This window comes from Lactuca virosa, chromosome 4 (assembly GCF_052849685.1).
Source record: "Lactuca virosa cultivar CGN04683 chromosome 4, Lactuca_virosa_CGN04683_v6, whole genome shotgun sequence".
NCBI lineage: Eukaryota > Viridiplantae > Streptophyta > Magnoliopsida > Asterales > Asteraceae > Lactuca > Lactuca virosa.
Window position 1 is genome coordinate 109755181 of NC_136429.1, and position 144179 is coordinate 109899359.

General features: G+C 35.7%; 6 protein-coding genes, 1 long non-coding RNA gene, 2 other non-coding genes and 1 pseudogene across 14 annotated transcripts; 3 read left to right on the plus strand and 7 right to left on the minus strand.

Annotated features, from left to right (window-relative positions):
• Positions 1 to 4389: 4389 nt before the first annotated feature.
• LOC145168415 (uncharacterized) lies at positions 4390 to 5720 on the minus strand. The gene is made up of 2 exons (XM_079087236.1): positions 5431 to 5720; positions 4390 to 5240 (listed from the first exon to the last, which is right to left on the minus strand). The coding sequence occupies exons 1-2, from the start codon at positions 5714 to 5716 to the stop codon at positions 4459 to 4461; spliced, it is 1068 nt and encodes a 355-aa protein (XP_078943362.1). The 5' UTR covers positions 5717 to 5720; the 3' UTR covers positions 4390 to 4458.
• A 35362-nt stretch (positions 5721 to 41082) lies between these two features.
• Positions 41083 to 43605, plus strand: LOC145107168 (protein SKU5 SIMILAR 14-like). The gene is made up of 7 exons (XM_079044020.1): positions 41083 to 41337; positions 41413 to 41522; positions 41633 to 41903; positions 41984 to 42086; positions 42160 to 42877; positions 42973 to 43051; positions 43368 to 43605. The coding sequence occupies exons 1-7, from the start codon at positions 41194 to 41196 to the stop codon at positions 43578 to 43580; spliced, it is 1638 nt and encodes a 545-aa protein (XP_078900146.1). The 5' UTR covers positions 41083 to 41193; the 3' UTR covers positions 43581 to 43605.
• An 18228-nt stretch (positions 43606 to 61833) lies between these two features.
• Positions 61834 to 61913, minus strand: TRNAL-UAG (transfer RNA leucine (anticodon UAG)). Its single transcript has one exon. It is a non-coding gene; the product is annotated as a tRNA-Leu (tRNA).
• Positions 61914 to 62876: 963 nt separating this feature from the next.
• LOC145107170 (oxidoreductase, zinc-binding dehydrogenase family protein) lies at positions 62877 to 64780 on the plus strand. Of its 3 annotated transcripts, none has more exons than XM_079044023.1 (6): positions 62878 to 63242; positions 63356 to 63535; positions 63675 to 63756; positions 63857 to 63964; positions 64131 to 64193; positions 64460 to 64780. In XM_079044023.1, exons 1-6 carry the CDS (start codon positions 62991 to 62993, stop codon positions 64654 to 64656), a joined length of 882 nt encoding a protein of 293 aa, XP_078900149.1. In that variant the 5' UTR covers positions 62878 to 62990; the 3' UTR covers positions 64657 to 64780. The 3 variants fall into 3 exon arrangements, with proteins under 3 accessions (XP_078900150.1, XP_078900149.1, XP_078900148.1); XM_079044022.1 differs by having other exon boundaries at positions 62879 to 63242; positions 64131 to 64289; XM_079044024.1 differs by lacking the exon at positions 64131 to 64193 and having other exon boundaries at positions 62877 to 63242.
• A 957-nt stretch (positions 64781 to 65737) lies between these two features.
• On the minus strand, positions 65738 to 70140 carry LOC145107173 (beta-galactosidase 8-like). 2 transcript variants are annotated; one of them, XM_079044026.1, is made up of 19 exons: positions 69949 to 70140; positions 69755 to 69850; positions 69539 to 69651; positions 69368 to 69434; positions 69173 to 69265; positions 68939 to 69082; positions 68765 to 68853; positions 68564 to 68669; positions 68386 to 68473; positions 68196 to 68314; positions 67952 to 68116; positions 67674 to 67864; positions 67504 to 67592; positions 67268 to 67377; positions 66996 to 67103; positions 66801 to 66911; positions 66496 to 66707; positions 66077 to 66407; positions 65738 to 65964 (listed from the first exon to the last, which is right to left on the minus strand). In XM_079044026.1, the coding sequence occupies exons 1-19, from the start codon at positions 70123 to 70125 to the stop codon at positions 65854 to 65856; spliced, it is 2520 nt and encodes an 839-aa protein (XP_078900152.1). In that variant the 5' UTR covers positions 70126 to 70140; the 3' UTR covers positions 65738 to 65853. The 2 variants fall into 2 exon arrangements, with proteins under 2 accessions (XP_078900152.1, XP_078900153.1); XM_079044027.1 differs by lacking the exons at positions 65738 to 65964; positions 66077 to 66407 and having other exon boundaries at positions 66543 to 66685.
• Positions 70141 to 79537: 9397 nt separating this feature from the next.
• On the minus strand, positions 79538 to 84734 carry LOC145107179 (beta-galactosidase 8-like; annotated as a pseudogene). The gene is made up of 18 exons (XR_013707750.1): positions 84139 to 84734; positions 83976 to 84071; positions 83771 to 83872; positions 83584 to 83676; positions 83222 to 83365; positions 82886 to 82974; positions 82689 to 82794; positions 82526 to 82613; positions 82271 to 82389; positions 82017 to 82181; positions 81741 to 81931; positions 81572 to 81660; positions 81372 to 81481; positions 81093 to 81200; positions 80898 to 81008; positions 80534 to 80745; positions 80115 to 80445; positions 79538 to 79931 (listed from the first exon to the last, which is right to left on the minus strand). The product of XR_013707750.1 is annotated as a beta-galactosidase 8-like (transcript).
• Positions 84735 to 85597: 863 nt separating this feature from the next.
• Positions 85598 to 85671, minus strand: TRNAN-GUU (transfer RNA asparagine (anticodon GUU)). Its single transcript has one exon. It is a non-coding gene; the product is annotated as a tRNA-Asn (tRNA).
• Positions 85672 to 85814: 143 nt separating this feature from the next.
• Positions 85815 to 87545, minus strand: LOC145107180 (TatD related DNase). The gene is made up of 2 exons (XM_079044031.1): positions 87453 to 87545; positions 85815 to 87010 (listed from the first exon to the last, which is right to left on the minus strand). Exon 2 carries the CDS (start codon positions 86945 to 86947, stop codon positions 86087 to 86089), a length of 861 nt encoding a protein of 286 aa, XP_078900157.1. The 5' UTR covers positions 86948 to 87010; positions 87453 to 87545; the 3' UTR covers positions 85815 to 86086.
• A 6161-nt stretch (positions 87546 to 93706) lies between these two features.
• On the minus strand, positions 93707 to 94441 carry LOC145104904 (uncharacterized). The gene is made up of 2 exons (XM_079042067.1): positions 94272 to 94441; positions 93707 to 94229 (listed from the first exon to the last, which is right to left on the minus strand). Exons 1-2 carry the CDS (start codon positions 94439 to 94441, stop codon positions 93707 to 93709), a joined length of 693 nt encoding a protein of 230 aa, XP_078898193.1.
• A 2293-nt stretch (positions 94442 to 96734) lies between these two features.
• LOC145168416 (uncharacterized) lies at positions 96735 to 99275 on the plus strand. Of its 2 annotated transcripts, XR_013741857.1 has the most exons (3): positions 96735 to 97440; positions 98392 to 98451; positions 99129 to 99275. It is a non-coding gene; the product is annotated as an uncharacterized LOC145168416 (long non-coding RNA). The 2 variants fall into 2 exon arrangements; XR_013741856.1 differs by having other exon boundaries at positions 96735 to 98451.
• The last annotated feature ends 44904 nt before the right edge of the window (positions 99276 to 144179 follow it).

The following is a 144179-nucleotide window of genomic DNA, read 5'->3' on the forward strand; positions in this document are numbered from 1 at the left end:
TCTATCAAAATGTCATTGCCCTTAGACATGTAAAAAAATTTGTCCCTATAAAGCATCCACTAATTTCTTAGTGGTAACGCTTCTCGTCTAAATATCCCTTAATTCTAATACTTATGAACAAGTGTCATGGATCAAATCATTCTACAGTTTCATAAACTAATTTCTTGATATACCAATGAATGAAATCAACCATATATATGGGTAAGGCCACACGCTTAGATCTGTTCAGTTCATCAAGGGGCCTAATTAATATCAAACATAATGATTATAAGAGCAATTTCATATCACACTATATGTATTCCTCCTAAGCTTCTTGTCATATTTTATTGCAGCCTTTTATAACTCTCATGTTTTAAAACAATGTTTGACATGCATTAAGATATAACACTACACCCATTTAGAAACCAATGTATACCCTATGTCAAAGGACATAGAGACTTAAATCACTTTTTAAGATTCACCTACTGAACTTGACCTATGATGTGATATCTTGAAGGCATGTCATTTCAGTATTCACCATCAATGAAAACACATTTGTCTCCTTTACCAAGATATGTCCATACCTTAAATGTCACCAACCTTCACATTAGTCATGTTTTGTAACCACACCTACAACTACAACCAACTATGGAGGTGTAGAAATAATTGTTAATTCTTTAATAGAATAAACATATTAGAAAAAAAATAAAAAATAACTTGATAAGAAAAATCATACCCCGTACATTAATTCATAGTAAAACCATCACTACCTACAGCTCTAGCACCTAAAGATCAAAAATATCTAGCAAATTACATGTAGCACCCCTCATTAGAGCCTATTCGAAAACACCTTTATGAAAATCTTTTAGTTTTAAAAAATCTAAATTAGTTCAGAATTAAGCTTGTGGAAATAAAACAATCCCAAAAGCATAGACATTTCAAGTTTAAAGTAACAAGGTTGTTAACAAGCTCACCATACAATTTGTGGTCTTCTCAAAATCTAAGTTAAAGTCTTCTACTTCTTGACTTTATCTTCGAGCATATGTCAAAATAAGTTAGGCTTGTGGAAATAAAACGGTCTAGTAAGAATACACGAGGTGGATACATTTTGAGTAAGAAGATAACAATCTAAATTACTTGAATCGATCTCCAAAAAAATCATTTTTCTAAAAATTATTTCCAAAAGAGGTAGGGGTTTTATTAACGAGAAAATGACATATATGCCCTATTATGTTTCTAGGGTTGACCTTTTAGTCATCCTTACCTATTGTAGTAGGTTTAAGTCATGTGTCCACATAGATAATCAAACCATCTCACTCCAGCTCACAGTGTACTGCCACTACTGCCACTGCAACAATTTTAAATATTCGTTCTTCATATCTTCCACTTTCATTTCAACCCAATTTCACCACCACCAACGGTGGTCGGAAAATCTAAATATCTTCCATGGCTAACTTCTACTTCTTACTTTACCTTTTTCATCTTATTTTCATTGTTTCTAGTACAGACCGACAATGCCAAATCACATTCATTGTTCGAGTTCAGAAGGATTCTAATCCTTCAATATTCCTGACTCATAATCACAAATATAGCTTTCCATGGCTTCTCAGCTAAGCTTTCTATTGTAGAGGATTCCGAGCTCGAATATGATTTTGGGGTTCTCTTGTTTATTCCCGAACAAGTTCTCCATCTGCATACTAAGCGTTCGTCAGAGTTTCTAGGGCTTAACACGTCTACTAGTGTAGGGTTGTTGAAGGAGTCATATTTTGGATTGGATCTGTTATTAGAGATTTGGATATTGGGATTTGGCCTGAGAAGAAGAGTATCGGATGGTCATGGAACTCATACAACTTCAATCTCCGCTGGTAGGTACGTTTTTCCTGATGACACCTTGTAACCGTGAGTTGATCGAAGCTAATTACTTCTCTACTGGTTACAAATCAACAAATGGGATTTCCGTCTCTTGATACGGCCGCTCGACTACATTGTACACCGAAACCTGAATCGCAAAATCTTTACTTTGAACATTTTGAACCCCTCTTAATTGATGTCTTTTACCAGGGGCATTTCCATCCGATTATCAATCAATTTTGGCCGGAAAACAATCACTTCATCATCCTCTTCTTCACTTTCCACAGATGCATCCTCTTTAATCACCCCGTTTGATTTATTTTCAGTTCCATGTTTCTATGTCTCAACGCCAACGCCGATAACAATCTTTTTCATGTTTGGGTCAAACATGCCCTCTATGGATGGCTGATTAAAGAAGTTAAAGATTGGAAATTTTGAATTTCCGATTGATTTCGACTGCTTAAGTTGCGGTAATGAAAAATCAATGTAAATAGTCAAAATTAGGAAAATTGAAAGTCAAATGTGGAAAATTGGTCATCAAATGTCAATATGGCAAAGGTATAACCCGGTGACCCAGTCACTTTGGTCAAAATGATGTAATCGACCAGACAAAAACAACTTCGTTCCCTCATAAAGCCACAAAATAAGTTAAATGACTAAATGGGTCAACCCTAGAAACATAATAGGACATATATGTCATTTTACCTTTATTAACCAAAACCTTATCAAATATTGTTTCAATCTAAATAAGGGTTTAATGACCCAAATCAAGTTTAAAGGTTTATGACCCATAAATCAACTTCCCAAAACAACCAACAACCTTAAACTAACATGTGTTAGTTAAGCAAAATCAAAGATTAACTTAGTACAAAATGGGATAAACAAATAATAACGTTATGCAACATGCAACTATCCCAAAATCCAAGTTTCTCTCATGAAGTCAAATCTCACAAATTTGATGGTTAGGAGTTTGAGTATGAAAGATCGTAGTCCAAACATACACCATATAGTTATGAGGGAGTGTATTCCAAAACAACTAATGGGTATGATGTAAGAATGAGCGTATTCCAAACAAACATCTCCCAAGTCCACGTCGTGGGCTAGGTAATCATGAACCATCACATAAATACCAGATAAGGGGTAGCTATCATGCTTATGCATAGTAAGGACTACTAGAAATTTATCACTCTCATCATACAACATAATGGCCAAATCTTGTATGGATATAATGAGGGACTCACATAGGCATCCATCCTAGAATGCATGGTTGGTTCCTTAGCTAGATGAAAAGATTGTTCTACACTTTTAAATTATGATTTTCTTTTATTTTTATTGATTGGCTAAAATATTCATGCAATAGGGTCCACTGTATTGCTACCCTATACACTTATACCCACTAACCCACCCCACCCCACCCCATCCTTTCTTCCCCTTATTCCCTTCCCTTCCACCGCCACGACCAATAACCATTTTTCATGTGATGAGTTGTAAGATATTTGAATTCAAACTCATAAACACACAGTTCCTTATTACCCTTTTTTTTTATTGTTTTCCAATCACAAAACATAATTTAAACTCGGGAATACACACTGCCATCCCTTCTCCTCCACCGCCATATCCTGATATCATATATAGAAAAATGATTTTACATTTCAAAACAAAAAATAATACCTATAGGCAAGACAGCCACACCATCCTACATGTACCCACCATGTTCCCATCTTCCATCACCAATCCACCACCGTCCACCAACAATTACCATCGTTCATCACCCACCACCACCACTTAACTTAGAATCTATTGATTATCATTCCATATTGGGTGTGCCTTATTTTCCAAAATAAGAGCCCATATACATCATCTAAACATTTTCCATGACCTTGTAGCTCACCTGCTTCCATCTCCCACAACATTCTGGATCTTTTCACACTATTCAGGTTGTATCCAAAAAAAAGTAGTATACCCAATACCAACTAATCATAAAAACGAAATTAATTAAAAATCATGGTGATCACTTTTACAGAAAACTAACCAATTAAGATTATCCTTCTTCGCTAATGACCCTTTTGGGAAAAAGGCATCAGAGTTCATATAAATGAGTTTTAATCATGGAGAAAAGAGAAAGTGATCGTTGTTAGCTGTGTCGGAGTGAAGTTCGGCGATATTAAAGTGAAGATCGGTGTTGAGTGAGTGGTGGTAGGAGTGGAGGCAAATAACAGGGTTTTTTGTAATTTTGTTTTCGCTTTCCTTTTTTTAGTTTAAATATAATAAAAAACAAGTTTTAAAATAAAATAAAAAGAGTATATTTTTTTTAAGTAGGGCATTCACTAACCGCATAAGAAATCGAAACCATAGGGATCATCTATGTAAAAAAAAAAAAGCTAGAGTCAAAATCCAAATATCTGAAAACCGTAGCATAACCATTTATGTAATTTTGTCTTTATTTTTGTTTATTCCATTTTCTTGCTTCAATTAAAACATATAAAAAAAAGAATCAAATTTGTTTTCAGGTACCATTGCCAAGTACAAAAGAAAAAATAAAAATAAAAAATGAGAAAATTTGAACACAAATCAATCGTTACATACATATAATATAAAAAAACATTCGAGTGAAGTAATATGTGAAACTTATTTCTTACATGTAATTCCATTTCCTCCACCCGTGCAATCAAGCATGCCAAAATCCATCATTGGCGAGCCATGTTCATCCTTGATTTCATTAGGAGAGAACACGCAGAGGGCACAATCAGCCGTAAGGAGTGAACTAGTCTTGTACTTATCATCACCACCAACCACAGGCATTGCCACTCCTTGTTTTGCTGGATTCTCAAAATCAGGACGATAAGTTCTACCAAGAATCCCTTCAACTTTAGATGATAAACCAAAGAATCGGAATTGTACTTCCAAATGAGCAAAGTTATCATTTGATGGAATCTGATAATTATGGATCTTGCTATCTTCTTCTGATACTGGAATTACATTGACAGATATTTCAGCAAGATCTAGTATGTTCACCGTTATACTATTGGTTGTTGCAGTCCTTTCAACTTGTATGTTGCCTTCTGTGGAATTCCACTCGGAGGAATGGCTTTCTGGAATGAACAATTCCTTCCCATCATATGATAACTTTACATGATCAACATTATCATCCCACTTTTCAGTCCTTGTTGCTTCAAGAGTGAAATTGTGATGGCCAAACTTAAGACCCAGTGCTTGGATCCACGTATAGTCACGAGTTCTCCCTTCAGGTCTAAGTCCAATAAAACGTGCGTTTATTTGGAGATCGGAATCAGATATCAAACTAAAATGCTCGTTGCTTTTTCCATGAAAATAGAATACAATTCCATCACCACCTATGAATCGTGGGTCGTAGCATGCAGCTCCAGGTCCATTGCAGTTTGGTTTACGTGCTATCAACATGCACCCAAATATATGATTTATCAGTTGAACTATATATATTTTCATGCGTGTATATTTTTTCGATGGTATTTGCTCATTTTATTCGCGTATTTCACTTATAACAGCCCATAAATGAAAACTATTGGAACCATTAATGTTATAAATCTTCTAATTTTGAAGAGGGGGGTTTCTTTGACTTACATTTACACACGGCCTCGCATTTGGGTGAATAGCAATCAAGAAAACATGCTTTGTCTTTCGGGTTCTTTGGTTTAACCTTGGGGCATTCTACTGGGCACTTGATGCGCTTCATGAAACACCTGCTTTTTCGGCTCTTGCATGTTAAAAGCTCTTGTACAGGTTTCACAGGCTTTGGAGGCTTAACACGCTTTACCTTATTAGCAGATGCTGCTTCAGTCACCATCGACACCAACATTGCCTGTAAAAATAAAATTATCACTAGTGTCTTAACACCCAACATCATCATCTTTTGTTTTAATTTTTGAAATTGCAAAAGATGATATTGTATTAAATAATGGCACACGAGATAGAGGATCTCCAACCTCGTATATATAAGTAGTCTACATAGTGAGTTTGCAACTAATTCTTAAAATATTGAAGTGTTGCAAGTTGTGTTCGGCAAGTTTGGCGTTGAAGATTTTTGAAGTCAATAATGTTAAATCACCAAATTGTAACTGTAACAAAAATGTTTGGAAGCTATAATTAAGTTTAAATGTCAAGTTAAAAAATCTTAAAATTGTTGATGAACTAATATATCAATTTCATTCGGTTTACTTAAGTTGTAAGTGTAAATGCAAAAATAACAAGTGACTTTAACTCTGTATTATAATATTTTATTTTATACTTTTTTTTTAATTCAATATTATTCTATTATTTTTTATTAAGATAATACATTTTGAAAATTCCATTGAAATGTAGCTAGCATTATAGTTCTAATTCTTCTGAATAGAACATTATATTTTTTAAAATATATCTCGATGAAAACTAATTATTTGTATCACTATAAGAAATCAACGCAATAACGGTGATCTGAACCTAATAGAACAACTAATGAATATCGCTTAAACTATTAGTGGCGACGTCAATGGCGCCGACACCGCCGCCGCTAATGCTCCAAAAAAACCGGGGCATAATTTTCTCGAGACGGTGTTGCCGCTAAAACTCTATTATCGTCGCCGCTAAAACCCTATTATCGTCGCCGCTAAAACCCTTGCATCGCAGCTAAATGTGTGCACATATATACCCCTCTTCCAGTTATTCTTTTTGTATTTTGTCATTTTACCCTCCATCCATCGATGCTCTCCCGATTTCCGACAACGAAATTGACTATCACCAGTGAAACCCAAGCATCCTCTATCACCGACGACGAAAAGGCCGCCATCACCGACGATAGAAGGTCCAACACCGATGACACCACACAGCTGCTAGATTTTCTGCTAAGACAGGTGCTCTTCCTCCTATTTTTCGATTTATTGACTCTCAAAAATGACTATCTAAATGATTATCTATTGAGTTGGGTGTTTGATTTTGTGTATTAAGCTTTGTTGAACTCTAAACTCGGGTTGTCATCACCGCCACCATAGCTTCTAAATTTTCTGCCACCCCAACACCCCTACATTACCACCACCATTCTGATTTTGTTCCACCACAAGTTCTATTCCATTTCATTAAGTATTTTAATCTAGTTCTTCGTATTGTATGCATTATGTATGTATGTAATGTGTATGATGTATGTATATGAAATAGAATACATAAATATATGTAATGTGTGTATATATATGTATGTCATGTGTATATATATGTATGGAAAAATTGAAAAAAAGTAGCATGTTATAATGAATATGTAATATGTATAGGATGTATGTTTAAGTGTATTTATATGTATTCGTATGTATGTATTGATTGGAACATCTCTTAACTTTTAAGGGCTTTTTTGGAAAGTACAATGTTATAATGAAAAAATGAAAAATAAAGTACGATGCTATAATAAAAATGCAATATGTGTAGGATGTATGTTTAAGTTTATATGTATGTATGTATTGATTGGAAAATCACTTCACTTTTAAGGGCTTTTTTGGAAAATACAATGCTATAATGGAAAAAATGAAAGAAAAAAGTAGGATGTTATAATGAATATGTAATATGTGTAGGATGTATGTTTAAGTGTATTTTTATGTATATGTATGTATGTATTGATTGGAACATCACTTAACTTTTAAGGGATTATTTGGAAAGTATAATGTTATAATGGAAAAAATGAAGAAAAAAAGGAGGATGCTATAATGAAAAAACAAAAACAGATGCCATAAATAACAATAATATTGTAAAGTACAATGTTACAATAGGATAAAATTATATATTTTTTGTCTATATGTATATGTTTTTTTTGTATTAGAAACTTTATTTGAATTCCAAATTCAAATTTTAACTTTTATTCATATTGTTTGTCTATATTGTAGATCTTATAATTTTGCATCCTAACTTTTATTCATATTGTGTTTCTATATTATACATCTTATAATTTTGCAGGCTATATATGAGGTTTAGTTGGGTGACACTCTTTTACATGATGGTCAATGTTATGGGCTTAGGACATGGAGATGATGGAGCGGGGGATCCACCACCTCCAGTAGGCTCTGGTCACGGACAACATGAAGAGGATGGTAAGTCTTATTATGATATATTTATTAGATATTTTTATTCATTTATTATAAACTATCATGACTAATATTTTTAATTGTATTTTTGATTATCTAAAAACATCTAACTATCAAAGCTGATACGAGCAAACACGGGAAAACCCGTTGATTTGGATTTCGACAGGGAGCTCACATTTTCCCCTGTCGGGAAACGTGGTAATTGGTTTACCTATGATATTGGGAGGTATATGTGGGAGAACATCCCTTTAACGTATCTGCTTGGGACAATGTTTCCCCCACTTTAAGGAAGTCACGGTCGTTCATTTGAAGGTAACTTGAATAATATTTTAAGTTTAGTTGTGATTGGTATTTAAGTGACTAACTTTTTTGTATTTGTAGAGAAAGTTTGATTTGGACAAGGTTAACTTGGATCCCCCAGCGTGCTCAGTTGTTGCGGAGCATTATTGCGACTCTACAAAAAAAATTACAGAGCCTAGAAAAGTACCATGCATACTTATTTTTAGAATGTTAGAGGGCTTGCAGATATTCCAAGGGCATTAGCCACCCCCCCCCCCCCCGAGGGTATTTCATGTGAAAATTAGGCACACGCAGTCGAACATTTTCAAACGCCCGAATTTGTAAAGCGTTCGGCGGTAAACAAAGGAGTCTGTGTACAACAAGTTGTAAACAGAGGGGGGTCGTGCTCGTATAGCAATGCCGGTTTCAAAGAAGTGAGTTATGATATATTTAACTATTTATTTAAAGTATAATTAATCTATTTGTTAATGTTAAATATGACATCACTAGACTCGAAGCATTTCGTAAGGCTAATACCGATCGTCAAGGAGTATTTAGTAAACCTTATATGGTTGTGTCTATATACGATCAGGAACAACTACAATCACATGTAATTGTTAGTTTAAGTGTATTTGTAAAGTACAATGCTATAATGGAAAAATGAAAAAAGTAGTATGCTATAATCATTTGACCTTAATTTGTAAAGTAGAATGCTATAATGATATGTTGGTAATAATTTTGTTATTTACTTATATTTTCATAAGTTTAGTTATAGTACAATGCTATAATGGAAAAATAAAAAATGGTACAATGCTATAATATATATGCAATATTGTGTAGGATGTTGTTTGGTTATAGTTTGATATGTTGGTGCACATACAACCCTAAATGCTTTGGATCTATGTTTTCTCTAATTATACATGAAATATTGTTTCCAAAGCATTAAGCCTACAACTAGCATGCAAATGACATAATCAACATAGAATTGAGTTATATAATTACCTATTTGTTGTAGCTTGTAGAACTTCTTGAGTTTGGCCTTTAAGAACTTAGTGCCCCAAGTGTTGCACCTAAAATGGAATCACAACACACCTAGAACAAAGGAGACTTTTGAGAGAGTATTTGCACCAAAATCGGCTCATGGAACTCCAAGAACACTAGTGTGTCATTTTGGATGCTAAGGGGCTTCTTATATAGTGTGGCAAGATTAGGGTTACACCATGTAAACCCTAATGGGCATGACTTTCCATATTCCTTAGGCTCCATGGGTTTAAAACTCCATGGATCATCCATGGACTGTCACATGGGTTTAGCCTAACCTAAGGAATCATGGATCATTGGCCCACACCATAAGAATGAATGATTTACTAAATCAACCCCTTATATTTAATTAGTCTCTTTTGATCACAAAATTAATTCCAAACTAATTCTTGATCAATACTAATTAATTAATATGATTTCATATTAATATATTAGAACTTATAATATATTAATAAATCATAAATAACCTCTTCTCAAAAGTCCATCCTATCAAATTGTCCTGGTAATATGCAACCCAAATGGACGATGCTACTCTCGAGTCAAGTACATACAAATTATAGTTATGGGCTTAGACACCTAATCCAACAGGACCACCATTAGACCCACTAGAAGAGGATCCAACATGATACTTTCCCTTGTGGCTCTTTAAGTAAGCTTTCCTCTTCTTTCCCTTCCCTTGTCCAATTGCCAAGACATGGATAGTAGTAGTAGGAGTAGGTACAACAGATTTTCCTTTCAAACTACTTTCAGCAGTTCTTAAAAGACCTTGAAGTTTGCTTAGAGTCACCTCCTCCTTGTTCATATGGTAAGTCATATGAAACTGATCATAACAAGGAGGTAAAGAGTGTAGGATAATGTCAATTGCCAATTCTTCATCGAAATTGACATTCAACTTTAGCAAGAGGTCCACAAACCTTTGCATCTTTTGCAAGTGGGTCGTGATAGACTCTCCATCCTTCATTATGGTAGTAATCATGGAGGCAATGATTTCATACCTCTCCTGCCGAGCACTTTGATGGTACCTTTTCCATCAAATCCTGATGCATTTCATAAGGTCAAAAGTCCTCATAGGACTTTTGAAGCTCAGCAGTCACGGTAGCAATCATAATACACGACACCTTTGTCGCGTCCCTCTCATGAGTCTTATACTCAGTAATCTGTTCGGGAGTAGCAGTGTTTTCATCAACCTCTTTTAGCTATTTATCGAGGACATGTTCTTTGTCCTCGTAGCGAATAGCCATGCGGATGTTTTGAATCCAATCATTGAAGTTCGATCCATCAAATATGACTCTCCCACATAGGTTCATTAGGGATAAAGAGCCGGAAGGGATTGGGTTTGAAGCATTGTCTGAAGTAGACATCTGAAAAGAAAGACAAAGTTTAGATTAGATAATGATCCTTAATATAACACCCAAATGAAATATTAAGGCTAGGACCCAACACAATACTCTACAATTCGGAAGAGGGATGTCGTAATCCAATTGTAAAATATTTGAAGGTGGGTAAATGACGATTTACCAATTTCCACCATGAAAAACGAAATTGATTATTAAGTTTTAAATGAATTGAAACTCCTAGATTCTTTTGAGATTCATTGAACTTTCAATGGCATGTTGAAATCTCGATTATGCCCTTCAAGTTTGTGACTGGGATACCGAGGATCACAAACAAGGTGTGAATAACCATGCAAATGTGCTTGGTACTTTTAATGTTACATATCACTTGATCAATGTGCCGGTTAACCACACACGCTCCATTGATCCGTGATTAACATCAAGCTACCCTTTTCCACCCTTGCTAGTCCCAAATTAGTGTGACGATTAACCACGCACGCTCCACTAACGAGTTAGCAAGGTGCAAAGTGCAATTTCCATGGGATAGCACCATTTTCACATTTTTCCTAAAGTAACTAAGATTGGGTATTTATAAAAGTTTAGTTACTTTATAATATCATTATATTTATTAATGAGGATTAATGTCCTATCCTACCCGTTCGGTTAACGACCCTCCGCCAATCAAGGAAGCGGTGGGTGAGAGTGGACACTCATTAAACCACCATTTTATAGGCAGTAACCTTATACCTCCCTTATAGACCGGCTTCGTGAATGAGGCCTACTAATGGTAAGACTGACTTGTCTTATATATATATATATATATATATATATATATATATATATATATATATAAGTATTAAACTTTAATATTATAATAGTATATGGTTAAATTTTAAACTTTTAAAATTCTAGGGTTTGGAATTAATGTTTCAGAAATGAGACTTTTCAAATTCCAAAACTTGAGGACAAGTTTTGAAATTCTTCAAAACCTCTTAAGTTTTAGAATTTATGTTACATAAAAGAGACTTTCCAAGTTCCATAACTTGAGGAAAAGTTATGTAACTCTTCAAGACCTTTGGAATTCTATAACTTAAAAATTAATGTTTCATGAATGATGACTTCTCATATTTCATAACTTGAGGACAAGTTATGAAACTCTTCAAGAAACATTTAGATCAATTTAACTAATAACATTATCATATAATTTGTCATTTACCAATTGACCTAATATTATTCATATAATTTCAAATTTTTACAAATAATTAGTTTTTCACAAAATCAAGTAATTATCTTAAAATTTGACAATGATTATATTATTGGATGGGGATAAACATTACCATATCAGTAAAATCGAATTTTTTAAACCAAAACAGTTTGTGGTAATGATCCTAATCCAAAACAGGCCAAAAACTCGAAAATTCTGCCATCTGATGATCTAACTCGTCGAGTCCCATTATAGACTCGTCGAGTTCATCATCATATGATCCAACTCGTCGAGTTCCATGATGGACTCGTCGAGTTGGCCCTGGAAGAATCCAGAAATGCAATTTTTTCAACTTTAAAAATTACACAATTGCATCAATATAATAGAAAACACTCATGACTCTGATACCACTGTTGGGTTTTATGTACTCTAACATGCCTATGGTGCACATACAACCCTAATGCTTTGGATCTAAGTTTTCTCTAATTATACATGCAATATTGGTTTCCAAAGCATGAAGCCTAAACTAGCATACAAAACTTCATATATGAATCATAAAACTAGTTAGAAGATTACCTTTTGATGTAGCTAGTAGAACTTTGGCCTTAAGGGAACTTAGCACCCCAAGTGTTGTGCCTCAAACAAGTCACAAACACCAATAAACAACTAGATGAATATGAGAGATGTTATGGAGACTCAAAATCAGTTTCTTCTTCTTGGAATGCAAGTGGTAACCAATTTTAGGCTTAGAGTTACATATATATAGTGTAGAATTCCAAGAGTCATGTGTAACCCTAATTCTTAAACTTAAGCTTATGATCCAACAATTGATTTGGACTAACACATCATGGTCTAACCAATAAGCTTAGCCCATCACAAATCAATCATGGATCATTAGCCCAATCCATATGTATCAATTTAATTAGTCTCTTTTGATCACTAAATTGTTGGGAATAAAACCCTAATTGTGAATTGATGAACAAGATGCGGAAAATAAGAACACACGCAATAAAGAAGATATGTCGAATGATCATTCGATTTATTCAAAACATGAGGAATAAATTACACTTTCAGAATAGACTAAAAAATCTAACTCTACATAAGAAACCTCACAATGTTTGGCGGCTACATTTTGCCTCACTCTTAACCCTAATTATGAATAATACATGACTATTTATAGGGAAAAGACAAGTCTTGGGATTTTAACCTACACTTCATCAAGGGGGCCCATTGCTATAATCCATGGAGTACTTTGAAACCCTACAATCTCCCCCTCAAAGTATGGAATGGATGACAAGGTTTCAACTTCCAAAACAAGCATCTAGAAAATAATAAATGATCTCGCAACGAGGAATATTTGAAGCAATCCATGAATCTTGATTCTTCAATAGTCTTCAAAAACGGGCTCTAGGATATATAAACCAAGCACTGAAGTAATGTCTTTAAACTTTATTTTCTAATGTAATCCCAAAGATCTTCAAGAAAGCCAAACCCACCATAAAAAACCCATTTCAGAATTAAGAAACCAAATCAATTTTTGTCTTTGAAGAACTCCCCCTCCAAGTCACAATGATCTTCAAATAAGCTAATGATATAAGCCACCAAAAAAATCATGTAACACCCTAAATTTAAGATTTGTAACGCCACTGGATCGAGAACATACATACAAGAAGTCGGAGATATATCAAGACTTTAGAAGAGCTCGACGAAGAACTGCTACTGTAAAGGCTACTTCTCTGTAAAAGCTTTTAGAAGAGCTCGATGAAGAACTACTACTGTAAAAGCTACCTTCATAATTCTACCACAAGCTTTATCAAAAATCTTCAAATTTGAAAAGTCACAAATCTAATTTCGAATGGCCATACCAAATTCTCCCCCGTTTTATAATAAAAAAAATGATTATAAAGCCTTCAAATGGTCATGAGAATGATCTTGAATGGATAAATAATTACTATGCTCCCCCGTGACAAAATGATATAAACAATGATGTTTAAAATCCGAAAAAGTCGAAAAAAATTTGACGTTATTGCGAAAAACGGCTTTCTGAACCGCCAAGACTTGATGGAATCCTTAATTTTCTGTTCACGAAAAAATATGTGCATTAAAAAATCCAAAAGTGTTCACCAGCCCTCAAATTTGCAAACTTTCCGAAAAATAGGCTAAAATTGTCACATTGCTGAAAGTCAGGGGATTAAATTAATAATTATGCATCATACTCCCCTTCATTTGTAACAATTTCTGGAAACGGACCAAAATCGCCAAGCTTTGAAAACAACAGGGACCAAAAGTGTCAAATTGTTGAAGTTGCAGGGACCAAAAATGAAACATTGAGTCATCTTTCCCAATTTAACGTCTGATACAACTCGTTTTCATATCTTGAAGAACACGAATCCAAACAACTCCCATTTATACTTTCGTTACGAGCACTGAGTTTGTTTGTGAATCAAGTCTAGTCTAATTTCCAATTGCGAGAGGAGTACGCATTTCGACCCAATTCCACCTGCGAATCCATACGAAAAAAAAAACGACGGCAAATAGTTCGCTCCTAGTCAAAAATTGTGAATCAAGGCAACCCCAATTCCTTGACCTTTCGCTCCGAATCAATCGATCACAACCCAATGCGAATCACCAGTAAAACCGAATCCAATCACAGGTTCACTTGTGAAATCACAGTCAACGAAACGTTCGCAGGTATGATGTCCGCCCAATGTTCACCCCGAATCACAGTCAATTTTGACTTTTCTGTTTAACTGGTAATAGCGAATAAGCACACAACCACCCGATTTCATTCACTCGCATGTAAGGTCTATCAAACTAATTTGTCACACCCCCAAACCGAGATGGTGGAAACATTCAGGGGCGGAGGACGTCATGTACAATATCATAACAATGCACAATAGTAAAACAAGCAACAACATCCATTGCATGAATAATATAGTTAATACATGTGTGTTCTTTGTATAGTTGTATGACACCAAAATGTATAGCAAAAATAAAATACGAGTCTTGAACATACTCCGTCTTCTCAAAATCTGTGCTAGTGTACCTGTCTACTGGTTCCCTGAGAATACAAGTTATTTTGAAAGAGAGTATCAACACTTAAGTTGGTGAGTTCATAAGTATTTATTGTCAAATGTGTGTATTTGTTTCATCAAAATGTTGGTATACTTACCAGAAAATCCTATATTTTCCACTTAAAATGAAAATTAGTCTTTTACCCAAGACCCAACTGTTTGTATGTTTTGTTCTCTTTGAAATAGTGTAAAATGTATGTTTGTACTTGAAATAGTATAAATGTATGTTTTCCATATTTGTAAACTATCTTTACTAGAAAAATAGTTTGCATTGTTCATGTGTGAACATCACTGTATGTATATAATGGAAAATGAAGATTTACAGTAGTGTTGTTTAAAATAACACCATTGAATAAATATATGACTTGTAACCAAAATGGTTAGTTAAAGTTCTAATCTGAATTAGGTTATAACCATACTTAATTTACTAGTATAAAACACGACGTTCTTCAAGCGTCGAAAAAGATATGACATTTGTCACTCGTAGACCTGATGGTCCCAACTGTAGCTAACAGCAAGGTGTGGGATTGTTAGTCTCGTATAGATCTATACACAAACTCACGCTCTCCCTCCAGGAGACTCTAGTTATAAAACATGACTTAGCAAGAATATTGCTAAGTACCATGAAGAAGTATATCACATTCTAGTCAACTTGTTTTCGTATAGTATGTATATGTTTCTTGTTCTTGTAAATGAATAATGTACTTTGTAATGAAAAGCAATAGTATGTATGTATTGATTCATGTATTGTTTCTCTGATCTAGAAATTAGAATGAATTGATTCTCTAAACTATACCTATTATAGTTTACTAGTATGTTTGTGTGAACTGTAAATGATTTGGAGAAAATACTTATTTGCCCAGCATATGCAATTGAGTTATGTATGTTCTTGAAAGTGAGATTTAATATTCATGTATGTATTTAGTATGTATAATTATGATTTAACCAACAGTCGGATCGGTGATCCTACCCTAAGCCCACAACCAAACAAGGAACAGTGGTCCGACTCTAAGGTATTAGCAATAGTCCTAAGTTCGTTAAAGCATGATTATACATAAATATACAAATGAATATGATTTTCATAATAAATAGAAATCTAAATAATTTAAAAAGAGTTTGAAAATGATTTTTAACAATATTTATAAGCATAAGAATTTCTTTGTTTGTTTGTTTTCACATGTAAGAGTTAACACAATTCTATTGTGTTTTACTTGTATTCCCCCCCCCCCCCTAAAAACATTGAAAAAGGTAAATTGTAAGGGTATGAACCCACCTTAAGTGAATGATTCGATTGAAGGTTCGATATAGGAAGCTCTTCCACAAGTTAGATCCCGAGATAAAAACGAGTCCTAAAAGCATTTCACGTAATATATATGTATACTATTAGTGAATATAACTGCAAGTATGTTAAGGAAATGGACTAATTTGTAAGTTTCACTTACAAATAAGAGTGTTTGAAGTGATTTAGGAAGGCTGCAATGAGTTTTCGGCCAGCCTCTTGGGTTTTTGGCCCAATGAAGATCTTGGTGTTCTTGGTGAAATTAAGGAGATTCAAGGGTTTTCGGTTGAGGATCACCAAAAAGGAAGGTGATTGCTTGAAGAAATGAAGAACACTTGATGTTCTAAACAAGATCCGAAGGAGATACAAGCCTTTTTTGGATGATAGTTGAGAGAGAATAAGGGTTTTCGGCTGGAGTTTTTGAGAGCAAAAGTGTGTGTTTTCGATTAGAAGAGTAGAAGTGAGGAAGTGTTTTCGGTCTCCCCATATGTATATGGCCGAAATCGTTGATGGGATACATGCATTGGTTTTCGCACCGAGTGGATAAGACCGAATTTTACGGTCAGAAGGAAGTTCCCGGCTGCGAACCGAGGGTTTGCGGTCCGAAGCGGGTTCTCGGCTGCGAACCGAGGGTTTGCGGTCCGAAGGTTTACAGCCCATGCGAGACTTCTCGGATTAAGCACTACACTTCTAATTTAAGCAACACTTCTAATAAAGGGCTTTTAAACACATATAGATTTTTAAATCTAACTTAACAAGTAAATCTAAAAAGTAAGTTTGACTTTATTCGACGTGTTTTACTTTAATTGGCCCAAGTTTGACTTTGGTTGACTTTTACAATATCGAAAATAACGAGTTGTCACATCATCCCCCCGTTAAAGGGAATTTCGTCCCGAAAGTTAGTCTATAGAGATACACATGGACTAAGGGAAAAGATGCAGATACTTATTTTCATTTGATCCTCTCGCTCCCAAGTGAATTTAGGTCCCCGTTTTGCATTCCAGCGAACCTTCACTATCGGGATACGGCTTTGTTTGGTTTGTTTGACTTCCATATCCATGATTTCCACTGGTTCTTCCCTGAATTTGAGGCTCTCATTGATCTCGATTTCATCGAGTGGGATAACAAGAGTATCATCAGATAGACACTTCTTTAAGTTGGATACGTGGAAGGTAGGGTGTACGTTACTAAGTTCTTGAGGTAGTCGGAGCTTGTAAGCTACTGGGCAGATTCTAGCGAGAATCTCAAAAGGCCCAATGTACCTTGGATTTAGTTTGCCACGCTTTCCGAAGCGTATCATGCCCTTCCAGGGTGAGACCTTTAATAGTACAAGGTCACCAACCTGAAATTCAAAGGGTTTCCGTCTTTTGTCAGCATAGATTTTCTGTCGATCTCTAGAGGCTTTTAGTCGTTCACGGATTTGTACAATCTTTTCTGTTGTTTCTCGGATGATTTCCGGACCAGTGAGAGTGTTGTCATGAACTTGTCCTTTAGCTAGTTGCGTGTCACCCACCTCAGCCCAGCACAGAGGGGATCTGCACTTCCGGCCATAGAGGACTTCGAATGGAGCAACTTTGATACTAGTATGGTATTTGTTGTTGTATGAGAACTCGACCAATGGTAAATGGATATCCCACGCTTTACCAAAGTCGATCACACAAGCTCTCAGCATGTCTTCCAACGTTTGTATCGTTCTCTCACTCTGTCCATCAGTTTGTGGGTGGTAGGCTGTACTCATGTCCAACCTAGTTCCTAGAGAGTTTTGTAGCGACTGTCAAAATCTTGAGGTGAATCTACTATCTCTATCAGAGATAATAGATATGGGAACACCATGTAGTCATACAATCTCCCTAATGTATGTCCTGGTTAGTTTCTCCATCTTGTCAGTTTCTTTGATTGGTAGGAAGTGTGCGGACTTGGTTAACCTGTCGACGATCACCCAAATGGTATCAAGACCACCCGTTGTCTTGGGAAACTTGGTTATGAAATCCATTGTAATCCGCTCCCACTTCCACTCAGGTATCTTCGGTTGTTGTAGTAAACCTTAGGGCTTTTGGTATTCTACCTTAACCTTAGCACAAGTAAGACACTGGCCCACAAAGGTAGCAATATCTGCTTTCATGTTAGGCCACCAATATAAATTTTTGAGGTTCAGATACATCTTGTCTGAACCTAGATAAACGGAGTACCGAGTATTGTGTGCTTCGTTCATGACAACGTCTCTGAAACCACCGTGCTTCGGTGTCCAGATCCGGTCCATGAGGTAAAAGGCTTCGCAACCCTTGACTTATAAGTTCTTATCCATCCCTCTTAGGGTTTCACCTGCCACATTTTCAGGTTTCAAGGCTTCCTGCTGAGCCTCTTTGATTTGTGTGGACAGATGTGAATGGATTGTCATAGTCAATACCTTGACTCTACGACCTGAGTACTCCTTCCGACTTAGGGCGTCTGCTACTACATAGGCGTTACCGGGATGATAACGAATTTCGCATTCGTAGTCATTTAGTAGCTCGAACCACCGTCGTTGTCTCATGTTGAGCTCCTTCTGGTCGAATATATGTTGAAGGCTTTTGTGGTCTGTAAAGATAGTGTTTTTCGTACCATACAGGTAGTGTCTCCAGATCTTTAGAGCAAATACTACTGCTCCTAACTCAAGATCATGAGTAGTGTAGTTGACTTCGTGTGTCTTAAGATGTCTTAAGGCATAGGCGATGACCTTTCCTCGTTGCATAAGAACACAGCCAAGCCCTTGGTTGGATGCATCGCAGTATACCACGAAATCTTTTATCCCTTCTGGGAGGGACAATATCGGTGCGCTGAATAAGGATTGCTTCAGCGTTTGGAATGCATTTTCTTGTTTCTCTTCCCAGTCAAAGGTCACACCTTTCTGGGTCAAGGTGGTAAGTGGTTTCGCAATCTTTGAAAAGTTCTGAATGAACCTGCGATAGTAGCCAGCGAGGCCTAGAAATTGACGAATTTCAGTAGGCGTCCTTGGTGCTGACCGGTTCTCAATGGCTTTGATTTTGGAAGGGTCCACATGAATTCCCTCTTCGCTGACCACGTGACCCAAGAATTTGACTCTTCGAATCCAAAATTCACATTTTCAGAACTTCACATAAAATTTCTCTGCTCGTAGAGTTTCTAAGACCCGTCGTAAGTGTTGACTATGTTCCTCCTTACTGCGTGAAGAGATAAGTATAACATCGATGAATACAATCACGAATTTATCTAAGTAAGGACGGCACACCCGGTTCATTAAGTCCATGAACACCGCGGGCGCATTGGTTAATCCGAAATGCATCACTGCAAACTCGTAGTGACCAAAACGAGTTCGGAAGGCTGTTTTGGGAACATCTTCCTCTAAAACTCGTAACTGGTGATACCCGGATCTTAAGTCAATCTTTGAAAAGTAGCTTGCTCCTTGAAGTTGGTCGAACAAGTCGTCTATTCGTGGTAGAGGGTATCGGTTCTTAATGGTCAGTTTGTTTAGCTCGCGATAGCCGATGCACATACGGAACGATCCATCCTTCTTCTTCACGAACAAGACTGGTTCTCCCCAGGGTAAGAAGCTTGGTCTGATGAATCCCTTGCTGAGTAGTTCGTTCAGTTGACTGGATAGTTCCTTCATCTCATCTGGTGCTAGTCGGTAGGGCGATTTGGCTACAGGGGTAGCTCCTGGAATTAAGTCGATTTTGAACTCGACTTGACGTTGTGGTGGTAATCCTGGAAGATCTTCGGTAAAGATGTCGGGAAAGTCGCAGACTTCTGGGATGCTCTTTATGTCTTTCACCGTTTGGCTCACATCAACTACGTGAGCGAGGAACGCATGATATTCCTTTCATAAGTACTTCTGGGATTGAATACTCGAGATGATTCGAAGGTTCGTGCCTGGTTTGTCGCCATAGATAACATGGTTTCGCTATTCGGTAGATTAAGACGAACGGCTTTTTCAAAACACAGAATGTCAGCACGATGGAGACTCAACCAATCCATGTCGATAATGACGTCGAAACTTTTAATTGAGACAGGCATGAGGTCGATTTGAAATGAATAGCTATCTAGAGTGAGGGTGCATCCTATGTATATATTGTTAGTGCTCTCAGTCTTCCCGTTAGCCATTTCTACGATGAACGTTTCTTTTAGTGCTTGTGATGGTTGTGTAAGTAAGTGTTTAAATTTTTGATTCACGAAACTCCTCTTCGCTCCACTATCAAATAGTATGCATGCATAAGAGTTATTGAGGAGAAACGTACCCGTGACCACCGTAGCGTCTGCCACGGTTTCTTCATGACCAATAGCGAGTACTCTCCCTACTCCACCAGTATTCCCTACTTTCAGGCAGATCCTTTTGTATTGTCCAACTTCACCACACCCGTAGCAGGCCTGGCCTACTCCAATACCAAGGACCTGGGTGATTGGTCTTGCTGTTGCCTTACAGAAATGGGCAGTGTGCCCCTTCCTGTTGCAGTTAGCACATTGCATCTCTCGGCAAGATCCATTGTGATAGAAGTTACACTTGTTGCACTTCGGCAAACTTGCAGCGTACTGTTTTGCTGGTGCAGGGACAGCAGGGGTCGTTGCGGCATGAACAGCCACAATCTGCTATTTCTTGGCGGAGTTCTGTGCTGATTGATTCTTCTTTCTGTCCCAAAACTTTCTCTTGTTGTCGGTCGCTTTGGCTGGTTCTGGGATAGGGGTTGTTGCTTGCAAACGGACTCCATGGTCAATGAGTCTCTGTGCCAAGCGTTTGGCACTATCAAATGTAGAGGGGTTCGAAGACAAAACGTTCCCCTAGAATGGAGGTACCAGTCCTCATATGTACCTCTCAATCTTTTTGCTTTCTGTGGGGACCATCCCCGAACATAGATCCACTAGATCACTAAACCTAGTTGTGTAAGCCACTATGTCAGAGCCTTTCATAGTAACGCTCCAAAGTTCCTGTTCTAGTTTCTGAACTTCGCCCCTCGGGCAGTATTCTCCTCTCATCAGATCCTTCAGTGTTTCCCAGCCCATCGAGTTAGCCACTATGAGAGTAAGTGACTTCACATGGCTATTCCACCATGTGAGGGCCCTGTTGAAGAAGGTGCAGGCAGCAAATTTAACTTTGCTCCATTCGGGGAAGGAGCAGATCTCGAAAATCGACTCCGTTTTCTCGAACCATTGCGATAGAGCAATGATTCCTCCTCCACTCCCATTAAAGTTCTTGGGTTTGCAGTTGGTGAAGTCCTTGTATGAACACTCCCTAGGGTGTCCATGACTATATCCTTGGGTAGAGTTAATACCCGGTCCACCCCCACTAGTACTGCTGGTGTTGATTTGATTTAAGGCTGTTGTTACAGTCGCGGTTACTGTAGCTTGAAAAACTACAAGATCGAATTGTGGTGGAGGTGGTGGTGGTTGGGTTGGAATTATTGGAGGATTACGTCTGTTTGATTTACGAGGAGGCATCTTTTAACTATAAGTTTATAAAAATGAAGATAATGGTAAGATGTCAACAGTGATTATAATGTGAGTGTTCCTCGAACTATTTTACCCTAGTTCAACATGTATTAGTTTGAGTGTTTGCAACAGAGGTTTATCATTAGAAAAATGAAGGAATTTGGATAGAAACCTTTCCAGAGAATTAGATGCCTGTCAATTCTATTGGTATTATAGATGTATAAAGTTCGGGAAAAATTGACCTTGAAGTAGGTCTACAACATACCAACATAGAGAAAACTTTGACAGCATAAAGACCTAGCGAAACTGAAAATTTCGAGGTCTAATCATAAACAGGAAAATAACACTAGAGTCTATAATTAGACTTAATCTATATCCAAAAGAGTGAGTGGAGTATGCTCTACTCGCGAGGAGTGTTGTTCTGATTAGTACTAGATTCTGCCATGTATTCAGCCAACTGGTGTTTTGTTTCCCACACACGCCTTTCCATTGCCACTTGGCTCTGCCGAAGTTCTCTAACTTCGGATCGGCTGGCATTCAGTTCCCTCTGTAGTGCATCAGTGTGAGTCCTCGTTAACTCCTGGTCATCGTTAAGATGGCGGAGGCGAACTGTATTGACTCCTGAGTTAGCTCTAATCTCCATGACTTGGTCGATGGTCGCTCTTCCCTGTTCAACATTGCGAGCAACACAACGAACCAAGATAGGGAGGACTCTGTCAGCTGATCCTCCCCCGCTCAAGTTGTAGAAGCTTCGGTCCCCATTATAAGGAGGTGGTTGTCCCTGTTCGTGAGTCCACCTTCCCAAGTTTACTGCCCACAGAGGCGTCGGGCCTTGAAAATCCTGTCGAGGGATAGGATTTTGGGAAACTTGGGGTGGATTATAGACTTCGGGTTCTGATTCAGAGTCTTCTTGAACTTCCTCTTCGTTCTCTTCCTCAGAACTCTCCTCGGGGTCTTCTTCTACCGGGACCACAGGGTCATCTTCTTTTGGTTTGGCTTCGAGCCATTCACCGTTCCCTTGATTGGTAAAGTACGGGTCTCCCGACAGATGAAATCCAGCCATGTTATCTAAGCGAGAATAGGGGTTTAAGAAGCATATAATAGATGTATTCCTAAAGATATTTATAAGGCAATCCTTACCAGTTACTTATATACTTACGTAGTGCATACCAGCTATATATAACCAAGATAGAATACACCTTCGAATAAGTGATCCAACTCTAAGACCACAACCAAACAAGGAACAGAAAGTAAAGCGAAGATCACAGATTCTAAGTCTATGACATCTTAGTCACATATAACCTTAGTGTATCCACTCAGCAACTATAGACCTACTAGTAAGGGTCTTTTTAGTTTTCACATAAGTAAATTATAGTACCACAAAATACTCCTATAGTATTTTAAGTTTATGTTATGTTCTAGTGGTTCGTTGTAGTAAGAGTTGGTAAGTTTTTAGACTTGTTGCAACACCACGACCATTCCTAGGCATATGCTAATCACTTTTCGGATAGATATAGTTAATCAGGCTATATCAATCCCAGACCTGATTATATATCCCCAAGCCTACTCGTGTTGTTCGACAATCACAATACTTTTGTTCTATTCTAGTATGACACTGTTTCTGGTATGAATGCATGTATGTATACTTTAGTAAAATATTTGTTATATTTAAAAAGTATATCTCTTGGTCAGAGTGTTTTAATCCCATTGTATTTATAGTTGTATATCTTTTATGGGTTGATATACTTAGTTCACTATAAACAATGATCTTATACCAATCTGTCACACCCCCAAACCGAGATGGCGGAAACATTCGGGGGCGGAGGACGTCATGTACAGTATCATAACAATGCACAATAGTAAAACAAGCAACAACATCCATTGCATTAATAATGTAGTTAATACATGTGTGTTCTTTGTATAGTTGTATGACACCAAAATGTATAGCAAAAATAAAAGACGAGTCTTGAACATGCTCCGTCTTCTCAAAATCTGTGCTAGTGTACCTGTCTACTGGTTCCCTGAGAATACAAGTTATTTTGAAAGAGATTATCAACATTTAAGTTGGTGAGTTCATAAGTATTTAGTGTCAAATGTTTGTATTTGTTTCATGAAAATGTTAGTATACTTACCAGAAAATCCTATATTTTCCACTTAAAATGAAAAGTAGTCTTTTACCCAAGACCCAACTATTTGTATGTTTTGTTCTCTTTGAAATAGTGTAAAATGTATGTTTGTACTTGAAATAGTATAAATGTATGTTTTCCATATTTGTAAACTATCTTTACTAGAAAAATAGTATGCATTGTTCATGTGTGAACATCACTGTATGTATATAATGGAAAATGAAGATTTACAGTAGTGTTGTTTAAAATAACACCATTGAATAAATATTTGACTTGTAACCAAAATGGTTAGTTAAAGTTCTAATCTGAATTAGGTTATAACCATACTTAATTTACTAGTATAAAACACGACGTTCTTCAGGCGTCGAAAAAGATATGGCATTTGTCACCCGTAGACTTGTTGGTCCCAACTGTAGCTAACAGCAAGGTGTGGGATTGTCAGTCCCGTATAGATCTATACACAAACTCGCGCTCTCCCTCCAGGAGACTCTAGTTATAAAACATGACTTAGCAAGAACGTTGTTAAGTACCATGAAGAAGTATATCACATTCTAGTTAACTTGTTTTCGTATAGTATGTATATGTTTCTTGTTCTTGTAAATGAATAATGTACTTTGTAATGAAAAGTAATAGTATGTATGTATTGATTCATGTATTGTTTCTCTGATCTAGAAACTAGAATGAATTGATTCTCTAAACTATACCTATTATAGTTTACTAGTATGTTTGTGTGAACTGTAAATGATTTGGAGAAAATACTCATTTGCCCAGCATATGCAATTGAGTTATGTATATTCTTGAAAGTGAGACTTAATATTCATGTATGTATTTAGTATGTATAATTATGATTTAACCGACAGTCGGACCGGTGATCCTACCCTAAGCCCACAACCAAACAAGGAACAGGAGTTAAGGTATTAGCAATAGTCCTAAGTCCGTTAAAGCATGATCATACATAAATATACAAATGAATATGATTTTGATAATAAATAGAAATCTAAATAGTTTAAAAAGAGTTTGAAAATGATTTTTAACAATATTTATAAGCATAAGAATTTCTTTGTTTGTTTGTTTACACATGTAAGAGTTAACACAATTCTATTGTGTTTTACTTGTATTCCCCCCTAAAAACATTGTAAAAGGTAAATTGTAAGGGTATGAACCCACCTTAACTGAATGATTCGATTGAAGGTTCGATATAGGAAGTTCTTCCACAAGTTAGATCCCGAGACAAAAACGAGTCCTAAAAGCATTTCACGTAATATATATGTATACTATTAGTGAATATAACTGCAAGTATGTTAAGGAAATGAACTAATTTGTAAGTTTCACTTACAAATAAGAGTGTTTGAAGTGATATAGGAAGGCTGCAATGAGTTTTCGGCCAGCCTCTTGGGTTTTCGGTCCAATGAAGATCTTGGTGTTCTTGGTGAAATTAAGGAGATTCAAGGGTTTTCGGTTGAGGATCACCAAAAAGGAAGGTGATTGCTTGAAGAAAGGAAGAACACTTGATGTTCTAAACAAGATCTGAAGGAGATACAACCCTTTTTCAGATGATAGTTGAGAGAGAATAAGGGTTTTCGGTTGGAATTTTGAGAGCAAAAGTGTGTGTTTTCGGTTAGAAGAGTAGAAGTGAGGAAGTGTTTTCGGTCTCCCCATATGTATAGGGCCGAAATCGTTGATGGAACACATGAATTGGTTTTCTTGGTGAAATTAAGGAGATTCAAGGGTTTTCGGTTGAGGATCACCAAAAAGGAAGGTGATTGCTTGAAGAAAGGAAGAACACTTGATGTTCTAAACAAGATCTGAAGGAGATACAACCCTTTTTCAGATGATAGTTGAGAGAGAATAAGGGTTTTCGGTTGGAATTTTGAGAGCAAAAGTGTGTGTTTTCGGTTAGAAGAGTAGAAGTGGGGAAGTGTTTTCGGTCTCCCCATATGTATAGGGCCGAAATCGTTGATGGAACACATGAATTGGTTTTCGCACCGAGTGGATAAGACCGAAGTTTGCGGTCGAAAGGAAGTTCCCGGCTGCGGACCGAGGGTTTGCGGTCCGAAGCGGGTTCTCGGCTGCGAACCGAGGGTTTGCGGTCCGAAGGTTTACAGCCCATGCGAGACTTCTCGGATTAAGCACTACACTTCTAATTTAAGCAACACTTCTAATAAAGGGATTTTAAACACATATAGATTTTTAAATCTAACTTAACAAGTAAATCTAAACAATAAGTTTGACTTTATTCGACGTGTTTTACTTTAATTGGCCCAAGTTTGACTTTGGTTGACTTTTACAATATCGAAAATAACGGGTTGTCACATAATTTGACTTTGACTCGTAAGAACATTTGTTCAATTTCTGATTGCAGATGAAAGTTGCGTTTCTGATACCTGTACTTCAATTCGCAAAATTAACCATCAAATGCAAATAAGGTTTTTGTTCATACAGTCATTCCGATACAACCTTCAAATCCGATTACACCGTTCACAGATCAATAATTCTAATTTTGACCTTTAGCATTGACTGCCAAGAACATCCGCTAAAATCATTTTGATTAAAATCGAATTCCAATTTCAATTGTTCCAAACATCACCCTTCCAAATCACAGTGAGGTCATACATCACGATTTTGTCCAGTAAAACCGAAACCCAGTTAACATCGAATGACAATACCATACTCATAATCACAATTGATTTTACAGAAACCACTAGATGATTCTCATTCACAAAGATTATAATCAGTTGTCGATTGGGTCAAACACCACTCGAGAACAAAATCGAACAAGACCAAATGAACAGAATAATCAAGCAGTGAAAAAAAAAATAAACTTGAATTTGATAATCGATAATGAGCAAACAAACTTGATTTCGATTTCAAAGTAAATCGTTGATCCAAAGAATTGAGTCGATACGATAATAACAGGAGAACAAGAAACGGAACTAATGTTAAAGCTTTTAGATTTGGGCCAAATATATGGCAGACGAACAGTGACGAATAAAATCATTGGTCCAATAGGAATGAAATTTATCCATAAAGCAAACAATTTATTTTGAACACAACAATTGATCAAGATCAAATAAGAAAAAAAAAGATCATGAAACAGATCGGATTAACGAAAAATTACCCTTATGAACAGTAACATAAAACATAAGTTTTCATGAACAGTTGCCTGAACAGCATTTTGATTCCAAGACGCCAAAACACCAAAAATCTTCAATAGCTTGTGCAGAAAATCATCAAATCAAGAACCGATACTTCAAAACTCAATAGATCTTCAAAGACCCACTCTGATACCACTTGTTGGGATTAAACCCTAATTGTGATTTGATGAACAAGATGCAGAAAATAAGAACACGCAATAAAGCAGATATGTCGAATGATCACTCGATTTATTCAAAACATGAGGAATAAATTACACTTTCAGAATAGACTAAAAAATCTAACTCTACATAAGAAACCTCACAATGTTTGGCGGCTACATTTTGCCTCACTCTTAACCCTAATTATGAATAATACATGACTATTTATAGGGAAAAGACAAGTCTTGGGCTTTTAACCTACACTTCATCAAGGGGGCCTATTGTCATAATCCATGGAGTACTTTGAAACCCTACATAAATTAATTCAAAATTAATTATTGATCAATACTAATTAAATAATATGATTTCTCAATTAATATATTATACTTATAATATATCAATAAATCACAAATAACCTCTTTCTCAAATATCCATCTATCAAATTGTTCTGGTAAAGGCAACCCGAAATGGACCATGCTACTATCGGGTCAAGTACATACCAATTATAGTTATGGGCTTAGACACCTAATCCAACAAAATTCATGTATATTTTATTTTCTCCTTTTTTAATCATATGAAATTTCTTTCAGGATGCTGGAATAGGGACAAGTATTGACTCTTTTTATGAGTATCTATTGAAGGTAAAGGTTATGTGATATCCCCATTTTCACGGCCAGAAAAGACCGATTTTGTTTATGCTTTATAAAAATCAGAGTACTTCTTTTAACAAAAATGTTGTGGAATTTGTTCCCAGAAAACATGATAAATAGGTTATCAAATCATTTCCGAGGAAATGTATTTTTATTCATTTTCAAAACATTGGGATGTCATTGTCAATACAGAAACATAAGCATAAACAGAACTTACATTATTTACACTAGTGATCTACATCTCTTTTAAATCTCTCAGTGTAAAGTAGCTTCGTATCGACACCTGTGATACAAATAAGCTTGAGTGGGTCAGGTGGGGAAACCTGGTGAGTACATAGGGTTTTCAACCCACAATAATATAATTATTATGTTTAAACAACAAACAATCAACCCCATTTACCCATCCTCATTATCTTCCTTACTCTCAAGGGTCTACCCTAAGAGTCATCTATTCGTTTATTCTGAAGTCCCTTGCTTCCAGGGTTTTAAGACCGGCACTAAGTCCATAGCTGCCAATGCACTAATTCCATAGCTGTAAAAGTTCATTCATCAGGTACTAAATCCATAGCTACCAGTGTAGGTACTAAGTCCATAGCTACCAACGTTTATCTAACAGGTACTAAGTCCATAGCTACCAGGTACTAAGTCCATAGCTACCAACACCTAACAAGTACTAAGTCCATAGCTACCTACGTTTACCTAATAGGTACTAAGTCCATAGCTACCATCGTTTGTCCAATAGGCACTAAGTCCATAGCTGCCGGTGTTTATTTATTGGGCACTAAGTTTATAGTTGCCAATGTTTACTCACATCATCTTTTATCTCTCATCATTCATCTATCCATGTTATACCCAACATATTTGTAGATATAAAATACGTATACAGTTTAAATCAGTTAAAACATGTATAAAAACGTTCATCCAGCATAGATAGCAAGTATACAGATAATATGCACACATAGCACGTAATTTATATTAAATATTTCATATCTATGTGTAAGATGAAAGTAACTATGCACTCACAGCACGTAATTTATATTAAATACTTCATATCTATGTGTAAGATGAAAGTAACTATGCACTCACCTGATAAGGTGGTGATTCTGAATTCGGACAGCGCTTCGTTACTTCTTAAAACAATTTCCCTCGACAAAACAACGGGTTTTTCTCAAAACCGGGCTTCGCTGGAGCAGCGTTTCTGAGCCGAAAGTCTCTTTTCTTGGGACTCCGGGAGCCTCGGGGCTTCCTTCGGGTGCTAGGGGGTTTACCTAGACTTTAGGGGGGTTTGGGGGCTAGAGAGAGAGTCTAGAGAGAGAAAGAATGGTTTGGAAAGGTGTGAAGAATGAGGGAACCCGGTACCTCTATTTATAGGCTGGAAAACAGCTCTACTCGTCGAGTCCATGCCACATGTCACCTTCTGGTGGCTTGCCTTGGGGAGAAAGCCTTGGCCCATAATCAGCCACGTCACCCCTTTTGCAGCAGCACCCTGCCGACTTCTAAACTCCGTAACTTTTGCATACGAGCTCCGTTTTCGACGTACTTTTCTTCCATGCGTAGGTAAAAACAAGATCTACAACTTTCATTTAGACTCCGTTGGCTAACTCTCGACCGATCTTAAATTTAACAGTAGGATGAGATTAGACTGTTAAATGACCACGAAGAATTCGTAACTCCTTCATACGGACTCCGTTTTCGTCTGTCTTTTTACCATTGAGTTCCTATTAATGAGATATTCAACTCTCATTAAGGTTGCGTAAGCCAAAAACTGCTCGAACTAAAATTCGAGTTTCGGGCCGTGCACTGCTATGCCAAATCTTAGAAAAATCATAACATCCTCATACGAAGTCAGATTTGGGCGTTCTTTTTTTGTATGTTCTCGGTTTAACATATACTACAACTTTTGTTTAGATCACTATTTACGTCTCCCGGTGCCGTAAATTCACTATTTACGTCTCCCGGTGTCGTGCCGGTTTTGCAGCAAAACTTCGACGGGCCATAACTTCTTCGTTATAACTCGGATTTCCGCGTTCTTTATATGTACGGAACCCTTGGAAAATATACTACCACTTGGTTAAGATTACTCCTTCTAAATAATCTTCCATCAAAAACTTATTTTTGATACTCGTTGTCTCTAAATTGACTAGCCCGGATCTACGGGCGTTACAGGTTATAACTAACAATACATATAAACCATAAAAAAAATATGTATATATTTTTTCTTATATTCAAGAAATAAATATGATCCTTATATATCCCTTCAGGCATATCTACTATTTGGATATGAAGAATATTTATACATTTTCCAAGAAGCTTATGGGGCAGCTATGCACTATCTTTTTCACGACCCTTGGTAAAATATTACATTTTTTAGTTTATTTTAATCTTTATTCTTTATAAAATATAAATTCATACATGATGACAGTTTTTAAAGAATTATAGGTATGTAGAAGTCAACATGAATTCTGTTGTACTTGTTTGGCCATTATTCAATAATCTACAGCCCTTCTGGCCAGGTCTTCAGGTAATAATTTTTATTTTTTATTTTTTTATAAAGTATTATAAGTCAAGGTGTAGTTTCGTAAATCTGACTACTGAAAGTGGAAGGTTTTAGATGGGGTATTGATCCTGCTATTCGAACACATACAACTTTTTTTAGTGTATGGAAAAGATATGGATTCACTCCAGAAGGCTTCAATCTTGTATCCTTTTCTGTTCAGGTAAATATTATAATAACTTATGAAAAGGGTAATTTCGTCTTTTGGTGTTTTGAAATTTGAATTGATTTATAGCATGGTTAGAAGAGCTACCCTTTGCATCCATAACTTATAGAGAGCACTTATTGGCTATACAAAGCTACAAGGGATCCAAGGTTTCATATATAATTTTATTTTTTTGTATCTATCCAATGTAATTTTTGTGAAAAAGACGAGAATGCGCTCCTCAAATATCCTAGAAAGATCTATTGTGTATCAAATAGTATGGTGTTATAATATTAATACACAAACAAATAAAAAATGAAAGTATGTTGCTAATTGCTATTTCTTGCATTAACCCAAGAATAGGGGATGAGTTAAAAGACGAAAATGCCCTCCAAAATAACCCTTGTTTTGCAGGCATCTTGATGTAGGAAGAGACATTGTTACAAGCTTACAGTATAGGCCCGCTGCACTTGTGGATATTGTCACATATCAGATGTTGAGTTTCACAAGCAGGAAGATCACATGGAGAGCTTCTTTTTAGCTGAAACGGTATCAAACATAAACATATGATGAAATGACCTTTTTGCCCCTAGCTGTTTGTTTCACTTGACATACAGTTTACACGTCCTTGTACTGTGCCTGACATACACTGGAGTAGGACTCTGGACTTGGACTAATGAATGAAAATGGGATAATAAAAATTGGACTCTTTTGTCCCATATAAAACGGGCCCTACAAGTGCGTTTCTTGAATTGCTTCACACTGTTTTAATTTTATTTTTAAATTTTAAAAAAAAAAAAGCTATTTGATTCTTTGAATGAAAAAAAATATATGTGTATTTTTCTTATTTTCCAGGAAATTGTATTTATTTCTTTCTATGTTGGTAATTGGTGGTGATTGTGAAGATGGGAAGCCTGATAATAGTCTAAAGAAGAAAAGAAACAAGATACAAAAGAAGAACAAGAGAAAGAGAAAGAAGAAAAGGAGAAAAAAGAAGAGGTTCAAACTGATGTAAGTTGTTTGAGAAATAGGATGGATGCTATAAATATAATATAATACAGGAAATAAATGAAAGTAGAATGTTGTAATAGAAGTAAGATGGATGCTATAAATATAATATAATACAGGAAATAAATGAAAGTATGTTGCATAAAATAATTGTTGTGTTGTGTTGTGTTGTGTTTTGTTCATTACTTTTGTTTCTTTCTATTACAGCAGTGTAGTCCAGAGGTGAACCCCACCCAACAAGTGCGTTTCTTGAATTGCTTCACACTGTTTTAACTTTATTTTTAAATTTTAGAAAAAAAGCTATTTGATTCTTTGAATGAAAAAAATATATGTGTATTTTTCTTATTTTCCAGGAAATTGTATTTATTTCTTTCTATGTTGGTAACTGGTGGTGATTGTGAAGATGGGAAGCCTGATAATAGTCTAAAGAAGAAAAGAAACAAGATACAAAAGAAGAACAAGAGAAAGAGAAAGAAGAAAAGGAGAAAAAAGAAGAGGTTCAAACTGATGTAAGTTGTTTGAGAAATAGGATGGATGCTATAAATATAATATAATACAGGAAATAAATGAAAGTAGAATGTTGTAATAGAAGTAAGATGGATGCTATAAATATAATATAATACAGGAAATAAATGAAAATAGGTTGCATAAAATAATTGTTGTGTTGTGTTGTGTTTTGTTCATTACTTTTGTTTCTTTCTATTACAGCAGTGTAGTCGAGAGGTGAACCCCACCCAACTTCTATCACAACAACAACAACAACAAAACAATTGAAGTTCATATGAAATTGGAATGAAATGACTCATTCCATTCCCTTTCTTATTTCATTATTCCATTACATTCCATGTACAGGTCAATGCTATCCAATTGAAGGAAACTGTGGAAGAAAACGCAAGCACCACAGAGTGAGTATTCCAAGATCGTCAATATCAGGTCCAATTTTTTTTTTAGAAACTGCTTTATTTTTTTTTGTAATTATAAATTTATAACCACATTTTTTTATAAATATATTGCAGGTTGATGCTGCTATTGTTAGGATTATGAAAACTAGAAAAGTTCCGAGTTTTACTTTCATTGATTTATATAACTCTTTGGGCTCTCAAGAAATACTTCCCCAATGTATTACAATTTTTTGACATGATGTTAATGGATGAAAATGATTGTTTTGTTATATATTTGTTTCCATATTTTTGCATTATGCGTAAATGAGTATCGTAAAGACGCGTCGTAAATGCATATTGTAAATGGTTGCTGAAGTTTATGACACGCAACGCAATGTGTGTCCTAAACGCGCGTCGTAAGGTTACGACACGGAAATGCGTGTCGTCTTCCTTTATGACAGGGCCTTCCTTTACACGCAATGAGTGTCGTAAATGTGTGTCGTAATTGCGCGTCATAAATGTGTGCCGTAAATAGACAACGTACAAAAGCGTGCCGTCTTTCATTATGACAGGGCCTTCTTTGACACGCATTTGTGTGTCTTCTGAGCGTTTTACGACACGCATTATGTGTCGTAAAAGGCTGTTTTTGTAGTAGTGGTTAGTTAAATTACAAAACAATGTTTTTAAATATAAAGTACTTCAAAACAAGTCCCTTTGATTTAAAATATTATAAAAAAAGTCTCATGCTTTGTTTTAACTCAAAAGGCGTCAAGATGTGGTTTGTCACATGAAGCTTCACCAAAACCGAGCCTAGATCGAGATCACGCAACGAATGTGAGTTTCTACGGTCCCTCTTCTACGGTTTTAATATTTGGGGGAGAATATATGTGTGTCTATTAAAGTTTTGATGATTTTCAAGTTTTATATACAAAATAGCATTGTCAAAAGTTTATAAAATAGTAGTCTAGAAATGTGTTAAATCACCAATAAATCTATTAAGTTAAGGTAGATTGTTAGAAGATGATATATTTATACCTTACGTGAAATGTGAATATAATTATTAAGATAAAAAAAAATCACATGATTATAAGTAGATTACTATAATAACACAAGTTGATATTATAAGTCACAAAAATGATGATTTTATATGTATAAGTTAAAGTATCTCATGGAAGCATGGAAATATATAAAAATGACCAAAAATATTATTCGCATATAAAACGAAAGTACATTGTCATATTTGGTGGAAAGACCAAGTTTATGAAATTATATAATTATTTGTTAAAATTATAAAATTTAACTTTTGATATATAAGTTTATGTAAAAATGAATCGAAAATTTATTAATATATTTTTATATTAATTATAAAAATATAACTCAATTTACTAAGTTATGGATTTTTATTGCAATAAATAACATGATCGACTCAAAGTCTTAAGAGACGTTATTTGTGAAATATTGTACTGTACTGATCATGTGAATTATAAATTATCATGGGAATTGTTGGTTTCACGTTGATTGAAACCTGGAAAATATTATAAAAGCAGTCCTTATGTTGCCCAAATTTTGTCATAACAGACAATGGAAATTTGGAAATCAATTAAGTCTTACATATCTCAAATACCAAAAGACTCCAATCAAATATTATTCCTAAACAACAAAATTACAAGTATTCAACAAACTTATAACAGGAATTTTAGGACTAGGATGCCTAGACACATTGTTAGGATCCAACACACCAGGATCTCCTTGTAGGTGTCACGTTGTTTCTAGAGCCATATGAGTTAGGCTTGTTTCCTAAGCCATTTGGGTTATGTTGTTGGGTATACTAAGACTATGTCTTGGTGGAAAACCCTTTATTTTCATAACCATTAATCATCAGAGAACGACTAACGATAGGTATAAGTGTCATACTATTGATCTTGTACGGTTAGATTACCCGCCTGGACTTGCTAGCTACAACTACGTCTGACGAGACGGATTTTGGCGTTGACGTTAGTACCATTGAACATTCCACGTGTTATAGCGGTGTGAATGGCTTAAGCATGCCCTGTTAATGTGCTGGTGTAAAAGTGTGGTGTCATAAGTTCGGTTATGAGTTCATCATAAAATCCCAGTTTTGTTCTGTTACCGTATAGAATCGACATTTGGTTTGTGTGGTGGTTTTGTTCACTGATACTAGTTGAAAGAGACTGTAGGTAGTGGAATAGTTTGTGATCCAAAACGATAAGTGTCAATACCATAAATTAAGTTATATAACACTAAATTAATATCATGACATGACTGATTAAGGTTTAATAACTTATAGTTAATAAGTTATTTATTTAAACCCTTTGTTCTTGTACGAAAACACAATATGTATGTGGGAGGAGTTTACCCCACTGGTTAAGTGTCGGTTCCCAAATTAAGTAAGATAATACTTAAATAATACCACGGCACGATTTTACAAAGTTTATAAATTTGAAACCTATGAATTTTACATATAAACTATACCATTTCTTGTACGAGACTTCAAGAGTAAAATTGGTTATTTTATGTTTTCACAAAGGGTAATATGCATTATTTTTATATAACTTGGTATTCAAAATCTTTAAATAAAGATGCATTTTTTATATAAGTTTGACTAACTTATATGTATTTTGCCAAATTTTGAAATTTTGGATTTGAACGCATGATGTTTCTAAATGAGACCAAATACACTTTTATAACTCATTTATTTTGTACTTTTGATAGAAAAGTAAGTATTTATAAAAGCTGGTCAACCAGCTAAATTTTATAAAACACTTTTGGATATAAAATACTTTGTGTCAAAACCTGTAGAACCCACCAACAATTTTGTTGATGTATCTTAATGCATGTATTCTCAGGTTTATTAACAGGTTGGAAGGATTTGCATAGAATACTTTCCATTATTTTACTATACCATTGTAAACGTCGATTTGTTAGTTGTGTGTAGCAATTTAACAATAGTCGTAGTCAATGTAATTTCTATTTCGGTAATAATAGAAGATTATATTTGTACTGTTCAATGTATGTTCAATTACTGTGATCACTGATTTACGTCGCGCACCTCAGCGTTTCTTCCAACGGCCAGGGATGTGACATCAGCACCAGTCAAGTTTAAACTTGTAACTGAATCTTCTCACCTTCTCCTTTAGGTATTGCAATAAATAACTAAGAATTCAATTTAGAATTGTTACAAAAAGTAAAAATAATAACAACATATAGAAAATAACATTAGATGTGTGACTGTTTCCCAATCTGCTCAAACCCTCTAAAGAAAATAACATTATACTTATAAACTTTATGGGTAAATGCACGAAAGGGTCAAATCTATCAATTTTTTTATGTGTCTATGTGTAATCTACATAGGTGAAATTTTCAAAATTAGTTCCTAAGTACAATGTTGTTGGATTAGGTGTCTAAGCCAATAACTGAATTGGTATATACTTGAATTATTAGCAAAGTCATTTTGGGTTGTCCTCGGACCTATTAATTGAATAGGATGACTTTTAGAGAGAGAAACTGATTTATTAATTTATTATATGATTAATAAATTGAATAGAAATCAAAATAAATAATTTATTAATATATTATGAGAATAATATATTAATTAGAAATATTATTATTTAATTATAAAATAATAAGAATTAATTTTGGGATTAATTGGAATAATTAAAAGTGGAAGGACTAAAGGTGACAATGTTCAAAAGTTGAACATTGACCAATTCTAGAACCTCCCTAAGAGGGGGAACGAAATTCTAGAAGGGTTCTAGGGTTTCCTTGGGCATTAAGGGAGCCTTGGATTCCTTATGGAGGAGTTTAAGGGATTAGGGCTTATCTAAGGAAACATGCATTATCCTAGTTCCCTTGGTCACCTATATAAACCCTCCATTGGTTTCATAAATTGTGCCATCTCATTATCCCAAGGCAAGGCCAAACTTTTACTCCCGCTTTCTTATTTCTCTTTAAGCCTCATTGTTGCTAGGGTTGGGTGTGAACCATCAGAGGCACGAGATTTCTGGTGCTAGCCAAGTAACTTCAAAAAAGATTTTATTTGATTATCTACTAGAATAATCAAGAGGTATGTTTTTCTAAACCCTTTTACAATTTTCGAAAATCTTAGGGTTCTTGTAGGGTTCTTGATGTTCAATTGGTTATTGCATTCAATAGTGAAAAAAATAGATCCTTTAGGTTGCATGCAAACTTAGGGTTTAAGTTTTTCCGCCAAAATATGATTTTTGTAACCTATAAATCTCATCAAATACAACTCCCTGTTTAAAAGAAAGGACACAAAACAGAAGCATGTGTAAAACACACAACCTGTGTTATTGTTATTGTGTTACATAACATTCTAATTCTAAACTTTAACAACCACATTAACCCTTAACATTTTCAGTAACAGAAACACACACACACACACATCAATTATTCGATATTTTCTTTAAAAAATATTATATACAAGTGAAAGTACATTGTCTAATTTTATGCCTAAATGCATAAAATAACATTATACTTTTAAACTTTACGGGTAAATGCAAGAAAAGGTCAAAATATGCCAATCTCTTTTATGTGTTTGTCTGTAATGTGCATAGGTGATGTTATTTTGGTTTCAAATAAATTCATTCTACATTACGTTTTTAATCAGTAACCATTTATGTAGTTTTTAATCGGTAGGATTCTATTATGTGCTAAATGTAAACATATGATGCTATTATATGCAAAATAGAAAAAGTAGTAACAAATAGCATTGTACTTTTAATTCACACCAATATTAGAAGTGTGTAACAAAAAACAGATTTCCCATATTTCTAGCAAAACATAAATGTGTTCCATTATCAGTCTCTTATTTTGATAATTTTTTCAACATTAAACTGATTTGCTATAATCTTTCAATTCATGTATTTAAGTATGGAATGCATATTTTCTTATTACATTTTGAAGATATGTTAGATAATGAAATACATGGTGGTTTTCTGTTGTGTCTCTCTATATCAAACTTATGAGTCCAACATTATATGTATGGTAACTAGGGGAGGTATTATATAATATGGTTCTTAGATGTTGGCAAGTTCTACTAAGCTACCATTTGCCTTGTGTGTAAAAAGAACATAAAACAATAGATCTCTATAGAACAATCTCCATAGTATTTTTGAAAATTAAGGAATCGTAGAAGTTATACATCGAATGTTTGTTTCATAATTTTAGATTCTCAGTTAAAGATATATTTGGCAATCATTAAAAATCCATACTCACTATAGTGTGTTAATGGCCTTCCTTACTTTTAATCATAAAAGATACATAGTTATATAAGGAAAAAATATCTAAGATTTAAGATTGAGAACTAGTAGTATCTAGATATAGTTATATTTTGACTAAATGCATCGAACTTACTAGTCTCACGAGCCTTGCCTCTCTTCCCTTATTCCAAATACACCAGGTAATTTGGCTACAAATATCCTTTCTTGGTACAATGGAAATTGTCATCATCTTTTGCATGGGTAAGTTTCTTTTTGAGAAAAATGGTGATTTCCTTGGTAAGTTTCTTTCCTTTTCCATTCATTTCTTCATGTTTTCTCTTTTGACCAAACATTTCTCTTAATTTAATGAGTAAATAAAGCTTTTCATTTTGTCTAACAACTGTTTCCATTCTTCCATGCATTACGTGCAATTTTCAATACCAAACTAATGAAAATCAAACAAAATTGTCATTCAGAGTGCAATTGGATATCATATATTTCTCTCACGTTAAACTTGCTCCTTTGTTTGAGAAACAAAGGCGTCAAACATTTGATGTTCCTTTGGTGCATATACTTCAACTGATTTATGAATGATAATCGACTCTTGATCAACTTCCTTAGGAAACATGTTCTTTAGATTCTTAATTTTTTCATAAGCCTCATAATTCTCATAAATCTTCTTAAGGTCACCGATCATGTATATGATCATAAAGCACACTATCTCATGTCGCTCGTAGCATCGCATGAGCCATTATCTTGATTTGAGACAGTTAGGTCAATAAAAGGAGCATGATGGATATCAATCCCAATGACATGCAACCTCCCTTCATGCTTGAAGATAATCCTCATATTACAATACAAATCTGTTAAGTTTATGTCATTGAGATTTTCGTTCTCGACAAAAGATTGGGGGCAAGTTGTTAACGTATCCATCTATAAAATATCTTCTTTTTTTTTAAAGTTCAGTTTTAGTATTTTAGATTTAAAATTTCTTAATAAATTTTCCACCCATGTCTTGGTTATAAACTCAATTTAATAAGGTTAAGATTTTCACAAGATGGTTATTATTCTCTTTAGTTGATCATGCACATAACAATGACAAGATACATGATCACTACCCCAACCGAGTAGTCTTAAGGGGGAGCCCAATATGGGCCTCTTTGTGGGTGGTGATAATGTGTCAATATGGGCCTCTTTGGTCACTTGGGTAGAGGCAAGGTGGGCCTTCCATACCACTTGGTCTTAATTCAACTTGTTGCTTTGGTTCCATCTCAAGCCACATTTTACATTAACAAGAATAAAATCAAAAAATCAAAAACAAAAAAATACAACCCAATAATTTACAAACACTTTGTCAAAATCATTAAAGAAAATAATCATTATATAGCGATAAACATAACATGAACAACCAAGAACTCGACAAAAAAATAAGTTTCAAGGTATAACAACACATTCAGTCCTTTTGAAAAACGACTTTGATGATAACATTGTTTTCACATGTATGTGTAAAAAGAATTATTTTAATACTTTTCTAAAAGAAAAAACATTAAAATCATCAAAATATATTTAGTCTTTTATTTTTTTGGTTATTTCCAAGAACACGAACAGTGCATTCAAGAACAATCAAAAACCAAAATAATATTGTAATCTAATGCTCTAAAAGTGGCACCGATAGTACTATTGAGGATTGTTGATCAAAGCATATTATTAATCAAAATAGCAATGAAATTAAAAAAAATTAGTAGTTTAAAACTTAATGCTAAATAGTCATGGATATAGTTAGAAAAACTATATCAATTATAACAACCTTATGATGTTTAGAATACAACTTTAAGAATTTAGAGATCGATTGTTTTTGGCAGATAACCTTAACATCCATACAGAGCTGGAATAAATAGATGTTAGACTTCCAACAGATCGCCAACAAAGTCATGTTTCTTCCTTTCCCTTTAAGTCGACACAGAAAAAGAAATGTGATAGGTAGTTAATCGACGCCTAATACGCATGGAGGGTGGACATTTTTTTGTTTTCGTTCATATTCAAATTGTGACCACTAAAAACCTTTTTTGTCTTTAAATTGATAGGACTTTCTCAAATCCATCTTTACCTGAATAAAAAAAATCCCAAAATTAATTCTAAACATTTTGTTATGTTTTAGAAGTGTAGTGATTGAGGTGCATAACTTTATAAAGGTTTAACCTGTAAGCTAAAAAGATTATTATTAATATTTTTTGTTTTTGTTGAGATTTGAATATATGACATGGAAGCTCAAATGGATAAGGCATGTCTTTTAAACTTAGGTTATTTGTTCTTTTAACATGGAAACTGAAAAGAAAAAAAAAAGTTAATTGTTAATTGTTTTTGTTGACATAAACACACATTAAAAAAAAAATTAACACAAAAAAAAATCTTTGTTAATTGCTTTTCTTGAGATATGAATTTGTGACCTAGGAACTAGAAAATAGAAATTACACACCTTTATTATTTTAACCATACTTCTTTTGTTTTCTTTTAGAAATATTTATCTCAGACAAGATATAAAAATTCAAAACTTCTGAGTTTAGTTGTGGTTTTTTTTCATACAAAAATGTGTTTTTTAATTTTCTCGCGAAAATATATAATCCTTACGAAATTGTGTATATTCGTTAATTCATGGCTGAAATTAGTGAGGTTTTTTTATAATAAATTGTCCTTTGTGTTGGAAAAAAAATAATCTCGCGAATTTATAAGCTTTTTTAATCAATTTAGGTGATCATTTTATGATAAAAGATGAAAAAGTAGTATAGTATATGGTGATTTTTGTGAATAACTCTTTTTTAATCTTCATTCAAAAAATTATTCAGTATCCGGTCTAATTACTCCACGTTCCACATTTGGATGTTTATGTTGCCCTTTCGACCGACATACACGACATACTCACTCTCATAAATTAGTTCCCAAATCCACTGGCTTTCTTGGCTACGCTATAAATCATCAAGGCTACATTTGTTTGGTTTTCACTTTGATATCTACTCTAATAAATGAAAATATTTTTGACAAATGTCATTAACTCTTATTGATTTGGCCACGTGTCATTTTGAGGTTTTTTTCAATTAAATTTTTTCCACATGACATTTTGTGGTTTTTTCCATTTTATTAAATTTCACATAATATTTAAATGTAATAATTGCAATAAATGTAATAATAAATGCATATCAATATCATTAATTGATATTTATTCTAATTTCAAATTTTCTAAATTAAAATCTTATTAGTTTTCTATGTTTATTTATCTAAATTATTAGTTTAAATTTAAAAAAGAAAAAAACACTTTAATTTTAATAATTCATTATTTTTTTTAATTTTTCTTATAAATTCAAATTTCTTAAAATATTAAGAATTTCATAGTTAATTTTTCTTTTAGATGAACCCATGTAATACATGGGTCTTACACCTAGTTATATTATAAAGAATTAATATAACAAAGAAGATAAAATTCTAGAGGAACAAAGAAGAAGAAAACAAATCATGTTGTAACTATAAAAGAGTACTAGTGTCTAACTAATTGCTTCTTAACACAAAATTTCTAACCGATAACTACTACTTTCCTAACTTAACTCTAACACTCTACTTCTAACTTTAACAATATGCTTCTGAACATAGATCTGAAAATCTGTAGATATCTTCCCCTCCGTTTTTATCCTTTTCCATTTCATTGTCTGTTTATCACCCTGTTCTACCTCTCATTGATTCAGAGAAGATGAAGCAATGGGGTATGAAGACGTCATTGATGATATTCATGTTCATACCAATGGCTAAAACCATTAATGGAGAAGCCCCTACTAGATTCTTCAACTGGAATATTACTTATGGTGATATATCTCCTCTTGGAGTTAAACAACAGGTATGTATTTCAATCTTCATTTCTTAATTCTTACTCTAGTGTACATTTTGAATTCATACACTTCGGGGGTTGCAGGGGATATTCATAAACGGGCAGTTTCCGGGCCCACAAATCGATTGGATGACTGATGACAATGTGATTGTTAATGTTCACAACAGCTTGCCCGAACCATTCCTCATTACTTGGTCACTTCTAACTTCTTATTTGTGTTTGATTTAGCTTTTCTGATTTTGTACATTTTCAAATTGCAATGATCACGAATGCAATAATATTTAAAATTTGAAATCATGATCAGGAATGGAATACAACAGAAAAGAAATTCATGGCAAGATGGAGTTTATGGCACGAATTGCCCCATCCCACCTGGTCAAAACTTCACATACAATCTTCAAATAAAGGATCAAATCGGAAGCTTCTTCTACTTCCCTTCCCTTGCTTTTCATAGGGCTGCCGGAGGCTTTGGTGGCATCACAATCTCCAGCCGCCCTTTGATCCCCGTCCCATTCCCACCACCTGCCGCAGATTTCACCATCATCGCCGGTGACTGGTTCAAGCAAAACCACACCGTAATTAACTTCTCAGTTTCTATTTTCTAGTTTCAGTCTTTCAGTTACGTTTATTGTAATCAGCTGATATGATTGTTCAGGATTTGAAAGCAATTTTAGACGGCGGACATGATCTTCCATTCCCCGATGGTATTCTCATCAACGGCCGTGGACCTAATAGACTTAAATTCACAGTTGATCGAGGTACATAATCATCTTCCCTGAATGTTCACATTGTTATCGAGATTCAATAAATTTCGAATTTTTTTTCCTCCAGGGAAAACTTACAGGTTGAGAATTTCGAATGTGGGGCTTACGACATCGATCAATTTCAGAATCCAGAACCATAAGATGCTGCTAGTTGAGGTGGAAGGGACTCATACTGTTCAGAACACATACTCGTCTCTCGATATCCATCTAGGTCAGTCCTATTCCGTTTTGGTCACCGCCGATCAACCACCGCATGATTACTACATGGTCTTCTCAACCCGATTCACCTCTCAAGCCCTCGCCGCATCCTGCACTCTTCATTACAGTAACTCTCCGGGAACTTTTCCGGGTCCTCCACCTGGTGGCCCAACCGGGCAATTCGATTGGTCATTAAATCAAGCTCGATCAGTTAGGCAAAACTTGAAGGCAAATGGACCGAGGCCAAACCCACAAGGGTCGTACCATTACGGGACGATTAACTGCACTCGAACAATCAGGCTTGCAAACTCTGCTCCGATTATAAATGGGAAACAGAGGTACGCCGTCAATAGCGTGTCTTTTATTCCGGCGGACACCCCTCTCAAGATTGCTGATTACTTCAAGATCCCCGGCGTGTTTTCCCTTGGAACAATTCCAGACAGCCCCACCGGTGGTAGTGGTGGTGGTATCCTCCGGACTTCCGTCATGGCTGCTGATTTCAGATCGTTTGCTGAGATTGTGTTTGAGAATTCTGAAGATACTGTACAATCATGGCACATTGATGGCTCCTTCTTCTTTGTCGTCGGGTAAGCTTAAAATCCCATTTAGTTGCTAACTTTTTTAGATTAATGAAAAATCTGAGTTTGAAAATGTCAATACTGAAAATGGATGGAGTAAACAGGATGGATGGAGGGCAATGGTCAGCTGCTAGCAGAACAAGATACAATTTAAAAGATGGGATTACTCGCTCTACGGTTCAGGTATTACTATTTATCTTAAATATTTTCATTTCCACTTGTCAACTTTTTTTTTTTTTTTTAATTTACTAAATTTTTTTGAATATTTTGATTAGAATAAATTACTTTAAGAACTAGCAATGAAATTTATTTCTATATGATAGACAATTGTTATAATTGTTAAATTTTTTGAAGTATGATTTTGTAATATGATGAAATGAAAGTAAAATGCTATAATAGATAAATATTGAAAGTACATTGCTATGTCTTGTATCTAACCCGATAAATTACGAGACAATTTGATTTTTTTGTTAACTATAGAAATGTTATTATCATATAGGTATATCCGAAATCGTGGACCACATTGTACGTACCATTGGACAATGTAGGGATGTGGAATTGGAGGTCTCAGAACTGGGCTCGACAATATTCAGGCCAACAATTTTACTTGCGGGTTTATTCTCCTGTGAACTCATGGAGAGACGAGTACCCGATCCCCAAGAACATACTTACTTGCGGTCGTGCAAGCGGCAGGAGGCCTCCTCCTTTATAATTTATAGTGACAGAATGTCATTAAAGGGTGGCTACTTCTATATTTAGGAAGTTTAGGATCTTTAAGATTTTTGTAAAAGGCTATGCCATGTAATACCTTCTAATCCAAGATGATTTTAGTAATAGAAGTTCATATGACTTGTCGTTTTCCCACAAGGATTTCCACCACATACTTGTGTGTGTATGTGTGTATATATGTATACATGTATGTAGGTATGTGTATATGTATCTATGTATGCACGTACTTATGTATGTAAATATGTACGTATGTATAAATATCATATCAAAACGTTCACACAAGTGTTGGTGATTTCACGGTCACCATGTCATTTTAGTAATGCAATTTACAGATTACCAATCGAATTCTATAAAACTTTAGATCGTGGTCTCATATCGGTGTCTAGATACGAAATTGTTCCTTGAAGGATTATCCTCATAATCTGGATTTCGTATAACCCAAGTATAAGGTCGAAATATCATATTCAAAAAGTGATCACACGATATTTCAATTGGATCCATGATTCATATCGATTTCAAAAAATTCTTTTTTTCCCAACCCTACAACAAGTTCCTTTAGATGTACTCTAAGTCATTTCTAAATATCCGACTATACATCTTAATGTATAGTGTGGATGAGCCATCGATAAAAAATGAGATCATCACCAAAGTCATTGGGCAGGGTCAATCCTAAGGTTTGTTGCACCTCGGTTGAATAACATAATAATGCTCCATTTTTATATCGTCGAACCTAAACAAACTAATGTAAGACATATTTTTCAAAAATGACAACCTAACAAAACTATTTTATGCAAAAGAAAATTTAGTCGTACAAAGTAAATTTTACAAACTTCACCTTAAACGATCTCTTCTTACATTTCCTTGAAGCAAAAACATTAAAAGTATCGTGAATTCTTGTTTGTTGATTGAAACAGTTACCATAATAGTCTATAGCACTTTGCACCAAATAAAAGAGAAAGACATTCAAAGGAGCGTACCTGACAACTATCAATCTATCTTTTAAATAAGCATAGTGTAACATCCCAAAAATCATGACCAAAAATTTTATTTTTAATTATTAAATAAAACCATAGTTATCAAAATCATCTCATCAAAACATAAATAATAGTATCAAAACATTTGTCAAATATATCAGAGTAAACATCCCAGGCTAACTATAACGGTGTGTGCAATGCAGTCATCCCGAGCTCTTCCTTTCGCTACCGGAAGTACCTGAAATCAAAACTGAAAACTGTAAGCACGAAGCTTAGTGAGTCTCACCAAACTACCACATACCATACATATAATCATATAATCACATAATAACATTTCATGGGCCCCGCCCGCTACATCGGGCCACGCCCGGCATCGGTCCCCGCCCGGCATCGGGCCCCGCCCGACATCGGACCGAAATCCGGCATCGGGCCCCGCCCAGCATCGAGCAAAGCTCGGTATACATATAAACATATCAACAAATACACATAAATAATCGCATAACATAAACATATAAACATTCCTCGGGCCCCGCCCGGCATCGGACCGAAATCTGGAAGCATACAAACATTCCTCAGGCTTTACTCGGCATCGGACCGAAGTCCAGAAACATACAAAACAGACACATGCAAGAATCACGAAGACATCAAGCATACAAACATTCCTCGGGCACTGCCCGGCATCGGAATCCGAATCCGAAAACATATAAACCTACATCGGGCACTGCCCGGCATCAGACTTGGTCCGGAACATACTAGCGTACATAAACGGGTCGGCAATGGTGTCTTCGACCCGTCCCTACAGGAGGAAACTCACCTCGCAAAGCTGAATGCAGAATCTCACGGTAAGGAATCTCTGTGACATCCCCAAATTCACGGTCATTTAAAAAAAAATATTTATCCTTATTTGAAATTTTGAGTATCCTTTTTAAAGAATAATATTGCGGAATTTGTTCCCAGAAAAACATGATAAATATATTATCAAAGCATTTCCGAATAAGTGTATTTTCTTTTTTTTATTAAAACTTTGGGATGTCATTGTCAATACAGAAACATAAGCATAAACAGACCTTACATTCATTTACACTAGTGATCTACATCTCCTTTAATCTCTCAGTGTAATGTAGCTTCGTATCAACACCTGTGATACAAATAAACTAGTGGGTCAGGTTGGGAAATCTGGTGATTACATAGGGATTTCAATCCCACAATGTTATATCATATATATATATATATATATATATATATATATATATATATATATTAGAACTCACAAAATATACAATTTCATCATATATAAGCAACTCTTACCGCACCCCGTCGATCCTCTAACGACACGGTCCATACTCTCGGATCTAAAATTTACCTCTTTACTTAATCCATACCCCCGGATCTAAAACTAACCTATTTACCTGATCCATACTCCCGGATCTGAAACTAACCTCTTTACCTGATCCATATTCCCGGATCTGAAACTAACCTCCTTACCTGATCCATACTCTCGGATCGGGTATGTCTGATCCATACTCCCAAATCAATAATTATGCCCATTCCGTACTCTCGGAGTAGGGACAATTTACTATGTCTAATCCATACTCTCGGATCAATGTCAAGTTCTAAAGTTATTCTCTCCGTGTATATCTCACTCGTACTCGTAAGGATATACTACCCAATATTCCCCTTAATTAATTTAGGTTTACTCTGTAAGTCTGTATCCTAAATCATCATATATTATCAGGTATGCTCTTTAACACGCATTTCAAGCAATATCAAATATTTCACACATAAACATATAATTTAATACTTTAATCAATACTTGTATTAAAATCATGTTCATGAAAGGGACTATGCACTCACTTGTCAAAGTGATGATTTCAAACTCGGGCAGCGCTTCGCTTCTAACGATTCTATTTTCCTTCGACAAAACCTAGCATTGTTATCGCTAAGTTTTAGTCTAATCTTTATTGCGACTAATTATTAGTCTAGATTCATCATTAACTCAAAGTCTACTTTCATGATCTATCAAGGAACAACCAAGTAGGATCATATCGGAGGTAGGGTCCGTTTGGTATACGAAGTATACTGTTTGGAAATCCCACTTTAAACACATCACTAAATCACAGCCTAGACATCATCCTCGTAAGTAGATCAATCAGTATAACGACTCGGAATCACCGATAAATCTTGTTTATAAGTTCGTAATAACAATACTAATTTTAAATATAAGCTATATTTAAAATAAGGTAAGCATAACTTACTTACAAGGGGGTTTTAGCTAGGAGACGGACTCTGCAGGGGTAGAACTTCGTCGTTGAATCTTTATAAGAAAGATTCTTGCAGCGCTTCAGCGCTCACCTTACTATACTAAAACTACAGAAAAAGAAGTCGAATCACGAGGGACCGAAATGCTAGGGGGATAATAAGAGAAAGACTCTTGAATCAAGAGAATGGTGCAAGAAATATGAGAGCCTAGAGGCTCTTATTTATAGTAACTGAATTTTCAAAAACCACCATTTATATTTACTTAAATGACTAAACACCCCTTTATAATAATATTTTAAATAGATTTAATGATATTTGTACTAAACTAATGTCGAAAGTACTCAACACTAGTCTTATAACAACCGCATCGTCGATACCTTTCTAATGATATATACATATGTATATATATATATATATATGTATACGTATGTATGATTTTCACTTTATTTTAATATGTAAATGTGCTATTAAAAATTATAACTCGTTCATACGAACTCTGTTTTTGACATTCATTATATCCACGCGTAGCTATAGACGGGATCTACAACTTTCGTTTAGACTCCGTCGGCTAATTTTGAATTTATATTTTTGTCCATATTTTTATAAAATTAATTTTTTTGCTAAAATCATAACTCTCTCGTACGGACTCCGTTTTTGACATTCTTTTTCTCAAAATTCATATTTTAAGGAGTACTATGATTTTCTTTTTGGTCGCATTAGCTAAAAGTCAACCATTTTCTTTGTAGCTTTTTACGTCACACATTCCTTGTGCGCGACTGACTTTTATATCTTATAAAAATCATATCTAATTCATACGGATTCGGATTTCGACGAAATTTATATTTTCATGATCGGGAAGACGTGTATTTTCTAAATATATATATATATATATATATATATATATATATATATATATATATATATATTTGTGTGTGTGTGTGTTTTGGCGCACTTAATTTTACGATTTACGGACGATTGGACTGATTTTTCCTATTTTATTATATTATAATAATCATGAAACATATAGTATTCAAATAATTCTTATTTATTACATCAAATAGGTTACAATTGTTGACCATAACTATTACTTTGGTTAAGATTATTTATCCTAGACAATAAAAAAAAATCATTTTTAACGCTTATTACTGATTAGCCCGAATCTGCGGGTGTTACAATCTCTAACGGCTGCTCCAACGACTCCCCGACTATCATTATCACAATAACACTTAGTCAAAATCCAATAATCCTTCTTAGGGTAAAATGACCATTTACCCCCTGATCTAATTTGGACCATAGACTAGGCCCAATTCCATAACATCCATGGTCTAATTCTATATAACCTTTCCAAGCCCACTAATGGCCCACTTATGGCCCAGTTTTCTAAATTGGACCCAACTCCTCAAATGGTCCTTCCTTTAAACCCAAACATGTCCTTATCCCAATAACCAACTCCTGATGGCCCACTAAGGCCCAATAGCTAAGGAGTCCAAAGATTGGCCCAAACCGAGGCCCAAACGACGAAGAATTTGAATCGACTGAGTATGTGGGGCGTATTCCTCTGTACGCTAAGCGTACAGGCTGCATGGCTTGTACGCTGCGCGTACGGGCTTATACGCCCAACATACTACCCTGTTAAGCCATAAACTCCAAAAGGGCTTATTCCCTTAAGTCCTTAAGCTCCAAACACAAATCTGAGTCAACTAAAGTGTCTTAATCCATAAAGTTGATTACTTGGTGGCTTGCAACCCACCAAATGGTCCTAAACTTGAAATATGACAACTATCTTCCATGGAAATGGCTAGAACTCATGCATGGCCACAAAAGGACCTTCAAGATTGAAACTTTTTTGTTCTTGGGACTCATATAGCACTAAGGGTGGCAACCCTAAGCCTAGAAACGGATTTGAACCATAAAAATCCATTCTTGGGACCTAAAATGGTCCAAAACACCATTAACATAGATCTAAGGATACATGAGGCAAGTTGTGAGCTTTTTACCTCAAATGAGTGCTAAATGGTGATGTTATCTCAGATCTTTGAGCTCAAGCTACTCAAGTTCTTCTTCTTCAACTTCCTCTTTCTCCTTCCAAGCTTCAAATCACCAAAATGGGCTTCACAAGGTCAAAATCACACAAAGATGAAGAGGGTTAGGTTTCTAGGGTTTTTCTGAGTCAAGGTGGCTGGTAAGGAGGCTAGGATTTGGAACATAATGTTGTATTTATATGGTTTAAACCCTAAAAATTAGGGTTTTGAGTCTGCTCGTGTACGATGCGCGTACTCCTTGGTATGTTGCACATACGCGCATGAACCCCCTGTATCCAATGTTGCACTACGCCCCGCGTACGCCAAGCTTACGCCCAACATACGTCTTCTGGCAGCCCAATCATAACGGCCCATTCGCTAAAGGCCCAACTCAATAATGCACGATATATCTCATAGCCCAACAATTAATTACAAAGATATTAAATAATTATCATTACCTCAAGTCACGGGTGTTACACATAGTGTCTGAAAATTTAAAGATATATTAACACGTTGATATATATATATATATATATATATATATATATATATATATATATATATATATATATTACTGACAAAAACTCCAATCAAATTGGCATATCCAGTTCCCAAAGTGGTTATTGATTGTTGAAATATATAAATTTATCAAGCTCCTCAAGAATTGATATGTATTTTAATGTACAAGTTTTTTATTTATAATTTATAGTATATCACATCTAAACCACACCTTACAGACAGTGAACCTGATCCAGTATAGTATATGGCTTTGATAAGCAATGGTGTCAAACTCAAGGGGAACGGTAATGAATTAACATTAGAATAATTGATTATAGTTTATACTAAATAAACAAAATCAATAAAATGAGGTTTTTATTATAAAACTCAACTAAATCAATTACGAAACTAGCTAGATAAACTTACTGGAAACGAATCACTTCATGTACTTTTGGTTAACTACTAAGTGTATTGGATATCTATTCGTTATTCACCAATTCCTAAATTGACTAGTTTCTGGGTTTAGACAACTAATCCATTGATTATTTAGACTTTTAGTTGCAGTGATAACGTGAACTAATTATCCTAAAAATCAGTGTTCAATTCGTATTATGAGAGAATTGAATTATTAACATCAAAGATCATAAAGCTACTACACATGAATGTTCATCATATGTATTTTTACACATTAAAATTACAAACTTTACTATATAACCCTACATTTTAATCAAACACTAGTCATATAAATTTATAATTCAAAAAGTTATATGATTCAAACACATCAAGCTATATTATTCATCTAAACCTAACAATACTCAGCAATAAACATAAAATATTGAAACTTTAACACATAAGGATGTTTTATCAAGCAAACATAATAAATTAAATAAGAATAAATAATCTGAATAGAAAAGTAATACATAACCTCAATGATTCATCGAGTCTAACACAAATCAATAGGGTTTTGAAGCCCTAAATCAGAAAGTAAAACATATGAAAATCATAACTGAATGTTAATTGTGGTCGGAACAACAACAAACAGAATGAACTACGACATGAATCAGCTCACTAATCCTTCATATCTTCGCTCCATATCATCTTAACCCTCAAAACGGCACTTCTGGGGTTTATTTTCGCAGTGGACAAATTAAGGTTGAAGATATGTCATTAGGGCTAATTTTCGACTTTATTTATGGGTTTCAGTTGTAACATCCTAAAAATCATAAATAAAAATTTCATTTTTAATTCAACCAAAATCATCAAATATCCATATCAAACCATTCAAAAGTATGTCATGGTAAAATAGTCATCAGAGTACAATTCCCAAAATCATAAAAGTGAGGAAAAACATGGGTGGATGCGATGCGATCATGTCGGGCCCTTCCCTTTCGAGCTGGAAGTACTTAAAACCATAAACATAAATCTGTAAGCACAAAGCTTAGTGAGTTTCCCTAAAATACCCCATACCATACATACATTACAGTCAAACATTATTGGGTCTATTTCACCCCTTTCGGTCTCTTTCAACCAGTATTGGGTCTATTTCACCCCCTTCAGTCTCTTTCAACCAGTATTGGGTCTATTTCACCCCTTCCGGTCTCTTTCAACCAGTATTGGCTCTATTTCACCCCCTTCGGTCTCTTTCAACCGGTATCTGGTCTATTTCACCCCTTACATCTAAGCATATAGTCATATAAGCAAGAGTCACAAAGACAACAAGCACATACAGGCATAACACTAAGTGTCACAAAGACAACTATCATCCTACACACATAATCCAATGGGTTAGCATTAGTGCCTTCGACCCACGAATACAGTGAAGGAACTCACCTCAGTATAAATATTGACAAACCACACTCCTGGGTTGCTTCTACTACGACTCTTCACATTGAACATTCCAAATTAACCCTAATAAATAATCGGGGTAATAACCCATAAAAGGACCAGATCACCGTCTAACATGCCAAGGGGTAAAATGTCATTTTACACCTTCCTGTAATGGACTCCTCAACCTATTACCCAAGCCCGAAAGACCTAGGGTCCAACAAGGCCCAAGAGACCTAAGGCCCAACAACGACCCAAAAAGGCATAAGGCCCAATAATGGCCCAAACGACCTAAAGCCCAAAAAGGGTTCCTGGTGAGTACGCTAAGAATACCACCAGTACGTTCGGCGTACCCACTTTCACCGAAAAAGAAAATGGGGGCTCGCGTACGTCCCAACTAGCCAAAACATCGTTAAGCACTTAATGCTTTAGTTCCAAACGTCCAAATTGAAAATCTGGCTCGTGGGGAATGCCTTAAACGACAGAGTCATCAACTTGATGCCTTTGAATGGATCCAAGAGACCCAACATGCATTTCTAACATTCTAACTTCATATTAAGACTATCAACTTATGCATGGTGGAGCTTAACTTATCAAGATGCCATTTTTATGATTCTATAACTCCAGAAATACCAAGAAATGACCCAAACATGTTCTAAAGTAGCTCCTACTCACATGAACCAAACCAAGGGACCAAAACATGCCAAAAATAATCCCAAATCCAGATCAAAGCTAAGGAGTCATAAATTTTGAAGCTTTATACCTCGAGAAGCTTGCAAAGATGAAGAAAGTGTTGGATCTTCAAGCTCTAAGAAAACTAATTAATCCTCCTCCAATGAGCTCTTCTTCTTCAAGATGCTCCAAACACACACCATGTCACACCCCCAAACCAGAACGGCGGAAACGTCCGGGGGCGAATGACTTCATGTATAGTATCATAACAATTGAATAGTAGCGATCAAAGTATTACAACCATTGTATTGAATATTTAATAAGTTTACATTGTGCTCAAAACATTTTTTACATGATATCAAATGCATATAACAAAATAAATAACGTGATGCGACAACGTCCCATCCACCAAAAACTTTTGTGGTTACTAGTTTACTGATTTCCTGAAAATACAAGTGATTTTGAAAAAGTGTCAACAATTAAGTTGGTGAGTTCATAAGTGTTTTGTATGAGAAGGATTTGTAAAGGTTTCGTGTAAAATGATAGTGTATACTTCCAGAAAATCCGATATTTCTTTATAAATGAGTTATAAGTCTTAAATCCCAAGACTAAAAATGTAAGTAATATTGTACTGAAAAATGGTGTTATGAAGTTTTATCTTTATATAAAACTACTTGAATGTATGTTAACCCGTAAATCAAATGTGTTGTCGATACCCTATGTGAGTTATTATAACCATACTAATGCGACTAGTTGCCTGAACGACGTGCTTCGGACGTCGGAACTGTTATGACATTTATCACCCTAGACTGGCTGATCTAACTGTAGCTAACATCTGAGGTGCGGGGTTATCAATCCCCTATAGATCTATACACATGGTTCACGCTCTCCCTACAAGAGACTTTGGTTATAATTCAGGTCTTAGTTGTGTACTCTGGTAGGTACGGTGAAGCCGAATGTCTCACAACCGGTATCAATCGATTTACGTGAACTGAAAACTCATTTTTCTCGTAAAAGAAATAATTATACCTTTAAATAATTGTATGTTTATTCTGTAATGATAGTGTAGTTTTGTGACTCCCAAACTATACCAATTATAGTTTATCTTGTTTGTTTGTTGAGACTATTTATATAATCTTTTATATAAATACAAAGTTGTTATCTTGTCTAGTGCCAAAATGTATGGTCAAAACATTTATATTTTTGGGTTGTAACCCACAAAATGGTGGAATAACTAGAATGTACTCCTTTTTGTTAGAAAAGCTATATTTTGGTAGAAAGCTTCCAAAAACCTTGTAGTTTTACAAATCATAATTTTTCTCATGATTTTTATAACATAGATCTTGTTTTGTTTTTGTTAGTTTTGCATTTGAAAACTAATATATCACAAATATTTGTACAAAAGCCAGTAATAATCACATCTTATTCAAATAATGGCTTATACATTAACATGAAGATGAAACATGCAAGTATTTGTATAATAAACACATTTTTGACTTGTATTCTCCCCCCTCCCCTAAAACATGAAAATCTCGAAAATGTAGGGGGTATGAACTCACCTTGAGTGCATTTGTGGGTTGTTTGAAGAGATGATGTGAAGATTTCCAAGCCTAAACACTTGAATGAGGTTGATGAACTTCCTTGGAAATGATCTTATCCTAAGAGTTTTAACACATAATAATGTGTGTAAATAGGATGAAACTAACATGAAAGTGTATAAAAACACTAGATTAACAAGAAAAGCTTACCAAAATACTAAGAACAAGCTTGGAGAATTTAAACTTGGAAGATATTTGGTCTTGGTTCTTGAGAAAATATGGAGTAACAGGAAGTGGTAATGAAAATAGTGGGGAGATTTATGGATGTTTTTCTACCGTAGTTAAAGAAGGAAGGAAATGATTTGATGGTTGCCTAGTTGCCTGTTGGGTATTACATGGGATACTGTTGGGTAATATTTTGCATGGGAAAAGGGTGAAGTATCTAATCATAAAGTAAACTTCCTTATATTTTCTTCTCTTAACCGAAAACTCCATGGAAAAGAACGAAAATCATGTGATTTCGGCCTATGCACCAACCGAAATCACATGTGATTTCGGTCTAGGTTCCAAACGAGATCACTTGTGATTTCGGTCCTAGTGCAAAACGAAATCACTTAGGGGGGGTGGGGTACTAGGCCGAAATCTCTAAAGCCAAGTCTAATTTGTGATTGGTTCAAACTATTTGACTTGTCTTGACTTGTTATATCTTGTTGACTTTCAAGTGTTTATTACGAATATGATTTTCAAAGTATATATACATATCGGTATACTTATACAAACAATGCCCTTTTGGCTTTCAAGGTTTTATTGCAACAAATTTGTGATGTGATTTTATCTTATACATAAATACACCTTAGACCTTGCTTGTTCCAAAATTTTCCAGTTGTCACACACCAAAACACACAAAATGATCAAATCTCTCTAAAAATGGACTAGGGTTTCGAGATAATGCTTTTGGGGGACAATGGAGGCTGGTAATGAGAGAACCTTGGGGCACAAGGTGCTTAAATAGGGTCCAAACCCTAAAATTTAGGGTTTTCTCCTGGCTTAAGTACACCCAACATACCATATGTATGCCCAACATACTATGGGAAAGTCCCGTGTCTAAGTTTCGCCATGGTATGCCCATCGTACCATGATTACGCCCATCGTACTCGACCCATGCATGAAATCAATATACACTTAGAATTTAAGGAAATTTTTACCTGAAGACCGGGCGTTACAATTCTCCCCCATTTGAATCAGACTTCTTGTAACACCCATTTTCCAGGATGGATCGATTTAGGGTTTCAAGGAGTCAAAACGTCGAACTTTGAAGGAATTAGAGCCTCACGACGTGAGCTTTGAGTGGTCACGACGTGAGATGGATTATTATGGAAATTTTGTTCGAGATTGGTCTTACGACATGAGACATAGAGGCTCACGACGTGATATCTGATGCAACCCAAGACCATGATCATTTAGGGTTTCCTTCGTATTTAAGTCCCTCTAAACCCATTTTGGGGTTCATTATCAGCCTCCAAACCCTTTTTCACCTCAGAAAACTGTAGTCTTCACCCCTTGCTTGATTCTTGTCCATTTTGAGAGCATTTCTTGGTTTGAAGAAAAAGAGAATAATAAGAAGAAGAAGGTAAGATTTTGAAGAGGCTTGCAAGGAATCATCATCATCATCATCACCACCACCTCACATTGTTTATGGACCCTTGTAAGTGTCAAGCTTCCACCTTTATTGTTGTTTATGGATAGATCCAAGTTTTATCCCACTTGTCTCATTGGTTGAGCAATTTTGAATAAATGAAAACCATAAAGTTGGCAACTTTATGGGTCATAAGGGTCTTTAGAGTGTCATGAAGTTCAAATCTAGTGAATGATTGGGTTTTGAACCTTTGCATGAAAGTTAGATGATCTATTCTTCAATTTTGGTCACAAATGAGATCTATATATGTATTGGACGTACATGCCCATAAAACATCGACTTTTAAGTGTATTATGGAGTAATAAGACCTTCTGGAAATTTAGAGTAAAAGGGCTTAATGGATTAAGGAATTAATTGGTTGGTAGATTTGTATGATTACCTGTGTTCACTACGTATGAATTAGATTGGCAGATCTGAATGATTACATGTTTGTTGGTTATTGATTGTTATGGTATATGTCGACCTGTTATGGTTTGTTGGATTGAGGCAGTCCTGCTTTGTGCTGAAGGCCAAGATACCCGGGGTGGTCCGGATATGTTGTAGGCCCGATGCGGCGGTCCAGTCAGGACGAAGGTCTGTAAAGCGGTCTAGATAGGCTGTAGGCCCGGCGTAGCGGTGCAGTCAAGTTGAAGGCTCATATATGCATGATGTTATCTGTTTGATTGTGTGTGGTACTTTAGGGGAACTCACTAAGATTTGGCTTACAGTTTTAGTTTATTGTTTCAGGTACTTCAGATGATTGTGGCAAGGGGAAGGCGTGTTCGTACACATCCTTCAATAACATGTTTCTGGAAGATTTTGTGATACAGTGATCTTGGGATATTTGTAGTTGATACTTGGTTTTGACATGGGTTTTGTTTGAAAACGATGATTTCTCTTAATTTAAAAATGAAAAATTTTACCATGATTTTGAGATGTTACAAGTTGGTATCAGATCCCTAGTTTGAGAGAATTGGATGAACCTTCATGTGAATCCAGACTCAAACTAAGGATCTATAAAAATTTTCAAAATAGTTTTCAAAAGTAACCAAGGAAGGACGAGATGTGTACTATCAGCCGGAGCAAGCAAGTTTACCCCAAGTTACCCACAATGTTATTTGTTATTGATGAGTATGATAGAACTGCATGCTGGTGGTAGGCTAGGGATCTTCAGGGATTGCATGATATAATTTCCTAATGTATGATGCCTAATAGCCTAGGAGGATTTCTCGTATCTTAGATGAAGTTGACATCATTATTGTATTTTCTTAGTGTGTGCATCATAGTTGTACATAATTAAGATTCTATAGCCCGAGAATGTTTGATTTAGCCTTATTTCCTATTCTTGTCTGATGAAGGGCTTAGGGTAGGATCAAGTATTCGGCTGTCTATAAGATCCAACGTTATGTATGATTAGCATGTACGAGTGGTTTTAGGGTTGGTGGAAGTTTTATGAGTGAGTATGTGGGTGTATCAGGCCAGTTGAGGAAGGATTAGCCACTCGAGTGAGAGTGAGGATAGACTATTAAATATGGGTGCTAGTCGGTTTCACTGCTCGAATGTTGTTTGTTTTGTGCTTTGTAGGTCTCATATTGATGTGAATTGACTATTAAATGAATATTTTAAATTACATGTTACAAAGGTTAAATAATCTTAGAGTGAAGGATTTGGTCCTATTGCGCAACTCTCGTCTGATTCTAACCGTTGTAGGGTTGAGTCTTCTAGTCGAAAGATTATTTAAGTTTTGTTGCATGTAATTATATTCATGAAGTGGTTAGGTCACATTAACTGTGTAACGCCCGGTTCCCGGTACGTATTTTAAATTTAAAGATTTTATGTTTTACACAGGGACTCGGCGAGTTGGAGGCCCAACTCGTCGAGTAGACAAGACTTTGGACGCGGGTTTTAAGTAACCTACTCAACGAGTCGAGAGCCCGACTCGGCGAGTAGGACTGTCTAGATGAAACCCTAATATTTACGGTTTTCACCCTATTTAAACAACTTATCTTGCCTCAATCCAGCCTCCATCGTCCCCCCCCCCCAACTCAGAGAACCCCTAAATCGAAACCTTAACCATGTTTGAGTGTTCTTGAGCCATTTTTTTGTGCTTGTGGTGATTGTGAAGCTTGAGAAGGAAGAAGGAGCTTGGGAGATCAAGTGAGAGCAAGTAGATCCGAAAGGTTTGGCACATTTCCTGCTCATTTGAGGTCTAAAGCTGATACCTTGGCTATTCATTACTTAGATTTTGTTTTGGGGCTATTTTCTACCTTTTCTAAGATTTAGTGAAGCTATACTCGGATTTGGGTGTATACTTGGAGTTGCACTTCAGATCTGGAACCATTGAGGGTTCCCATGGCATAAAGGTGCCAACTTTATGGCCATGGGAGACCCATGCAACATACAAACCCCATTTTATAGCCTTTTGAGCCAAAAACCCCATGCATGGACATCAAGCTCGTAGCTTTACGTATAAAATGGACCCTAGGAGGTCAGATCTATGATTTGGATACATTAACACCCACTAAAATCGACTGTATAGTTTTGGACAAAGAGGGACTCTGTGAGTCGCTTAGGTGACTCGGCGATTCGGGTCGCAGTTTCCCCCAAACATCTTCTGGAAATAGTCTTTGGTTGAGTTGAAGGAAAACTCAGCCTGTTGGGGTTTGTTATGGACTTGAAGATCGAAGGACTCGACGAGTGCAATGACGAACTCAGCGAGTTCAAGGCAATGTCCCAACCCTATGGAGACGGGATCGACGAGTTCAAGGAGAACTCGGTGAGTCATAGACTGGACACCTTCATACGGATGAAGATGAACTCGACGAGTTCAAAGATAAACTCGGCGAGTCGGTTGAGGATGGTCCCGATGTTATGGTTGAAGGAGAACTCGTCGAGTTCTTGCTAGACTCGATGAGTAGAGTCGGGGTTGTAGCATTTTGTAAGGATAGGGACTCGACGAGTTGGTGGACCAACTCGGCAAGTCGAGTCAACTAGATGTTGACTTTGACCAAAGTTGACTTTGACTAGGGTTTGACTTTGACTTTGACCTGGACTTGAGTTGACCCTTGTAAGGGAGGGTTGTGAGTATGAATTAATAATCGAGAAAGGTTGTTGTGTAGGGATTAAGGAGTTGATACGAGTAGATTCCCGTACCTAGGACAGTGCAGACACTACACGACATCGAGGTGAGTTACCTTCCAGTAGCAGTGGGTCTACGACCACAATGTCGACCCACTAGTAGGAGTTGATTGATAGATGATTGTCTTTGTGATAATTATCTAGGTTTGCTACTACCCGATATGTTTTATGTGATTATCATGATGTGATATATGTGATAATGGTAGTAGGGGGATTATTCCTGGTTACCGGTTGAAAGATACCGAGGGGGGTCGTCAGAACCCACACATGTCTAGTAGTATGTTCATGATATGTTCTTATGTGGTAGTGGTAGGGGATGAAATAGTCCTCGGTTACCGGTTGAAAGATACCGAAGGAGAGGTCAACTCCCGGTTACCGGTTGAAAGATACTGAAGGGGAGGTCAGCTCCCGGCTACCGGTTGAAAGATACCGAAGGGAAGTCCAGCTTCCGATTATGCCAGTCAGATATCGGTTGAAAGATACCGAGGGATAGGAAATATATGTTTATGGTATGTGGTATGATGGGAGAACTCACTAAGCTTCGTGCTTACAGTTTTCAGTTTTGTTTCAGGAACCTCTTCAGCGAAGGGGAAAGAGCCGGCACGGTAGTAGCGCATCGCACACACACGATTTTCTGCATATGAGATTTTTGGGATTTGTACTCTGACATTGTTTATCATGATATGACCTGACTATTGATACTCTGATTTTGATATGAATTGATACTATGGTTGTTTTTAGACAAATGGTTTTATAAGTATTATATTTAAAAATGAAAATTTTTAGTCCTGATTTTAGGGATGTTACAAGTAGGGGGTTCTTCAGCAGCTGGTGGCAGGGTGAGGTGGGGATCCTAGGGGGACCTAGGAAGAGCTTTAGTGTGGGAGCTACGCTGTTTAGCAGATATTGGGAGTATTATTATGAGTAAGAGACTTAGAGGAATCGGGATGATTCTTAAGGAAAGTATGGATAGGTTTGGAAGGTAGTATTGGGCCCGTACTACTGAAAGCACAAAATTCATACCTGAATCGAGGGAAGCCGCGAGGATTCTAAGGAGCTGGTTGAGTGTAGATAGTATGGTTTGATAACCATGATTTGTGGCGGTGTTTCTATTTTTGGTTATGGTTGTTCAGGCTGATAACGGACTTGGTGATTGTTTGAGTCTCGGTGGCCATGTCAAGTTGGGCTTGAATGGTGCAATTCTAGGTGAGTTAGTAGATTATGGAGGTCTCGAGGGCCTTACTTGAGATAGTGTCAGTAAAGTCGCGAGACTCAAGAAGGAAGCGGTTGTCGTGATCGGATCGAGGATTGTAGCCAGAGGCTGAGCAATCGGCAAATGAATTTGAATGACACTATCTATGGCGGGGTTATGCCCTTTTCAGTTTTCCGTGTTCGGAAGAAAGAGTGAACATGCATGAGACGTCCAGAGTTGAGATGTAAAACCAGCATGGGGATAGATGGTTACGATTTCTGAAGGTAGTATATCAGTGTGGTAATGCACAAGAGGATTTTGTGGGTTTTATAATCACTTGTTGGTTATAAAAAGGGGGAGAATGTAGATATAGGTATTCGAAGCTTCTTAGGTATGGATTTGCGGATTTGAAGACCGATGTTACTTCGAGGCGGAGTTGGTCTTGATGGCGCGAGATCGTTTGGAAACTAAAGTCAGAACATCCAATCCTAACTTTGAGGGGGAATGTTAGGGTGCAAAGTTCTCATTGGATGTGGCCTACCCTCTTGTATGTGTAAATGGGTTGAATCTTTCTTATAAATAGGAAGTGAGTGACTCCCATTATGTAAGACCCATTTGGAGTGTTAGTTTAGTGAGAGAATATTCAAAACCCACTTGTACTCTTACTATTCTAATGGAGCTTAAACGGGGTTATTTACTCATTGTGTTCTTAATGTTTGTATTATTCACTAGATCTTTACTATTCCGCACATGTCATCATAATAAGGGTCGCTACAGACATATCACATGAGCGGGAAAATCTAAAACTTTAGGAATAGAAAAAAAAACTCTTTGATTTCTTTGTTTGTTGATTACGTACGCATGAGGCAAAGATTAATGATAGCCACTCCAATCCTTGACAATTCCGGTCTCATTGTTTGTTTAAAATCAGGTTATTTAAGAGGCAAATCAGGAGCTTTGAGTTCTTACACTCCTACTTTTTCCTTCTATCTTCTTGAAAATTAGAAGCAACAATCTTTCTTCTTGCTTATCGAAAATCAGATTTTAAAGCTCAAAATTTAATCCGGCTAGAGGTTTTAAAATCAGAAGGTACAAGGAGTTTCTGAATTTTGATTTTTTCTAGTTTGTTTTTTTTATTTTTTATTTTCTGATTTTTGGATTTTTGAATGGATGCATAAATCAGTTTCCACAATCAAAAGGAACTAGATTACAAGAAAATCAATTTCTTCTTTTTGAAGGCACAAGCAAATTAATATATGTTTTTTTCCTCATTTCCGATTTGTATTTATGAAAAATTTCTGATTTATAAGAAGTAAATTAGTTTTTTTTTCTTTCATTCTTTCTGATTCCTATTTAATCAATTTCAAAAACATTGCAACAAGTGTAAAACCGTCATTTATTTGGGTGTAGAAGCTGTAAAGTGAGATATTCAACAAGGCAAAAATATCAAATATGATTGTGTTTTTAGAATTTGGATTCAAAGATAAATGAATGACATTGAGAATCATCATATTTGTATAAGTGAAAAGGTTCCTTTTATTAGTACTTTTATAAACAATCATGATCAATGATGTTTTTGATTTTTGAATGACTAATCAACATTATAAAATTTCTTGATTTTTCTGTGAATAATCAAGATTCTCATATTTCTTGATCTTTATTTCTTAGGGTTAGCAATAAATACCAACGTATTTTTATTGAATTGTTTATTATAGTATATTTACTTCCATTTCCTCATGTATCTCATTGTAATTTGATAAATATGAAAGTATAATGCTATAACTGAGTGTATTTTTTAAAGTACAATGATTTAATATAAAAATAAAAATAAAAGTGCAATTTTGTAAAAATAAATGTACAATGCAATAAAAATATTGAACATATTCAAGCAACATTTGTTTTACATAAATTTTTAGATTTTTAAATTTTAGTGCCTATTTTTTATTAAATTTCGCAGGCCTCCGAAATCTCACGGTCGGCCCTGATTATAAGTTAGTTAATTTTAGAAAAAAAAACTTTTTTAGAAGGTAAATCGTTCGAGATGATATTTAATAAAAAAAATTAATAAATATAAATAGAAAGTTGATGTATAAAATTAATAAGTCTTTATACACAGTTAACATTGCTTTTTCATATTGAATATTAAGTTTATGAAATTTCAAACTTTAAGCAAAAATCCCAACATTATCTAGAGATTTCATCTGATATAATGTATTATTTGAGAAAGAATTAAAAATAATTGAAATGTGAAAGAATGTATATAGATGAAGTGTTTTTAACTTAAGTTTGTAGCATAAATTAGACAACCGACGAGGTTTTTTGTGGTTTGTACTTTTGTAGTATCTTTGCTTTGGTTCCTCCCACAGATCCGTTTCTTGGTTGTTGTCGTTGGCGTTTAGAATTCGTATTCAGTGTGAAAATAAATTTTAAAAAAAAAAAAAAAAATGACAGCTGTGGGATTTGAACCCACGCCCTTTCGGACCAGAGCCTAAATCTGGCGCCTTAGACCACTCGGCCAAACTGTCTTATATGTCAAGAATCGCAAACCAGTAATATGTCTAAAGAATATTCCTTTTTATCCAATCTTTATCAAGTGGTTTTTAACTTACCATCAACTTATTCATTTTATGATGAAATAATTCAAAGGTTTGAAAATTATGATAGGTTTCGGCACATAGCATATACAAATTATGATAATGATTAACAATTAACTCGTATTTGCCTCATGAGAATTTGTTTGGTACAATGTAACAAGTTAAGCATATCATTCAGTATTCTCTATTATATCCACAACTGAATTCGTCTTTACATAACCCACAAGATCATCCTTGTTAGTAGTATTTCACAAACAGCATTAAAAATCTATTGTAATTTATCTCCCTAATAAGAGATGATAAATGGTTACTAGTAAGGTAAACTTTTATTTGAAGATTATATGATGTTTTCTGTCAAAGAGAGGGCATGGTAACTATAACACATTAATACTTGAAAAAACATAAATGGAGTAAATATTAAAATGTACATATTTGTTGGGGTTAAGTTATAAAAAGGGAAAAAAAAATTAAGGAACAAAATAAAGGTTGTTAAACAAACCGAAAGGAAACCGTGTTAATTGTTGATTTATGGATGAAGCTAATCCGTCAAGCGATACTTACATAAAATAGAACTTGTTGGCCATATTCTAATATTCAAATATTCAAAAATTCAAATATAGTTTTACTCAAAATAAAAAATGTAATTTTGATATACATTTTGATTCCTCAAAAGCATATGTTGGGTTTCTCAAAATAGGATACAAATATGTTATTCGAATTCTACAAAATTTATTTATATTTTCTTTTAATTTTAAAGTAGAAGAATTTATGCACTTTGCATGCAATTTCACAATAAAATTAAAATACTGAAAAATAATATAACCCAAGCAATAATTCCATGATGGAAAAACATAAGAAATACCTCCGAAAAATCAATATTATAAAAAATTATAAAACGAAAAACAGAAAATCAAAATGAACACGTAGCTGTGCCTCCGTCTATTTTGTCCCTTCACGTCAGAATCGGTGCCGTGAGAAATTTGAAAATCCTCTACCACACCGGCGACTATGAAGGCTGTAGTGATCACAACTCCGGGAGGTCCAGAAGTTCTGAAGCTGCAAGAAGTAGAAGACCCAAAACTCAAAGACGATGAAGTATTGATCAAAGTGGAAGCCACAGCTCTTAACAGAGCTGATACGCTTCAACGCCAAGGAAAGTACCCTCCGCCAAAAGGAGACAGTGAGTATCCAGGTCTAGAATGTTCCGGAACCATCGAAGCCGTCGGCAAAAACGTATCCCGTTGGAAAGTTGGGGACCAGGTGAGTTAGGGCTCAATCAGTTCTATTCAATCAAGTACAAATTTCGTTATTAGGGTTTAGATTTTGAAGTTAGTGTATATCATATCTGATAATAGGGGAATCTTGAAATTTAGGTATGTGCACTTATAAGTGGTGGAGGATATGCTGAAAAAGTAGCTGTACCTTCCGGTCAAGTTCTTCCGATCCCTTCCGGTGTTTCTTTGAAAGATGCTGCTAGCTTCCCGGAGGTGGCATGCACTGTTTGGTCAACGGTCTTCATGACAAGCAAGCTATCTTCAGGAGAAACATTTCTGGTAATGTCAAATGTTATTTCTTTTTGCTTATGTCCTTGATTCATTGTAATTTAACCACAAATTTTTTGGGCATCTAACCCTAGAATCGGCATTGAAAAAAAGAAAAAACTGTTTTTCTGAGATATTATAAGGTTTTCAGATACATGGTGGTTCAAGTGGCATTGGTACATTTGCTATTCAAATGGCTAAATACCTGGGCATCAAAGTTTTTGTTACTGCAGGTAAACTAAAATTAATCCTGTTTTTCTATAAATGTTGATTCAGATCCATGATTATCTGCAAGCAAAACATACAATAATGTTACTTAACTTTTTCATTTAGGGAGCGAGGAAAAATTGAAGGCATGTAAGGAGCTTGGAGCTGATGTTGGCATAAACTACAAGACGGAAGATTTTGTTGCAAGGGTAAAGGAGGAAACAGGGGGAAAAGGTGATATACCTTTAAATTTTCAATGCTATTGTGACTTGTGATTTTTTTTTGCAAGAATAATGGGATTTTTACATTGTCCAAAATCTTATATTTTTTGCAACAAGTAAAATCAATCTTCCGATCTTGTTCCTCAAGTCTAACTAACAATAGAAGAGTGGAATAATAGGTGTGGATGTTATACTGGATAATATTGGTGGAGCCTACTTCCAGAAAAATCTAGAAAGCTTAGGTATGGATGGCAGGCTTTTCATAATTGGTTTCATGGGTGGAGTCAAAGCAGAAGCAAATATATCATTCCTTCTTGCAAAACGGCTCACTGTACAGGGTAATATATATATATATATATATATATATATATATATATATATATATATATATATATGCCAAAACAACGTTTCTTGATGCACATGCATTTATTTTTGTCATATTGACATCAATGTGAGTCCCAATTAATCCAGTACAAACGTAAGCATATTTTCTTTTTCTTTGATGCAGGTGCTGGTTTGCGCACAAGAAGCTTGGAAAAGAAGGGTGAAATAGTGAGTGAAGTGGAGAAGAATGTTTGGCCAGCGATTGCACAAGGGAAGGTGAAGCTGGTTGTGTATAAGTACTTTCCTTTATCGGAAGCTGGAGAGGCTCATAAGCTTATGGAAACAAGTACACATATTGGCAAGATACTACTACTTGCATGAGGGGGTTCGACTTGTATGTTTGATGTAGTGTAGTGTACTCTAATAAGAGCATGTGTGTTTACCAATAATATCAAAATCTGTAAAACCGATAACAGCATACTAGCAAGGTACTTACATTAGACCATCTTCAACCCTTAACAGGTTTTTTTTACATCAAATCCATAAAAAATGTATAAAAGACAACCTGGTCATCTCCAACCCACTACACTATACAGGAAAATGCTTTTGTAGGATAATGAACTTTTACTTTTGTACATATTTAGTCATTTTCTTATTTTTGAACACAATTTATCTATAAACTAACGTTTGTTGTTTTAAGAAATATTTGACCGGTTATTATAAGTTTACTTGTTCTACATGTTCAAGAACATCATTAAGCTCACATTTTTGTACAAAATTTACCATTAACCTAACTATTGTACACATTTATCCACTTTTTACTTTTCCTGGCCATCATAAATTTTCTGGTTAATTCCAAAAAAGAACGATAACACCATCTAAAAATTTCATTTCTAAAAACACTACAAAAACAAAACACTCCCATCTTTCTCCAATGAAAATGGCTTCACACACTCCCTTTACTACTGCCAATATTCCTCTTGCCGCTGCTTATACATTTCGTTTCTCCACTCCCTCTCCTGCTATTTTGCGAAAACCACCCTAACCCCACATCCTTCTTTTGCCATTTCTTCTTGAATCGCACATCACCAGTAACCACCTCCGTTCAAGGAGTTTAGATTAGTTTCGTTGTTGTGGTGGTGAATGGTGGATATGGGTGGTTGTAGAGGCAAATGGTGATTATAGATTATAGAAGGCGATGTTTGTTGGTAGGAGTGAATGGATGGTGTTGGCTAGAGAGGATGACAGGGACATAGTTTAATGGTAATCATGTACAAAAAAAAAAGTTAATGATAAATCGTGTAAAAGAAAAACATTAACTTGAAATACCCAGTCAGAATGGTAGTTTTTGAACAACCTGACATTTTTTTACCAATGGTACTTTCAAATGATTAGGTCCCCTAGTAGATGTCTCGCTTTTATGGGATTTGACTTTTGAGGTATATCAGTATATGCGAAATAATGATGGTGAAAAATAAGTTGTACGTTCTTAACTTCCAAGACATGTTTATCATTTAACACATACCACTTGTTACAACATCACAAAACCAAAAATGCAAGCTATAAAAGCGTGTTGATTCAAGCAGTGCACAAAGCTTCAATTGCCAAGGTTTTTGCCACCTCAGGACATAGGTTCCCAAGTATAGCTGTTGAAACAGGAACCCAACATTTTTCCTTCCCGATACAAACCTGCATTGATCATCAACATAAGTTTAATGAAATATTTAAAGTGAAACAAGAGAAAAGAGAAATCACACGGTTTGTATGTTCACATTTGAGAAAAATGTTAGGATTGTGGTACCTGTTCAACAATCGATAAAACGTCAATATGACAACTTCCTTGAGTAAATCCAGCACCACAATCCCCTTTGGGATTCCCAAAGCTAGCGAAACCAACAGATGAAATTTTCCAGCCTTGATCACATGTCAATCGGAGTTGAGGGCTTTGAGAACTGGAATCGGAATTGGGTTTCCAGAGTTCAACCGGAATCGGATCGTCCTCTGAGACATGGCCACACACTTTCTGCCCGGTTCGTGTGAGCACAGAAATTTTGGAAGGGTCGCCACCCAGCTCTTCATGAAGAACAACCAAGTTCTCACCAGGATGCACCCATGTCCGTGGTATATGATATCTACACACATATCATATTATTTGACAATATATTACAAAAAAAAAAAAAGACAATCACCTGTGTAAATATATATTTATAAATTACTTACAAAATTTGGGCTGGTTGACCACATTTCTTCTGACATTTTTGTGCATTATAAGTTCCTCTGTAGTCACAATTATCTGTACAACCTGTTGATGGTGAAAGGTAAGTTGACCAATATCGTCCTATGCTCTGCCCATTCACCCAAGCTTCACCCTTCCCCATGCTTCCAAGGTTCAGTGATAGAGGACCTTTTCCTTCAGGGGCAATGAATGTGGACTGTGAATATATATATATAATGAGAAAAAAAATAAATTAGAGTCTTGGAAGTAGTAGTGTCTTGTTCTTATTAATGATTGAAGGGTTATGTACCTTATACCAAATGAGACTCTGATTAGTAGGCAATTCAGTGCCATGGGTCCATATGGAACTATTAGCAGCATCTGTTTTATCAAGTCCAAGACTTTCCCCTTCAGTTCCCACCTAAATGCAATCAAAAGTATGCAACAGCTCAAAACTATGACTGAAATGTGAAAGAAACCCTAATAGTCAAAGTTAACAACAAACCTGGTAGGTCCACTCATTAGATGAAATGTCCTGTTTAGCATTCTTGAGATCAGCAAGGGTGACTGAATATAGGCCTGCCCCCATGATATCAAACCATGGACCATAGTTCTGGAGAACAAATATACAAGAATAAGAAAAAATAATGATAAGGCGATTTAAAAAATTATAACTTTGGCCACATATGTGATCCTAATTGACTTGTGTATTGCTTATTTTGATTACATAAATATGAATAGTATTTTAAGTGCACATTCAATAAGATATGGTGTCACCTGTAGACCAATCATCATACTAATAATATCCAAAGTGTTGTTTCCTTGTTCAAGACTAATCTTTCTGCTTATATTGAAGCTTGCATCATCATGATAACCATACCCAAATGCTACATAAGATTTATAAAACAGATAGTGGTCACAAATATGATAAATTCCAGTTGGTAGTGAGCATATTTGAATTGTTTTAAATTATTAACGCTGTCATAACCCTAATCATGTCTATTTCATGTTACCTAAAGCTTTTTTGTTCAGAAAAACCAGAGCAGCATGTCCCAAACTCTGAATGAGCAAAAACGCATCTTTCTTTTCATCTACTTCTATCCTGCAAAAAGGTTTACAGAAATTCATCATATTCTTTTGAAAACCTGAAAGAGAAGCATTTTATTTTGAAATGAATTATTACCTTGTAGTGTACCAAAGAAAATCACTTGTGTCTTTTGTTGTATTAATCTGCTCTACCAAAGTGGTTGCTGTAAACGAGTCATTACTCCAAACACCCACTTTTTCTACATACCAACTCCAACTTGAATTTGACAGTGAAAATTCACTCTCAACAAATGTAGTAGCATCACCAACACTTTTCTGAGCCACAACCTTTTATCCATATTCAACATAACCAACACATATAAATTATATCTTTTATACAACTAAGTAAACAAGAAAACATAGATATAAGGTTACCTTTGCTGTGTTGAAAATAACATTCTTACAATCTGGAAGAATGCTCACAGACCATGCAGGGAGAAAATATGATTTCCCATTGAATGTCACATTTGAATCTAAAGCGCTTCCATAATTTGAAAGAAAAGCTGCACAGTCATCGGGTGTTTTATAGTATACATCCGCCTGGAGAACAAATAGATTGTGTGAAACAGATTTACAATGCTTATTCACTATTATGCATATTGATATGTTTATAAAATACCTCTAAGTTTATACCAAGGGATTGATGAGTTGGATCTGCGTTTACCAAATATTCTTCACATTGCTTTATTGCCATATGTAGGTCCCGCAAGTGACCCCACTTTGGTTGCCTTATGAATCCTGCATAACTTATATCCTTATATAACACTTACTCCATACAACACTCGGTGGATAAAATTTCAGAATATTACCATACTCATCTATTGGGGCATCATAATCATAGCTTGTAGCAACCAGAGGGCCTCCAGCTGTCCGTCCAAAATTTGTTCCACCAAAATACTGCAAGATAAAATACCTTAATTTGTTTTATTTACAAATCTATTTTAACTAAATAAACTCAACAAGAAACAAAAAGATTGCTAAAATTACCATATAATAGTTTTGAAAAGTGCCTCCTTTTTCAAAAAAACGTGCAACAGCAAAAGCCAGGTCTTCAACGGGTCGATAAGGAACAGGATACCCAAATGCAAGAAACCTGTAGTAAAATTAAAGAGAAAGACATACATACCCCTTTTATATGACCATATAAAATATTGAAGATGCTTTTATGTAATAAAAGGTTAGATATACCATCCAGGGTAGTTCTCTGTCCACATCTTTGGCTTTGAAGGAGAATTTGGGGTGAATTCATCACAATAGAATCCATTACATGTGTTTATCTACAAATTGGTGTTGCCATTTTGTTAGAATTGACATAGATATAGACTAACATATGATTATAAGTTGTAAGATAATTTAGCTTACAATTGGATCAGGTGCATCATCCTGTGCACACATCACCCAAGGAACTGTTGTATTAAAACTTAGAGCAGTTTCTGCTGCCCATTTTACATATAGCTCTCCACCAACTCCATAAGCCCACTCAACATTTCCATATTCGTTTTCAACCTGTTAGATATATACCCAAAAAGGACTTCATCAATCATCATAAACATAACTCTCATCTAGATTCTATGAGCACAATGTAACGAGAATCACCTGAGCAAGAATAATTGGTCCTCCTTGTGATGCAAAAAGATTCTCTTCTTTCATTAAGTTGACAATTTTAGCAAGAAAAAGTTCCATTTCTGCCTATGCCACAGTTTCACATTGAAAATTTCACATTATGCAAGTGGGATGAAGATTCAGAACATGTTCAAACATAAATTAGCATTGTGTGTCATAATAGAGTACCTGGTAAGGGCCATTTGTGGTCCGGAATTGAATATCAGGAATGAAATGTAACCAAAGAGGGAATCCTCTGCTCAGAAATTTATAGAAATGAACCTCTAAGATTTAGCACAAACATATGGACAGAAGTGTAACTTAAACCAGAGGATGTAATTAAGAAGAAAAAAAACAGACCCATAATTCCATTCAGCACATGCATATGGACCAATACGAAGATGAACAAACAGGCCAGCTTCATGCACTGTCTTCACAAACTTAACTAAGTCGAATCTCCCTTCAAAGTAGTACTATCACATAAACAAAGAAGCGAGGCAAAAACAACAATTATACAAGAAATACTTCTCATCATCATCATCATAAATTTACAAATGTAAGTTTAATATATTGTACCTGTCCCTTCACAGGCTCATGGTAGTTCCAGAAAACATATGTTTCAATTACATCCAGTCCTCCTTCTTTTGCCTTCTCAATGATATCTGGCCACATCTGCAATTCAACACATAAACACAATCGCCATTCTTACATGATGCACTTAATGAAATCACAAAGAACTTGAGAAAAAACAGAAGCAAAATTGAACGCACTTCGGGAGTTGCTCGAGGATAATGAATGGATCCAGACTGCAAAATCCGCTTTCTCCCATCTATAATCAAAGCTTTATTGTCATAAGTTACGGTCACAGAAAACCCTAATTCACAAAACCAAGCTCCGTACAGTACAATAATGAACAAAATCAACCCCAAACCCCCATTTTTCCCCATGAATTCAGTAGAAAATTGCAGATAGCTAACATAGAGAAAGAATCTATTCCATCTAGTATATAAAGAAGAAACAAGTGAACGATTGTTTCCATGTGGTTGGTTTGTAACATTTGTTAATATCGAATTGGAGAATACTAGTCTAAAAAAACGAATTTGTATTATACCTGTTGAAATTACCTGAAACGATGCTCACTTGGGTCGATTCGGATCGATAAAGATTGTAAAAGTAGCATTGAATAAGGTTCAAGGACAGGACAGTTGTGTGTATGTGTGTGTTTATGTTGCTTTCCCGCCATTCTTAACCGTGGTGATTGCAATTGGGCTGTGAATAAACGGTCGGATCAAAAATTAAATTTGAATTTTGTCAAACCATTTTCTTTCTCTTTTTTGTTTTATCGAAAAACTTTTTCTATACATTCACACACAATATGACATATATTCGCATATTTATGGACATCAATGGACAAAACATATAACAAATTAACAAGGTATCAAGGTTTGGTATTATCTCCATCTTGGTGTGATTTCCCCTCCTTTATCTTATGCGGAATCATTTCAATGTGAACATGTTTTCGTAAATTTTATTTTATATATTTTTATATATTTGTATTATTTTCTATTTTTTTTTGTTGGAGTTCTTCTGATATACCTGTCTTCTTACCGTATATTTTTATATGTTGATGTTGATGTTTCTTTTTATATAATGTATGCTATTTTTGGGTTGTGTGTTGGTCAGGCCCGGCCCAATAGAGTTGGCAAGCTGGGCGACAGCCCCGGGCCTCACTACGGTTTGGGGCCCCAAAATTAATTATGTTTTATATTTTATAGTTATATATACATCTTGTTAACAAATTTATCAAAAGTGTAGTAGCTTAGTGGTTATGGTAAAATTAATCAAACGACGCTTCTTACCTGATACTCTCGTTCGAATCTTTCTGTTTGCATTTTTTTATGCATTTATTTTTTTGATGGCCCCATTTCTTCTACGAGTATTATTTTTTTCTTATTGTAATCATACTATTTGAATTAGATGTGGATGTCCTAACTTAGTGAATTGGAATCCAAACTACAAAAATGGCCCTTATATTCTTTTTCATTATACATAAATCATCCAAATTATAAAAATATTAATTTTTACTCTTTTTGATTTTTGACAAACTACCCAAACACTTATTTCATTTAAAACTTTAATGTTTTTATGGCCAATTATCATGCATAATTTTCATGCTTTTTTTAACGAAAATCATATTAACCAACCCGTTAGACAGATTATTCTTCCTTTTTTTCATTATACATAAATCATCCAAATTATAGAAATACTTTCTTGACGTTTATGATTTTTGACAAACCACCCAAATACTTATTTCATTTAAAACTTTAGTTTTTTTATGACCAATTATCATGCTTAAATTTTATGTTTATATATATGAGATTTTCTATTTAGCATTGTCTTTTAATGTATAATAACAAGTATTTATAAGTTTATTTTGCGAAAATCATATTAACCAACCGGTTAGACGGGTCACTTTTCATTTTTTTTTTAGTTTTCACCAACATAAGATTTTTTTTCCAAACACACATTTTTGTTTTTTACCAAACACCTAACCGTTTTTCAAAATGGTTTGGTTGTTTGATTTTTCGGATTTTTGATTTTGTTTTGTCATTGGTTTTTTTTTAACTCGCGTCCTTCAAATACAATCATATATATATATATATATATATATATATATATATATATATATATATATATATATATATATAATTTAATTACAAGTATTATGGTTTTTTATTACTAAATTTTGAGGTGCCATATTTTTTGGTTTTGCCCCGGGCCTCAAATCATCTTGGGACGGCCCTGGTGTTGGTGACTCCTGTGAGATAAGACAATTATTTTATATTGGCATTAAGTTATTATCTATGTGAAGATCGATTGGAATATCGAACTTTCAACCTAGTTTATTTAACCTTTGTTTGTTGTTGAAAATTATAATCTACAATTTGAAGTGTATTGGTATTTTATGTTTCCATTTATTGATTTTAACCAACGGTATTAGAGTTTATGCGGGTTTGATTTGTACACATCTCATATTAGGGTTTACATCAATATGGAATATGGAAACTATGAGATACAACATACATTTGCTAGATAAAGAAAATACAAAAGTGGTTCTATATGGTGGAACAAAAACCCTTGTATAGAGATGATAAAATACATGAACATTTGTAAAATTTCAAGTTTAAGATGGTAAATCATACACACTAGTCAAAATATAACAGGAAACTTGTGTGCATTTTACAAGTTTCAGGTTATATATAACATATCGTTACTATACATAAAGTAATGTTAGTACTTTCTATTATGAGAAAAATATATATAAGGGGTAAAAACTAAAGTGCATTACATATATTGGCTGCAAGAGTAGAGTATGATGTTATTTCAATTAACAAATGTATTTGCCACACAAAAGACCCGTGGGTCTATCTGATATATATATATATATATATATATATATATATATATATATATATATATATATATATATATATATATATATATATATATATATATATATATATATATATATATGCAGGTTGCAAAGATAATCCCAAGAGATAAATCTTATCTATATAACATTTGAATATTTGAATAATATGTTCCTATCTAATCTTCTTCTGTTTACATTCCCCTCAATCGCAACCGTTTCAATGTTTAGATTGTATTTTTATCTTTCCAATATGTTTCGAGTGGCTGGCTTAGTAAACTCATCAGCTACTTGATCTCCAGAAGAAATGAACCTGACATCCGGTGCACCCATAGCTACATTCTCTCAGACAAAATAAAAATCAACCTCTATGTGCTTAGTTCGTGCATGAAATACTGGATTGGCTGTCAAATATGTTGCACCTAAATTATCACACCATAACACTGGTGCTCTTGGCTGATGAACTCCCAATTCTTTGAGTAATGATTGTATCCAAGTTGCTTCAGCTGTTCCGTTTGCCTAAGCTTTGTACTCATCCTCTGTGCTTGACCGTGATACAGTTGGCTGCTTACGAGAACTCCATGAGATCAAGTTTGGACCTAAAAATATAGCATACCTTCCGGTAGACCTGCGGTTATCTAAGCATCCTTCCCAGTCTGCATCCGTGAACACACTTAATAACGTGGAGTTTGATTGTCTAATTCTTAACCCGGTAGATACAGTTCCTTTAACATATCTCAAAATTCTTTTATCGGCTTCCCAGTGTAGATCGGTAGGTTTGGAAAGGTATTGGCATACCTTGTTTACTGCAAACGAGATATCATGTCGAGTTAGCGTGAGATACTGTAAACCCCCAACCATGCTTCTATATTTGAACGCATCTTCTTCAGCAAGTAGTCTTCCATAGTTACTAGCTAGTTTTTCTGTGACAGACATAGGGGTTGAAACTGTTTTACAATTCTCCGTGTGGGCACGATATAGCAAATCAGTGACATACTTATGTTGAAGTAATGTGATTCCCCTTAAATTGTGAACTACTTCAATCCCTAGAAAATAATTTAAATGGCCGAGATCTTTAAGTGGAAATGAGGAAGACAACGCGCAAACAAGCTTATCGACCACTTGTTTTGATGAACCGGCAATGATTATATCGTCGACATAGACCAACATGTAAATAACAACTCCACCATGATTGAAGAGAAATAGGGAAGTATCAGCCTTGGAGGATTGAAAACCAAGGTGATGCAGTTTTTCACTGAGACGGGAGAACCAGGCACGAGGCAATTGTTCAAGACCGTTGATCGCCTTTTGAAGCTTACACACATAATGAGGTCTGTTGGAATCTTCAAATCCAGGGGGTTGACTCATGTATACGTCTTCATGTAGAAGACCATGAAGAAACGCATTGTTGATGTCAACTTGGCGCAGATGCCACTTGCGAGAAACAGCCAGAGAGAGAATCAGTCTTACCGTTGCGGGTTTTACAATGGGACTAAACATTTCTTCATAGTCAATACCATATCGCTGAGTGAAGCCGCGAGCAACCAAACGTGCTTTGTGCTTGTCAATGGAACCGTCTGGATTTTGTTTAACTTTAAAAATCCATTTACATCCAACTATATTGACACCAGAAGGTCTGGGAACAAGAACCCATGTTTTGTTTGCATGCAAAGCATCATACTCTGTTTTCATTGCTTCGTACCAAGATGGATCAGACAGAGCTCGCTTATGAGAAGTGGGAGTAGTGAAAAATGATCTCCTGTTAGGATTATAAAGAATGGTGCCATCATTATACTGTTTAGGAAACACTTTGCCCAGTTGACCACGAGTTACAACACCTGAGGGAACCGTTGTTGGGATCGAAACAGTAACCGGACCTGCTGGTGATGACTGCACAGGAGAAACTGGTTCAGAAGGGACCGAAACTGTAGCGGTTGCTGGTGAGGTTGTTGGTGTTTCTGGTGGCGTCGGGGCATCTCGTGTCACATCTGGTTTAGTTGGAACGATGTTTTCATTGGTTTGAAAGCCCTGGATCGACGGTAATGGAGTTGTAGCTGCATTGTAGTTATTAGTGGATAGCATAGATAAATCATGGTTAGTCATATGATCATTTAAAACAGCCGGTTCAGATTAAGGAAATGACACAACACTTGAGTTTGGAAGATGAACAGATGTATGAGATGAATAAGCAAATGGAAAACGTGATTCATCGAAGACAACATCAAGAGAGATGTAGATGCGACCTGTGTTTCTATCCAAACATTTATAACCTTTGTGCATTGAGCTGTAACCAAGAAACACGCAAAGTTTTGATCTAAATTCAAGTTTGCACGTGTTATATTTACGTAAACTCGGCCAACATGCACACCCAAAGTTCCGAAGGAACGAGTAGTCAGGAGTGATTTTGAGCAATCGGGTAATGGGTGCAAGATTGTTTGTGACACGACTAGGTAGTCGATTTATCAAATAACAGGCTGTCAAGAATGTTTCATCCCAAAAACGCAAAGGAAGAGAAGAGTGATCTAGGAGAGCCAAACCTGTTTCGACGACATGTCGATGTTTTCTCTCGGCTATACCGTTTTGTTGAGACGTGTGTGGGCAGGACACACGATGTGAGATACTTATTCTTTGAAAATATTGATGGAGTTTGTGATATTCACCTCCCCTCGGATTGTATAGCACGAATTTTACTATTCAAAAGTCTTTCAACATGATTTTGAAAATTATAGAAAATTTGCTCAACATCAGATTTTCTTTTAATAAAATATATCCAGGTATAACGACTGAAATCATCGACAAAACTCACATAATATTTAAAACCACCACTAGACACTTGAGCAGGTCCCCAAACATCCGTGTGAACCAACTCAAGTGGAAAAGAAGTAACACGAATAGAATTATTGTACGAGAGTTTATGACTCTTCCCTTTTTGACAAGCATCACAAACAGAAAAGTTACTATCAAAAGAACATCCTAAATTATTAGACCTCAAAATAGACTTGACTACTGCTGAAGACGGATGACCAAGCCGCCGATGCCACTGAGAGGATGAGACACGAACACTAGATGAAGTAAGGTGAGGTGTTGAAGATTGCTTGAATGGCACCGGATAGAGAACACCATTGCTTTTACCGACTAGAAGGATTTTCTTCGTGAGTTTGTCCTTAACAAAGAAAGCATTGGTGTGAAATTCAATAAAAACATTGTTATCATAAGCAAGCTTGTAAGCAGAAAGAAGATGTTTGTTTATATTTGGGACACATAAAATATTTTTGAGAACAAGAGGTTTTCCTAAACCGGAATATTTTAGAATGACCAATATGAGAAATGTTCAAATATGTTCCATTTGCAACCTGTACTTGATCCTTGCCATTGTAACGTTCTTGGACAGAAAGCCGATCTAGATCACTGGTGAGATGATCCGTAGCCCCAGTGTCAATGTACCAATTTTGATCTCCATTGTAAGGACTTGTAGTGACACTATTACCCCCACGATAGTCATCAGCTTGATAAGCATGATTAAACTTGTTTCGACAATTGAGTGCACTGTGACCATGTGTGAAACAAACTTGACATCTTGGGCCACCATTACTCCTGCCTCGGCCATGTCCTCGACCTCTGTTTGATCCTGCCCCACGGTAATTAGACCGCTGGTTATTGTTGGGGTTATTTGAATTTCGTCGTGGTTGATTTGAACCTTGGTGAGTCACGCTATTTGCTGAAGAGGTGAACTCAGTCATGCTGTTGGTGGCAGTGGTATGTGCTTCATGAGCTATTAGATAGGAGTAAAACTCAGGTAAGGTTACCTTATGTTGATCACTGAGGACTGTGATGGCAGTGAAAAGATCACCGTGACCTGGTCCTAGTCCGGCTAGTATATAGCCAATAACCTACTCATCAGTCATGAGATGGCCAATGTTTGTCATTGTGTCAGCAAGTGTTGTTATTTTTTGATAATATTCAGCTGCACTCAGATCTCCTTTCCTGGTTGTTGATGGTTGAGTGTGTATTTGTATAGAGTTATCTCTATGTTGTGCTGAAAACATAGTGTGAAGAGCAGTCCACAGTTGACTTGAAGTATCTGTGCATCGGGTAAGTTGAGCCAGCACTTCTTCTGTCATAGAAGACAGAAGACCACCAATAATTGCTTGATCTTGCACCATCCACGGGTTATACTCGGGATTGTCTGTTTCACGTGCTTCAGCACCAGCCCCTGTGGTTAGTTTGGCAGGGGGAGATTTAATTGAGCCATCGAGATAACCGAATAGCTGAACACCCTTTAGAATGGGCACCACTTGAGCTTTCCAAAACATAAAATTTGATCGGTTTAGATTACATGTGGTAGTTGTGGCGATCTTAGAGGAGTTGATGTTTGAAACAGAAGTAGACATGGCGAGACTGGAAAGGGTTACCAGCGGCCGAAGATGAAAGAAGAAGACATGGGAATGAGAGCCCTAGGATAAGCTCTGATACCAAATTAACAAATGTATTTGCCACACAAAAGACCCGTGGGTCTATATATATATATATATATATAGGGAAATGATCAAATGAGAACACCTAAAAGATTGAGAACGTGAGAACAAGTATATTCATTTGTGATTCCATGTATTCATTTGTGTAGAAATGATAAATTTTTACGCACAATCAACATGAATATGCTTTTTCTCTTCAATTGAAATTAAAGGCGTAAAAATTTATCATTTCTCCACAAATGAATACATGGAATCACACATGAATATACTTTGTTCTCGCATTCTCAACCTTTTTAATGTTCTCATTTGATCCCACTCATATATATATATATATATATATATATATATATATATATATAGAGAGAGAGAGAGAGAGAGAGAGAAAGAGAGAGAGAGAGAAAGAGCTAGGTTCAGGTGTTTAAACTAATTATTGTGTTATTGTATGCATCAATGTAGGCCAATCATTTCAAATGGGTAAATATGTAATCTTACATTTAATTAATTATGGTAAATATATAAATCAATTAATATCCCTTTAATTTAGGAATATCAGTTAATATCCCTTTAATTTAGAAATGGGTCGTGTTATCAGAGCACAGCGTAAGGGAGCAGGGTTCGTCTTTAAATCTCATACCCACCACCGAAAATGGCGATTACCCTCTCAACATACTCGCTTCTTCACCACATACTCGCCGCCCTGTCTTCGCCGCCGTCTCCAGCTCCACCGGCAAGTTTTATTCTTCCCCATCGTAATACACACACTAATCCACAAGTTATGTAATTTGCCAATATAGCAGACCTTCACTAATCCACAAGTTTGCAGCCGACATTCACATTTCACAATGGTTCTGGTTCGTCGACTCCACTCGCCGTATACACGCCTCAAAAGACTGCGTCCCTTGTTTGCTACTTCGTCGATGGTGTTATTGATTTCTACTCACCGACGCAACGTCGTCTCCACTCCGGCGAAGCAAGGCAGCGACGACTCAGGTCAGTTTCGATTTATATGCCATTGTTTGAATAAGATGTCTTTATTGATTTCTTTTTTGAATCTGATTTCATAGGTATGTAAAATTTGTTCTTTGCTGATTTCATACACAGTCGATGTATTTGTTGATTTAATTCACAATTTCAAATCCTCATTTTATAAACAGTCGATGTTTTTGCTAATTTCATACACAACCACATTTAAGTAAAGCTGATTTGATAAACATGTAATCTGCTTTTTATCATAGGAGTGTGAGTTGTTGATTTTTGCTTTAGCTGTTGATTGCATTTTGTTGTATGGGTTGTTCATCTGTTAGCATAGTTTAGTTAACATTGTATGGGTTTCATTATGCTTTATCTGATATAGATTGATTCTATTACACATATGGGTTTATCTAATTAAAACTATGTATTTATGTATCTGATTTGTAACAATATGTTTCTAGACGAATTGATGCAAACAGTTAGACAAGAAACAGAGAAGAATAACAATTGCAATGACAGTATGTTTCTAGACGAATTGATGCACACCAAGCGCTCGCTAAAATGCTTCAACTGAATGGTATTTCTTCGTTTATAGTATTCTATCAGAAAAGAATGTCATTTATGATAATCATCAACATATTCTGTTACAATTCACAGAATTAATATAATTATTAGTAAATGAATTCCAATTCTATCAGATTGGAATCACGAATTCCAATTATGTTGGAATGGAATATGAATATTTTCTCACTAATTTATTATTGGATTTGTTTCTACAGAAGCTGATGTTTGAAGAACGGACCACGAAATTTGAACGACGCCTCTTAGCAACATTATTCTTTTAGAATGTAGTAGTGTCTTTGTTAGATTTTGATGTTTTTTTTTCTAGATTTGAAATTTTTTTAGTTTTATTCTTTAACAATAAATGTAATTCTTAGCAATTGTTACATGTATTCTATAAGAATTAATGTAATTTTTGTTTTAATTCTTCAATTGATGGTTCGAGAATTTTGTTATTCTACAAGAAATTTTTAAAGTCATGATCAAGAAATATGTTCAAGAATATTTTTATTATTTTATGGTTCAAGAATTTTTTTATTTTTCAACACATTCAAACATATTCTTTCAGAATGTCCGAATTAAAAACCTTATAATTCGTAAAATCGGATTTTTAAAATTAATAGAATATATGATCCCTTAAAATATGCAAATTTCCTTTATTAAATCTATGTTAATTGACTAAAATACCCTTCTAGTTAAATTAGATGGTATTTTTCAATTATATTTAACTCAATAATATGTATTAATCACTTTCTTAAAATAAGTAAAATGATTGGCCCACAATTATGCATACAATAACACAATACTTAGTTTGAATAGAATAACCTAAGCCTATATATATATATATATATATATATATATGCATGCAGGTTACAGAGATAATTCCAAGAGATAAATCTTATCTATACAACATTTGAATATTTGAATAATATGTTCCTATCTAATCTTCTTCTGTTTACAATTTCCCTGAATTACAGAAAGGGAAACTACAAAACACCCATTTAGAAGTGGGGAATCGCTCATAGTTCCAGCCCGACTATTACCTGTCTCGGTTTTATGGACATTGAGGTATATGTGAAATAATGATGGTGAAAAATAAGTTGTACATACTTAACTTCCAAGACTTGTTTATCATTTAACACATACCATTTGTTACAACATCACAAACCATCAAATGCAGCTATGCCTATACAAATGTGTTGATTCAAGCAGTGCATAAAGCTTCAATTGCCAAGCTTTTTGCCACCGCAGGACACGGGTCCCCAAAACTAGCTGTTGAAACAGGAACCCAACATTTTTGCTTCCCGATACAAACCTGCATTTAGTTTATGAACAATTGTTACAATCTTAAAGACTAATTTCTCAAGAGTCTGTAACATGAGTTTCTACAAATAAGACCGAAGCAAGTTTCTCCTAGCACGTCCAAACAATCAATAATATAATCACACGATATGTAAATAAAGATACAAAGATATACAAATAATGAGAACTATGGTACCTGTTCAACAATCGATAAAACGTCAATATGACAACTTCCTTGAGTAAATCCAGCACCACAATCCCCTTTGGGATTCCCAAAGCTAGCGAAACCAACAGATGAAATTTTCCAGCCTTGATCACATGTCAATCGGAGTTGAGGGCTTTGAGAACTGGAATCGGAATTGGGTTTCCAGAGTTCAACCGGAATCGGATCGTCCTCTGAGACATGGCCACACACTTTCTGCCCGGTTCGTGTGAGCACAGAAATTTTGGAAGGGTCGCCACCCAGCTCTTCATGAAGAACAACCAAGTTCTCACCAGGATGCACCCATGTCCGTGGTATATGATATCTACACACATATCATATTATTTGACAATATATTACAAAAAAAAAAAAAGACAATCACCTGTGTAAATATATATTTATAAATTACTTACAAAATTTGGGCTGGTTGACCACATTTCTTCTGACATTTTTGTGCATTATAAGTTCCTCTGTAGTCACAATTATCTGTACAACCTGTTGATGGTGAAAGGTAAGTTGACCAATATCGTCCTATGCTCTGCCCATTCACCCAAGCTTCACCCTTCCCCATGCTTCCAAGGTTCAGTGATAGAGGACCTTTTCCTTCAGGGGCAATGAATGTGGACTGTGAATATATATATATATATATATATATATATATATATATATATATATATATATATATATATAATGAAAAAAAAATTAGAGTCTTGGAAGTAGATAACAGTTAACAATCAGTCCCATATGGTGTCTTCGTAATGACTGAAATTTACATACCTTATACCAAATGAGACTCTGATTAGTGGGGATTTCATTGCCATGGGTCCATATGGAACTATTAGCAACATCTGTTTTATCAAGTCCAAGACTTTCCCCTTCAGTTCCCACCTAAATGCAATCAAAAGTATGCAACAGCTCAAAACTATGTGTGAAATGTGAAAGAAACCCTAATAGTCAAAGTTAACAACAAACCTGGTATGTCCACTCGTTAGATGAAATGTCCTGTTTAGCATTTTTGAGATCAAGCAGGGTGACGGAATATAAGCCTGCTCCCCAGGTATCAAACCATGGACCATAGTTCTGGATAGCAAACATACATATAACCATTAAAATAAGGATACCCAACAAATTATAATGTCAGTCACACCAATATTCAATGGTCCTAATTCACTCATTTATTGTGTTCTTTGAAGTCTAAAGACTGTGTAGATATGGGAAAATAAGTAGTAGACAAGAAAGATACGGTGTCACCTGTAGATCAATCATCATACTAATAATATCCAACGTGTTGTTTCCTTGTTCAAGACTAATCTTTTCGCTTATGCTGAAGATTGCATCATCATGATAACCATAACCAAATGCTACATCAGATTTTTTTTAAATTAAAAACAAATAGTGGTTGTGAATAAGTACCTTTTGAGCAAACATCTGTTAACACAGCCAGAAGTTACCTAAAACTTTTTTGTTCAGAAAAACCAGAGCAGCATGTCCCAAACTCTGAATGAGCAAAAACACATCTTTCTTTTCTTCTGCTTCTATCCTGCAAAAAGGTTACAGAAATTCATCATATTCTTTTGAAAACCTGAAAGAGAAGCATGTTATTTTGAAATGAATTATTACCTTGTAGTGTACCATAGAAAATCACTTGCGTCTTTTGTTGTATTAATCTGCTCTACCAAACTGGTTTCTGTAAACGATTCATTGCTCCAAACACCCACTTTTTCTACATACCAACTCCATCTTGAATTCGACAGTGAAAATTCACTCACATCAAATGTAGTAGCATCACCAACACTTTTCTGAGCCACAACCTTTCTCCATAGTCAACATATAAGTTGCATCATATTTCAGCTCTTGTGAAATTATATACACAAGAAAACATGGATATAATGTTACCTTTGCTGTGTTGAAAATAACATTTTTACAATCTGGAAGAATGCTCACAGACCATGCAGGGAGAAAATATGATTTCCCATTGAATGTCACATTTGCATCTAAAGTGCTACCATAATTTGAAAGAAAAGCTGCACAATCGCTGGATGTTTTATAGTATACATCTGCCTGTTGAACAAATAGATCGAGTCAGGACGAATCATAGCTCATGAGAATTACAATTCACAAGTATGCATATTGATAGATTTATAAAATACCTCTAAGTTTGTACCAAGAGATTGATGAGTTGGATCTGCATTTACCAAATATTCTTCGCATTGCTTTATTGCCATATGTAGATCCCGCAAGTGACTCCACTTTGGATGCCTTATGAATCCTGCATAACTTATCCTTATACATCACTTACCCCATTCTTATGGGACTTGGGTATTGTTGTATTTCATTCTCCAATTCCAACAAATCAAACACTGCCTAAGTGTTGCATGAGAATTGATGAGATGTCAGAAAATTACCATACTCATCTATTGGGGCATCATAATCATAGCTTGTACCAATCATAGGGCCTCCAGATGTTCGTCCGAAATTTGTTCCACCAAACTACTGCAAAATAATTTTATATGCACACCTATGTTAACGAATAAACTCGACAAGAAACAAAAAGATTGGCTAAATTACCATATAATAGTTTTGAAAAGTGCCTCCTTTTTCAAAAAACCTTGCAACAGCAAAAGCCAGGTCTTCAACAGGTCGATAAGGAACAGGATACCCAAATGCAAGAAACCTGTAAAATTAAAGAGAAAGACATACATACCCTTTTGTATAATCATATATAAAATTGAAAATGCTTTTATGTAGTAAAAGGTTAGATATACCATCCAGGGTAGTTCTCTGTCCACATCTTTGGCTTTGAAGGAGAATTTGGGATGAATTCATCACAATAGAACCCATTACATGTATTTATCTACAATTTGGTGTGCCATTATGTTAGAAACCAATTAACAAACTTCATTCCAGGATACAGAACCAATTGAAGAAGAAATAGTGAAACTAATAAAAGAATTAACACACAGATGGTGATTTTAATCGAGTATCCAGCAGGCAGAAGGTTGGTCTACGGTAGAGCTTTCAGTTTAGCAGTTTGTATGTGTTAACAATTGACATAGATACAGACTCCTGATTATAAGTTGAGTTAATTTTATTTAACTTACAATTGGATCAGGTGCATCACTTTGTTTGCACATCACCCAAGGAACGCTTGTATTAAAACTTAGAGCAGTTTCTGCTGCCCATTTTACATATAGCTCTCCACCAATTCCATAGGCCCACTCAACATCTCCATATTCATTCTCAACCTGTTATATATGACAACACACTGAGATATAGACGTAAAAGGAGTTAATCATAAGCATATCTTTTGTATTCCAGAGATAGAACTTAAGAAGTGATCATCTATTCATCTAGGTCTGTTAAGTCCTAAGTAGTAAATACGTGTATAGATTTGATAGAGGGCATTTACCTACTAAAAGATGCTTAGAATGTATAGCATTAAAAACTGTCATAAGGGAATCACCTGAGCCAGAATAATTGGTCCTCCTTGAGATGCAAAAAGATTTTCCTCTTTCATTAAGTTGACAATTTTAGCAAGAAAACGTTTCATTTCTACCTGAGCCATTATTTCATATTAAAATTTTGCACATTTATGCAAAATTTAAAACATGATGAAACAAAAATTAGCATGGTTTGTGGTAATGGAGTACCTGGTAAGGGCCATTTGGACCAATACGTAGATGAACAAACAGGCCAGCTTCATGCACTGTCTTCACAAACTTAACTAAGTCGAATCTCCCTTCAAAGTAGTACTATCACATAAACAAAGAAGCGAGGCAAAAACAACAATTATACAAGAAATACTTCTCATCATCATCATCATAAATTTACAAATGTAAGTTTAATATATTGTACCTGTCCCTTTACAGGCTCATGGTAGTTCCAGAAAACATATGTTTCAATTACATCCAGTCCTCCTTCTTTTGCCTTCCCAATGATATCTGGCCACATCTACAATTTAACCCACAATCATCAACCACATTCACACATTATGCACAGAACACAAAATTGAACTCACTTCGGGAGTGGCTCTAGGATAATGAATGGATCCAGACTGCAAAATCCGCTTTCTCCCATCTATAATCAACGCTTTGCTGTCATAAGTTACAGTCATGGAAAACCCTAATTCAAAAAACCAAGCTCCGTGAAGTATAATAATGAATAAAATTAAACCCAAACTCCGAACTTTCCCCATTAATTCAATTAAAATTTGCAGAAAGATAACATGAAGAAGAATCTACTCCGTCTAGTGTAATGCGTACGTAGTATGGGTATATAGAGAAGAAATAAGTAGACGACTGTTTCCAAGTGATTGGTTTGTAGCATTTGTTGATAGCGAATTGGAGAATAACAATGTGAAAAGGATTTTGTATTATGCCTGTTAGAATTACAAAGAACGATGATCACTAAGGTCGATTTGGATAGATAAAGATTGTAAGATTACTATTTGGTAAGTTTCAAGGAAACGACAGTTTGTATGTGTGTGAGCGCAATCACAAACAACTGTTCATTTCTGTTGCTTTCCCGCCATTCTTAAGCGTGCTGATTCGGATTCGGTCATATGGATCGACGGATAATTTGAATCTTGTCAAACCATTTTCTTTTTCCTTTTTGGTTTTGTTACCCTGGAAAACTTTTTGCTATATACGCAAACACTATTAGACATGTGTTAAATAACATAATGTAATCATGTATTTGTTAAGGAAAATAAATAAAGAAGCAGTCAACACATATAAACACAAAACTTACTAATACGAAATTTACCGATTATGAACAGATAGAGACTTGCAAACACAATATCCTAAGCCCGAAATTCATCCCTATTTGTGCAATAGTTTCTGGACTTCTAAATTTATGATACAACTATCTCGAATTAAGTTATTGCACGAGAACTTAATTTCTAACGAATCTACAGTATGCATTCGTGAAATTTGAGAGTGTGTGTGGTTATTGTTCATCCAGAAGATCCCAAAAATCAGACTCGTATTGTATAAATAGGATTTGTATGAAACTATCAAATTACAATAATTACTCAAGCCAATCTTATCACTAAAACAAACTTAATTAAAAAAAATACTTAAAAACTGATTTTCAGATTATCTCATGAGACAAACACCATAAGACAAAAAAGAAATAAAAAATTGATTTTCGCATAATATGTTGGTAAATCACTAGTAGTGCACTAGTGAATTTCAGAGCACGTAATCAAACAATTAGCCCAATGGTTAATTTGGTGTGATTTCAATTCCCTTTTATCTCTCTTTATTTATTGTTTTCTCATTGGGTATTGGTGTTTAGTATGATATCATATATTTATTCCATATTAGTATCAAATCATCAATCATTTTGATAAATAATTGGTTGTGTTCCTTTGGTTCTCATTTATTGATTTCTTAAGTGGTGACCAGATTTGATCTGATAAATATCTCATATCGAGGTTTTTGTAATTAGATATTAGCATTCCTTGAAAAAAAAAACGCTAGAAGGAGGGCTTGAACCTCCGACCTTGTGGTTAACAGCCACACGCTCTAACCAACTGAGCTATTCCAGCTTTTTATTCCTTATAATTTATAAGTCTTCAATTAATTCGACAAAACCATAACTGTTTTAAACATTGTTTGTTCTACACAAATGAGATAAGCTCATTTTATTGTCATATGTCTATATTTCCAATTAATATGCATACCAAATACATGTAAAAAAAACAAAAAAAATATCAACTATAAAATGTATCTGGAAGTTTATCCTATGATACATCCATCATTAACTTCATCTATTAAGAATATTGCATTAACCAAAATGGAAATAACTTTTGGATACAAACTTCATAACACGAATCTATACTATAAAATATAAATATTGTACACAACTATGCCGTTTGATAAAACTGGACCATCTACGGCTGAATGATTCCAATCTCTTAATAGTTCAGAGAAAGCAGGGTTTCAGAGACCTTGAATGCTGAACTAACCTTTTTGCACTTTGGAGCCTTCATAAGAAAAGATACGCACTGCGTTTCTATAGCTCACATCTGCAACCTCTTCTTTAGACATATCAAGCAAACGCGCCACATTAGCAAGCACAAACTGGATATTAGCTGGATGATTAAGCATCTCTTTCAGTTCTTCATCATTTCCCTCTTTTTCTTCTTCAACCAAAAAAACAGACTCTGAATCATTCAATATCTTTGGTAGTGCATCAGGTGCATCAGTCTCCAGTAAAATCCTATCAAAAGGCACAGCTTTCACCATTTTCTTAGCTTTATTTTCTTTCATGGCCATAAGAAACCCCGAAAAAGAAAAATAAGCCCCGAGTTTTGCAAACTCAGGAACCATTTCAGCAGAACCTAAGTAAGAATGCAAGATTACACCTTCAGGAAAAGGTCCAATGGCTTTCATTATGTCAAGAAGATCACCAAAAGCACGCACACAGTGTACAGAAGCTGGTCTTTTAAGCTCTTTAGCAAGTTCAAGTTGCAGGCTGAAAGTTTCAACTTGATTTGTGAAATCAATCATCTTTCCACGTGACCCTTTGTCTAAACCAATCTCTCCTATTGCAGCACAAGGTGTATCATCCATGAATTCTCTTAAGAGTTTCAACCAGTTGGAGGTTTTGTCCATTATAAACCATGGATGGATTCCAAATGAAGGGATTATAGAAGGGTAGTTATCGCTCATCTCCTTTACCAAATGCCAGTCTTTCTCGGAGACACCATTCACTGCAAAATGGAGTATCCCGTTCTCTAGGGCTGTTTTGATAAGACTTGGGGCCTTGTTGATGATTCTGGGGTCTTGTAGGTGACAATGAGCATCAAACAGTTTTATCATGGCTTCAAATCTATTTGACTATTCCTAGTAGCTGCAGTTTCTTGTTAGATCAACGATTTTTCCCTGTGTCATATGATAAATTAGTGCTAGAGGTGTGAATACATAATTGAATACATCAACTTGGGAGAAAGTTGAACTGTAGGAGAAAGCTTAACATAATCGAAGAACAAACAAAGTTATTATCATATTTCTCCAATTCTGGAATCCAAAAATTTTATATACCATTAGTTTCTCCCCGAATTGACAAAAAAACTGATGTATTAGGGTTGCGAATTGAAATCGAAGCAAGTTTTTTCCTGAACGAAAACCACCACTAATCGATTTCTAGCATTATCGATCAAACTTCAGATTGTGAAGCTATGGTATTTAACGAAAGTGTTTTTTTCAGTTTAGGCAACTATGAAATTCGCAAAAGAAGATAGAAACAAGGGCAATCAAAGAAACTACACGAGAATATATTTATATAGAAATTCACAGAGAAACACAATTGTATGCATATGTGTACCTGTATGCATCGATGTATTCACTGGTTCTAACAAAGCGGACGAACTGATTACGCCTTACAACCACCATGGAAAAAAAAAAGCAAATCAATCTCAGTAGCAAAAAAAAATGTATAGATTTTGCAGCATAACGTACAAGTGCCCAGCCCAAATCCTTCCATGTGTAAACTGTAAAGTGCCCAGCCCAAATACGAAGCCCAATCAGACTATTTAATTATTTTTCCATTCGATTATTTATCGGAAAGTATATCAAAATTACTGCATTTCTGAATGTTTAAATTGTATTTGAATAAAAATATGTGTTTGTATTTTTGAATGAATTTTGTGTGTGTCATTAGTTAGGCTATGATGCCTGAAATGACCACCATAATGGACCTATGTAGTTGTAGTGGACTGCAGGGAACACAGTCTCTTTTTACTTATTAATTGCACTTTTGAAGCTCTTACGATGATTAATGGGTTTCCACTGAACCTAACCATCTTCTCTGTTCCCTCGCTTTTCTGATTTAATTTTTACAAGTGTCAATATCATATTTAATAGGTAACGATTAGAGATAATAATTTTCTAAGTTGTTTGTTTTTTCTGACTCAAAATGTTTGCAGTCTGTAGACCACATCTGCAGACCTCTGCAGTAGAAGAGATATACCAAACGTCTGCAGACTGCTAAAAGACTGTTTGTTTTTTTACGTTTGCGGACTGTTAAAATAAACTAAAATCTAAATAAACTGATTTATTTTAATCTTAAAAGAGTTTTTCAATATATTTACGGCTTTATTATAGATAATTAACAAAGCTAGACCAAATTTTATGTATTACTGTATAAAAAGTGAAAATAAAATAGTATGAGTTAACGTGTATATTTGATAAAAAATTAACAAGCTTTAGACGCAAAGTTATATATAAATATTGTAATTAAGGATCAAAGAATTTAACACATAAAATAGATGAAAATAAACTTCGCTTTTAAAATGAAAATTTTCATTTTATTTTTTCAATTTAATCAATTAAAAACTGACCATAAATATATTTTCCAAAAAAATGGATGATATTGTATTAAATAATGTTTTATAAAAATTAGCATTAAAAATACAAGAAAAAATTAAGATGTTTTTCATATCTATATAAACAGCTCCAACGATCATTATTATAATTAAATGTTTATTTATAAATTTGCCACAAAGGTTATGTTTGTGTCTTCAAACCTTTTTTTCTTGAAGTGTTGTATTTTTTCCAAATTGTTTATCATAAATAAAGTTTGAATAATCTAAGTTAAAAAAAAACAAAGATATATGTGTTTTTAGGTTAGAAGATGTTTGAAGAGGTTAGAAGATTTTGGTTCACATTTGCGCTAAAAATAGAACGTATGTATGTAGTCTTCAGAAAAACAAATAATCTGCAAAGACTAATGTATGTCGTGATTTGCACGGTGTAGACAGAAGAGGCAAAAGAAGATGCGCAAACAAAAAAAGACAACAACAATATCTAAGTAAAATAACATCAGGAAAAAATAAAAAGAATGATACCAAATATCAAGTACAAGGAAAAAAAAAGTATATAGTGTCACACTCATAACTTAATGAGTTAATGATATGATAGAGTAAAAAGTAAATATATAAGGATCATTAGGGAAAATAACTTGATAGGGTAATTTCATTTTCGTCTTGTTCATGTTTAGGCAATTTCTGTTTTTTTATACATATTTGACCATTTAACTTGTTAAATTTGTTTATATATTATCATCATCACCTGCTATAGCATGTGACAATGGTAATATGTGAACACATTTAACAAGTTAAAAGGTCAAATATGTACAAAAAAAATTGTCTAAATATGAATATTTTCTTTTACAAATTTCTTAAGACTTTTATAATTTCTTACAATATTTTTATGATATTTTTTCCTATAGGTTTTTCTAATACAATGTTCTAAACTTTGCTTATAATTTTTTTTTTAACTTTTCTTATACTTTCATATAATTTTAATACAAGTGTTTTTAAACCAAATATTTTATAAATGTTTTAAATTTTTCTTACAAGTTTTTAACTTTTTTTTTTTACATTTTCATACAATTTTTTTATAACTTTCATACAATTATTTCTAAACTTTCTTTTACAATATTTTTAAAGTGTTTCAGAAATTTATATGACAATTTAATACTTTTTATAACATTTTAAAATATTTTCGTTAAATACTAGTTTAAAACGTTGTATTAAAAAAATTAAAAGTTTATAAACTTCTAACTAAAAAGTATTAAAAAGTTGTAATAATTTTAAAACATTTGCATTACTTATATTTTCTTGTTTTTTTATTTGCTACGTAATATTTTTTTTTATTTTTTTAAAAGACTCGTCATACTTATTATTATATATTTAATTTATTTAATTTTATTGTTAGATACGATTTACTTTAAAAATATTATATATGCTTAAAAACAAAAGAAAAAAAATATAAGAGTCTATATAAAATATTTTACAAAATAAAAACATGTTTATTAATTAAAAAGTAAAGTTTAGAAGTGATCGATAATTAATTAATATTTAAGACATTATGTATATTTTAAAAATAACGTTTGGAAAAAATAATATTAACAAATATGAAAAATAAAATCACTATTAAAAATAGAGAAAATGAGTTATCATGGTAATTAACTTTTCGTTTTGTTCATATTTAAGCAATTTTATTTTTTTGTACATATTTAACCATTTAACTTGTTAAATGTGTTCACATATTACCATTGTCACCTGCTATATCCCGGTGACAATGATAATATGTAAACACATATAACAAATGAAATGGTTAAATGTGTACAAAAAAAATGTCTAAATATGAACAAAGTAGCAAAGATGATTACCCTGATAAGTCATTTTCCCTAATCATTATTGTTATTAACTTATTATAAAACTTATTATTTGAAAAATATGATGTCTTAGAAGACTATATACATGGTCCGATTTAGTGGTCGATATAAACTTGTTTATAAATTAATTAATTCGTAGAAGAGAAAGTACAAAATTAAAGAATTTTTTTATAACATTAAAGCTTGTATTCTAAATAAAAAAAAGTTTATAATCCAAAAACTATTTTAAATATAGTTTAGCTTTTATTTTTATATGTAATTTAATATCTTTAAAATCTTACAACTAGTTTGGGTGAATACTTATAGATAAGTAAAAAGGATAACTTATAACTTTCAATTAATAACTAGTTTTGTCAAACATATCTAAAACTTGGATATTTTTATCCGGAGATGTATGGTTCGATTAAAACCAAAGAGATCACCCACATTAAGCAAAATATTATTATGCTCGATGGGTTAGTTCTCCAAATATCGATTTTTTAGGATTGACTAAATTTTTGGTGTATGACTAAACCTAGTAAACGTGTTGACCATAACCTTATTTCATGTCATGTTCCCATGTCTATGGTTTAACCCTTGTAAATGTGACGTGGTGTCAAATTCACTTAACGAGTTTAAATCTCTTACTCAAACTCGTTCAGTTCGTGTCGGGTTTATGTCGAGTTAGCAAGTCATTTCAGCTTTTGTCGGCTCTATATATGGCTATATTTGAGGTTTTGGGGAAAATGGTCCTTTAGGTCTAACCGGAGATAGGCGTGTATAAAAAAATCAATCTAAATCAATCTCTAAAAAGGACCAATTGTGACATCCCCAATTTCACGGCCAGAAAATACCGATTTTGTTTATGTTTTATAATAATATCAGATTAACTTTTTAAAGAAAGTGTTGTGGAATTTGTTCCCATAAAAATACAGATAAGAATTTATCAAAGAATTTCCGAAGAAATGTATTTTCATTACATTACAAAACTCGGGATGTCATTATCAATACAGATCAAAAACATAAATAAAAAACAACATAGGCATTACAACATTTCTATTTATTACTATTGGCCTATAATCCATAATCTCTCATCAGATCATCGCATCTATGGTTTTCAAAAACTGAGTGGGTCAGGCTTGGGATCCTGGTGAGCACATATGGTTTTCAACCCACAATAAATAAGTATTATTTTCAACAATCATTCAACCCGATTACCCGTTCCCGTTATCCTCACTTTACGTCCCTAAAACATCTATCATAAGGGACATATCCTAAGGAATTTCATCGGGATGGACACTACTGCTAAGGGGATTCCTCAGCCATATATGTTTGTAAGTCAACCATGAGGGGGATAGAGTACACCAATGAACACATCGTTCACAAACACCTACAGGTTGCGAGCCTGCTAGCGTTCCACTTGACAGTCTAGAAAAGTCTGTGGTCATCATCCATACTCCGCTAGATGACTGGATCATCGTCAACTTCGAGGTCTCTCTTCATTTTATTTTATCACACATCAACTATTTCATCTACCCATGTTTTACCCAATATATTTGTAGATATAAAATACATATACATTTTAGATCTGAAAAAAAAAAGTTCAAATCTTTCATCCAGCACAAATCTCAAGATATAAAATACACATACAATTTAGATCTGAAAAAAAAAATTTAAATCTTTCATCCAGCACAGATGTCAAGATATAAAATACATATATAGTTTAGATCTGAAAAAAAAAGTTTAAATCTTTCATCCAACATAGATCTCAAGTAAACAGGTAATATGCACACATAGCACGCAATTTTTATAAAATACTTCATATCTATGTGTAAGATGAAAGTAACTATGCACTCACTTGATAAGGCGGTGATTCCAACTTGAACATCGCTTCGCTTCTTAAAAATATGATTTCCTTTTACGGAACCGGGAGGTTTGCTTGAAAACCGGACTCTGCGGAGGCAAGGTTTTCCGAACCGAAAAACTCTTTTTCTTGGAGTCTTGTGACGCTCCGGGGCTTTCTTCTAGTGCTAGGGAGGTTTCCTAGGCTTGGGGGTGTTTGGGAGGCTTAGAGAGAGAGTAGAGAGAGAAAGAAATGGCTTAAGGTGTGAGAAATACGGCTGCCTTCACATGCTATTTATAGGGGAGGATGGCTTCGGTGGCTTCTAAAATTCATAACTTTCGCATACGAGCTCCGTCTTCGATGTTCTTTATATCCACGCGTAAGTAGAGACGTACTCTACAACTTTCGTTTAGACTTCGTCGGCTAATTTTGACTTTATTTTTAAAGTTATATTTTTAACAGGCAGAGACAGGAAAAGTCCGTTAAAAATTCATAACTTTGTCATCCGACGTCCGATTTTGTCTGTCGATTTATCGTTGAGCTCCTATTGACGAGATCTTCGATTCTCGTTTAGGTTGTGTCGGCTAAAAATCGCTCGATCTAAAATTCGAACTCCGGGTTGCACACTGCTATGCCAAATCTTAGAAAATTCATAACTTCCTCATAAGAAGTCAGATTTGGACGTTCTTTTTATGCAAGCTCTCGGTTTAATGTATACTACGACTTTTGTTTAGATCGCTAAGGCTAAAAAGCACTTTATCGTAAACTCACTTTAATGTATACTACGACTTTTGTTTAGATCGCTAAGGCTAAAAAGCCGGTTTTGTCGCGAAACTTCGACAAGCCATAACTTCTTCGTTATAACTCGGATTTCGGCGTTCTTTATATCTCTGTAATCCTTGTCACGACCACTAAAATTTTCTTCATAGATATCGGGTTTATCTAACATTTTATTTTTGATTCTTATTTTCATTCTTATTTATTATATCATTATAAACAAGTATAAAGCACCTAAAATCACATAATTCACATAATACTCAAATAATTCATTTTTATTACTTCAAAATGAGTTACATTTGTTGACCCTAACTATTACATCATCGAATCAATGCTTAGCCTCGAAACACGAGCGTTACACCATAAACCGAACTAATCTAGACCGAATGATCTTAAGGCAATCTAGCCTAGTTTCCAGGAGTCGTTCCCTATTTTCAACAACCCAACATCTTTTATTGGTCTTCGTCGGGCTGAGACTGGTCTAGTTTGAGTATAAATCGATTTCACAAATAAATTGACTCCAAATTGATCAAGGGTAGAACCGGATTTTAGAATAAGAGGAGCTTACATCATAATAAGAAATCATATTTATATATTACATCTAAATAGTATAATACAATGTATAAATTTAAAAGAGAGTTTGACATAAAAAAAATCGTCTAATATCATAATATTGGTGATTTGGACAACTTAAGATTGCAAATTAAAAAAAAATCTAAAGTTACATCTTTTTAACATTTTTTTTGGAACGACATCAATAAAACAAAAAGCTTGTCAAGGACAAGCAATTAAATAACAACTAGTTCATCAACAGGTCGTACAACCACGCCGAATAATTTATTTTACTTTTGCTATTTCCATAACAAAACCAATTAAACGAAAAAGAGACTACTGAATCAAACAAAAGAACTTTTTTGTAAGAATTTCCTCCAAACACCACGTCATTTTGATACGTATAAAGAACCCAAATCAAAGTTGTAGAAATTGTATCAATTATCTCCCTTTTGAAGCATAAAACCCTTTGATTATCAATCCAGCTTAACATATCATTCAAGTGATGAAACGTTGGAATCACCTCTTCTAGGCACCTGCCCACACAAGACCAAAGTTGAAGAGCAGTATCACATTTAAAGAACAAATGAACTGAATCTTCTTGATGATCATCACAAATAGAACACAAAGTTGACTCAACATCCACCCCCTTTAAATCAATATTAGTTTTTGTAGGCAATCTATTCAACATCGCCCGCCTCATAAAAACATTCACCTTCATAGGTAAATACTTGTTCCAATGAGTTTGCACCATACTAGCCGGGAGCGTCCTGACATCCAAATACAGTCTCAAAGAGCTAACTCAGAAATACCCGGAGTTTTTAAGAGACCAATACCAAGTATCCGCATTCGAACCCAAATTAGCCGAATTAAGCAAATCAATAAGATGATCTCTATGTTCCGCTAAAGCTCCACCTCTAATCTCTCGACTCCATGTAGGGGCCCACCCATTGTTTGGTTTGTAATCAGAAACCCACGCCATCGGATCCGCAACCAAAGCGAACAACCGAGGAAACCGAGAACAAAAGGTTGATCTCCGCACCAAATATCAGTCCAAAACTTAATGGTCTTACCATCACCCAGTTTTTCGTCAACATGGATTGATCTGACACCCCTTTGTTATGCAAATACATCACCGTATCCACCAACGTAGCCTAAACAACACCTTTGAAATGTCTAATAGGACCATTCAAGAAGCCACCATCAATCCCATAGCAACTTTTAATTAATCTTAACCATAGTAAATTAGGATAATTTAAGAAACGCCAACACCACTTGTATAATAAAGCCAAATTGAAGGACCTAAAACTTCCAACTGACATACCACCATGCAACTTATCATTTAAAATTAGGTCCCATTTGACCCAATGAAGCTTTTTTTCATCCGAATCTGCCCCCAAAAGAATTTAGAACGATTTTTCTCTAAGTTGTTACATACCGTGATTGGAATTTAACACCCCGTTTATTAAATAATTAAATAGATAAAATTAATGATCGAATAGTAACCCTATATAAAAGGATGGTCTCGAAGAGCTAATTGTCAAAATTTTAGAAGTCGGGGATTAAAAGTGTAAGTTCCGGACTCGGCTTATAAATAATTATGAAGACAGGGCTTCGTGGTAATTATTTGGATTTAATTTAAAAGGAAATGAGGTGGATGGGCTGAATATGTCATAATTAAGATTTTGGGGGCTGTTTGGTAAATTTTGTACCTAAGATGTAAAGGATTTTAATTATGAGGGTTTAAATGGTAAATTATGGGCTTTATTTGAAAGGAATTAGGTTGGAGGGGCTGATAATGTAAATATGGGAAAGTTATTCATAACCGGGTATTTAGCCTTCCCATTGTTCAAACCCTAACCCTAATACTCAACATATTCATCAGCCGCCATCTCTCCACCCTTATATCTTCCCACCGGCGCCACTACCCTACTGTTTTCGATCAGCCACCGACGACAAGGACCCAAACCACCGAACCAACCGCCGTGCCCCATCCTATCGACCGGGAGATCCATTGGTGACCTAGGTCGGAGCAAGGAACGTCGAAATGAAGGCTGTGATCGCCGCTGCCGCCAATGGAAGCCGTCAACGCCACCGATAGCCGTCACCACCCGACCTCATCCGTTTTCCGACCGGTCGAAACTCCATCCAGCCATCGTCATCAGCCAGTCGCGTTGCCGCCGGTATGAACCTCTAGCCCAGCGTTGTTCTGCTGCCACCCTATCTCGTGGTTGCAGCGCCGCCGCCGTCGGTCAAGATCGGCGTTGCTGCCGTTCGATGAACGCCACCAGGTAGGCGGCTGCCTTCAGATCTCAAGAGTGGTGTGTGTGTGTGGTCGCTATCTTCTGCCGCTACGTCGTAGTGGCTGCCGTTTCTGCCTTATTCCGCCGCCACTAGCCACCGTGAGAGGTGGTTGTGGGTGTATTTATGGGTGTGTGTTCATGTGTTATTACTGTTTCCGGTTTCTATGGGGCTGTATGTGTGTCTTGTCTAGCCGGAAAACCAAGAAGGCCACCACCACCACGTGCTACCGTCGGCCACCACTTGGTTGTTGTCTATATGTATTTGTATTAGTGTGTGTGTGTGTGATTATTGGAGTTTAGCATTGTAAAATGTAACTAGAAAGAAGAATAATGGAAAGAAGCTCAAACCACCACCGTAGGGTGGTGGTTGCCGCCTTCTGCCGCCACCGGGCGCCGTGTCGGGTGGCGGTGTGCCTCGTTTTTGTTGTGACTCGTTTGGGATGTTTGGATAAGGGACTAAAACCCTAATGTGTAACATCCCGTTTAAAGTAGAATAATTAAATGATAAACTCGGAACCCCGAGAAGCAATTTTCATTATTATTCTATATTATTATAGTCCAAAACCAAATAATATTGAGCGGGGTGTTGGTTTCGGGAAGCCAAATGGCATAGTTTATAAGCAAGGGGTTAAAAGTGTAAGTGTTGGATTGGTTTTGTAAGTATTTATGAAGGCAGGTACTAAATGTGAACTTTTGGGACCTCATTTGAAAAGATTTTAGAGTGTTAGGGACTGAATGGTAACATAGGGGCTCCATTTGATAATAAGTTGTGAAGGAGGGGTTGTTTTGTAACTATTGGACTTCGTATGAAAAAGAATTATGGAGCAGGGGCTTAAAGGGTAAATTAAGAGTTTTGTTTTGAAAGAAAAGAAGAGAGTGAGGGACCATTTGTGTCAATAGGGGAAGATGTTTCCATGAGTCGGGGTTTATAACTCGTTGTTCCCCATTAAACCCTAACCCTATTCCCAGCCGTCACCTTCCCCCTTATATCTCCCTCACCGGCCACCACCCTCACTCCACTCGCCCTTTCAGCCGCTGCTATCGACCACCGGAGTCGTTACCGCAACCGATGAGGCTGGCAAGATTATTCTCGGCCGCATCCTCCCTCGCCGACGACAATACAGCCGTCGCTGTCTTTTTTTCGTTGAAGATCAAGCCGCCGTCGGAGGTGCTCTTCTGCCACCGTGAAATGGTGGCTGAGCTCATGAAGTTGTGAAGCGGATGCGTCGTGTGACTATGGCAGGGAAGAAACACCGGCGTGGGCGGCTGCCAAACATCATGACCGTCGTTAACCACTGTTGCTGCCCGTTTTCCTTCGCCGTCGCCGCTGCCTTACTCCACTAGGTGAGTGGTGGTGTAACGGTTTCGGGGTCCGTGTGTGTTTACCGTTGCATCACATGCCGTGCGAGTTGTTGTTGTCGGAGGCTGAAGAACGAAGACCCACCATGGCCGCCAGCCATGGTGGTCGCCGCTGCTGCCGTCGCCACCCACTTCAGCGGGAGTTGGGTTTATTTTTCCGGGCATGTGGGTGCGTGTGCTGCTGTTGTATGGCGTCGATTTTCTGTCGTGTGTGTGGATGGCTGTCTTAGCCGGAATCACAAGAGGGCCACCACCACCACTGTGAGGTGGTAGCTACCACCGTGAACCACCATGGGAGGGGGGGGGGTTATTTTAGTGGGTATGTGTGGGTACATTTGATATTTTCTTTGTAATTTGTAACAAGAAAATGAAATAATGGAAAAAAAAGTCAAAACCACCACCGTGAGGTGGTGGTTGCCGCCTCCTGCCGCCACCGGCCGCCGTGTCGGGTGGCGGTGTGCTTTGATTGCATTTGGGCCTCGTTTGGGGGATGTTTGGACAATGTGGGACCAATGAAACCCTAATGGGCCCAAAGAAACCCTAATGGGCCAATAAGGCCCAATGTGACATAAAAGTCCAACCAATGCACTAATGGGCTAGTATTGGGTTGGAAAACCCTAATTAGGGTTTGGAAAAACCCTAATGGCTTAAAACCCTAATTTTTGTGAATTAATCGGGACGCACACGAGAATTATTTAATAACTTGAAATATTAAATAATAATCATTGGCAAATTAACCCAAGTCAATATTAGACTTATTGGATTAAGTCCTTAATGGGTTAAGTAAGAAACACTTAACCCTAATCATCATTTCATGTGAAAACCCTAATTTTGGGATAATGGGCTTGGACTTATCAGGACCCACATTTGGGCCATTGGAATGGAATTGTGTATTAAGTCCAATCACATCATATGACTTATTTAGTAAAGTGAGGGACTTAATGGATTAAGTCCTTAATGGGTTAAGTGAGAAACACTTAACCCTAATTGTCATTTTATGTGATACCCTAATTTCACGTGGACTTTGTGTTGGGCCTTTCTATTGGGCTTTGGCGATTGGACTATTAATGGGCTTTCCAAGAATAAGCAAATGGACAAAATATTTTTTGGGTTTTAGGACAAGGCCCATGTGAGAGTCTTGGGCCCAATTTAGAAAATTGGGCCATATGTTGGGCTTTAGCCCATTGGTTGACTATTGGGCCTTTGGAGTGTGAGTTGGACCTTGGGCTTGGAACCCAATTATTAATTGGGTGTTGTTTGATGTTGACAGCTTGGGAATCTGTCAACCAGCAGCTGGAGTTTTGTCTGTGGGACTTCAGCAGTGTGCCAGGTGAGTTATCCTCACTATACTCAAGGGTCTAAGGCACCAAGGTCGGCCCTTTGAATCGTGATTGGTTATGTTATGTTAGTATGATCTGTTAGATCGATATCCTAGAGGGTAGGATGATAATATGTGATATGTGGTATGACCTGTTAGTTCGATATCCTAGAGGGTAGGATATAACATTATATGTTATGTGGTATGATCCGGTAGATCAATTTGTTGTCTATAGACTGTTATGTGATTATATGTTGTATGTGTACATGTTGTTTGGCGGTTCAGGCTTATCTGCTTTGTGTGAAAGCCAATAGACCTGGGCATTCCAACCTCTTGGTTGTGGGTCGTGAGTATTCCATCCCGAGGATGATTAGACTCATAGTACGTGGGCATTCCAACTTGTTGGTTGTGGGCCTGAGGTATTCCAACCTGATGGTTGATTGGACCCATAGTGTGTTGGCATTCCTACCTGTTGGTTGAGGGCCTGGGGTATTCCAACCTGATGGTTGATCGGACCCATAGTGTGTTGGCATTCCAACCTGTTGGTTGAGGGTCTGGGGTATTCCAACCCGATGGTTGATTGGACCTATAGTATGTTGTTTATGTTTATGTGTGTATTGTTGTGGGTATGGGTATTTTGGGGGAACTTACTAAGCTTTCAGGCTTACAGTTTCAGTTTATTGTTTCAGGTGCATCAGGGGATCGTGGCAAGGCAAAGGCGTGATCGTACAGCTCCTCACTTTTATGACTTTGTTTCTGGGATACTCTGATATGATACATTTTGAAAACAAGTTTTGTAATGGTTAATAGATCTGAAATGTTTTTAAAAGTTTAAATTTGGCATGATTTTTATGGGTGTTACATAATGCGCCCAATGAAGCCCTAATTGACCTAAAAGCCCAAACATGTGACTAATGGGCCTAATGAACCTTAATTGATCAAAAGACCTAACTATTGGGCCTATTGGGCTAAGATGGGGTTGGAAACCCTAATTAGGGTTTAGAAAACCCTAATTAGGGTTTAGAAAACCCTAATATTGGATTTATGGGCTTGGACTTATCGGGACCCACATTTGGACCATTAGAAGGGAAGTGTGTATTAAGCCCAATCACACCATATGCGTTATTTAGAAGAGTGATGGACTTAATGGATTAAGTCCTTAATGGGTTAAGTGAGAAACACTTAACCCTAATCGTCATTTTATGTGAAACCCTAATTTCACTTGGGTTTATTGTTGGACCTTTCTATTGGGCCTTGATGATTGGGTTATTAATAGGCCATCCAAGATCAAGCAAATGGACTAGAATAATTAATGGGCTTTGAGGTAGGGCCCATATGAGGAGTTGGGCCCAATTTGGAAAATTAGGCCATAGATGGGCCATAGTTTTAGCCTTTATGATTATGTGATATTGGGCCATTAGAATGTTGAATGTTGGACTGGACTAAATGGTTGGGCCTTATGGTAAGACCTTATAAAGGTTTGGGCCCAATTTGGAAAATTAGGCCATGTGTTGGGCTTTGACCCATAGTTAACTTTTGGGCCTTTGGATTGGGCCTTGGGCTTGAATCAAGCCAAGATAGGGGTAAAGTAGTCTTCTACCCCAACATGGACTTATGGACATATGTTGGAACCCAATTATTAATTGGGTGATGTTTGATATTGACAGATCGAGAATCTGTCATCCAGCAGCTGGGATTGTATCTACGTGACTTCAGTAGTGTGAGGTGAGTTACCTTCCAGTAGAAGTGGGCCTAAGGCCACAATACCGACCCACTAGTAGGAGTTTATTGATTGGATGATTGTCTTTGTGATAATTGCCTGGCATGTTATGTTATGTTTTATGTGCTAGCATGGTATGATGTTATGTGATAGTGACATTAGGGAATAGTCCCGCATCCAGTCGATAGGGCCGAAGGGGTAGGCTAGCACCCAGATATGCTAGGCAGTATATTTATATGTTTATATGCTAGTACTTATGTGGTAGTGGTATGGGGTGAAATAGTCCCCGTTATCTGTTTGAAATAGACCGAAGGGGAGGCCAGCACCCATATATGCTAGGCAGTTATCCGGTTGAAATAGACCGAAGGGGAGGCTAGCACCCAGATATGCTAGGCAGTTATCCGGTTGAAATAGACCGAAGGGGAGGCCAGCACCCAGATATGCTCGGCAGTATTCGGTCGGTAGGACCGAAGGGGTAGGTCGGGCACCCGGATATGGCTGACAGTATGTGTATTGTATGGTATGTGGTATGATGGGGGAACTCACTAAGGTTTGTGCTTACGGTTTTCAGTTTTGATTTCAGGTACTTCGTTTTTAAAGGAAAGGAGTCGGCTCGATCGCAACGCATCACACTATATTTCCGCACATGAGATCTTGGGGATTACACTCTGATATTGTTTTATGATAACATGTTTTGATTATTTCTACTTTGGTTCTTGGCATGATATGTTATCATGGATGTTTTATTACTTATGCTTTTATAATAACTTAATTAAAAACGAAAGTTTTGGTCTCTAAATTTAGGATGTTACAAGTTGGTATCGGAGCCTTGGTTTGAGGGATTCGGGCACACTCTCGGGTGTGTCTGGACTCAAACTGAGGACTTGGTATGAAAATTTTCAAAAGAAAATCATTTTATAAAAAGAAATTGAAAAAGAATTTAGAAGGAGAAAAGAACTTTGAAAAGAACAAAGTGTGTGATGCGTGCAATCAGCCGAGCTCAAGTAAGTTTTCCCCAAGATACCCATACATGTTTTGTTATGATATGATATGATAGCGTTATGAGAACTGCATGCTAGATTAGGGCTGAGGATCTACGAGGATGCCTTATATGCCTATTGTATATGCTTGTAGATTTGCATGCTAGTACTAATCAGTCAGTGATAGGATAGCCTGTTTAGGTTATGCCTGATTGTATGAGCCTTTGAATTGCATGTACAGATTTATGATTAGAGGATAGAACGGTTTGATTGGATTATGATGGTTATATTTTCCATTGTCTGAATGTTGTTTGCTTTGTGCTTTGTGGGACTCTTTGTGATGTGAGTTAGCTACTGAGTGAATATGCTAAGTCACATGGGACACAGGCCAGATAATCTCAGAGTGATGGACTTGACCCTATTGCGTAGCTCTTGTTTGAGTTCAACCGTTCTAGGGATGGGTCTTTTACTCGAAGGATTATCTGATCTCTGTTGCATGTGGCTATATTCATGAGGTCGCTAGTTGACATTACTGGGAATCTTTCAGCAGCTGAGGACTGGGTGGGTTTGGGAACCTAAGAAAGCCTAGGAAATGTTTTAGTGGGTTAGTAGTGACGTCTAGTGAGACTTGGATGAATTAGTTTGAGGAAGTAACTTGGAGGATTCGGGAGGATTACTGAGGAAAGTATGGATAGGTGTGGAAGGTAGTATTGGGCCCGTACTACTGAAAGCACAGGATCTATACTCGAATCGGTGAGAGTCGTGGAGAATCTGAGAAGCTTCGGGGAGAAGTTTGTGACCCGGTTTGGGGACAGAGGATGTTCCAGTTGTTACGGCTTAGCCATTGACAAGTGAGCTAGTGAGCGTGACAGGGTGTCAGACCCTGAAGGATATGATTTCCAAGAGGTTGCAGATGCGAGATCGATTTGGAGCACTTTGAGAAGAGTGGTTCGCGCCAGGTGCGTATAGTAGAGGGTCCCGGGAAGAGACACATGACTTCTGATCATCGGGTGAAAGGCCAGCAGGGCCGGAGTCAGTGCAGCACGTACGGGAAAGTGCATAAGGGAGTTTTGTCGCTCCAAGGATTTAGGCTGCTACAAGGGTGGCAGAGTTGATCATGTCAGCTGAAGGTGATCAGTATTCTTCTAGGTGTTGCGGGTATGACATCTTTTAGTGCTACTAGATGGATGTTGGGAATACGTATCGCTTTGGAATTATGAGTGAGTTTGGATAAGTCAGATCTCGGGTCGGTTTTCTACTAGTGTTTGGGTTATCAAGGATCATTTATGCCATCCTGCATGCCGAAAAGTCCTTGATGAACCCACAGAGGAACGCATCTTGCGGTGTGGATTCCGCGTGTACCGTTATCATTCCGGATCTTTGTCAGGATCTGTGCAGGAGTATTATTTAGAGGATACTCGGTCAGGGTTAGAGCGATAGTTTTTCAGTGAAGTCAGCATTCAGTGGTTCTATCATGGTTCAGGTGTGATCGACAATTGTCTATGGATGAACTTTGGAGTTCAAGGAACTATTGTTTCTAGGACAGGACTGGTAGCATTAAGATAGTGGAGTCAGTTGCGAGTGTTAGACGCATGGGTGTTCGGTCATTGGATGTTCAAGAGAATTGCATTTCTCGCATGGGTTGTGTTCGGTCGGAGTTCAGTAGTGCTGCGAGATTGGAAGTGGGAACGAGGATTCGTCAGCCAGAGTAAAGATTAAGGCCTCTAGTTGTCAGCATGGGAGGTGGATTGAGGTGTCAGACTGTATTAGATTTCAAGAGTACTCTTCCAGATTTCAGGGGATAGGCGATCTCGAGGTTTGACTGGTAATTGATCATTAGCATTGGTAAGCTCAGATTGTCGGCTGTGTATTACTAGAAAACGAGAAGGATTGGGAATCCTTCAATTCTCGTGTGCCGTGAAGACTTAGTCGAATCTAAGTGGGGGAGAGACTTTTTGTAAAGTTCTCCAAATGTGAGTTCTGGTTGCGCGAGGTGCAATCTCTTGGGCACCTTGTCAACCAGAAGGGTATTCTGGTCTATTCGACCAAGATAGAGGCCGTGATGCAGTGGGAGATTCCGAGGTCTCCAACTGAGATTCGGAGTTTTGTGGGTCTAGTGGGTTATTACCGGAGATTTATACGAGACTTCTCCAAGATTGCAGTTCCTTTGACCCGACTGACCAAGAAGTCGGTGGCCTTTCGTTGGTGGCCTGAGCAGCAGGCAACCTTTGAGACTCTCAGCCAGCAGGTTTCGAGAACCAGGTTAGAGCTCCAGTTAGGACTCAAGTTCAGTTGTGCGTTGGTTCGAGTGCGTGTTTGACTGGTATGGAAAGTGTTGTAAGACTACGGGGGTAGCCGTAGCATTCACTAGCGACCAGGTAGTATGGAAAGTGTTGTAAGACTGCGGGGGTATCCGTAGCAGTCAGATAGTATGGAAAGTGTTGTAAGACTACGGGGGTAGCCGTAGCATTCACTAGCAGTCAGTAGCATAGAAGTGTTGTAAGTCTGTGGGAGTAGCCGTAGCATTCACAAGGTTAGCAGATAGTGCTAGAGTGATGTAAGTCTGTGGGTGTAGCCGCAACATTCATTAGGTTGGTAGATAGCATGGGCGCGTTGTTAGGACGCGGAAAGAACAGTAGTACCCACCAGTTCGGGTGTAGTAGTGAGGATATGGAAATCCACGGATTGGTTTATGGATTTCCACAGAGGGATTAGACCTGGTTAGGCCAGTGATAAGACTGTAGGAGCGTCACTACAGTTATGAGATCAGGGAAGCAATGGACTGCTTAAGGACGTGTGAGATAAGGATACCATTGGTCAGGTAACAATCACTTTTAGTCCTGGATTTGATGATGACAAGATTCGATGCATGGACCCGATCGGTTAGATCAGAAGGATGTTCGAGCCACAGTGGCATTATAACTAGTGGCAACTAGTTCCAGAGTAAGATTTCGTTCAGAAGTCGTGTGAGGCGACTAAGTGGGAGTCCTTTGGCTCCGCAGCCGGGCCGGAACCCGGTATTTTAGATGATTGGTGAACGAATAGAGACCAGGGAGGTCTCGTTAGATTTTGGAAAGCAGCCATGTGGCAACATACTGCTTCAGGCAGTTCAGTGTTCGGGCAGTTTCAACGTCTGGGTAGCATTAGTATTTGTGTTCTAGGTTGCAAGTTCGGGCGGAATACCAGATTGTTTGGGTTATGCTAAATGACTTGCAGGGATAATTGGGTATGTGATCTCAGTTTTTTAGAGGGAAACTACAGGTTATCAGAAGTTGAGTAGTCAGTTGAGGGATAAACAGACTCTTCAACGATAATGATTCAGTATGAGTGGTCTGTCAGGGATTCAGACCATCTTGAGACAGCAGATTTCGGACAGAGTACGTGTGACCTTGTTGCGAGTAATTCGTTCACACGCGGATTTTAGGGCTTACGAAGATTGGTCACGGCTACCCTGGGAAGGGTAGGGTGTGCCCAGGATGGTGACCATGTTACTAGAGTGGTTCGGCGTGTAAGGAATGGTAAGGAGTGATTTCGAGGACGAAATCTAATTTCAGTGGGGGAGAGTTGTAACACCTCGTTTATTAAATAATTAAATATATAAAATTAATGATCAAATAGTAACCCTAAAATAAATAATTATATATAAAAGGATGGTCTCACAGAGCTAATTGTCACAATTTTAGAAGTCGGGGGTTAAAAGTGTAAGTTCCGGACTCGGCTTATAAATAATTATGAAGGCAGGGCTTCGTGGTAATTATTTGGATTTAATTTAAAAGGAAATGAGGTGGATGGGCTGAATATGTCATAATAAAGATATTGGGGGCTGTTTGGTAAATTTTGTACCTAAGATGTAAAGGATTTTAATTATGAGGGTTTAAATGGTAAATTATGGGCTTTATTTGAAAGGAATTAGGTTGGAGGGGCTGATAATGTAAATATGGGAAAGTTATTCATAACCGGGTATTTAGCCTTCCCATTGTTCAAACCCTAACCCTAATACTCAACATATTCATCAGCCGCCATCTCTCCACCCTTATATCTTCCCACCGGCGTCACTACCCTACTGTTTTCGATCAGCCACCGACGACAAGGACCCAAACCACCGAACCAACCGCCGTGCCCCATCCTATCGACCGGGAGATCCATTGGTGACCTAGGTCGGAGCAAGGAACGTCGAAATGAAGGCTGTGATCGCCGCTGCCGCCAATGGAAGCCGTCAACGCCACCGATAGCCGTCACCACCCGACCTCATCCGTTTTCCGACCGGTCGAAACTCCATCCAGCCATCGTCATCAGCCAGTCGCGTTGCCGCCGGTATGAACCTCTAGCCCAGCGTTGTTCTGCTGCCACCCTATCTCGTGGTTGCAGCGCCGCTGCCGTCGGTCAAGATCGGCGTTGCTGCCGTTCGATGAACGCCACCAGGTAGGCGGCTGCCTTCGGATCTCAAGAGTGGTGTGTGTGTGTGGTCGCTATCTTCTGCCGCTACGTCGTAGTGGCTGCCGTTTCTGCCTTATTCCGCCGCCACTAGCCACCGTGAGAGGTGGTTGTGGGTGTATTTATGGGTGTGTGTTCATGTGTTATTAATGTTTCTGGTTTCTATGGGGTTGTATGTGTGTCTTGTCTAGGCAGAAAACCAAGAAGGCCACCACCACCACTGTGAGGTGGTGGCTGCCACCACGAGCCACCGTAGGCCACCGCTAGGTTGTTGTCTATATGTATTTGTATTAGTGTGTGTGTGTGTGTATGATTATTGGAGTTTAGCATTGTAAAATGTAACTAGAAAGAAGAATAATGGAAAAAAGCTCAAACCACCACCGTAGGGTGGTGGCTGCCGCCTTCTGCCACCACCGGCCGCTGTGTCGGGTGGCGGTGTGCCTCATTTGTGTTGTGACTCGTTTGGGATGTTTGGACAAGGGACTAAAACCCTAATGGGCCCAATGAAGCCCTAATTGACCTAAAACCCAAACATGTGACTAATGGGCCTAATGAACCTTAATTGATCAAAAGAGCTATCTATTGGGCCTATTGGGCTAAGATGAGGTTGGAAATCCTAATTAGGGTTTAGAAAACCCTAATATTGGATTTATGGACTTGGACTTATCGGGACCCACATTTGGACCATTGGAAGGGAAGTGTGTATTAAGCCCAATCACACCATATGAGTTATTTAGAAGAGTGATGGACTTAATGGATTAAGTCCTTAATGGGTTAAGTGAGAAACACTTAACCCTAATCGTCATTTTATGTGAAACCCTAATTTCACTTGGGTTTATTGTTGGGCCTTTCTATTGGGCCTTGATGATTGGGTTATTAATGGGCCATCGAAGATCAAGAAAATGGACTAGAATAATTAATGGGCTTTGAAGTAGGGCCCATATGAGAAGTTGGGCCCAATTTGGAAAATTAGGCCATAGATGGGCCATAGTTTGAGCCTTTATGATTATGTGATATTGGGCCATTAGAATGTTGAATGTTGGACTGGACTAAATGGTTGGGCCTTATGGTAAGACCTTATAAAGGTTTGGGCCCAATTTGGAAAATTAGGCCATGTGTTGGGCTTTGACCCATAGTTGACTTTTGGGCCTTTGGATTGGGCCTTGGGCTTGAATCAAGCCAAGATAGGGGTAAAATAGTCTTCTACCCCAACATGGACTTAGGGACATGTGTTGGAACCCAATTATTAACTGGGTGATGTTTGATATTGATAGATCGAGAATCTGTCATCCAGCAGCTGGGATTGTATCTACGGGACTTCAGCAGTGTGAGGTGAGTTACCTTCCAGTAGAAGTGGGCCTAATGCCACAATGTCGGTGCACTAGTAGGTGTCATGTTATGTTATGTTTTATGTGCTAGCATGGTATGATGTTATGTGATAGTGACAGTATGGAATAGTCTCGCATCCGGTCGATAGGGCCGAAGGGGTAGGCTAGCACCCAGATATGCTAGGCAGTATATGTATATGTTTATATTCTAGTACTTATGTGGTAGTGGTAGAGGTGAAATAGTCCCCGCTATCCGGTTGAAATAGACCGAAGGGGAGGCCAGCACCCAGATATGCTAGGCAGTTATCCGGTTGAAATAGACCGAAGGGGAGGACAGCACCCAAATATGCTAGGCAGTTATCCGGTTTAAATAGACCGAAGGGGAGGCCAGCACCCAGATATGCTCGGCAGTATCCGGTCGGTAGGATCGAAGGGGTAGGTCGGGCACCCGGATATGCCTGACAGTATGTGTACTGTATGGTATGTGGTATGATGGGGTAACTCACTAAGCTTTGTGCTTACGGTTTTCAGTTTTGGTTTCAGGTACTTCGTTTTCAAAGGAAAGGATCCGGCTCGATCGCAACGCATTACACTATATTTCCGCACATGAAATCTTGGGGATTACACTCTGATATTGTTTTATGATAACATGTTTTGATTATTTCTACTTTGGTTCTTGACATGAGATGTTATTATGGATGTTTTATTACTTATGGTTTTAGAATAACTTAATTAAAAACGAAATTTTTGGTCCCTAATTTTGGGATGTTACATGGAACCTTGAACATCGACATGAAATACACCCCAATACTTCCAATAACCGAATTGACTAGTGTGGGTCTACCCCCAATCGAAAGCATCTTCAGTTTCCATTTAGACAGACGAGTATGAAATCTATCCATCAAAGTAGTCCATGAATTCACAAGGTTCATTTTTTTCTCCAACTGGTAAACCCAAATGCATGAATGGAATACTTTCACGAGCACATCCAGTCCACATCGCCATATCTCAAACCGCATCAATTGAAACTCCAATACCATACAACTTCGATTTATGCATATTGACTTGTAAACCAGGCGCAAAGTTAAAAAGACGAAGTACTCTAATCAATATTTCAACATTCTCCTTACTCCAATCCCCTATGAAAATAGTGTCATCTGCATAAAATGATGAGAAAAATTTATACCATCAACACCCAATCTAACCCCTTTAAAAAGGCCTTCATGCACCGTATCCTCCATAAAAACATGCAAACCCTCCATGACCAAGATAAACATGAAAGGAGAAAGCGGGTCACCCTGACGTAGACCACATATCATAGTGAACTCTTTGGTCGGGTATCCATTAAGCAAAATCGACGACCAAGACGAAGAAAGGCAGTCACAAATCCACCCTCTCCGCTTGCTACCAAACTCCATGTGGTCCATCATAAGGTCGATATACTCCCACGGCACCGACTCATATGCCTTCTCGAAATCTATTTTAAATGAAAATAATTTCTTCTTCTTTTTTCGAGCCCATTGAACTATTTCATTCACCATCATTGAGCTATCAAGGATTTTTCTACCTTTTACAAAGACAGACTGAACAGGACTAACGATAGAATCAATCACCTTCGCCAGTCTATTAGCCAAAAAAATTGATATAATTGTATATTGCAGCCCAATTAAACTGATTGGGCGAAAATCCATAATAAGAGTAGGATTATCCACTTTCGGAACCATAGTGATAAACGAAGAATTACATCCCTGATCTATACTCCCTGTGTTGTAGAATTCATTGAAAAAATCAATCACGTCCATCTTCAAAAATATCCCAATAAGCTTTCAAAAATCTAAAAGAAAACCTTCAGGACCTGGAGCCCTGTCACTACCACATGACCACACAGTCTCTTTAATCTCGTCCTCCAAGAACCTGACCTCCAAAACCGAGTCTTCATCAAGATCAAGTATAGAAAACTGAGAACTCCTATTAGTTGGAAGAGATCCCAAAAAATGATGGAATTTTCGAGAATAAAACTAAAAAAACGAAGCTTTCACAACAAGCGGGCCGGTCACCCAATCTCGATCAACATTAATTACGTGAGTGGCCATTTGTTTCCTTTTTCGCTTCAACATACTCCTGGAATTCTCTTTTTTTTGTCGCTTCTTGCAGAGCATAAACATTGATCATGACACACTTTATATTGTTTTTGGCGTAGGTTTACTTTAATGTGGTTAGGAAAGTTTAGTGATGCTACATGATCATTTGTGTCTCTTGCGCTTAGTAAAAAGTTTAGTGATGCTCTAGGTACTTTGGATCATCCGTTGGAGGTGGAGATTGTCGATGATCGTTCTGTGAGTGCTTCGAGAGTTCATCGGGGATGTGTTCTGAATATGTTCAACGAGAGGTATCCGATTGATTTGCTTTTGATTCCTCTGCGAGGGTCGGAGGTTATTATGGGTATGGACTAGTTGAGCCTCAATGGGGCTATGATTGATTGTGAGCACCGATTGGTGAGAGATCGAATCCCAAGTGGGGGAGAACTGGTTATTCGTGGCGAGGGTGCTCAGCGTGGACCGACCGTCTGTTCAGCTGCAAGAGCTAGGAGGTATTTTTAGCAGCGGTGCTCCTGATTCCTAGTTTATATGGTCGATACACGAGTGGAGGGTAAGAAGACTGTGGATGACATGCTCATTGTTCATGAATTTACCTGATGTGTTTCCTTATGTAGCATTCACAAGGTTGATAGGCTGTTATGGAAGTGTTATAAGACTACATGGTAGCTGTAGCATTCACAAGGTTGATAGGTTGTCGTAGAAGTGTTGTAAGTCTATGATGGAGTCTTAGCATACACCAGGATGGGTGAGACCCATGGGTGAGGCCCGTTTGGTTATGATAGTGTGGGTGAAACCCATGGGCAAGGCCCGATTGCTTAGGTTAACTTGGGTGAGTAGACCATTCAGATATTCGAGGACATGCATAGGGCATGAAGTGTTTGTCGTAAGCCTCTGGACCATTGATAAAATGATGGCGAGATCTGGGTGATCTGCTAGCTTATGCGTCCTAGCGGATTAGATGGTATCACGGTTGATCGTGAATAAGTAAGTGTGTGACTTTTGAGGGTGGAACCTAGTAGTAACTGGCTTAGTTAAGGTGTTAGATCACGATTATAGTAGGAAGACTTTGTGATCAATGGATTGAATACGTATGGTAATTAGGCTAGTGTAGCCTTTACCAATTAGACTATTGGGCGGAATCTAGTGGTGTGACCAAGCGCGATGTTGTTAGTATCAGCGGAAGGTGGGGAATTCTGCATCCCAGTTTAGTAGAAGGTCACCATGGAATCAGAAGGTCTCGGATAGAATGAATATGTGAATCCTTGGTTATCAGGATGTGAGTTATACATTGGCTTGGAACTTAGGGGTGAGACTCGCGTTGGGAGTCTCCCTTGTTTTCAAATGGAAGGTTTCAATAAGAAGTGATTGTTCAGGTTCTGTTTTCCGGTTATCAGGAAGGTAATTCAGAGTTGGAAGGGTTTCGTTCGGTTCGGGAAGCGCATTGGAGTCATATTGGTTGTATGTAACGCCAAGTTTCAGGTACGTTCCTTTTCAGTAATTTTAATAAATTGAAGTTGGATTCCTGGTGGCCACGACGTGTTGATGGAATCCCAGGACATGGCCAAGGCTAGAGTTTTTGTGGCCTTTAAGTTGGCGCCACGACGTGACATATATCGCCACGGCGTGGTCGCTGTTTAATGACAAACTCTAATTTGGGGTTGAGCCCCTATTTAAGGGAATGTGATAGCTATGGTTGCCCACCCTCAGCCTCATTCACTCTCCCTCATCTTCCAAGAGGAAACCCTAACCTCCATTGTTAATAATTGAACTCTTGTGTGTTTTGGTGGTATTTTGAAGAAGAAGAAGGCATCTTTGAGCTTGGTTACAATGAGCAAATGTTCCCATCTTCCTTGAGCACATTTTTGGACTCTTTTAAGTCCTCAATATCTAATATTTATGTTTTATATGTCTAGATCTAACAATCTTGTCCCCATATCTTCATGATGAGTGAAATTGGAAGGTTTGATCACATAAAGTTAGCAACATTATGGATCTATGTGATCATTCTAGTGCCATATGTTGCAGAGTTGGGGATCTATGTAGTTTTTTGTTCCATGCTCAAGTTTAAGCCCTAATTGTCATGTTTTTGACCTAAAATGGAAGGGACGTTCATTGGACATGCATGTCCATAAAGCTACGATTTTTAGAGCTTATTTAAGTATTGAATCATTCTAGAAACTTTGGATGAGTAACTATAGAGATTTGGTGCTTAATGGGTGTCTTTATGCTTTTGGTCACCCTTAAGGAATTAGGATTTGGGATCCTGACTTACTGAGGAGTCTTAATGGATAAAGTTGGAAACTTTATCCATAAAGACCATGAGAAAGACCAGATCTGAACTTTAGAGCTCTTGAATTTGTGGGAAAAATAACTTAATGGTTAAGCTGTCCAGACCAGTTGTCACACCCCCAAACCAGAATGGCGGAAACATTCGGGGGTGGGTGACTTCACGTAGTATCATAACAGTTGAATATTTGTATAGAAAGTAAACACAACCATCATAAATATAATTTAAAAGTTACATTGTTGCATGTGATACATGTCTCAAAAGAATATTACATTATGATGATTTAATAAGTTTTGAAAACTGACGCCTTAGCGTCCCTTCTCCAAAAGCTGATGTTTTACCTGTATTACTGATTCCCCGAGAAATACAAGCAGTTTTGAAAAGTGTCAACAATTAAGTTGGTGAGTTCATAAGCGTTTTTGTACATAAAATTGTATGTCTTTCGGTAAAAATAATTGAGCGTGTTTCTAGAAAATCCAATATTTTCCATGTATGTGTGGTAGTTTGAAAAAGTTCCAAATACTGGAATGTATAAGTATCTTTCGTACTAAAAATGGTGTAAGTGGATTTATACACATATAATGTAATTACAGAATGCATTTAATAGTCTCGTAAATCAAAAATACTTTAATACTCCATGTGAGTTTTATAACCATGCTATTGACCCAGACTGCCTGTAACAACGTTCTTCAGGCGTTGTGGTGTTATGACGTTTGTCACCCCAGACCTGCCGGTCTAACTGTAGCTAACGGTTTAGGTGCAGGATTGTCAATCCCGTATAGATCTATACACAAGTATCACGCTCTCCCTACAAGAGATTATTGTTTATAATACAGGACTTGAAATGCGTACTTGAGAGTACGGTGAAGCCGGATGTCTCACAAAACTTAGTATCAATAGATTTACGGAATGAAAAGTCCATATTCCTTGTAAATGAACGTATTTCCTTTTTATAGTGTTTAGGTAAAGATGTCATGAATATCTTGTAAACTATACCCATTATAGTTTTTCGAAAGTGTGTTCCATTTGGTGATAAAACTCGGTGTAATACCAACTTTGCATATAAAGTGTAACGTTGGTAGTAATGTTGTTTAACATTTATAAAAAAAATGTAGGTAAAGTATTTGAAACCATATGTAACGATGCGTATTTTAACATAAGTTTTTCTCGTGTTTCACTTGTACTTCCGCCCCTAAAACATGAAAAAGGCGTGAAAATGTAGGGGTATGAACTCACCTGGAAAGTGTGATGATTTGATGAAAACGAGACTTTACTCGGGTAGCACTTCGACAGGGAAGTGGTAAGTTTTTTGGGAATCTTGGAGCTTCGGACCTTCGTCGGAACTTGGATACGGAACCAGGGCGTCGGGGTAGTCTCGAGGTGCTTAACGCAGAGTAGAAGTGGGAGAGAGGAGAGAATTGAGCAAGTAAAACCGAAACCCTCAGTTTCTATTTATAGGGTGAAATTTCGGGACTCACATCGTGAGCATGGAATGGCTCACGTCGTTAGTTTGGTCCATAGACGCGACGCCTGGTGGTCTAACTCTGGCACACATCAGTCATAGACTCACGTCGTGAGTCTATAGCTCACGTCGTGGGTCTTCGGATAAGGTCGGTTTGCGTTCCCCGAACTTCAGAAATGCATATCTCTCTCATACGAGCTCCGATTTCGACGTTCTTTATATCCACGTGTAGGTGAGATTATGCTCTACAACTTTCGTTTAGACTCCGTCGGCTAATTTTGACTTAAGTTTTTAATATTATATTTTTAACAAACCGAGACAGGAAAAGTCCGTTAAAAATGCATATCTTCTTCATCTGACGTCCGTTTTCGTCTGTCTTTTTACCGTTGTATTACTATTGTCAAGATCTTCAATTCTAGTTTAGGTTGCGTCGGCTAAAAATCGTCCGATCTCTATTTCGAATTTTTAGCTGTCAACTGCTATATCCGAAACTTAGAAAAATCATAACTTCCTCATACGAAGTCAGATTTGGAAGTTCTTTTTATACACGTTTACAGTTTAACATAATCTACGACTTTCGTTTAGATACCTAAGGCTAAAAAGTATTTTATTGAAATTTCACTTTTTACACTTGACAGTGTTTTACCGGTTTTGTCGCAAATCTTTGATTAGTCATAACTTCTTCGTTATAACTCGGATTTGAGTGTTCTTTATATTTCTGAAAACCTTGACATGATATCTAACATTTTATGTAACCCAATTGAATTTTTGAACAATTCATTTTTGACGCTATTTTTATTGATTCCAAAAATAGATTATAATATTTGACTTTTTGAATATTACATTGACTTGAAATATCGGGTTGTCACACCAGTCACCATGGCATGGCCTTAGGTTTCCACGACATGGCCAAGGATGGCCACGACATGTCGACCAACGCGAGTGACTTTTCACTTTTGACATTTGACCAAGTTTGACTTAGGGGCATTTTGGGTAATTTGAATAGTAGTCTAAGATTAGGTCTCTGTTTATTGTATAGGTGACCGGTAGAGACAACATTTGGGGAAGTGATCTGTTCAACTATTTTTCAAACTACGAGGTGAATTTTCCTCACTGTACTTGTGGGTTGAAGGAACCAATGTTGGCGCACTGGATTATGTATCTTGATATATTGGATGATGTTATGTTGGTTATATGATAGACTGGTAGATCTATATGATTACATGTACTTGTTGGTTATTGATTGTTAATGTATATGTCGACATGTTATAGTTTGTTGGGTTGATGCGATCCTAGTTTGTGCTGAAGGCCAAGATACCTGGGGCGGTCCGAATAGGCTGTAGGCCCTGCGAGGCAGTCTAGTTAGGCCGAAGGCCCGGAGAGCGGTCCAGATAAGTTGTAGGCCCTACGAGGCAGTCCAGTCATGCTGAAGGCTCACATATGCATGTTGTTATCTATTTGGTTATGTGTGGTACTTTGGGGGAACTCACTAAGCTTTGGCTTACAGTTTAAATTTATGGTTTCAGGTACTTCAGATGACAGGGGCAAGGCGAAGGCTTGACCGTGCACATCATCCTGGATTTTTATGAGACTATGATTTTGGGATACTCTGATTCTTTTTTATGACTTTGGAAACAATGTTTTGTAAACACTTATGGTTTTGATTTGGTTTCAAAAAAATGAAAACTTTTTACCTTGATTTTTGGGATGTTACACTGTGTTTCAGAATGGTTCTGTCTGTCTGGAAGTCAGTCAGGGTTTTGGGTTTTTGGATTGTTGGCAGAGTAGTAATGGTTACTCTTCATTGGTTAAAGTTAGTGGGTCAAGGATTCGTTCTTTATATGGGTATGTGAGTTCTGCAAAGTTTGGGTTTTGATTGTAGTGTTGGGAAGCAGCCATCTGCATAAGATGATTTATTTGATCTAATCAGAAGTTAAGAAGTTCAGGCAAAGTCCCCTGACATGGCAGAGGGAGTAGTAAGGAGGGATTTCGACGACGAAATCTCATTTAAGTGTGGGAGAGTTGTAACACCCTGTTTTGGGTCATTTCTTTATTCGAGGCCATGATCCAAAGTTCGATCATGAAAAGGGTTTTGGGCTTTGAGGGAAGTAAGTTTAGACCTTATTGAAGGTTAATAATGTTGGTTGTGAGGCCCAAACCCTTTGATTTGTGTGTTTGACCGAAGGGTAGAAATGGAAAAGTTATAGATCAGGCTTCTTGCAAGGGTTATGGTTTTAGTTCGGTTTGTGGTAAGTCAAAAGTAACTATATACTATTATGGGGCTCTTCAATACATTTATGTGCATATAAAGAACGCCGAAATCAAAATTGGAATGAAGAAGTTATAGTTGTTTGAAATTGGGCTAGATTTTTGGAGTATGACCTATACGTTGGTCATATGTGACAACCCGAAAATTTTATTCTCGAAAAATTTCTCTTTGGTCAAACTTATTCCTTCCAGGATACTAAAAATTTGATGGGTTATAAGTGTTGAAGCCTAGTTAAATAAGTGTGTTATAGTTTGGAAGAGAAAAGCAAAAGGAATTGAGAAGCTTTGCATGGCCGCAAACAACTTCGGACCGTGAACCCTCGGTTCACGGCCGTGAACGAAGCTCCAACCGTGAACAACTTCGGATCCGTAAAGATGCCTCGCAGCCGCAAACTCATCGGATCTTATCGCCTCGGAAACCGCCTTCGGACCGTAAACGCTAGCCGACCTCGGACCGCAAAGGAGGTTCACGGCCGTAAACCCCTCCTGACCATGAACCCTCACTTATATATATATATATATATATATATATATATATATATATATATATATATGTTTCAGCTAATTTTTGCTTCATTTCTTCACTTTCACTCGAGATTTCAACCAATTCTCTCTCAAGTATCATCTTTCAAACCTTCAAATCTTCTTAGATCATTGAATGGATCTTCAAAGTATTCTTCATTCCTTCAAGAACACACACAAATATCCAGCCTAAAACACTTGAATCTTCATCATCCTTCAAGAACAGTTGGCTGTGAACTCAAGAACATTTGGTGTTCTTGGGCCGTAAAAACCTCCAGGTGGACGTAAACACCTCCAAGTAGCCGTGAACTCCATTTCAGCCTTCAAACTTTCTTCTAACACTCTTTTGGTGAGATATTCTAGCATCATAGGTTGTTTTCTAAACACCTTTGTAGTTATATTCACTAACTATATACATATATGTGTCATAATATACTAAATAGGACTCATTTGTGCTTCAGGATTTCACTCGGGAAATTTACCAATATATACCAAATCTTCTATTGAATCCCTCAAATAAGGTGAGTTCATACCCCCATATTTTCCAATCTTTTTAATGTTCTAGGGGGGGGGGGGGGGGATACAAGTAAAACACAAGATTGCTTGTGTTTAAAAACATAATTTACTTATTATGTTTTACTTACTGTTTAAATGTATTTGAACTTGAAACTTGTTAAAATGATAGAAATAGACTTATAAACTGTAATAGGTATGGTTTATGGATCATAGGAACTATTTTACAAAAGTTCAGGTTAAAACATGGATATGAACTTATAAACATGGTTTATGAAACAAAAGGAAATCTTTTCACAAAATTACTTGTTAGTTATAAAAAGGTTTTACATTTTATGTTTAATACAAGATTGTGAACCACTCGATGTACCACACAGGGTACCCGTTCGAATCTTAATTATAACCACAGTCTTCATAAGGGAGAGCGTGAGTTGGTGTATAGATCTATATGGGACTAACTTTGCATTAGTATGGTTATAATGAAATTCACAATAGTATTAACTAATTATTTACATAAAGATATGTTTTTCCTAAACTTTCCCAAGGAATACTAACTATATGATTTCTCAGTATATACAATAGGGTTAGATAAAATTGAAGTCTGATAGACAGTGAAATCTGTGACTTCCGCCTCATTTCCTGTTCCTTGTTTGGTTGTGGGCTTAGGGCAGATTCACCCATTCAACTGTCTATTCAATCTCGGTATTATACAACTCGTGTGTACTAAGTGATCATAGGAGGGTAGTATCGTCACGTCGAGTTTTCAGGGTAATTACATGTTCAGATAGGGTTACTGAAAAACAAAACTGAGTATCATTAAGCTAAGTATGGTAATTATACTTGTGCTTCTCGGTCTTGGAGCGTTAAAGACTACAAATCGGTTTTATAGAAAATATAGGATTTTCTATGGATTACATCGTTATTTTGGAAGATAAACTTATTTACAAAAGGTTTAATATTTATTATTAAACTAGTATTACATAAAGGACCTTTATGGTTAATTCTATAATTCCTTAGTTTATACATTTAAATCATATATAAATAATATTCGATAGGCAGTGGAATGTGTGACTTCCGCCTCATTTCCTGTTCCTTGTTTGGTTGTGGGCTTAGGGCAGATTCACACATTCAACTGTTCGTTCGATATTAGGTTATATATAGTTAGTATAAACTAAGTGATTATAGAAGGAACTATTATGGTTACTGTTTTACCAGAGATTCGTTAATGTTGATTATGTAATTACTTGATGAATACATTAGGATTATATATAATAAAGTTCCGGTAGACAGTGGAATGTGTGACTTCCGCCTCATTTCATGTTCCTTGTTTGGTTGTGGGATTAGGGCAGATTCACACATTCAACTGTCTAATCGATCTGTATTATATATAATTAGTATTCACCGAATGATTACAGAAAGATTAACTACAATCATTTTACTTATTAAGAAAATATAGGATTTTATTAGGGAACGTTTTCAAATTAAAGGATTATTAAAAGTACTTAGTGAATACGTCAGGGTTTGATACATGAAGATCCGACAGATAGTGGGATGTGTGGATTCCGCCTCATTTCCTGTTCCTTGTTTGGTTGTGGGCTTGGGGCAGAACCACACAGTCGACTATCTATTCGATCTGAATGTATATGACTTGTATTCACTAAGTACTCATAGAAAAAAAACAATCATGAGTTGTTTTACTTATCATTTAACAGTAGAAAATATAGGATTTTCTGGAGTAACTAGCGAACTTTTCAAAAGAATAAAGGATATACTTTCTATAACAAAAATACTTATGAACTCACCAACTTTAATGTTGACACTTTTTCAAACCACTTGTATTCTCAGGGTCGTTAGTAGACAGGTACTCTCTTCCAGGTGTTGCGAAGACGGAGTTTTACGTCTTATCTTTTGTTGTACTTTGTATGTCTTTCAAGTAATGTTTTGAACATAATGTAAATATTATTTTATCAATACAATGTTGTTGTTACTTTGATTACTATAATGCATGTGTTGTGATACTTGACATGACGTCCTCCACCCCCGAATGTTTCCGCCGTTCCGGTTTGGGGGTGTGACAGATTGGTATCAGAGCATTGTTTATAGTGAACTAAGTATATCAACCTATAAAAGATATACAACTATAAATATAATGGGACTAAAACACTCTGACCAAGAATTATACTTTAAAATATAACAATATTTTATAAAAGTATATATATATATATACACACACACACACACTAGAATAAGTATCACAAGAAGAACAAAATGAAAGTATTTGGATGCTGGACACTACAGTCAAACCTGGACAGTTATGTAATCATATTTGGGATCAATATAGCCTGATCAACTATATTTATTTGAGATATGACCAACATGTGTTTGGGAGTGATAGTGGTGTTGCAACAAGTCTAAAACTTACCAACCCTATACACAAAGGAATCCTAGAATCAAACATAAAATACTATAGGAGTATTTTAGGTACTATAAATAACTTGTGTGAAAACTAAATGATCTCTACTGGTAAGGTTATAATTACTGAGTGTATACATAAGGTTATATATAATTGAGATTTTATAGACTTAGAATTGGTGATTTTCACTCTACTTCCTTTTCCTTGTTTAGATGAGGTGTTAGAGTAGGATCACTTATTCGAAGGTCTATTTGATTTGAAATATATATAATATGTATACACTAAGCGATTATAGAAATACCTAGTAAGGATCATCTTCGTAAGAATCTATTTTTAATAAAAGTGTTTTATTAATCTCGTAAATTCTTTAAACACTTCTATTCTCGTACAACCGATACACCTAGACCTCACAATCAGCAAACAGAGGAGTCAAGACAAAACCAAAAGAAGGTTTACAGGGAATTCCGAGAAAGGATCGAACGAAGAGAAAGATCCTAGAGAGATCATTATCAAACCTTACCTTATCAGGAATAAACTAGAAAATACTGTATACATCATAAGAAAGAAACTAATTTAACTTAATGAGCTAGAGATTACACTACTCACATCAGGTGTTAAGTTTATCACGTATTTCATCACAACCAGTACTTGCAAATCAAGTCACGAAACTTCAGTAAGGGTATTCATTATTGAAAAATTCATAAGTTTATGTTCACATAGACTTCTATTATGAATTGATTTCAAAACACTTTCGGAACATGATACACTCAATATTCTGGTATTATATCATTCGATTTATACTACCAATATCTTGCTAACCTTCCATCTTTAAACTTTATGACAGAAAGATGCCACCTCGTAGAAATATCAGGCGTAATAACAACACAACCACAAATCCTCCACCTCCACCTCCACAGTATGATCCTGTTATGTTCCAGGCTGCGGTGACTGCCACCGTAACAGCCGCCATGTCTCATATCCACACAAGTGGTACCAGTGGAACTGGAAGTGGTGCCAACCCGTCTAACTACGGAAATATCCACGGACTCCTTAGGGAGTGTACCTATAAAGAATTCATGAATTGCAAAACCAAATCCTTTAGTGGAAATGGAGGATTCATTGCTTTAATGCAATGGTTCGAGAAAACAGAGTCAGTTTTGGAAATTTGCATGTGCCCAGAAGGGAGCAAAGTCAAATTTGCTGCCTGTACTTTCTCCGATAGAGCCCTGACATGGTGGATTGGCCATGTCAAGTCACTGAACCTTGCAGTGGCTAATTCAATGAGCTGGGAGAACTTAAAGACAATAATGATGAAAGAATACTGCCCGAGAGGCGAAATACAAAAGCTAGAGGAAGAGCTTTGGGGTCTCACCATGACGGGCTCAGACATAGTGGCCTACATTAATAGATTTAGTGACCTAGCAGTACTATGCCCCGAAATGATTACCCCGGAGAGCAAGAAGATAGAGAGGTACATCTGGGGATTATCTTCCCAGATTCAAGCAAGTGTTTTAGCCTCCAAATCAACTACTTTCGATAGCGCCAAACAATTGGCGCAAAGTCTCGTGGACCATGGGGTTCGCCAAGGAATAATGACCCCCGTTCCTAAGCAAACAAAAGAGAGTAGCAATAAGAGAAAGTCTGGGAGCAAGAAGAAAGGACGGTCAACACCAAAGGCCTCGAAAAGACAACAAATTGTAACTGTTCATGCTGTTACAACCCCCGACACGCCAACGCCAGCACAACAATATGCGGGGAATCGCCCAAAATGCAATAAGTGTAACTTCCATCATTATGGAGACTGTCGAGAGTTACACTGTAGAAATTGTAACAGGAAGGGGCACACTGCCCGTTTCTGTAGGGCACCAGCACAACCCCTTAACCAAGTCCCCGATATTAGAGTAAACCCGACTTGTTACCAGTGCGGTGAAATTGGACACTTCAAGAGGGATTGTCCAATAATTAAGAATGTTGGCGGGGATGGAAGAGTAATGTTGATTACCGCAGGAGAGACTGTCCCGGAACCCCTATGAACAGTGGTACGTTTTCCAATGAATTTTTTTTTTTAAAACTTAAGACTTTTTATAAATAATTATAAATAATTGAACAAAATACATCATTCATGAAAGAAACTAAGAACCCTTTGCAGATAAGTTGTTATGGTTTATGTATACATTAGGGTCATTTATAATTAAGATTTGTAGGCTTAGAGTGAGTAATTTCGCCTTATTTCCTGTTCCTTGTTTGGTTGTGGATTTAGGGAAGAATTGCTGAGTCTACTGTCTTTCTAATCTTAATTATACATGACTTGTATACACCAAGCGATTATATAGAGAGATCTGTTATGGATTATCTTATGAAAATTAATCAGTCTCGAATATCAGAACACTCATACTGCTAGTACTCGCTTAATGCGGTACAGATTGTTCGCAGTAATAATAACAAGGATAAAACCGGAGGGCACTGAAAATACATACATAGAATAGTATGTCGTTCTATTCGACTTAACAGCCGTCACGATAAGAAGTTTCGATGTCGTCTTTAGAAATATATTGGTTTGGTCCTTACCATACCAATTTCTTGTGATACATAAAGACCCTTCGCTTTAATCGACCATCTAACGAAATCATTTCAATCTATAACGACAATCTTGACACGAACCTTCGTATCGTTTCTCGTTTCAAAACTCAGAAGTACCCATGCGAGGGGTACCACATCTTTTTAGTTTACTCCGTAGACAAGGAACTTGAAGGGAGACACCGAGGATATTCTCAAAGTCTCCATTTCTTCCGGAGTATTTCCAATAGATCTCCTAGGAACGCCATTTATACAGCAAGTCAAGTTCAAGCACAGAGGCTAAGGACAAATACGGTTAATCTATCACTGTTAAGTGTATACGCGAAAATGGTATATAATTAAGATTCTATAGACCTAGGATGTGTGTTTCTGCCCTATCTCCTGTTCCTTGTTTGGTTGTGGACTTGGGGCAGAGTCGCACATCCGACCATCTTACTAAATCTTAATTATATGCGGCTTGTATACACGAGACGATGATGGATGAACCAAGTATGAGTCTTACCATGAACTTCAGGACAAAGCTATCCAGAACTACGAGTAGACATCCTACCAGTTGGATAAACGTATTCAAGTAAGCCAAACCCGCACACTCTCTACCATTTAGAACAGAAGATCAGATAGCACCAAAGTACCCATCTTTTTCCCAAATTCATGAGTAACCACTTAGAATTCTGAATTTCGGGACGAAATTCCCTTTAACGGGGGGATAATGTGACAACCCGAAAATTTTATTCTTGAAAAATTTCTCTTTGGTCAAACTTATGCCTTCCAGGATACTAAAAATTTGATGGGTTATAAGTGTTGAAGCCTAGTTAAATAAGTGTGTTATAGTTTGGAAGAGAAAAGCAAAAGGAATTGAGAAGCTTCACATAGCCGCAAACAACTTCGGACCGTGAACGAAGCTCCAACCGTGAACAGCTTCGGAGCCGTAAACATGCCTCGCAGCCGCAAACTCATCGGATCTTATCACCTCGGAAACTGCCTTTGGACCGTAAACGGTAGCCGACCTCGGACCGCAAACGAGGTTCACGGCCGTAAACCCCTCCTGGCTGTGAACCCTCTCTTATATATGTGTTTCAGCTAGTTTTTGCTTCATTTCTTCACTTTCACTCGAGATTTCAACCAATTCTCTCTCAAGTATCATCTTTCAAACCTTCAAATCTACTTAGATTATTGAATGAACCTTCAAAGTATTCTTCATTCCTTCAAGAACACCAAGAACACACACAAATCTCCAGCCTAAAACACTTGAATATTCATCATCCTTCAAGAACAGTTGGCCGTGAACTCAAGAACCCTTGGTGTTCTTGGGCCGTAAACACCTCCGAGTGAAATCTACCAATATATACCAAATCTTCTATTGAATCCCTCAAATAAGGTGAGTTCATACCCCCATATTTTCCAATCTTTTTAATGTTCTAGGGGGGGATACAAGTAAAACACAAGATTGCTTGTGTTTAAAAACATAATTTACTTATTATGTTTTACTTACTGTTTAAATGTATTTGGACTTGAAACTTGTTAAAATGATAGAAATAGACTTATAAACTGTAATAGGTATGGTTTATGGATCATAGGAACTATTTTACAAAAGTTCAGGTTAAAACATGGATATGGACTTATAAACATGGTTTATGAAACAAAAGGAAATCTTTTCACAAAATTACTTGTTAGTTATAAAAAGGTTTTACATTTTATGTTTAATACAGGATTGTGAACCACTCGATGCACCACACAGGGTACCCGTTCGAATCTTAATTATAACCACAGTCTTCATAAGGGAGAGCGTGAGTTGGTGTATAGATCTATATGGGACTAACTTTGCATTAGTATGGTTATAATGAAATTCACAATAGTATTAACTAATTATTTACATAAAGATATGTTTTTCCTAAACTTTCCCAAGGAATACTAACTATATGATTTCTTAGTATATACAATAGGGTTAGATAAAATTGAAGTCCGATAGACAGTGGAATCTGTGACTTCCGCCTCATTTCCTGTTCCTTGTTTGGTTGTGGGCTTAGGGCAGATTCACCCATTCAACTGTCTATTCAATCTCGGTATTATACAACTCGTGTGTACTAAGTGATCATAGGAGGGTAGTATCGTCACGTCGAGTTTTCAGGGTAATTACATGTTCAGATAGGGTTCCTGAAAAACAAAACTGAGTATCATTAAGCTAAGTATGGTAATTATACTTGTGCTTCTCGGTCTTGGAGCGTTAAAGACTACAAATCGGTTTTATAGAAAATATAGGATTTTCTATGGATTACATCGTTATTTTGGAAGATAAACTTATTTACAAAAGGTTTAATATTTATTATTAAACTAGTATTACATAAAGGACCTTATGGTTAATTCTATAATTCCTTAGTTTATACATTTAAATCATATATAAATAATATCCGATAGGCAGTGGAATGTGTGACTTCCGCCTTATTTCCTGTTCCTTGTTTGGTTGTGGGCTTAGGGCAGATTCACACATTCAACTGTCCGTTCGATATTAGGTTATATATAGTTAGTATAAACTAAGGTGTTGTTTGTTTTTTTGAAGCAAAAATTCATAAAGTCTGCGGACCACCTCTGCAACCCTCTGCAGTAGAAGAGGTGGACCAAACACCTGCGGACTGTAATAAGAAGCGTGTTTGTTTTTTTAACATCTGCATACTGCTGCAGATATTAAAAAATTAAAATAAACTGATTTTATAATCCGAATATAGTTTTTTAATACCGAAAATTTAATAATGTATGACATTTCGGTAATAATTTATGATATTTCAGCAAAAAATAATAATATTTTAACAAAAAATAAAAATATTTTAGCATAAAATAATGATATTTCATCAACAAATTATTATTATTCAATATAAAAAAAAAAGAAAAAAATTTTTCAACAAGAATAAACAAAAAAAACGAAAAAAAATGTGAAATAAGATTTCAATAATATATAATCAATATTTTATCAAGAAAAAAAGAAGAAGAAGAGGTAGGAAGAGGTAGGAAGAGGCAAAACAAGTGTTGCGCCAAGAAGAGCACGCGCTGAGGTTTTTTAATCCGAAGACTTCAGAAAAACAAACAGCTGCGAGATGAAAAGTGTTGCGCGTGTGCTGCGCCGCGCAACAATAAGAGGTCTGAAGAGGTTTTTTCCAAAAAACAAACAGCACCTAAGTGATTATAAAAGGAACTATTATGGTTATTGTTTTACCAGAGATTCGTTAATGTTAATTATGTAATTACTTGATGAATACATTAGGATTATATATAATAAAGATCTGGTAGACAGTGGAATGTGTGACTTCCGCCTCATTTCATGTTCTTTGTTTGGTTGTGGGCTTAGGGCAGATTCACACATTCAACTGTCTAATCGATATGTATTATATATAATTAGTATTCACTGAATGATTACAAAAGGATTAACTACAATCATTTTACTTATTAAGAGAATATAGGATTTTATTAAGGAAAATTTTCAAATTAAAGGATTATTAAAAGTACTTAGTGAATACGTCAGGGTTTGATACATGAGGATCCGACAGATAGTGGGATGTGTGGATTCCGCCTCATTTCCTGTTCCTTGTTTGGTTGTGGGCTTGGGACAAAAAACCACACAGTCGACTATCTATTCGATCTGAATGTATATGACTTGTATTCACTAAGTACTCGTAGAAAAAAAACAATCATGAGTTGTTTTACTTATCATTTAACAACAGAAAATATAGGATTTTCTGGAGGAACTAGCGAACTTTTCAAAAGAATAAAGGATATACTTTCTATAACAAAAATACTTATGAACTCACCAACTTTAATGTTGACACTTTTTCAAACCACTTGTATTCTCAAGGTCTTTAGTAGACAGGTACTCTCTTCCAGGTGTTGCGAAGACGGAGTTTTACGTCTTATCTTTTGTTGTACTTTTTATGTCTTTCAAGTAATGTTTTGAACATAATGTAAATATTATTTTATCAATACAATGTTGTTGTTACTTTGATTACAATAATGCATGTGTTTTGATACTTGACATGATGTCCTCCACCTCCGAACGTTTCCGTCATTCCGGTTTGGGGGTGTGACAGCATACACAAGACGTACGCAGGGCGTAAGTCATTAAAAATGATGTGGACTTCATTTTGTATGTTGGGAGTACATGGTGAGTACGCAGGGCGTACTTACGCTGACCACAAACCCTATTTTTTAGGGTTTAGACCTTATTTAAAGGCCTTATGACCTTTGAGGCCTCCCTTATCATTAGCCTCCAATCACTCATTATGTCATTTCTAAACCCTAATCCTTGAGAGCTTATTTTGGACCTTTAGAATGTTCTTGGAGCCTTGTGGAAGAAGGAGAAATTCATCATTGATGATTAGTGGGATTGGATCTTGAAGATCAAGAGTTTTCTTTTCAGTTGCAAGCCTCAGACGGTATAAAGCTCGCACATTTATGATTATTTTGCTTAGATCTAGGTTAGCTTTGATATTTGCATACTTTTGGTCCCAAGGTTTTGGTTCTTGTGAGTAAAAGCTACTCCAGAGCTTAGGATTAGCATTTCTCTATGTGTCTGAGGTTCTTATGACATAAAAAATGGATCTTGATGGTTATATTCCTTCCATGTATGGATTGTTGGTCATTTTGTGATGGTTTGGAACTAAGGTTTGGTTTTGGGCTCTCCCTAGCCATGCAAAGTCATAAAGTCAAAAACTTTATGACATTAGACATCCCTTAGAGTCGGGTCTGAGATTTGGACATGAGGTCTTAAGGTATCAAGAACTTAAAAGTCGATTTGGCATCAGCGGGATTACGCGGGGCGTAACCCAGCCGTACGCAGCACGTAATGGGAAATGCCCATTTTCTCTTCTACGCAAAATCAGTATGCAGGGCGTAGTTAAGGGGTACGCATGGCGTACTCCCAAAAGTAGAAATAAATTCTTTTGGGCTTAGGTCATGATTGGGTGGGTTTAGCCTTGGAAGGGTAAAATGGTATTTTTCCCTTAGTGAGAGAGAATATGAAATGGAACTTGATTATGGGTTACTACCCTAATTATTAATTAGGGTTGGTTTTGATATGTTCAGTGTGAGGATCTTTCGTAGCAGTAGCGTGTGTGAGATTTGGTTATCTTCATATTGAGGTTAGTCTTCTCAGTGTACTATGTAGGATGCTAGTTGTCTTTGTGATACTTGCATGGAAGACTCCAAGTGTAGCCCGTGGTATTTATATGAAAGACCATGGGGGTAGCCCATGGCAATTGCATGAAAGACCATGTGGTAGCCCATGACATTTGGATATTAGACCGTGGGGGTAACCCATGACATTTTAAGGAAATACCATGGGGGTAGCCCATGACACTTTGTTGTAAGACCTTGGGGGTAGCCCATGACATTTTAGGGAAAAGACAATGGGAGTAGCCTATACCACTTATATGCAAGACCATGGGGGTAGCCCATGGCAATGTATGTATGGTATATGGTATTTTGGGGGACTCACTAAACTTTGTGCTTAAAATTTATGTTTATGGTTTCAAGTAGTTCTGAATCTAAAGGGAAGGGTCCGACGTGACTACACAACATCCCCCTAGAGTTTCTACATTGACTATTTGTGACTTACCCTCCGATGTTATTTTTTTTATGGATATTGGTTGGATTTGGAATCAGTGTTTGTATGACTTTATGTTTTAAAATGAAATTTTTTCTATGGATTTTTAGGACGTTTCAAAAACACACTTGTTTCTAAATTACAAATACTCTAATATTTAGTTATTTTGAAAAGTGATAAAAACATTGTAAATGATTATAATTCATCAATGTTTATTATATATATATATATATATATATATATATATATATATATATATATATATATATATATATATATATAGAGAGAGAGAGAGCTATGGTAATGTGTTTCTTACATTTTTTGTGTGTTAGAATGCACCAATAGGAATTTAATAAAATTAAATAATTATTTAATTAAATAAAGATAGGTATTAAATGATTTCCATAATTGTATGTATATTAAATGGTATCCATTATTATAATTCTCCTTTTATGAAAACTAATTAAATTCGTCATTAATGTCAGCAATAACGTTCTTTTAGACTGAATTCGCATCTAGATTTTTATTCGTGTTTTGTTTCAGGACACACTCACTTAAAATATAATAAAGTTACATTGGATATGAAGAACGAGAGTGTATTGCTAGAATACATTGTCATTCTTTTAGATACATATTTATTCTGAAAGAATATTATTGCTGACATTAATGACGAATTTAATTAATTTCCATAAAAAATGAATTATAATTATGGATATCATTTAATATACATATAATTATGGAAATCATTTAATATTTATATTTATTTAATTAAATAATAATTTAATTTTTAGTAAGTTCTTATTGGTGAATTCTAGCACACAATAGATGTGACAAATATTTGAATCTACCACTCTCTCTCTCTCTCTCTCTCTCTATATATATATATATATATATATATATATATATATATATATATATATATATATATATATATATTAATGCATATGCTTTCAAGTATTCAATGCACAAGAATAATACAACTTTCTTGTGATAGAAACTTAATGGAATTAACACATAACATACTTAAATATTGACTAGTAGCGTACCCGCGCGATGCGGCGGCGACGATTTGTTTAATTCCGGCGATTAGTTTCCGAACGAAAGTTAGTGTGATTTTGACGGTCATCAAATTTTTTCCTTTCGCTTTTTGTTCATTCTGGCGATTCGTTTCATTCCGACGATCAATTGTCTCTAGACGGACAACAAGTACTAATTTTCGTCTATTACTCTTTATGTGGCAGTGGCGCCAGATAGTTTTTATGTGTCGGTTAGTTATATTTTGTTGTTCGATAGTTCGCTTCAGCCCTCTGACGAATTGTTTATTCGGCGATTAGTTTTCTTTTGGCATGTTGTTGTTTCATTATAAAAAGAAAAGTATGTTGTTAATTTGCAATGTGACATCGTGCTGCCAAGGCGGTGAATTGTTTATTTTCGGCGAGTAGTTTCTTTTCGATGATTATGATTTGGGACGAGGCTAACAAATATACGTATGTTGTTTTGGTTTAAAAATATAAGTATACTACGACTTTGGGATAAAAATAAAAATCTATTATCTTTGAGATAAAAACACTAGTACTTTCTATTTTGGACTAAAATAAGATATGTTGATGTACCCACCAATTTAAAACACCTATATAATACATTAAAGAGGTACCCACACAGGACGATGAATGGAAAAAAAAAATTTAACAAATAATTCCGTTATGACAATTAGATTCTTTTTAATTCGAGGCCAATAGGTTTCTTTTTACAAAAAGTATTATTTCAATAAAATGGATTTTTTTACAACATCACATTAAAAAGATTGTAATTTGTAGGTTCACCGAGTACACAAAGCATATAAACCGCACTATACCAAACATCACAACATAAATGGTTCAAATATGAAATAAATTACTATAAAAAGTTGATATACAATTAATGTTAAAAATGTAAAATATAGACCACACTCAAAGTTTACGAAGCCATAAGAACGAAATAGTATTTAACATTACTACAAAACTCTCACAAGTCTAAATATGGAGTTGGCATTAAAAATGCGAACATTGATAAATTTTTCGTTACCTAAAATTGAGAAATATAGGTTGATTTTCACAAATAAACTTTATAAGTCGTTTTCTTATAATATATTAAGAAATGTTGACCAAAAATTAAGGTTTAGACTTTGTAATATTAATGTTTGACTTAAGCTTACTTGGAGTTGTACTAATGCCACATCGTCCCTTTAAGTAGGTGATGTAATACTTAATCCCATTCCAACCATAAGTTATTTTTAAGTCAAAAGTAACAAATAATTCAATATAAATAATAACACATTATACCAAGTAACATCCACCTACGAGTAAATACATAATATTTGATCAAAATCATGTTATAATGATTAATATTTTAAGGTGTGCATCATACTTTATAGAAGCTAAATTTGAATCAAGAAGTGTAACAATTAATACAAGAAAAGTAACCAAATTAATGAAAAGTTGAATGTTATGGTAGGCTCCCAATTTCATGCTCCTTTGTAATGTCCTCTTTAGATAAAGCTTAACATCTGCAAGTGGAGCATAACCGAGAGGTGTTCAATCAACTGTAATATTGAATGTGTAATAGGTAAAGTTTTAAAAAGTAGAATGTTATAATAGGAATAGTAAATGCAACAAAAGTACATTGCCATTTTTTAGTGATGTGCAGAAAATCCAAAAAACAAAATACTTAAAAACATAATAACATTTTATTTACACAGAGATACTGCACATTATCCATCATCATTTTGACCTGGTTCCTAATGATTTTCACTGTACATAAATTAATGTGCACCAGTTACACCAACTAAAAAATGTTGCTGATTAAGACATGATAAAAACATCATCATTCAAAGTTGAGATAGCTTATTAAGTTAAAATAAATAAGAGAAAGTCAAACCTAAAGCTAAATTTTATGAGATATAAAATTTCCTTTAAACGTAGCTAATTTGATTTCTTTTAGCAATGGTCCAAAACCATGAAGCTTTTTGCTCTGTAATAGTCATTTTGCAAGAGCAGTAAAAATTAGAAAACAAAAAAATGTATCATTTATCTAACTTAATTGTGAATAATGAATACCATATACATATTTTCACAAAAAAAAGGAAAAAAAGGAGATTGTGCATCAGAAAGATGAGTGGTGAAGGTATTTTGTGATAATTGACTTACAATTCACATTATGTTGTTGGTTTCACACTTGTAAAAGCAAGTCCAAATCTGGTCCAATAAAAACAATTGATGAGGTCAATTAACAAAGAAATTAGGACTGCAATTTGCATTGAAAAAGTTATTGCATTATACTTCTTAGTTAGCATCGGATTATAAACCCCATATATGCTAATGTTAATAAAAAATGTAAAGGTTGCAAGTAAATGCCAAATCTTGTATATAAATCTGAAAAAAGAAAAAGAAAAAGGAAACTGGGCAAAAGAACGATACATTAGAATTTATAAAAAAAACAGTCGGGGATTATACGATTTTGTAATATTAATAATTAGAATTCATTATAAGATCAATGATATCTTAATACAAAAATAAATTTATATTTTTCACTTATAATTTAGTAAGCTTTATATTGTTTAACTTTATCTTTTATTGTGGCATGATCATAGACTATTATAAGCTACTGATCAGTAGTTAGAACCTCTGATTTTTGGTTTTTGGGTTCTGAGCATATACAATGTCACTTTTTTTTCGTAACAGATGAAGATAACCTCAATAATTTACTTGGTGCTACATGGGCAGATTCAATCACGGAGCAACACACACTTGACCAGATTGTATTTCACAAATCAGATACATAGCAACAAAATACATGATTTGTATAGTCAAGGGAATTTATAAGGTTTTTTTTAATCTGAACACAATCTGTTATTTTCAATCAAACCAGAAACAGACAACTCGAACCTTTATGAAGATTGGGCCAATACCTTTTAAAGCGGGAACAAGCAAATTGTTGAATTTCTTAATTGATTAACCAAAGTTCTTTCTTCTCAGGCTCGTAAAGCTTGAAGAAAAGAAGTATCTCATCTTTTGTTTTTTTAGGTGCTGGGAGAGGCTTCAAATTCTGAAGAAAAAAAAATATTTTCAGAAAAATCTAATAAAAACTGGAATGAATATTTATGAAGTTTTAAAGATAATACTACCTATTGTGATGTAAAGCTTTAATATGTTCGATTTTTTAACATGTACAATCGAGTGGCTTTATATAGCCAAAGTTACAGCTATATGCGATAGACTAGGAATGATACATGGAGAATACAGCTGGTGTTGACTAAATATATGCACCTCAATATCTATAAATATATAAAAGATACGAACCGTATCTTAGTCCTTAATACGCCCCCGTAAGATGGAGGATCCGTCAGATACTCCAAGCTTGGAACGAAATCGGAGAAACAGAGCACGAGTTAATGGTTTGGTGAGAGCATCAGCCAGTTGATCAAAGGAATTGATATGTCTAACGCGCAAGGATCCATCTTGAACTTTTTCTCGAACAAAATGATAGTCCAAAGCTACATGTTTCATTCTAGAATGATAAACTGGGTTGGCGCATGAGTAGGTAGCTCCCGTATTGTCATAATAGAGTGTTGGTTGATGTGAGGATGAGATACCCAAATCCAGTAACAGGTTTTTAACCCAAGCGATTTCAGAGGCAGCATTAGCAAGCTCTTTGTACTCTGCTTCTGTGGAGGACCGAGAGACGGATTTTTGGCAGGCCGATCTCCAAGAGATAATGTTGGAACCAAGGTAGAGAATGTAGGCAGTGGTGGAGCGTCCGCCACAGTCGATGCCCCCCCAATCAGAGTCGGAGAAGGCGGTGAGATCCATTGTTGACTTGCGGCTAAGGAGTAGACCATGGTGAATAGAGCCTTTCAAATACCTGAGAGTTCGTTTGAGAGCCTGCCAATGAATTTATGTCGGTGCATGCATGAACTGAGAGAGTTTGTTGACAGCAAAAGAAATATCCGGTCTCGTAAATGCCAAGTATTGTAAAGAGCCGACTAACCTCCGATATGGTGTAGGATCTGTGCTTGCGGACCCGTCTTGTGCTGTGAGAGAGACTGAGGCATTCAGCGGGGTAGCTACTTCTTTGGCTTCATCCATGTTAAAGAGAGTGAGTAGGTCTTGGATATGGCGATGTTGAGATAGAAACAGACTGGTAGAAGTCGGTATCACCTCAATGCCAAGAAAGTGATGTAGTGAACCTAGGTCTTTGATGGAGAACCTATTGGCTAAGTTCGTGACAAACTTGTCTAGGAAAGATGAATTGTTTCCAGTGAGTACAAAGTCGTCTACATAAACGAGAAGATAACAAAGGATATGATTTTTATTGTAGACGAAGAGAGATGAAGCAGCTCTAGACTTTCAAAAACCTACAGAAGTGAGAAAGTTGGTGAGTTCAATGTACCACGCTCTCGGTGCTTGCTTAAGGCCATATAGGGATTTTTTAAGTTTGCAGGTGTGGTTGGGAAATTGGGGATGAGCGAATCCAGGTGGTTGAGACATGAATACTTCTTCATGAAGGGTGCCATTGAGAAATGCATTGTTGACATCTAGTTGGAGAATAACCCAACTGTGAGAGAGAGCAATGGATAGAACTGTTCGAATAGTGACTGGTTTGGTTACTGGGCTGAAGGTATCAAAGTAATTTTTGTCATACTGTTGGAGGAACCCTTTGGCGACTAGTCTGGCTTTGTATTTTGCAATGGTGCCATCAGGGTTTCTTTTGATGTGAAATATCCATTTGCAGCCAATTGGAGTGTGAGAGGATTTTGGAACTAGTTCCCAGGTTCCATTAGCGATTAATGCATTAAACTCTTGGTCCATGGCATGACGCCAGTTTGGGTCTTTGAGAGCTTGTGTATGTGTGTTTGGTTCATGAGTTTGGGGTATTGGGTGAAGAGTAGCAGTGTTTATAAAGGATGGGTTATAGTATTTAGGGTTTTGTTTGCGGGGACGGGTAGCAGGTAGGGGTGGTTGTGGTTGTGGTTGAGGTGAGGGAGGTGATGGTGAGGGAGTACTGGGTGAGGATGCAGTCGAAGATATCACAGAGACAGGAGAGGCAGCGGTGGGAGTGGTAGGCGGGGTGTCATGAGAGGTGGTCGGTATGGGTGGAGATGGAGGATGGGAATTTGCTTCTTCTATTATTATTGGGGCGGGTGGCGTATTTGAGGGTGATGAGATCGGAGTGTTAGAAGTGGGTGTGGTTTTGGTTGAGGTAAGAAAGGCATCTGGTGTAGGTAGAGGTGTGTCAGGGGGTAAGCGACTGGAGGGAAAAAGAGCGGGTATAAACTCAACATGGCGGCAGTGATATAGGCGTTTGGTTTCGAGGTCATAACATTTGTAGGCGGATTTGGAATTTAAGTAGCCAAGAAATAGACATGGTGTTGATTTTGGTTGGAGTTTTGAGTTGGTATAGGGGCGTAGCCATGAGTAACACAGACATCCAAATGGTTTGAGTTTGGAATAATTTGATGGCTATTTGAATAAGCACTCATAAGGGGATTTATGATCAAGTATGGGGGTTGGAAGTCTATTGATGAGGTAAACTGCAGTTTCAAATGCATGGGACCATTATGTGAGGGGTAGGTTAGCATAGTGTAGTAGGGCTAGACCAGTTTCCACAATATGTATGTGGCGTCGTTTTGTAATTCCATTCTGTTCAGGTGTGTGGGGGCGGGGTAGTGTAGTGGGAGATGTCATGAGCTTGTAGGATTGGTAGGAGGCCTAGATATTCCCCACCATTATCACTAAATATTGACACAATTGGATGCTGAAAGTATTTTTCAACGAGCAGTTTGAAGGTTGGGAATAACTTGGCTACATCGTTTTTGTGTTTGATGGGATATATTCATGTGTACTTTGTAAAGTAGTCAACAAAGATAACATAGTAACGGAAGTTATCTATGGATGTTTGAACAGGACCCCAGACATCAGTGTAAAGAAGTTGAAGTGGATGGTTTGCAACAAATGAATTGGAACCAAAAGGTAACTTGTGACTTTTATTAATCGAACAAGAAGGACAATGAACATTGAAATTTGAACTTAAACCTAGTTGAGAAACAATAGACTTAAAAAAACAGACTGATGGATGGCCAAGTTGGTGATGAAGGCTCAATGGAGAATTCTTGGAGGCGGTGTTGATTTGAACTGTAGCTGATAATCTGGTGTGGTAGATGCCTTCAGTTCTCTCTCCTCGCATGAGACGCGCCCCCGTGCACAGATCCTTCACAAAAAAATGAGATGGAAAGAATTCCACCGAAACAAGATTAGTGTCACATAATTGAGAAACATAACAAGGTTTTTGTGTAAGCGTGGAATATGTAAGACTTTAGATAATAGTAAGTTTTTGTGAGGTGTCTTGATGTAAGTGTTACCAATGTTAGAAATAGGTAAACCTGTACCATCACCAAGGACGACTTCATCAGGACCGCCATATTCTGAAACACTGTGAAGTGTTTGACGATCGGAGGTAACATGGTTGGAGGCGCCAGTATCAAATAGCCAAGAAGGGGATGTTGGAGCTGAAGTAGTAACATGGGCTACTGGGTTTGTGGTTTTGTCTGTGTTAACGTTTTTGTCTCTTACAAACCTGGCTAGTTTGCGACAGTCACGGGTGAGATGTCCAGGTATATTACAATACTCACAAAACTCAGTATTTCTGGTGTTGCGGTTTCCTTGAGAATTGTGACTGGACCAGTTAGAAGCATGGGCCCCTCGTTGTGATCCGGTATTGTAGGACCGATTGTTCCTGGAAAACGAATTTGGGTTACAGAAATTTGACCCCTGCTGCTGATTGGTGTAGTTGACTGTAGTGGGGATAGATTCAGGTGGTAATGTTGTTTCTTTAAGAGCTCGTTCATAATCAGCGAGTTTATCAAAGAGATCAGAATAAGCGATTGGGTTATCTCTCACCTTGATAGTTGCAATAATAGTGTTGTAGTCGTCGCCTAATTGAGATAGGATGTGAATCATGAGGTCCTCTTCTGAAACAGGACTTTGTGCTAGGGCTAGGTTATCGGCAATTGCACGCATCTCGTGAAGGAACTCTGTGATGGAGCGACTGCCCTTAGGGTTTTTTGCTAGTTTGGACATTATGGAGATGATACGAGATCTGGATGAGGAGGCAAAGCTTGAGTGAAGTCGTTCCCATGCTTCACGGGCTGTGGATGCAGAGGAAATTAGAGGTTGAATTGAGTCAGAGCAACTACCTAAGATTGCACTGAAAATCATCTGGTCTTTGCGATACCACGAAAGGTATTCTGGGTTGGGGATGGGCTTGTCATCCTTGTCATTGAGTTCTTTTGCAGGTTTGGTGGAGGGACCTATGATGAAGTCTTCAAGTTCAAGGCTGATCAGGGTCGATTCAACCTGTTTTCTCCATACTGGGTAGTTCGCTGCTGTGAGCTTTGTGGTCAGATGGGTGGCGACTGTGATTTGGGTGTTTTTGGCCATTGAATAGCCCTAGATGTAAGTAAGAGTGGAAACGGCTTGAGTTGGGGCGGATCAAAGAACTCGTGAGAGTTATTGGTGCTCTGATACCATATTGTGATGTAAAGCTTTAATATGTTCGATTTTTTAACATGTACAATCGAGTGGCTTTATATAGCCAAAGTTACAGCTATATGCGATAGACTAGGAATGATACAGGGAGAATACAGCTGGTGTTGACTAAATATATACACACCTCAATATCTATAAATATATAAAAGATACGAACCGTATCTTAGTCCTTAATACTACCTGTCCAATCTCTATCTCCAAGAGCAATTTCAATTCAGCAATGCTGTTTTTATTAGAAGCCTCCCTTAACTGGCCAACCAACACACCCAAAGTGTTACAATTCCATTACAAATATTAATTAAAATTAAAACCAAATAACAAATAAGAGCATATAGATTGTGTTTCCTCTTGTGGTGTCAAAGGGCGATATGTATGATTCTGCCTCTATGGCCATATAAAAAATCGTTGGCATTGAACAGGCATACCAAAATTTTTTTACACCTCCTCCTGTATCCCAAAATAGACAGTTGGAATAACTAAAATTACTAATTATTGACTAAAACATAATGCATGGGCCATCAAAACATAACACTATAAATTGCTCAGACTTTTAGCAACACAGAGAAGATATCAGAGTATGAGTACCTTGAAAATGTTAAAGGGCATATGTTTCTGGTTTCGTTTACAAGATTAAGAACTGTGTGGAGGAGGGAGCAAAAGGTTGACACCACAAGGTTGTCTGCACAAATCATTCATTCACTTTTGGAACTTCCTTACAAATTAATCATTATTCTTGCAAGTATGATAAAAATATACCATAGTTTGCAAGAGTGACTTATAAAAAAAATGATAGTTTTCAAGATCAAGAACTTATGACAATATGCAAAACCAATCATTTTTTTGTCAAAACATTATAACCAGACTCCTACAGAAAACCATAGATTTTTACCAACGACATCCTGAAGAGACTCTAGAATCCCAACAGATTCAACAATGTCATTAGCCCAAATGTTCCTTCCATAAACAAATCCAGCAAGAACAGGGACAATATCAACTCCAGGATGCAAAAAAGATGAATCAATTAAAAAAACATACACAAGTGGCAATGGATCAAATAGCTGAACAACACTTACAACTTTTGATTAAGTTGATCAATATTCATCCTGCCATAACGATTAATTTTAAAATTTATTAAATTAATAAGCAAATATTTCAGCCTCACTTGGGTTTGATGATCACTCATAAAGGGCATTATCAAACAATCAACCCCTGTTGAAATGAATAAAAAACATATAGCAAGCTTTCAAATAGAAAAATATAATATAGAAATTACCAAAAAATGTATTAGCATTGGGGGAAAGTGTTACATTAACCTTAGATATTGTTTCGGATGATCAAGGAAGAGGGAATTAAAGTCATACCTCAACTACCCTTTTTGTTACTTCAAGTTTAAGCATCGCTTCCTGTAGCTCTGGAATCGAACATTTCATCGAACACATGGCGTGCAAAATGAAATAAAATTCCAATTAATAATAAAATATTTGAATAGAGCCAACAATGCACTGAAAATGATTCAATAATCAGGAAACAAAATCATACCTATAATTTAGAAGTATCCTCAGAACAAAAAACATCTCTTTAATCTCGTCAACTTCTCAGATGACTAAGCTTCAACTAGTGTGCGGCCTGAGACAGAAGGTAGAAACATATTCGTTGGTGTTGATGGTGACGACATGATAGGGTTAGGGTTTCTCGTCTTGAAAGAAGGTAGAATATGAGCGATAGAGGGGGTGGCGATAGCGGTGGCTATATTAGGGTTTTAAAAGCTGGATGTTCATTATTGTTTTCTTGAGCAGACACATGTGCGGTTATGATTTTGAGAGGAGAAACAAAGGTAGAGAAAAGTAGAGTTGCAGGGTGTCGATCATCCAGTGTAGAAGGATGAGCATTTGATTGAGCACATGACACTTAATGGAGGAAGGGATGTCCGGTGACCTTCTATAGGTTGCAGCGGCGGCGGAAGGAGAGTGAAGAGGGTGGTGGTACCGAAGGTCCACTGGAAACTGAAGCAAGTAAGAAGAGACATGGAATAGATGTGGGTTTGACGGCGTCTGATGTTGTGTCGAGGATGTTAGGGTTAAGATAGGGTAAAGATACGATGAGTTACATTGTAAGCTTAATAAGATTGTACATCATGTTGTAATAGGTATATCTCTTAAATTTCAAGAAATAGGCAATATGTTTAATAATATAGTAAAGATATTGTTCCGCAAATTGCATGGATTTCAAGACAAGTAAATGTAGTCCGTTCAAATGATACAAAATTTATCATTAATTAAATTTATACAATATTGATATTGTTTTTCAAGACAAATAAATATAGTCAGTTCAAATGATACAAATTTTACCATTAATTAAATCTATACAAGTGTTTATTCAAAAAGTCCTTTGTATTCAAAAAAACCGATAAGATCTATTGTTAATTATGGAAGAAACAAACACTTGGTTACAATACCATAAGTAGATTTCAATAATCTTTTTTCCACTAAATATTGATTTGATTTCAAAACTTTTGTTTGTGGTAGGTAAAAAGGTCTTTGTAGTGTATTTCAATCACTTCATAATTTTTTGAGTAACTTCTTTTGATAATAAACAAATATATATTTTTTAGTTATTGTGTTTATATTATCAAAACACTACTATTTTGTATTGTTTTTTTAATAGCATGGATAAATGTTTATTAAATTAAAAGTTAAAACATATTACTAAAGTTGAGGGTAGCATAAATAAATTATATATATATATATATATATATATATATATATATATATATATATATATTATTGTATTCTAATTAATTATTGATGAATGTAGACCAATGGTTTTAGTTATTTTAAGTAATGATTTACCTATGTTTAAAGTAGGAGACACATGTTTAAATTAGGAAACATATGTTTAATTAATGAAACTTTCAAATTTTAAGGGATATTGATTATTTTAATTTTGAATTCTGATTTTTTTTAATTAATTCATTTTTAATTCTAACATAGTTTTTAAATTTACTCGATTTTATTCTTTTAGAATGCAATTCTGTTACAACGATATTCTATGAAAATGCCATAATATTTTATGATAGAGTACATATTTTGATTGAAATAACTTTTTATAGAAAAACAACATTCTTGAACCTTCAGTTGAAATATAACATGATCCTTATATATTTAAACATTGTAATGCAAATATAGATTCATACATATTCTTACAGAATAATAGTCTAAATAACATCCTTAAATATACAATTATTGAACAAATACATTTGATTACTAAAATTAATTAATAGATAACATTACAAATTTACCTTATTTAATTAATTCTTAAACTATATTGCCTAAATTAAATGGATTAATTAAATATTTATTTAATTACTAAAATTAATTAATAGATAACATTAAAAATTTACATTTTTTAGGTTTTGAAATGATTCACTCACATTGATTCATACATCCACACAATAATTAGTTAGAATACTTGAACCTAGCTCTCTCTCTCTCTCTCTCTTTCTCTCTCTCTCTCTACACACACACACACACACACACACATATATATATATATATATATATATATAGGGTCCGGTTTCGGTGAGGACTCTTTTTTCGGTAACGACTCGTGAGGACACCTTAAAATTTTGAAAAAAAATACAAATCATAAAATTTAGCATAATATTATATCGGAGAGAAAAAAAATTTTGGATTATTAAAATTTAAGCATTGATCATAATTTATGATCCATGCTTCAATTTTAATGATCAAAAAAAAATTTCTAATTTTTTTTCTCTCCAATATAGTACTATGTTCGATTTTATGATTTGTATTTTTTTTAAGGTATCCTCATGAGTCCTCACCTAAGAAAGAGTCATCACTCGATCCTATCTCTCTCTCTCTCTCTCTATATATATATATATATATATATATATATATATATATATATATATAGGCTTAAGTTATTTTGTTTTTGCTAACTATTGTATGCCCGTATGCATAAATCTGGACCACCGGATGGAATAGAATCAAAGTTCATGATATGAGAATCTATGATATTATAATAGGGTAACATGCACCATATAATCACACAAATTTCAACATAAGGGTACTTTGGACAATTAACTATATTTTAAAAAGGAAATTTCGGATTTTTAGGGATAGTTAATTCTCATAATTTTAAAAATCTGAAACTTTAAATTAATTCAATTTAATTCTAACGTAATTTATAAAAATAACCGATTTTATTCCGTCAGAATGATTTTTGTTATAGCGATGTTCTTTCATAATTTTATTCTATTAGAATATTATTGTAAAATCACAGATTCTTGAATCACCGGTTGAAGAATAACAACATTCTAATATATGCATATAACTTAAATACAAATACATATATATTGTTACAGACTAATAGTCTTATACATTTTAATATAATTATACATATTCTAAAAGAATATCAACAAAAATGAATAAAATTCTTAGAAAATAACAACATTCTTTAACTTTGAGTGTGATCAATCTATTATGCATTCTTCAAGTTATTTCTATCAGGTCTTCAACACATTCTTTCAGCCATCCTATCACAAATACAACAAAAACTAAGAATGGTTAAGAACATGTTATCACTTTATATATTCTGACAGAATACACAGAGTATGACATAATACATAGAATACATTCTAGCAGAATACATAGAATACATTCTAACAGAATACATAGAATACATTTTTTCCAGTTGTAACTTTAATTGCCACTATAAAGAATTAAAAACTTGTTACTTGCAACTTGAAATCGTATTTCTAGATGATAAAACTTAACAAACCAACAATTTGCAATTTAACAATCTTGAAATTTTTGTACAATAGAAAAAATAGTAAAATTTAGCAAACCATTCTTACAACAATGATATTCTATGAGAATGCTCTTGAAAGAATGCTCATAGAATGTATTCATTGCCTCATTATGCATTGCTGAAAGGTTTTCAATCAATTCTTACATTGTCATTTACCATGTTTGTGAGAATAATAGGCATCAAATCAATGAGTGTTACTAACCTAATTCTAAAAGAATATTGTGTTAGCTCATTCTGAAAGAATTTGCGGCTTTGAAATAACATTCATTGTATGTGTTTGTATCTTCTTGAACTCAATTCTACATCAATGATAGCCTCTTTAAAACCTAAACCCATAAAAAAACTATGTAATAATAAAATACAATTACATATGATAGACCTGTAATAATAATAAAACTTGTAATATTAAATTACATATCCTCATTTCCATATAACTTGAAAAAATTATAATTTTTTTTATAAACCAAAACTGGAGGCATCCCTCCTGTGCCATTTTTAAATGATGCTAGTTAATTTACTTTTGTTCTACTAATAGATAAAATTATTATTCATAATAATTAGTTGTGCTTGAATATGTTATTTCAAAATATTGATAATCAATATCAATATTATACAATAGATGTAATTGATATTTTTATTAAGAGATTAAACACTAAATAAAGGAATAAGGAAAATCTCTAACCTTGGATTTCACAGCAAACATCGATTGGTTAGAGTATGAAGCATCCTTCAATATTTAAATATCTCATACCTAAAAATCTTCATAATGGAGAACGAGGCGTCTTCTTCAAATCAAGTGGTGATGGTTGCGGATTGAAGTTTTTATTCATTTTTGTTGAATAAAAAATGAATAAAGGGATAATAAATGAAGAGTTCCATTGAGGAGGATTGTGGTTGCCGATTGAAGTTTTTAGGGACTGTGTGAAGGCCGACGACAATTGTAGGGTTTTCTACAAGTTTTGATTTTGGCATCCTATATTTAAAGGGATAATAAATATACTAATTATCTACCATAATTAAATATACAAAGATTATTATAATACTCTTAAATGATTTATTATTTCCTCAATTCTCATTGGTGTATATATGCACACAACAATTGCTAGAAACATTTGAACATATATATATATATATATATATATATATATATATATATATATATATATATATATATATATATATATATATATAGTTTAAGCCTAATTATAAACGAAAATTTGTGTTAATCGAAATATATTAATCCAGAAAATGAATGAAGGCCACTCGGAGAAGAAATGGTCGCAAATCGAAATCTTAACTAGTCTTTGCTCGGTTGACCAACATTATTAAGCAATCGCTCTTGATAATTCAGTGTCTTTTGTTTAATCTTATTTGATTTGGATTGAAATGTGCCATAAGTTAAACATAGTATTAGGACAAGACATTTTGGTTTGACCGACCAAAGGCCATTGCAATTACTTTAATTAAATCGAATACGTCCTTATATATAGTTATGCTAAGAGTTTTAACCAATTGATTTATGTTTAAATCCTGACATTATTCAGCACTTATGATCATGGAGGTTTGTTTAGAGTGATTCCATAACATAATGCATAGCTTTATATTTGCAGCGAAAGATTAGTCGGTACGCGAACATTGACCCGAAACCCTTGTTAGAAAATTTCTATTTCAAAGGAAAAAACAATTGAACCAAATATATAAACTAATGACAAAATTACAAAATGGTCCCTGTGGTTTGCCAAAAGTCAGTCCCTGCTAATTTTTTTTGATGTAAATGGTCCTTGTGGTTTGCAAAACTTGCACAGATGACCCTTTTTACTAACACTGTTAGGGGCTGAATCTGTAAGGGTATTTTCGTCTTTTCAAGTATAAAGAGACTGAATTCGTGACATTTGGTTAAACTACAGGTACCATTTTTGTAATTCGTCTAAAAACAATTTAAATGAGGGGAGGAGGATTTAAACTACAGGTACCATTTTTGTAATTCGTCTAAAAACTGTAAGGGTATTTTCGTCTTTTCAAGTATAAAGGGACTGAATTCGTGACATTTGGTTAAACTACATGTACCATTTTTGTAATTCGTCTAAAAACAATTTAAATGAGGCTGAATCTGTAAGGGTAAACGAGGGAGGAGGATTCGAACTTGGGACCTCCTCCCCTTCTCCCAAATCAACATAAACCTTATACCACTAAGCTGCATCCAAACTTGATTTATAGTTCCGAAAAATAAATTATATTATGTAAAATATCAAAAAAAGATAAATAAAAAAACAAATTACAATTTTTTTACCTAATTTTGTTTAATAAAACAAATTGTACTTTTAAGAAGAAAACAATGAATTTTTACAGCTAGTCTATATGTTCTTTTACGTATTTATTTTATGTAAAATAATTCTTTTTTTATGTATTTAAAAAATACCTTTTTGTATAATACGTTATGTTGTTATAATCTTATAATATACTTTTACGTTATGTTAACGTCTTTAATTGGTTTAAAGTAAATCTACAAGTATTTTTTTTTACGTAAAAACATTAAGAACATGAAAACATAACGTAAAAAAAAATACTTGAATATGCGCTTTAAATCAACTAAAGCTGTTAAGATAACGTAAAACTATATTTTAGGATTTTTACAACGTAATAACGTATTATACGAAAATATATTGTTTTAAATACATAAAAAACATATTTCACATAAAATAAATATATACAAAAAAAATTACGCTTTTTTTAGGATTACGTTTTTGTATAATATGTTATTATCTTTTTTTATGTATTTAAAAATATATTTTCGGATTATAACAATGTAATAACATTTTGGAAACGTATTTTTTAAATTTATAAAAAAAACATATTTTCCATAAAATAAATACGTAAAAAAATTGTTTTTCTATGTGAAAGAAAAAAAAATTATTTTTTATATGAAAACGCTAAAAATATGTTTTAGGATCATAGAAATGTAATAACATATTATGCGAAAACGTATTTTTTTAAATAAATTAAAAAATATATTTTACATAAAACAAATACTTCAAAAAATTGTTTCTAAAAAATATATTTTTTTTAAAATACACTATATTTTGTTTTATTAATTTTTTTTTTGTAAAAATATGTTTTTTTATTTATTATTGTTAATGTAATTACGATTTTACGTAATATAAGTTAGTTTTTGGAATTATAAACCAAATTAGGATTCTAATGACATAAGGCTTAGGTTTATTTGGAACAAGGGGTGGAGGTCTCAAGTTCGAGTCCTCCTCCCATCATTTCTTAGCATTTTCATTATTTTTAGACGAAGTACAAAAATGATCCCTGTGGTTTACCAAATGTCACAAATTCAGTCCGTTTATACTTGAAAAGACGAAAATACCCTTACAGATTCAGCCCCTAACAGCTGAATACTAACGGCGTTAGTAAAAAAGGTCATCTGTGCAAGTTTTGCAAACCACAAGGACCATTTACATCAAAAAAATTAACAGGGATTGACTTTGTGACTTTTGATAAACCACAGGGACCATTTTTATAATTTTGTCTAAACTAATTGATAAATCAAATGAATGCAAAACCAACATGCACCAAAAAAAACAATGCAATAATGACCGGACAAACTCACAACAATCTTTGCCACCGGAGAAACTCAAACTCAAACCATCATTCATCATTGTGCAAGCCCCAAAAAAGGAATTAACCCTTCTAAAACACAAGCGTTAGCATGTTAAATGGTCATAACATAAAAATTTGTCTAATTTAAACATTTATATAACAATAGAATTAGTCTATAAAATGTAGAATAAATAGAAAATAGTTACCAAAAAAATCACGACTATTGAACAAGGACCAATGCAGTAACTATTTTTTTAACTTTAAAACATTGCATTCATTGAAATCTAAACAAAAAAATTGTCTTTAAAAAAATACAAATGTTTTTGAGATTTGTTTCAAATACAATAGTCAGCTTAAATATAAAGAGTTAATATCATAAAAAAGCATATATATTGGGGGAAGGAATTTTTGTTTTTCCGAAAAATCCTTACGTTACTATTTTCTTAATCTAATTTTAGATTTCATCTCTGTTAAATTTTTAATATTATAAATGACTAGGTTATAACCCGTGGAACCACGGGTAAAAGAGTTA

Excerpts from the sequence above, each read along its gene's own strand:
- LOC145168415 (XM_079087236.1), bottom strand. The coding sequence starts at position 5,716 with ATGATGATGTTGGGTGTTAAGACACTAGTGATAATTTTATTTTTACAG. Across the intron at positions 5,241-5,430 it reads ATGCGAGGCCGTGTGTAAAT|CACGTAAACCAAACTGCAAT; the intron begins GTAAGTCAAAGA and ends GCATGTTGATAG.
- LOC145107168 (XM_079044020.1), top strand. The coding sequence starts at position 41,194 with ATGAAGCAATGGGGTATGAAGACGTCATTGATGATATTCATGTTCATA. Across the intron at positions 41,523-41,632 it reads GAACCATTCCTCATTACTTG|GAATGGAATACAACAGAAAA; the intron begins GTCACTTCTAAC and ends AATCATGATCAG. Across the intron at positions 42,087-42,159 it reads TAAATTCACAGTTGATCGAG|GGAAAACTTACAGGTTGAGA; the intron begins GTACATAATCAT and ends TTTTTCCTCCAG.
- LOC145107170 (XM_079044022.1), top strand. The coding sequence starts at position 62,991 with ATGAAGGCTGTAGTGATCACAACTCCGGGAGGTCCAGAAGTTCTGAAG. Across the intron at positions 63,243-63,355 it reads GTTGGAAAGTTGGGGACCAG|GTATGTGCACTTATAAGTGG; the intron begins GTGAGTTAGGGC and ends CTTGAAATTTAG. Across the intron at positions 63,757-63,856 it reads CAAAGTTTTTGTTACTGCAG|GGAGCGAGGAAAAATTGAAG; the intron begins GTAAACTAAAAT and ends TTTTTCATTTAG.
- LOC145107173 (XM_079044026.1), bottom strand. The coding sequence starts at position 70,125 with ATGGGGAAAAATGGGGGTTTGGGGTTGATTTTGTTCATTATTGTACTG. Across the intron at positions 69,652-69,754 it reads ATGAGCCTGTGAAGGGACAG|TACTACTTTGAAGGGAGATT; the intron begins GTACAATATATT and ends TTTATGTGATAG. Across the intron at positions 68,117-68,195 it reads CCCTTGGTATAAACTTAGAG|GCGGATGTATACTATAAAAC; the intron begins GTATTTTATAAA and ends TTTGTTCTCCAG.
- LOC145107180 (XM_079044031.1), bottom strand. The coding sequence starts at position 86,947 with ATGATAAAACTGTTTGATGCTCATTGTCACCTACAAGACCCCAGAATC.
- LOC145104904 (XM_079042067.1), bottom strand. The coding sequence starts at position 94,441 with ATGGCGTGGGTTTCTGATTACAAACCAAACAATGGGTGGGCCCCTACA. Across the intron at positions 94,230-94,271 it reads TGGTCTCTTAAAAACTCCGG|GACGCTCCCGGCTAGTATGG; the intron begins GTATTTCTGAGT and ends TTTGGATGTCAG.